General features: G+C 35.9%; 1 protein-coding gene across 2 annotated transcripts; it reads right to left on the bottom strand.

Annotated features, from left to right (window-relative positions):
* Positions 1 to 38,974: 38,974 nt before the first annotated feature.
* On the bottom strand, positions 38,975 to 124,923 carry GLRA3 (glycine receptor alpha 3). 2 transcript variants are annotated; one of them, XM_050337643.1, is made up of 10 exons: positions 124,691 to 124,864; positions 104,049 to 104,176; positions 98,712 to 98,779; positions 79,040 to 79,263; positions 76,228 to 76,310; positions 63,955 to 64,092; positions 54,928 to 55,142; positions 53,197 to 53,343; positions 47,971 to 48,090; positions 38,975 to 44,231 (listed from the first exon to the last, which is right to left on the bottom strand). In XM_050337643.1, the coding sequence occupies exons 1-10, from the start codon at positions 124,807 to 124,809 to the stop codon at positions 43,962 to 43,964; spliced, it is 1,512 nt and encodes a 503-aa protein (XP_050193600.1). In that variant the 5' UTR covers positions 124,810 to 124,864; the 3' UTR covers positions 38,975 to 43,961. The 2 variants fall into 2 exon arrangements, with proteins under 2 accessions (XP_050193600.1, XP_050193601.1); XM_050337644.1 differs by lacking the exon at positions 47,971 to 48,090 and having other exon boundaries at positions 124,691 to 124,923.
* Positions 124,924 to 144,179: the final 19,256 nt, after the last annotated feature.

Below are 144,179 nucleotides of genomic sequence, written 5' to 3'. Positions count from 1 at the left end.
TCAAAAGCCCTGCTGAACCGTGTTAGACCTTTATGTTTGGCAGTAAAACTCCTCCAATGCAGAAGGTTCTGCAATTTTCAGTGACTGACTTGTTAGGGTTAAGACTGAGAGCTGTCTGAAACTTAAATCTGATCAGTAGTCTGAAAAAAATGATGTTTCTCTGCCCTGAGTATTTACATGTTCTGCTTCACATTAACTTCAGTCAAAATATGGTTGTTTTGACCACTTTCTTTACATTTACAGAAAGGGTGAGAAAGGTGATCTGTCCTCTGTTTTGTGGAATACCTGAGCAATTAAAGCATTAGCATAGAATATGGGGCTAAGGTTGTCAAGACTTTCAACAAAATGAATGCACTGAAATCCACGTTTCCCTAGAAAGTATCCTCACTGTAAGGCTGTGGGGCTGTACGGTGATATGGTATATTGGTGGGGGGGAATGGCCTTCTTTTGAAACTAGGGCACTACTACAGTAGTCTTTTAGTAGTTCCTGAAGAATGCCTCTATATTTTAAACTAAATGATTGTTTTATGTAGCTCCAGAAACTCCCAGGCTTATGTGAGGGTTTTTTATTGTTTATTTGGTTTTAAGTGTACCAACATGAATGATTTAAATTCTAGACAAAATAACTTCTTGCAAAGGCTGCAGTGTCACCCTGTGGGGACTAAAAAAATCTTGAAATTATCAACTCCAATTAGAAAATCCAGCTTGTCATAACTATAGATTAACTATTGCATCTAGATATTGCTAAAATAGTCTTCAAGAAGAATACAGAATGAAATAAAAATACAGAAATAAAGCAGAAAAATCTGTGTCTATCTGTGAGTCTATCTATTTTTACATGGGATTTTTTGTTGCTGTTCATTTAACCTAGAAGCTGTATCAGCAGAAAATGTAATTTATCATGTCATTAACTATTTGTGACTAGTATTTAAAAAGGAATATTTTAAAAAAAGTTAGGTACACAAATACAACTGAGTATCAGCCTACTTTGAGACAGCTGTTCTCAGTTTGGTTTTCTGGCATCAGATAGTATTCTTTTGTCATATAAATGAATTGAGTTTTCAAGGCTGTTATTATAAAAGGCATATGTAGTCAGAGTTAAAGTAAAATAAGAAAACCAGAACTAAAGAGATAGAAGCAGAAAATGGGAAAAGGAAATAAACACACAGTATGTGGTAACTACAATTTAGTAAAGTACAAAGGCAAAATAAAGATGAAGTATCCTGTGATAGGGAACTTGCAAATAAACATTTGTTTCTGTAGAATTTCTGAAGAAAAATAGATTCATGCATTATGCCCAAATGTTTGATAAATTAGACGATACACATGTCAGAAAATGTCAACTTTGTATTTAAGTTCTAAGAACTTAGTTTGTATGTTTATAGACTTTGTTTAGTACAGTCACTGTTAAATAAACAATAGTCAGAAAAAAAAAAAGAGAGAGAGAGAAAATTTACAACATATGGTAAATATCTTGACTTTTGAACAGTGACTATTCTGGCTATCCTCTGCTCCTCGAGGATTTTTTTACATAAGTCTTCAAAATAGTTATTCTTGAAAGGTAAAAGTACTGAACTAAACCTTTGACCAACACTGTATTCTGTAATACACCTTTTACTTCAGTTTAGAGACAATAATAGGAAGAATTCTGCTGCTTAAACATTGGCATCCACATATTTTTAGATGTTTTAAGGAATCTTACCTATCTATTGACAGGTTTGACATAAGGCATTCAAGAAACCCAGATTTTCTGGAACAACAATGAAAACGTAACCATGAACATAACGCTGAAATGCAAGTCTGCCCTATGCAACAAGTGGAGATTTCCTAAAAGTAAATGAGTTTCTCTGCAACATAAAGACTCTCATATCCATATAGTCTTAACAATCCTGAGATCCAAGAGTTATGCCGAGGGGACCAAACATATAGGTGCATGTGTATGTGTGTCATACACAGGTGGAGACAATGAGTTAATAAGTTCATGGTAGCATGAAATGTTTGAAATCACATTAATGATTAGTTCTCAATCCATTGTGAAGTAAGTTTAGGTTAAGCTTACTGCTTTCTCGCCTTAGAGAAACTCATGCTAAAGGCATCCTAGTCACGGAACAATATAAGGTAATAAATAAAAAAGAATTTAAATATATTTCTGTCATACCAGGATGTTTACAGCAACCAAGTATGAAATGAGTTATTACTTCAGGATGACTCCAGGAAGATATTATAATTGTATTTGGAAGATGGAAGATTTTAAAAAAGGTGTTGCCTCTGGTGCATGAGAGCCTATTGCTCATTTCAGTTTACTTAATAGATTCATTACTAGTGTTTAATTTAGCTGTGGTGACTATATGCTAATAGTTGCCACATAGATTCTTTACTGCACAAGTACAATCAAGTGACTATTCGCCCATGTGTCTTTAGTAGGACTTTAGCTCCTCAGTTTGTTCCTAAATGCTAACATCATTGTATCATCCCTGAATAGAGAATAGATTTCTCAAGCAGAGAACACTCTGAAGATCAGACCCCTGAGGTTTTATCAATCTATCCTGCACTTTGCAAGCAGTTGTCACTGAAGTTGGTCCAAACTTTTCATGAATGGAATTTTTGCCACAGAAAATACTGGTAAATCATAGCCACATAATTTGTTTTGGCTTCAGAAAAATTTCCAGTAGCGTGCTCAAGCTAATTGAAAATTATGTTGCCTGTTTAGTATCAAAGTGGTTTTACTGTTTCATTCTGACTTGACTTCAGGAAGTTTTACTTCTGTTACATGTTATTGCATGTGTCTGTTGACTTTATCAGTTCACAGTGGTGATACATGTGGTTCACTGTAGCAAAATGTTTAGCCTGGAGGAGACTGAGGAGGGATCTTATCAATGTGTGTAAGTATCTAAAAGGAGGGTGTCATGAACCAGGCTCTTCTCAGTGATGCTGGATAATGGGACGAGAGAAAATAAGCAGAAACAAGATCACAGGAAGTTCCACCCAAATATGAGGAAGAACTTTACTGTGCAGGTGACCCTGAGCACTGAAACAAATTGCTCAGCGAGGTTGTGGAGTCTCTTTCCCCGGAGATATTCAAAAGCTGTCTGGACATAATCCTGAGTGTCTAGGGGTCTAGGAGATCCTACTTGAGCAGGGAGGCTGGACTAGATGACCTCCAGTGGTCCTTTCCAACCCTAACCATACTGTGAAACTGAGGTAACACGAGAAGTCTGCCACTTATTGTAGTTGTTTGTCCACTTGAAACTGTGTCTGTTTACAGTGGTGAAGGGAGGAGACTTCCCAGAGGAACAGAAGTAGAAGGAGCAGTCACTTCAGAGGATTCTTTAGAAAAATGGACTGATTGCATACCTAAGTATACTTCTGAATGATGAAAAAGAGGATTGGGAGTTAATAATTTTCCTAGTCTCAAGAAAGAAAGAGAACTATCTCTGATAATGCAATATTGCTGCTTGTTCTGGCAACTTTGCCATTCCCAAAGTGACAAACTGTGTTTATGGTTCTAGGAACAGCAGTACAGACTGTTCACAGGCAGCATTCCTCTGACCAGTACTTCAGAAGGAGAAATAGAAGTCCTCTAGTTCTGGAAAATTTCTTAGTGGAACAGCTAATCCAGAAGTTTTGCAACATGAATCCCAATAATCAGTGAATATGAATTACCAATGCCAAACTCTGAGCTTGAGGCACAGCTCTTCATTTTGAGCATGTTAATGATGTGGAGCAAGAAGGACATCTCTAATTGGTCTGGGATCAACTGATATAAATTCTCAAAAGTCACAAAAGCTGCCAACCATTTCCCAAAGATTGTCAACTAATTCTGTAATTGCGATCTACTTTAAACTATGGAAAGAATGTTGTTGTTTTTTCATGACACCTAGCTAGAGGAATTTCTTACAAGATGAAGCAACTTATTACTTGGTAGAAACCATCTCCACTCATAATTTTTTGAACCCCAAACTATAAAATGGCATAATAGCCTTTAGCTGGCCATGCAGATGTTTTGACTGTGATTTGGAAAGGGTGGGGACACTAGGCATGACAAAACAAATTAAAACTATCACAGAATCAGTATGCCCCAGAAAGTTACTTCAGGTAAAAAGGAGTCAAGGACTGTGTCTGCTAGCAACCTGAGCATAACATTTAACTGTTGCTTCTCATGATTTCATCAGTTCATTCCAGCAGCATGGCTCAACAGACTTTAGCAAGTCTTTTCAGAGGCAACAAAAATATCATTGCAAACACCCTGGAGCCATGAACTTCATCATGTAATATTCATGGGTGCTGACCACAGTTATGCTTTCTTCTAGGGAATAACAGAGATATTAGGTACTTTGCTGCTGCTCCTGCCTTTGCTGACAGGTTTCCCACAGTCTTAAAAAGAGAATTTGTCAGGCTGCAGTACCATGAGAAGAACACAACTGTACAGAGGTGATGTTGGCGGAGTACAGCTGATTACCTACCTTGTCGACAATTGTCTGTACAATGGTACTGCCTTGCAGATCAAACAAATAAAGGTATATGGTAAGGAGGACAAGTCTTAAAAGAGCAGTTTACCAGGTGGCACACTTCCTAAAAGGTGAAGAACAAAACACTCCCAGTAGTGTCGATGGGAAAGCGCAGCGTCATGAATGAGCTGCCCTGAGAAACTTCTGCTGAGTTTTTGGAATGTGACAGTGAAACTTCACCAGTAGCACAAAAGGATAAGTTTTAGGGAGAAAAAGTAGAAGTTCTTAAAATGTATGTAAGGCTTATTTTACAGGTGGATGCTTTAAAACCCCAAATGAGTCATATTATTTGCTCTTCTAGCAAACTGATATCTCTGCGAGCATTCAGGAGCCAAAACACCAATGGATTAGTTGCTACTTCCTTTCTTTCATCAGGAAGCAGCACTGCAAGGGAAAAAGAAGTCCAGAAAAACCTGACAAACATCACTGAAATCTATCTGTGTTCAGACAGTGTCTGCATCAGACTGAATTAGCCTTTAAATACTTCCACAAACCCCCTATTGAAGTTTTTTTAGTTGTATCTTGAGTAGCATGTCTCTCTTCTTTTTAGTCCTACGATGGGACCATGAAAATGGCCAAGTGGCCTAAAGAAATGTGTTCCTCTAGTTCTTTTTCTGATTTTAATACATGTATATACATGATTTTATGCACTGCATCATGTAAGTGTGTGCTGTAAAGTCAAAGTAAATTCATGCACAACTCCTTCATTGAGAAAAAGAAAACACAACCACATCATGGTTGGTATTCAGTTATCATTGAAAACCAATTACAAAATCATTTCTGAATGGTGCTATTGAAAACAATTCTTCATGCTTACAGTATCCTTATAAAAATCAAGTGAATGATTTGGTATGAAAAAATTTGTCTTGTGAAACACTCTACAGAATTTATACTTCCTTTTAATGCTAAAGCAGTCACTACTTTGACAGGATAACGTTACTCTGTTGAGAGTTCACATTTAATATGCAATGGATAAGAATTCAAAAATCATATATATCCTATGTTCTTAAAAAAGGCTGAACTGACTTCAGCTTTACATCTCTAGCCAAATCTACTTGCTTACCAAAGCACATTCTCTAAGTTAGAACAAATGACAGATAACCTTCAAGACCTTGCAGAACTGTGCAGAAAATAACAGGAACTAAACTGTCTAAAACTGAAAACAAAGTTCTTGCTGCTTGAGAAACTGTTCATAATGAACATTTCAAAAAAGCAAGTTGTAGACCTCTTTGAGGAAATTAGGAGTGTGTTTCTTTGGATGATGTCTGTGCTACAAGATGTGTTTTGGGATGAAAGCATCCCAGAACTTAAGCAAACAGAGTGAAAGGTTGTATGTCAAAGAAGCTAGACACATTGATGGGACAGTCCTGGATAAAAAGGTTTTGCACAAAAAACCATGGTGAACACAGAATGTGTGGTAATGTAAATGAAGAATGTTTCTTCAGTGATGTAAAGAAAATGAAGAAAATATCCAGGATTTGATCTGGGAGACTGAAGTGCAAACTTCTAGCATAAATTGTCAAAAGCAGTCACCCTTATGTGGTATGTATTTTGCCCTTAAATTTGCATGAATGCAAAGGAACCACAGTCTTCTTGAACATTTTGATATAAGAAAAGAGATCTAGCAGACTGTTTTTTTAATCTGTTATACGCATAATGATCTAAAGAGTAAGGATGGATTTAGTTCAGTTCCTCTTTAAAAAACAGTTGCGCGTCCCCATGCCTCAATCAGTGCTTCCAAGTGAGAGTCATTCCTCGGCCATTGGGTAGACCTGGAACTATCTGTCAAAGTGTCAAAACATGCAGCTGCAAGACATTGCAGTGACTAAGATATGAAAAAGGAAGCAAAAAATAAGTTCTCTTTTGGCTGCTGAAATGAAATATGTTTTGTTGTTCGCTGTACTGAAAAAAGCTTGATCCTTACTTTCCTTCCCCACTTCTTACAAAACATTTTGTTCAAAAGAAATGCTTTCCAGGTTCTGCTAGAAAAGCAAAAGGAAGGAGTGTATTCACAAATCTAATAAAAAGTCAACTTTTATTTTTTCCAGGAACCTGGGATATTCAAACATGGCATATGGAATCTAGCATTCTGTATGAGAGATTTTTGAGATTTGAAATCATATCCCTTACCTCCTGAAAGAGCATTCTGACTTCCTAGGTGTAGAATAGCTATTTAAATCACTCCTATAACAGTCCTGTCTTATGGAAACTGCAGAAAGAAAAGTGAGACACTAAAAACAGGAAGGAGAAGAGTGACTCTAATCACTAGGACATTCACTATAGAAATGAAGCACCTGGACTCCTATTTCACTGAAGAGTTTTAATTATTATTGCTTGCAAGGATATGTTGAGCAAATTTTCCACTGCTAAAAGATGTTATCTTAAGAGGTGGGAGATGCAAATAGTCAGCAAGTTATGAAATAATGTTTTACAACTCTAATTTCAAACAACTTTTTTTTTATGAAAGCTGATGCTTGCTATTTACTTGCTCAAATTTTGGGAAGTAAAAATTGTATTTCTTTTCATCCTTTCCTTATTTTTGAGGTATGAAAGCATGCAGAATTTCTAATAAGTTCACTGTATTCAGTATTTTGCTATTTAACAAAGACCTTACCAAACTTAAAAAGATTATACCAGAAAAAAAAGAATCTAACTACTGTGGGTTGATTTACAATATTTGTTTATATTTCTCTGAACTTGGATGCTGCCAAGTTTGACTTTTCTTTCTCTTTCTCTCTCTCTTTTTAAATGCTTATTGTTGTATGAGTAAGCATTAAGCTTAATCCTGTTGTGGTTAAATGAGAAGGTTTAGCAATTTCATTCCGTGTCTTCATCTTTAGCTGTTCTTACCCATGAATGCATGTCTCTTGCTACTGTTTGATCTGTCCAGAAGAAATTTGGTTCAGAACATCACCTATATGGAGTTTCATCAGAGTTATGAGTACTCCAATATGATTTGGAGGCTGTTAACAAAAATATTTGTTGTAAGTTTGCATCTTTGTAGTTGAAAGTAGTTAAGGACGAGAAATACAAGGCATTTTTGATGGTCATGGCATGGGTATAAATTGCTTACTGGGATGAAGCCATGCCAAAAGGCAAAGGAGACTGAAATACTCCCCACGAGGAAAATTCCCGGGCAGCCGATGAGCAGGCTGATGGTGCTAGGCCTTGCTATGCAGTCATCTGGAGTAGTCAAAACTCCAGTTACAGACATGCAAAAAACTGAACTGAAACCAATTTATTTTCAAGAGGAGACTACTAGGGTGACAGGAGGAATGGAGAGCCTGACTAATGAGAGGTGGTGGAAGAGCGTGATTTATTTAACTTTGCAAAAGGAAGGCTGAGAAGGGATAAGATTGCTCTCCTCAGAGATAAACACCACAAGGGAACAGATCTGTTTAAGTTAAAGAACAATGTTGACTCAAGAACAAATAGATATAGGCTGACCTTGAAAAAATCTTGGAGTGCATGTTAAAAGAATATTGCTAATTATTAATAAAGTATTCTTCAAGGATGATCAATGTACACCTGCAGTTGAAGCTAAGAGATTTATGTCTCTGAGGGAGGGTGGATCATCCATAAGCAGAAAACTTATACATATACACCTGTAGGTGTACAGACTCTATTCCAAACTCTCTTTCCAGCATATATTCCCAGCACATGTTCCCATTAATCTCTTAAAATTTAACTGACAGAAGTTCAATTCTTCTGTACTGTGATATATTCTGATTCAAGAGCAAATTATTGACTTAATGCAGTGTTTGCTTGCTGATCTGCTCTCTATCTGACACCTGTATCAGGTCTTAACAAATGATTCTATGAGTACCTTCTAGTCTTAAAGCCCATTAAACTATGGGTGACCTGACCATAAGTTTACTGCAATCCACGGGTACATTGGTATTTATAGATAACGAGTATATTTTTTTAAACAGCAAATTATTTTTCTCCACAGGGATTTTGTGAGGTGTCAGCTGTAAAAGCTGCCATCAAGCTTTGTTATGACATTGCAAAGAGAAAGTAAAGGGCCTAGAAAATTACATCATTTACAATAGATTATTTACTTTTGGTTGTCACTTTTGAAAGATTTAGAGCCCTGCCCAGGTTGTACTGCAGAACAACATTAGGGGTTATGAACTTAAAAACACCTACTTTTTATGTAGTAGACTAATATGATGTGCTGTCATATACCGTAATCTTTTCCTTGAAGGCAAAGCCTCTGTTCTACGAACAGCATTTTACTGAGGAAAAATTAATGCAGCTGTTGAAGACTTTATCTTAGGCATCTTCACTTTTGTAGGGAACATAGATGTAGTAGCAGACACCTGGCACAAAAAAGAAAAAATAAGGTCCATTGAGAACAGTATAGTTAGATAAAGGAAAATCTTATAATTTTCTGAAACAAAATAAAAGTTAGTATTTTAGTTACCAGTTTTTCCAAATTAACTTATCACCGAGACCTTAGTAATTTTTTTTTTGGTGTGTGTAACACACAGTTGAATAGCACTTTCTAAAATTTAAATGGTGTCCTTGCCCTAGATGATTTACAATCCAGTGAATCAAACCAGTAAACACTAGGGTGGGCATAAACTAATGGTTAAAAAGCAAAATGAGTTAACATTCTTACAAAGATCAATGTAATATTTAGAATGGTAGCTAGTAATAACACTTGATTTATTCAGCAAGAAAAAGCTTTTTTTCAAAAAAGCCTGTTTTAACAAAAAAGTGGTAGATATCTTTACTTTAAAAAATATTTCAGTTTCTTGATCCAGATAGGTCAGTGATGACCAGGACTAACCTGTTTTGCTAGATCTGTGTGCCTCACATTTGATTGGTTTTCTGTTCTAAAAATGGCAGCAGCTTTTCTGTGGCAGGCATATTTATAAGATGTATCTCCCATGTATTTGGGATTTGTTTGTGTTTAATAATGTACAGACTGACTGTATCTTTTCTCACAGCTCGAAAAACTGCATGGTCTAGTTGGAATCTGTTTTCATGGAAACTACCTCCAACCTTCTATGAGAATTGTTCAAAATCTGCCAAACATCTATTGGGAGAAAACAAACAGTCAGAAAAAAACCACTGACAACACATTCACATTGTCTTATTACAGAATCACAGGATCATTGAGGTTAGAAGACCTAAGATCACCAAGTCCAACCTTTTACCAATTATTTCCATGGAACATGACAGCAAAAATTAAAAGAAATGCATTAAAAGTATTGTCTGTTGTCCTGCTGTCTTCTGACAACTAATTAGTCAGAAACAACTGATCGTTGCTTCAATAGCCTTCCATGTGTTTGTTGAAAAAGTAAAAGTAAACTCAGCAGCAAAAAAGAATTTACCTGTAAACTTTTGAAATGGAAAACCTTAGAACTTTTAACATTTTTGACCATGCTTTATTGCCTAAATAAATGTTCTTCTCACAGAAACTGGGAGCCACAGTGGGAGAGAAGAAAAAAAAGGAAAGATGGTAGGTGACAATCAGTCTTCAGTGGATGAGCATTTTCTGAGAAGTAAATTGAAAAACAGTGTACATCTCCTGCAGGGATCTGGAGTTTCTAGTACACAATAGTACAGATGTGAATTTACTGAGGGGAAGGAAGACCATTTTCCTAAGACAATAGAGTCACCAATTTTCCTGCTGGCAGGATAACACCTCATGTAATTTCTGTGCTATGCTGTGACTTCTGTCCAATAGCTGACCCTCCACAAAGATAAACGGAACAAAGATGGGATGTTGACAGTGTATAAGTAATGTTTCTCTTTTCTCTACTGCAAACTTGATAGCATCATCCAACATAAATTAGGGAACAGTCTAGTCATGTAACCCTCTCCACTCTTTACTTCAGGGTTGTAGACACTCTTGAAGTCATAAATGCCTTTAAAAAGTTCATTTTATTACTGTGCTTTTTAAAATGCTTTTATTTTTTAAAATGCAGATGTTTTCCCAGAGGTACTCACAGTTAATTGCAGTACATTCAGGATTTACCATACACCAAGAAAGTACAGGAAGTTTTCTCACAGGCCTTAATGGAGATGCTCTTTTAGAAAATTTACTACTTTAATGATGAAATGACAACTGTGCTCTTAAACAGGAACAAGAAAGGATGTTCAGGGTAGAAAGGAAATCAGGTGGAAGCTGATACAAACACAATCTTAAGCAGAAGGATCAACTTGTCTAGAACAATTCCTGTTCTCTTCATTGACAGGAGGTGAAATACCTAGCACATATTTTGGTGCTCACTTGTCTTTTCTTTTAGAAAGTGCCATGGAAGCAGTGTGTGAACTGGGTTCCTGGAAATCAGTTTTTAGATTCCTGAAAATCAGTTTTTGGTCTCCAGTAGAAAATTTTCATTGTATCCAGGTTCACTTGTACACAGCATTTCATCTTTGTTCCTGTGCACCAGTCTTTAAAAGAATTAGTAATAATAACTAATAAGTAACAAAACTATTAGTAACAATAAGAAAGAGTATGCAATTCAGTTGTAATAGTGGCCAGTCCTCTGGGAAGAGCTCTGAGGGATTTCACATGACCTGGCAGTGTTTGTTGAATGCAAGATCTTAAGAGAAATAAGAGGGACTTGAAGTCCTGTTAGCCTGAGTTTCCCGCACATATACCATTATGCGTCCTCACATCGTAAGTGAGAAGCTTCTTAGGGGAACTAAATTAGAGAAGTTCAGCTGAAAAGCGTCAGGACTGAATTCTGGCATGCAGGTATTTCTCTGGGACATGTTCATTACGTAGGCTGAAAATAATCTTTGGTTAATCCAGTAAAAGGCAGCTTCCACTTTAAAATCCCTCCCAAATATCCCGATTCACAAGTAATTTATTGCTAGGAGCCATACTGAAAGGTGTTTACTGGCAGAGCTGAATACAAAACAAATATAGAACAAGTATGATAATAAGGGAAATGTTAGAGAGACAAGCTTTTAAGAATTTCCTGTTCTTCCCTGAGATCTGGAAGAACAAACTGTAACTCCAGCATGTGCCCTATGTTCTGTGTATCATCTCTGCAAACATGTCATCTATTAAGACATGACACAGAGAAAAAGCTTTCTTCAGGCCTGCAACAACATTTAAAGGGCTGCTTAGCAGTCCCCTATTTCAAACAGATATTTAAAAGGCAGACTGATTAAGAACGTACAGTTCAGATATGGGTACAATATATGTCAAACATTTCTTAGTTTCTCAGTACTCTTAGTATCAGTAATTTTTCAGTTTACTGTAGGTTGGACAGATCAGTGGCAATATTTGGACCAAAAAAACCCAGAAGCCTAAGCAGTCATTATAAAGTAGATGACCTGCTGCTAAAACTTCTCTGAAACTGTGTGTAGCAGTAAATGGCATTACCAGTAAGATTCACAGAATCACAGAAGATGCTGAATTGGAAAGGGCTCACAAGGATCATAAAGTCCAACTCCCAGCCCTGCGGAGGACCATCTCCAAGAGTCACATCATGTGCCTGAGAGTATCATCCAAATGCTTCTTCAACTTTGGCAGGTTTGAGGCTGTGACCACTTCCCTGGGGAGCCTGTTTCAATGCCCAAACACCCTCTGCATGAAGAACCTTTTTCTAATACTCAACCTAAACCTCTCCTGACACAACTTCAGGCCATTCCCTTGGGTCCTGTCACTGGTCACCACAGAGAAGAGATCAGTGGCTGCCCCTACTCTTTCCCTCATGAGGTAGTTGTGACTGTAATGAGGTCTCCCCTCAGTATCCTCTTCTCCAAGCTGAACAGACCAAGTGACCTCAGCCGCTCCTCACACAGCTTCCCCTCAAGGCCCTGAACCATCTTTGTTTCCCTCCTTTAGACACTCTCTAATGTCTTAATATCTTTCTTACATTGTGGTGCCCAAAACTGCCACAATATTCAAGGTGAGGCCACACCAGAGTAGAGCAGAGCAGGACAATCCCCTCCCTCGATGGGATGGCGATGCTTTGCCTGATGTCCCCCAGGACACAGATTGCCCTTCTGGCTGCCAGGGCACTGTTGACCCATATTCAACTTGCCAGTGACCAGGACCTCCAGGTCCCTTTTCATGGCACTTCTTTGCAGACTCATTTCCCAGTCTGTATGAACATCTGTGGTTGCCCCATCCCAGGTGCAGAATCCAGCACTTTCCCTCGCTGAACTTCATATGGTTGGTGATTGCCCAGTCCTCTGATTTGTTGAGGTCTCTCTGCAGGGCCTCCCTGCCTTCGAGGGAGTCAACAGCTCCTCCCAGTTTTGTGTCATCTGCAAACTTGCATAGTGTCCCTTCCAGTCTTGTGTCCAAGTCATTTACGAAGATGTTGGAGAACACGGGGCCTAAGATGGAGCTCTGCGGAACACCACTTGTGACAGGTTGCCAGTTTGATGTCACCCCATTCACTATTACCCTTTGTGCTCAACCCGTGAGACAATTGTTCACCCACCACATGATGTATTCATCCAGCTGTGGGCTGGACATTTTACCCAGAAGGATTCTGTGAGAGACAGGATTGAAAGCTTTACTGAAATCCAAAAAGATTTTGTTAACTGGCTTCCCTAGATAAACTAGGTAGGTTACCTTGTCATAAAAAGAAATTAAGTTTGATAAGAAGGATTTTCCTCTCATGTTGGCTGTGATAATGACAGCATTGACTTCCAGGTGTTTTTTAATACTTCCCAGAATAGTCTTCTCCATAACTTACCAGGCACTACAATGAGACTGACAGGCTTGTACTTTCCAGGGTTCTTCTTACTCTTCTTGAAAACTGAGACAACATTCACCAACTTCCAGTCAGCTGGTACCTTTCCAAATTCCCAAGACTGTTCAAAAATCGTTGAGAGAGGTTTGACAATGATATCAGCCAGATATTTGAGGATTCTTGGATGAATCCCATCAGGACCCATAGATTTTTAGGGATCCAGATGGAGCAGCAGATCCCACACAATTTCAGGGTTGACTGGGAGTTGATCATTCTCACAGTCATGGTCCTCCAGCTCATGGTACAGAGACCCCTTTGGTTCATCATCCCTGTTGAAGACAGAGGCAAAGAAAGCATTAAACACCCCTGCCTTGTCTCTGTCACTGTTTGTGAGGTGACCATCCTCATCTTGTAACAGGTCAGTGATATTTCTCTACTGACTATTGCCATTAATATATTTAAAAAAACTCTTTTTGTTGTCCACCACATTTCTGGCCAACTCTAACTCCACTTGAGCTTTGGCCACACAAATTTTCTCCCTAAGCTGGCAAGCAGCATCTCTGAGTTCTTCCCATGTCACTCAGCCTTGCTTCCATTGGATGTACACATTCCTTATTTGCCTTACCTCCAAGAGATGGGCTGTGTTTGTATGTTGTCTGGCTAGGGGGGATCTTCAGCCCTTATCATCCCCTGTGGCATTGGAGCTAAATGAGAATGGCTCTTCAGCTCACCACGACTCCCCTCTTTGGGAGTTCCTCACCTCTGCCTGTGTGTCCAGTAACTTTCGATGTCTGTGAATCCCACAGGCCACCACACATGGCCCTGTCCCACCAGGCAATGTGGGGAGAGGTGGCTTCAGGTGGGCCATGGCAGGGCCTCAGGAGCCACTTTGGGCTAGTCACAGGCCCAGTCTGAGAAATTGCCACAGCCATTGTGGACATCTGTGGGTCTGGGACTTGGGTTGACCCACAGGCTACCTCCCTGCCACCAGGCCATTCCCAATGCCTGGCTGGGGTGCTGAGATGTTCCCTGTTCTGATGGATGCTGGGGTAGTTCCTGCGGCTGTTGGCTAACATGCAGAAATTGATTCTGCGGGTGGTAGGATAACTGCTCTTCATGTGCACGAGCACAGGTGTTATTTTCAGGAGTAAATATTTGTGTTTAGTAATCCATGCCTTTTAAAAGTTCTGATCTTTGAAAACAAGTGCTCAGATAACCCATATGTTCAGGTAATTTCTGTAAGGGGAAAGGAGGGGGTAGGTACTGAGAGCAGTGTGTCTGTGGTCACAGGGAGAGTGAGCTCTGGAAATCAGGGAGTAAGGAGGTTAAAGTGGAAGGGGCAGGCTAGATGAAAATCGGGACCAGCGGATGCCAGGAAGGAAAAGCAGCAGGCTGTCACAGGTCAGAGGCAAGAGCAAAAATGCTCTGCTGTAACCATTCACATATGATATAGAGACTTATGTTTAATCCACATAGCTGTTGAACTGCACAGGATTTTAGTGGGTAACATGGAAGATGGCCAAGTATGGTAACCGTGTGTGATCTACCTGTCCTTGCACCCAGTAGCCTGGTTGTCAGGAACCTAGAAAAATGTTGTTGTGAATACCACATCCCTCTTTCAGATGGTTTAGGGACTTTCAATCTTAGTGTAAGGGGTTTCCTATAAATTTAAGATTTCCTATGATTCCTTATTATTTGTTGACTGTTTTCTTTGCTACTGTGTTCTGGTACCAAAAGTTCATAGACAACTCTACTCAGCTGGCATATCCAGCTAATTTCCTGGGAACACACTCATTCATTGATAAAATCACCCATATTTGCCCCATCCCTATCTCCCCCCGAAAAACAAATACAGTCAAGGTAAGGAATATTTCTTTCTTTTGTAGCCACACCCAGCTTACTGTAACCCTGACTCAGTCTTGTGTTTATCCTATGTGGCAATACTATCAGCCTAATTTTTCAAGGGTTAGAATAAATAACTATTTTTTTTCCCAGGTGACAGCATAACAGCCATAAATATTTCCTTGCAAAGGAAAACTATATAAAAATAATTTTCAGAATATCCTACTCTTCTTAAAAATGTCTGATTGTGACTAAAATCTGAAACCAAACTCTACTCTTATTTACAGCCATTTAAATCTGGAACATATCCATTGACTTCAATAAAGAGATTACAGATTTACATTTCTTTAGGTAGAATTTGGCTTAAATCCTTGCAGTTAAATTTTTTTCACAGGGTTGTAATATTTAAAAGTCATGTGATGCAATAAATTTGAAGCAAAACTTTTGCCCTTAAGTTAAACTCTTCTAAAATGCCCATTACATGTGCCAAAAGTATTATGAGAATATCAGGGGAATATAGGGCTTCATGACTTTTTAATCTGAAATAAATTTGAAATCAGAGTCTTTTGTAAATTGGAAAATTGTGATGGGTCACAGCCTTTTTTGCCTCAGGGACAAAACTAAGGGATCTTCTTAATATGTAGTTCTAAAATATGGTTGGTACACAAAGCTAATCTTTTCTAAAGAAATCTTCTAAAGATCAGATCTTCCAAATTTTTAGACATCTTCTTAAGCTTAAGGAGGTAAGCAGTTTATTCAATTCAATGAAACATGCTCTTATATAAAGTTTACTTGTAAATTCAAGAACTTTGAGGACATATCTATATAATGCCATTGTTTGCAGTCACAGTATCCTAACACCATTTTCATAAGTGTGTGCTGATCTATAACCAATTTAGCCTTACTCATAGTAGTGACCACTATGAAAAAAAATACAGGAGCATGGTCTAAACATCTAGAGAATATGCAATGAGACATAAACCAGTATGAAGTCAAAAAATGGAGATGAACTTGCAGGGAAATGTTTTAATATATGATATGAGGAAAGAAAAGCTGTGAAAGGGAGATAAAAAATCTATGAACAGTAATAAGATTGCCTAGGTTAACTTAGAGAAAGTAATTTTTCTTAGAGTATGCAGTTATTCATTGTTAGATTAGACTGATTTTCCTGTACTCTTGATACATCAGAAGTAATTTACTCAATATTGGAATGGTCATGGTCTTCCAAAGAAAGGTGATGCAAACACCATTGAGGAAGAGACATGTTGATTCCTGTCCACAATTTCTTGTCAATACAGGTTGTAAAATTGACACCAAATAAATACAAAACCAACCAACACACTTCACTAGTTTTCCTGAATATATTTTTTGGATCTCACTAAAACCAATATGGAGTTTGACATGTTTACTTTGAAGTCTAAATATTCATTTCACTTCAGTGGTTAAAAATGTATTTATCGCTCATGTTGTGATGTGTTAAATTTGTGTCACTGAGGGAGAAATATAGATGTATAAATAATATAAATAATATGCCCTTATTTCTTGTGACTAATACATGGAAACGGAAAATAATTAAAACGATATGTAGGAAAATAAAATAATGGAGACATTTATTTCTTTAAATAGTAAATTCATTACTTTAAATAGTAATTACTTTAACATCTTAGCAATGGAAACATGTTTAAATAAATATATAACCAAACTATTATTCTAACTTGTTTTTTATTTACATAATGGGTATATTTATCTTTCAGTATGTTTATTTAATATTTGTATCTCCTATTAGACTCTTAAAAGCAAATACTCTAAAAGCTCTGTTAATTCTTTAAAATAGCTATACAGTCCCTTACTTCAAAATAGAACAGTTTTGTTTAGTCTAAGACAACTGTGACAGCATGAGAAAACGATAACACAACATAAATATTAGTACTCCACTTTGTCTCTTAGCTTACTGAGAGAAAATTATATGAGTTTGTAAGGAAAAGATTATCACAGCTCCTTTAAGATAAGTGTTATTTCTGTATAGAGGATGTTTTAATGAAAATTCCAGCTAATGTTACAATTTTATCTGATATGGAAAAAATAAACCTATTTCAGAGAGGTGAAATAAACTATTGTAAAATAGGTAAACAGGTAAAATAAACTATTGTATTAGACACATCAATTACAAGTATTCTTTCAGTGCTAGAAAAAAAGGTGTTCTTTTGGAATGGAAAATTTCCAGATCTCAGTAAGACCAAGGAAGCAGCTTATTTCCTGAGATGTGAAACAGTGCTTATACTCCTTCTCTTCTTCCCTTTTCTTAAAAAAACCCCACAAAACCAACCCAAAAAAACCCACCGAAAACCAAACAAACAATCAAAAACATCATAAAAAGAATAAAGGAAATCTTCTTTCTCCATATTACAAGATCAATTACAAAGCATCCACGTGAAATTTTTATTGTATCAAATAAAAATTTATTTTCACAAAATAAATCCCAGTCATTGCAAACTGGAATATACATATACACAAGCAGTGCCAAACACAACAAAGAGACCATATAGGACCATAATATTTATCTTATTTACTACACTCTAATTTCATTATCAGAAGTAATTGTGAAGAGAAGCCACAACAAATTTGTCAGTTTTCTAATGCTAAGTGACAGTCAGACATAGGAACATCTCTCTTAATTGTAATGCCACCTTATATCTTAGCTTTGGGTAAATATTGCCGTGAATTTCTCTTGATTTACACCTGCTCCCATTCCAGCTGTCATGACTTGTTTCTTACTCTGTCCTCTGTACTTCGTAATTAATCTTCATGGATGTTGGGATGTGATCCATTGTCTTCCATACTTTCTGATTTCTCTTCCTGACTGTTTTGCCATCAGACATGCAGTGAGATCAAGAATGCAGCATTGTAGACATAGCTCCGCTAATGAGATTTTGTGCAGATATGAGGCTTGTGCAGATATGCAAGTCTTGCAAATGGAAGTTTCCTGATAATTATATATTAGTAATTTTAGAGGATAGTATCAAAATACACTACCTTTGCCATTTCCTATTAAAAATATCTCAGACAAATAATGTCCTCATTATTAGGCCTGAGGCATACCTCTGACAATCTGCTAATTATACCTGTGTAGGTTAGAGATTGCTAACCACTCATCTGAGCTCAGCCTCTATCACCAGCTCAGTCTGGCTGTGAATACCTACCTAAGATTGTCATGCAGGTCTTTTTGTGGAATTTTTTGTGGAATAAACCATTTAGCTGCATGTTTTGCCATAGTACCCTTTCTTGTGCCTTTGAATATTCTACTTTCGTATAAATTTACTGAGACCTTGTGAATCACATCAGTGTGTGCCACAGAGAAAAAGTCATTCTTCATGTTGTATTTGTGGAAAAAAAATTCAGGAGAGTAATAAATACTTACCAGTCATTCAGCACTCTCCTTCAAAAATCTTTATGTTATGTATCCATGTCAAGAAGCATTGTCTTTTCTCATCTGACCAGTTTTTTTTGGGAATTATTTTTTATTCAAATCTGGACTGAATATATTTCATTCACTTTGACTTCTAAAATATATCCATTCAAAACTGAGTTACAGGTATTTTGTAATTTATAGGAATCCCTTGTCTTTTAAAAATGCTGTTCAACAATAATAGAATATACTCACTTGTTCAACAGAAAATGTATTTAACAAAACCTGGAACAACTTTCCAAGCTTCTCTGCAAAAGCTAGTCATAAGAGTTGCTTATGTTGGAAAAACATACTGTTTTATGTAATTCTTAATCAGACATTTCATCATAACAGAAAACACTTTTGATTGATTGTCCCCTACTTCTGATATAGCAATAAATTAATGTGTTGATTGAGTTATACCTACCTAATCAATACATCATATACCCAGTGCAAGATCCTGTGTTTTGAAAGTTGTACTGTAGATGTATGAATGGTGAAGCACCCAGTCATCTGTGACCTATATTCTGTGTTGTAATAAAATACAACAGGCCCAGACAATTTGGGTTACTGTAGTAATTGTCTCTCTAATCTGGCCTCAGTTTTCCATAAATTTGCATTGCAGGATTCTTATGTGTGTGTGCTGTACACATTCACCTAATTTGTACTCAGTGTGAGGGTTGAAGTTTGTAACAGATCAATGTTTTTAGTATCCTGTGCAGTATTCCGTTAGATATCACTCATGATAGTGTAACAGCAAAACACCTCTTTATTGCTTCTGTTCCATTTTCTCTTCTTGAAGCTTTGTGTGCTGTAGTTCCTACTGGCAAACACGATAGCCAGGTTTTCCGTATTGGTTTAACCTTTGTTCTGTTTAAGTCAGAGTTCAATTTACTTGTAGTATAGAAATTCTTAAGCTATCTTTGCATGCTCAAATGACAAAAGATTAGTCTAGAAAAGTATACAGTGCCTAAAAAGCAATGTGATATTTGGAAAGTCAGACAATAAGAGACTTAAAGCTACGAATTTCTGTCCATTTCTGGGACAGCAAGTACTGCAGTATTACATAACACGACACTGTATCCAGTTGCTGCAGAGCTCCATCATGTTTCTCTGACCACTGCCAAGTTATCCTGTTGTCTCAGCAAAGCTGTCTTCCCTTGAGTACCCTCTGTGGTTACTCTAATTATCTGCAGAATCTTTTCTACAGCTTCCTGTACTATAAAACTTTCATTCTCACTTTTGCTGAAACATCTTTGCTGTCATCTCTCTAGATTCCTTTTCATGAAAGGAAAAATCATCTAGATTCCATCTTCACGTGAATTAAATTAATATTTTCTATTTGGATCTTTGCCTTTCCTTTCATCTGTTTCTGATCATGTTCTACCTTGATTGACGTTGCAATTACCACATTTCTAGTTATTATGCGGATGTCTATAATAACTCCATATGTTTCGCTGTTGCTTTGTTGAAACAATTTCCTCATTGCCCTTATTCCCAAAGCTAGATATCTATCTTGTAGCTGCCTCAGAAGTTCCTTAGTCTAGATGATTCCTCATTTAAACAGACTTGCCAATATTTGTCTTTTGTTTTTGCCAAGTAGAGTAAATATGTTTTCATCAAGTAGTCGATGCTGAACATCTGTTTGTGAACAAATGGAATAATGCTTAGCAAAGACCTGTTAAAATGTCTGGGATTAAGATAAATTGCAACTTTTTCATCTGTGACTAAATTATAAACCTTTGCAAATATGTTCATTTTGGCCCTGACCTTCATTTGTGAGATACTTGGGTACAACTGATAGTGTATAACTACTCCAAAGACATTATCAGAATCAAAGCATATTCATAATCGTTATACATAACAAAAGGTTGTTATGAGCTTTGAAAATCCTTGCTTCTGTGAAAATTCAAGCAAAGTTTTTAAATCCCTTACTACTTTATTGTTTCCTGGAGCCTTGGCCTGTATGAGGAGTGATGGTCCAATCACCTCTACTTCTCTTCAAAACTGACAAAAAGAAATTTAATTGGGAATGGTTTACAGTTTTCTAATGTGTTTTATTAATATTGCTTTTAAGTTTGCTTGTGTGTTTTGTCACTTGTATATAGTTGCAGATAAAATAACCTCTTCTTGCTTTAACCTAAATGGTGTCACTTCTAAGACAAGGTTTCCCGGCTATTGGCTTTCTATACTAAGGAATTCAGAGTGAAACCAAAGAATACTGAAAAATTCTCTTGCCAAACGCTATACTTTACCTTCATTTCTCCAGATTAAGTACCTGTTTGTATGAGAGCTGGTTCCACCTTCTAACAGAAGTTTAGATATTAGAAATGACTCACTGTAATGCAGCATCACTACAGTATAACACATCTGTGATAACTTAGGTGTTTAGGGCTGCATTTATACCTCTGTATTTAGTAGAGCAGTGAAAGAATCAGATCACCTGTTCATATTAAAGCATGGGACATCCTTGAAAAAGATGTAGCATACACAGCACTTCACTCATTTAAATAGCCTCAGGCTGTTTAACAAGTGACTCAAGTAAGCAAAATAATTAAACATTTTGATATCTATGGGATCAGAATCTTAGTGTGTATTAAATTAATTGAGGGTAGAAACCTGGATCAATACAATCCTTTGGAAAGCTTTGGGAAGCTTTACTAAAGGAAAGTCCTGCATTACAAAACTCTTGAAGACCTTCAAAGGGCTCAGCAGACATACCTAAAGACTGATAGTTTACTTGTATTTGTCCAAAGGCTTTCAAGGGGACTGAATAGTCTTGGAATAAGAAGGAAGGTCTCACTGATAAAACACTCATTGAAAGACAACCAAAATAAAATATGTATGTTTTCATCAGAGGAGTGAAAGGTCAGTACTGTAGTTCCACTGTAGCTCTGCCCATCACCATATTTCTAAATTATTTAGAAAATTATATGATAATTATTGGGCAAGTGGTTTTGGATGATATAATTTACTACAGCATTTGAAGACAGCTAAAGGACCTTAGAAGTCTATGTGACTATGTAACGAAAAGGCAGTTGACATTCATTTTAAATATACACACGAGGAAAAACAATCCTAACTTTACATGTGACCTGGTAGGCTACAACTCTGCTCCTCATAAGTGAGCTGGTGCTGTGATAAATAGATCAGTCAAAACACTGACTTAACATTAAAGCAGTAGACAAAAAGGAATGTTAAGAATTAGAACAAAAGGAAGAAAGAGCTAATGCTAAATAAATGTTTATGCCACTTTGTAAACATATGTTTCATCTTCTCCTAGAAAACCTGATTCTTTTCTCCTCTCACTACAGCAGAATACAGGCAAAAAACAGAAATCGTGAAGGTCCAAAGACCAACAAGGATGATCAAAGATATAGAACAGCTTCAGAATGAATAATCATTAAATTAAATGATATTCAACTAAAAGAGAGATGACTGGATAGGCATATGGTAAAACTCTTCAGAATCATAATATCTGGAGATAGTTGTGGAGAAGCTAGAGAGAACTTTTCACTGTCTCTTACAGGACAGGAACTGGAGGATAATGAATAAAGCTGGTATGAATTTAATTTAAATGGAAGGAGGTGGCTGATCATACAGTGGGGTTGTATATATTTTGAACTTTTTGCTAAACAATGTTTTATATTTAAAAATAAACATGCTCAAGCAGACAACTGGAAAGGCACTTAGAAATGTGATACAAATACTTGGGACAGATTACAAAATAGATAAACTACCTGAGGTTCAAGAAATTCCATAAACTGAAAATAATAGAGGCCAAGGAAGTATTAGAGAAAATACAATCTGTGCTTGCTGTGCACTACCTTTTTTCTAGTTACTGCCTTTGTCTTTTAGAATCAGGATACTGGGAAAGAAATATTACTCATAACCTGTGGTCTCATAGCTTTCTGTACTTCAGTTCTGGTTTCATTGTTTATTTATATTGTCTACTTATTAATTATTTATATTTATTCCTGTAAATAAAATCAGTCTCTACATTAGTTCATTTCAGTAGTCACTTTATTGAAACTGATTCATTTACACTGGTATTCTTAACAAAGTTTTTCCAAATTTGGTTCATACTAAAGCATGCATACAAGCATGCTGTCAGCCTCTCTAATAAACACATTTCAAAGAAAAAAATTGTCCAAGAGAGCTATTCATGCAATTATTGATGAGAATTAATAAAAACATGTGCTTATTTGATGGAAATTACTGGATGAACTTTGCCATTAAACTAAGTGAATTAAAGTTATGTGCAAAACCTCAATTATTATTCATGTAAGTTTTTATTTGTAGCTGTTTCTTCTAGGTTTATAGTGACTTCGCTTGCTCTGTCCAGGAGCCATGGCAAAGATATAGTATTATGGGATAAAATACAGAGTTGCTCTGTACTTTTACTCCGAATGTACCTAGAGACATGATCTGAGAAAAATTTTATCTGAGAGTAAGACAGGAGTTAGCTTGGTTCCATGCAGATTGTCTTGTAGGAGAAGAGGGAGCTTTGCAGTATTTACTAAACAGTAATAATTTCAGACCATACTAACCAGACATCAGCCTTCATACTCTTACCAACTCCATACAACCACCACTTCAAAACCCATAATTATAAAAACCTTAGTCTGGCTTTCATTACTAAGTAAGCTCTTACCTCAGGGTAATTACTACAAGCAAAATGCGTGCAGTGACAAGGAACTTCAGTCTTTCTACCAGGTAAATAAATATAAAACAAAAAGAGAGACCTGAAGGCATACTGCTAAACTAATCTGTTTTACCTAAAAGCAAAACTGAAGGATCTTGTCTCTACTAAGCTTTTAATTCAGTGTATGTCTGTAACTTTGGATGTAAAAATCAAGCAAAGCAAAACAACAGTAAAAACCAACTCCTCTCAAATTACCGTTTTGTAAAGTAATAAAGCAGGAAATTTTCTCCACTAACCAAAACCAAAGTGTAAAACCTAGGACTCTAAGAACATTGTATTTGTATATTTCATTTGGAAAAGCAGTCATATCATCAGAACCCTGGCTTAGATTTTTAAAAAATGTAAACCTGGAGATTGCTTGCCAAGAAAAAAAAAAAAAATTGAAAACCTGCTATATGACTAAATCTGATTAGCAGATTTTACCAAAAAGGCCTTTGAAAAAGGACCAATATCTAGCCTAACGCATAGTCAACTCCCACCCGTCCTGGGGTCCTTTTGAGTTATTTGCATCCTAACAGTTCAAGAAACTTCCTTCTTTCGTAACACTAAGATGATAAAGATCACCAGACTATTCTCAATGTAATCATTAGCAGGCTTCTTTGTTTTCAGATGAGTCGCAATTTAGATCTCAGGTAAACAAGATGAATTACCTCATACATCTTGTTTTCTCCAAAAAATCAAGGTGTTCATTACTCAGTTTAGCTAGCACATGATAACTAAGATTACAACTATGAGGTAAAGTCCTCATGATGATAAATAAGTTCAGAATTTCAACATGAAATTAAGGATCAAGATGGACCTTTGCTGCAGCACCATCTGCTGTGGTGAACTGCTGGTATGTGAAAGCTGCACATTGTCAGTCTTCATTAGGAATTTATTAGCCATTTGTTACTTTAGGTGACTACACACCGTGTTTCCTAGTGAAGACATATCCTCCATGAAAATGGCTTCCGTGCTTGGGTAAGATTTTGCTAGCTGCAGGCAGGCAGATTAACACACAGACTGTACAGTCATTTGGACTACTTGTCTGCTTCAGATGAAGCAGTTAAACGTTTTGTGGCCTCACAGCCTAAATGTTGGACTTTGAGGCTCTTCCCCTTCCCCCATCAATTAGAGAGAGCCTGATGTCAAGACCTTTGAAGATGGTGTTATGCAGACCTTTCAAGCTTTTGCTTAGAGAGCTCTATAGAGAAGGGTTTCATTAAGTGTTTCTCTTAATAGCAAGAAGTTACTTATTTTTGTTTGTTTGAATGTTTTCTTTTTTTGCTTTTTTGTGTTTATTTGCTAAAGAGTATATTCATGTTGTGGTAGAAAGTTTGTGGAACCTAAAGAACAAATACTAATGATGCTACAAAGTAGATAAATAACACAGCAAAGATTGTTAAGAAAACTGATAATAACAAGTATCTAAACAAACAAGTGGACTTTTACTTGTTTTCAAGGAAGTTATCAAATCTAGTAAATGGCAAGACTCCAAATGCTGTAGTTAGAACATGCCATAATTAATCTCATAATTTTTTCTGATGTATGTCAGATAATGATTCATTTTGCAATAACTGTTTAATACAATGCATGACGTCTCTCTCTTTTGTTATGGAAGATGGAAAACAGTGTAGGAAAACATTATCTTGCTATGCCAGTCATGGCTACAAAAAGGCAGAGGATATAGAAATGGATTGACAATGTATAAAGGTACTTCTTTTTCATTTAGGACACATAGTCTTGACAGAAATTCTTGATTCAATTGAACCTTCTGTATTTCAGTCATATGGTGGTAATTTGCCCATAGCCCCATATATGTTTCCAGTCTCCTAATAATACAGAATGAAATTCTTGACTTCTTGCTAAAGACTTGCTGTCTTCTGCAGGCTTATGGGAATAACAAAGATTTCGAGCAGGTAATATATAAGGTACTGTTTACATACATTATAAAAGCACACGTACATAAACATGTGTATAGATGTATGTAAACAATACAATTCAAAATAATTAGATGATATTTAGCCATAAACCATGCTCTTACCTGTTTTCTTATCTAAGTGATCTACCTACTGGGTCTAGTGAAAAACAAATGAGAAACTTGTAAATGAAAGCTCCAACAGTAATTGTCAAAGAGATACAGTTTTGCTCTGGTGACACTGGTCTTTTACAGGCAAGTAATAAGGATTAGAGTTATTTAAATTGATGTGATCCTATATCCTGCTCAAAGGTGCTACACACCTTATGCACAATTTCTTATGCATATAGGTAAGCCATTAATTTCATGTTTAATGTATGTTTTAATTAGAATGAACTGTGATTTGAAACTCATGGTCTCTATCATTATGTGACAATTCAGGAAGGCTTCTTTCCTCAGTTTTTTTCAGGGAAAACAAAATTATCAACAAGCATTTTAATATCCTGTTTTCCAAGACAACAGCTTGACATATTTCTAAATCAACTGGAAACACTCTTGGCAGGTTTACCAAGTATAAATTTAATATATAACAATGAACTTCTTGTTTTCATACTGTCCACAAGAATATGTACACAACTGAGGACAAAGACAGTTCTAAATTTAGGAGATCGCTTTAGGCTTAAAAGATGTTTATTTTAACTTAGCAGAAGACCACAAGAAAGAAGTCTATTTTGGAGAATCTTTTGTACACCATTTGCCTCCTCCACTCCACTACATGAATTTTCAGGGTGAAATAGTTCTCATCCTCCTTTTCCTGGACTGTGTGAAATGAGCTTTTCATCAAAGGAAGGCTCTTCAGGGCAGCTTAACCTGCCTCTTATGTGTTTTTGAGGTAACAGGATCAAGTGAGAGGCAGTAGTTCATCAGCCTTCTCATAAAAAGCTGACATTCAAATAAGTGGATGAAGCTCATGAAGTAACGATAAAACAGAAGAAAGAGGTTCAAGATAAATGATCTCTCTCTGATTTGAGAGTTGTATTTTATTTTCCTCAAACACACCACCACTGTTTTCCACCCCTCTCTGAAGACATGAAGTCAAATTCTTATAGACTAACTTCCTGGATGATATTTTATCTTAAAAATGCTCTTCAAGACAACTCATTCAGTCTTTTTTGGGTAGAAGTTAAAAGCAAACAAAACAAAGAGAAAAAAAAAAAAGGAAAATACCAAATAAGTGAAATCTCTCTGCATTTTCAAGGAAAAAATCTGAATTACCCAAATATCTCACTTCAAGTATCAAACACTTCTACAGGGCATTTAGCTATAAGTTTGGTGACCAGTTTTTCTCTTGTCTCACAGCAATCCCTTTTCCAGCACTGTATATTCTGAAGACCATGACTGTGAGAAAGCAAGGTTTAGAAGCTCTGAGGTATTTCTAAAATTACGCAACTACTTTCATTCAGCCCTTTTGTGTAAAGCAAATCTTATGATTCTGTTTCTGTCACTCTAAAACTTCATGTCTCATGCAGATATGAAAAGGGATGGTATTTATGAGATAAATTCATATTTGAGTGTTGCAGTTTGAGGAAGCTGCAGAAAGTGAAGAGTGAAGCTAAAGATGCCAGAAAAGAAAGGAGAACACAGGCTTTAATTACAGTGATAGGGAAGCTGATGTCTATAACTTGATGGACTTTGTGTTTTTGGACTTTGCGTATTGTGAAATGAAGCTTTCTGAAGACACATGAAAACATGAAAGGTTGCCTCTTATGCTGTGTGAAAGCAGGAACCTAAAGAAGCTATTCTGATTCTAAGCATAATAATTTTTACACAGAAATTTGTTTCCAGATTTTTCTTTAAAATTTTTAAGCTTTAAAAACTCATAGATTTGTCATTTAGAGTAGATCCAATGAAGGAAGGGAAAGGGAATATTTATCACTACAATTGGATGATGGAAGAATTTCTGTCCAGATGTTACAAACTATAAAAGCAGATGTATATCTGTGATTTTGATTATTTTTCAGCCAGTGTTTCTCAAGACCAAGTCTTGAGAAACCAAGTGTTTTGATTCCGTCCCGTCTGACTCATAACAAAGCACAGCAATATTTCCTCAGTACAACTCTGGCACTTTTGCTTTTCATGTAATTCCCTTCACAATGGGAAACCTTTCAACAAAAATAAGTGTGGAACTGAAAGCTATAGAGGTTAGGGGAAATGGAAAAGTATGGTACTTATAAAAATTTGATTGCAATCTGTTTACTGAGGCACAAAGTCATAGCTTAATCTTAACCATGGGTCTGATGATAACTAGTCATTTTATCATTCCATAGAAAGAGAGCATTTCATTCTTTGGAAAGGAATTCTCATAAGGACGAGCAACATAATGTTACTAAAAAGGAAAAGCAGAGAAGGAAACTAGTGAAATTGCTTTTGCACAGTCATGCTGAGCTGTATATGCATCGTATGCTGTAGGATTTGTTCTAACAGTTAGATAGGAAAAATTGCAAATAAATCAGCACAAGCTTACCATGTTGCATTGAAAAACAGTGTTATTCAAATGCATGGTAACCAGTATGTTGAGTTATTAGGAAGAGAAGAAAAGGTTATTCCAACTGCCTACGTGTTCCCAGGATTGTCTTCTGGGAGTGGCTGAGAATGTACTCCAATGTTCTTTCTAATACCACTGAGCATAAAAAATATGAAGACAGTAAAGTAAAATACTCTATGTATCCCATGTTCCTTTTGTTATCATTGCATCACTTAAGAACTTGAATATGGAACCTGGTGCTGTTATTAGCTTAGTGTGAGATAATTTCAGTCAAAATGAACAAGACAATGTCTAGTTGTTCAAACTAACCCAGTTCAGTTTGAAGAAAGCTGCTTAGGGACTTCAGAAACTGAGGCTTACAGGTTGCTACCTGAGGAAGGCCTTGAGTGGGGTCTTTGCCAGCTGATTCAAGAAATACTATAATTTCTTTTACTCCTATAGAAATATCCAAGAAACCCCTCAGTACTTTGGAACAAATACTGTTGCTTGTTTTAGTGATTTAGATGGCTATTCTGAATAATATTCTGATCATCAAGGCCACAGGTTTTTTTGGTTATAAATGTTAACAATGAGTTTTGAAACATGAAATGGGTAACTTGGTTCTTCTTTATCTATATATATATAATACACTCACAAATGCATGCACATTTTTATCTGTCCAGAAGAAATTTAGATTAAATAAAAATGTGTGTATTTTTGGTATAATCCTGGATGAATTATGTCCCCTTGCTGTTCCTCCATGTTTTGGCAGAATGATTTCCTAAAAGAGATTTGTGAAAATGCTGCTATTAACACGTGAGAAATAATGTTTTTCATCCCTTTTGAAGACTGTGAATGCAGTTTCAGACAACTGAACCAATCGAAGAATATCTTATACTGAAAACATAGCCTTGTCTCCCATGGTCCTGACTTTGGGCAGCTAGAATTGACAGTTCCTTCCCTATTTTTATAGGTAAAATAGAAATATTGACTTTAGTGAGCTGAATTAAATTTCTTAAGGGCAGCCTCAGAGCTGCTATGAGGGAGGGAGCTGTGTATCTGGGCATCAAGGAGGAGGCTATAAGGACTGAGATCACCTCTTTCACTGTCAGTGGGCTTCTGGACAGAATTTTTATTGCACTGTTGTGAAGACTACGCTGTACTCAGTGTAGTAGTTGAGCACTGATTTCAATAATTCCATCAACACTGTGATTGAACTAACAATAGTAAAAACAGGCCTCACTTGGCTTTCTTCTGACTAATTGTAAGTCCATGATAGAGCAGGAATTAAACATATCCTTCAAAGCTGGTGCCCTAATGAGTCACTCCTAAATTATACACTGTTTTTCAGAGTATACTGAGGTACGCTAGATCCTAACTAGTTCCTGGAAAAATGTATTTGTTCTTGCTTTGCTGTGTTTACCTAAAATAAAAATATTGTATAACAATTGAATGTCAATAAAAACAGTGACTCAGGGCTGTACACCCAAAGTACATATTTTGCCTTGCAGTGTCAAGAGGTTATGACATTTAATTCCTAGCCAACCTTTCACGTATCTCTATTTACTGTTCACATGTATAAACCCAGTTTGAATACTCCACACTGCCATGAGTAAAATGCATTATACAATACCATGTAGTTTCTATGTACTGGAAATATTATCTCCATTTACATATGTGTGCAGGTATGTGCACACATACATGTTTGCATAGTAATGAAAACAAGGGACTAGAAGGAAATTAGTCATTGAAAGAAATCCCATTTGCTGTAGGCAAATTATGTTCCTTCAAAGTTCTCTGTTTGAAAGCTCTTACTCCTACTGCTTTCACTAGAAGTCCATTTCCTAGAATTCCTTTTGATTTTTCTCACTCATGATAGTTTACTGATATTCTGTAGTCATCTCCAAGTCCTATTTCTGGGCATTTCAAGCTGAACGGCTTCCAATTTACTGCATAATGTAAACTGGAGCAGAAATTTGAAGAATTTCTGTGTTATAATATTGAATGAAACTTGGTTCCTTCTTCTCCTCTAATATACAAAATCATTGAGAAGTTTATGGGAGCTGTTTTACATATTTCCAAACAACTGTGTTTGGAAGCTGTGAAAACAAATTTTAAGTCGCACACTATTGGAGAGTTACAGAACTTATTGTGATAGATCATGTGTACTGCTAATGCTGATCTGGGATTGTACCTTGTGTTTCTAAATTGTCAAAGGATTGACAGAGCAGTAGCTGTGAAATGTAACTTAATCAACTGCATCTACTTCTTGGAAAGGGTTTTTGTGACCAGGAATGTGTATGCCTATGATTTGATAATGGCTCTGGTGTGACAGGAGTCCAGAACCACTCAGGGAATTTCCATGTTCAATGTAATTTGTTTTATTGAGGCTTCATCCTTATGTGGAAAATTCAACCAGTTATGCTTTTTCTCTTTTCACTCTCTCCTTTTATTCATGGTTAGAAAAAAAATTTTAAAAAATAAAAAAAATCAAAGAGAATCACTGTAAAGTTACAATTAATATCCAGGTAGTTATTTCTTTTCTGTCCTCAGAGAAGTTTTCTCAGAGCAACACTCTCACAGTTGTTTAGCTAAAGAATTTTTGTCAGACATAGCTGTGGTCACAACCAACCCTTCTTTTCTATTACCTTATATTTTTGTAGCAATTTACACCATTGCAAGCATTGAAAAGAGCAAAGTCAGGATTACAGGACCTCTTGGATGAACTATGAGTAAAAACAAAAATGCCAGGATTCTAGAGAAAACAAACAAACAGACCAGAAAAAAAGGTAAGTGAATTCTTCTCACAACACTATGTAATGAATTCTTACTGTGCTCCTGTTTCAACAGAACCCACCCCTTTCTGCATCACAGATAGCATTACTAAAATAACATTCTGTCACTTATTTTAATATATTTAGTAAATCATGACAGCCATTAAGTATGAAGCACAATACTAGATAAGAGCCTTATTAGAAAAATATATTAAGGTGAAGAAAACAAATTTCTTTCCTTGAAATATTGAAATTCTCAATATATGACACATTGCTACTTACTCTGCTTCCCACAGGGCACACAACCTTGTGTTCCCTCTCTCACTTAGAAATCAGAAATGCAACTGATATGAAAGAGGGAAGCAAAAGGACAATTCACCTTCACCAATCAATAGTAAACATCTTTTCTTTAAAAAGTGCTGAAAAGGAGAAATTTTCCCCAGTGAATCTAAGCCAGCTGATATCAAATCACCCTCCAGTTTACACCAAAGAGCTTGCTTTTGATAGGTGAAATACTTCACTGCCCTCCCACTCAATTTTAAAATGAGTATCTTCTTGTGTACGTTTTACTCTGAGGCAAAACACAGTAAGAATCAGATCTATTATCTCCTTTGTTTCTTTAATGATTTAAGAGAAATCCTTAGCATTGGGCTATTAATGTTTTTCCAGATGTTTGAAATTACATCAAAGGAAGGATTTGGATTTGCTGACATTTTTGGATTTTGGAAGGGTATCTAGTTTTTTTTTCCCCCTGTGCTCTCTGAAATAACTGGCAGTCCCACTTAATAATTCTTGACATGCTAAAAAGTTTGGCAGGCTCAGAGAAAATTTTCCTTTAAAAATAAATATCGAATCTGAACACATTGTCCTTAGCAACAAGGAGGGAAAAGAGGTATGGGTGTGCTCTTGGAAATATTGGAAACCCAGCTGTAAGGATATTAAATTGTTTTGCCATATTTTATTACAATTTAGATTACGGCAACTATGTAAAAAAATTCACCTACGTGTTCTTTAAGAACAGTGAAAGACAACTTTAACCACAGTTTTCCACAGCATTACTACAGATTTCTGAATTCACTTTCTGCAAAGGCTTCTCACCAGCTCCAACTGCCTCTCTGTAAATGATACCGCCTTTTGTGGACAGCATCAATATAGCTTTTGGGACTGTGGTTGAAGAATGATAGAAAATTATTATATTTTCTTCCCTTACTAGCTAATGGTTGAAACTCACTTAGAGAAAATGTAGAGGTTCGACAATTGGGAAACCCAAAATGTCTTTGGAATAAGCCAGTGCAATGCATATGAGAATATGACATTTAAAAAGCTTGGCTTACTGTCCACTGTCCCTGGGAAAAGCCTCAAGGGAATAGAAACCACTTTGATCAACAAAAGGGTGGATAGAGAGATGCTGGGCAGCAAAGACTATAAGACTGGTTTACATTCTGATCATCAATACCCTCAGTGGAACAAAAGGTATCCCCAAAATCCACAAAACTCTATTGTCAGTTTGCAGTAGGTCATGCCGTTTAAATTAATTAGGTTAATTTACAGTGGGTTATCCTAGAGGCGGTGTCTAAATACTTACATGAAGGTGAGCTAGAACACCTCAGTTGCTTATTGGAAATGGGACTTTTCTGTTTTCCCCCTATGAGATGTGATGGTACCAATGTTACATTTATCCAATGATGGCAAGTTTCCTAGTGTTCTGAAAACCTACAATTTCATTTATTTATATGAACCTCTGTCATCATTACTTTTTATGTAATACCTGTATGAAATCATTTGTATATATTGTCACTGAAACCTTTTATGGTGGCAGTAAATTCTCTCTTCTTTTTAGGTGCTTGTGAGGTAGCTCTTAACATGCTGAATGAATGCTAAACACCTAGAGTCTAGCTTCATCGAGTTTGCTAACTGTGGCCTCAGAAATGCATAAAATGAGCTTAAGCTCCATATTCTGAGGAGAAATCCCTTATTTAATGACAGCTTAGCTTTTACCAGGGAACTGTCTCCAACAGAATTTTTCCTGAGTTATGGGTGAAAAATCTTAAATTGAGACTTGTCAGTGTAAATCAATTTGATACTAAAAGCTTTCAAAATATTCATGCAAATAGAGGTAAATCTAATGTATAAACAACTTACCTATTATTTGATGTTTGGAGAGCATTCTTCAGGAACTGTTTTCAATACCTTATTAGTTGTAACACTAAGAACCAGACACGAAAAGCTGTATGTTTGGCTTGTTAAGCCTGAGAAAAGTCAAAGAAAGCATTCAGGGAAAGGTAAATATACTTTGAGTAACAACTGAGTGTTACTCTCAGTTTCTGTATAATGTCAGTTGCAATAGTATTGTTTCCATGAATCTATTAGCTTGGATTTACCTTGACCTTGAGCTGTCATTCCTGAGACATTACATAATTGGTTTGGCAGTAATAGATCATAGAAACTCCACAAATAATTCACACAAGTTATTATTTCCTTAATAAAACTTTCATTTATCTGCTTGGTTGGTATTTCTCATATAAATTATTGAATAATCAAACTATTTTCAGAGCAGTAGGGTATTTATATTTTGACAAATTACATCTAAGATGTTCCTCCAAAGTTTATCACAAAAATTTTTCATTCAATAACAGAAATTTCTTTTCTCTGGGCACCAGCTATGGGCTGAGAGTATTCTAATACCTGTTTGACAGCGACAGAATCCTCCAGGAGAAACTGGTTTGTGCCTCTGGGCACATGTGTGAAAAAGGAAGGACAGAAAGTACGTTTTTAATTTTCTGAAAGAAAGAAATATCATCAGATGAATATTTACTCAAAATTTTCATGATTCCTTCCTTAAAAGCATTCTTATTCCCACAGAGTGGGAATAATATGTAGCTTGGCTCTGTCAGGGAAACTTTATTATTATTTAACGATGGGGAGAGCTCTACCAATACAGACAGTCCTAAAACATTTTGGGAAGTCTTGTGAAGCTAGGGAAGGAATTTTAAAAGGGGGCTCTTGTTCCTTGGAAATGATTAAAATTACATTGTTTTCATGTCACTTCACACAAGAAGTTAGCAAAATACTTTGCTCAAGTAAGCAAATAAAGAAGGTGACTAGTATTTGTGCACAAAAAAAAATTCTATGGATTAGTATGGCTCACACAATGAATATGAATCAGGAGAGGCTTGCTGCCATGAAAAGGAAAATGTATAAACAGAACCCTATATCCAAAACGTGAAGTAATGCCTCTCCTCTGTGCTGCACTAGCAAGCCTTCAGTTAGAATACTTTCTTCAGTCATGAGTTTTCCTCTCTGAGACAGGCAGAGGACTGATTGAAATGCATATAGAGGAGAGAAGCAACAGTGATTTCAACTCTGGAAACCATGATCTATGAGGAAAGACTAACTGAACTGGATTTTTTTTTTTCTTAAAAAGAGAAGAATAAAGGAATATAGTGTGGAGAAGGATCATGGTAAATAAGCCATTAGGAACTGAGGAATAATTTTCCCTTGTTTGTCATAGACAGAACGAGATGGTAATCTTACATTGCAAAGAGGAGGACTTATATTTGATATTTAGAAAAAAACCCTAAGAATAATGAAGTACTGGAATAAAGCCTTGATGAGCTGTGAAGCTGAAATTATTTAAGTTCTTTAAAAACAGGTTCAGTTAAGTGTCTGTGTAGACATCCATGTCTGACTCTATCTTAATGCAAAAATCCCTATTACCTCTACGATTTTATATTCACTTACAATCCATGTTTTAGGTATAGTGAATGAACATATGAATTTGCGTCATACAAATGGTATTGGACCTTTTTTTTATTAACTGAAACATTTAGTTAAGGAATATTTAGATGTATAGGAATATATAGATGTATAGTTGCACTGGATGTGAGTAGCAAGGTTTTGGTAGCAGGGGGCTATTGGGGTGGCTTCTGTGAGAAGCTGTCAGAAGCTTCTCCTACATCTGATATAGCCAATGTCAGGTGCTTGATGACAGATCTGCCTCTGGTCAAGGCTGAGCCCATCAGTGACTTTGGTAGTGCTTCTGGGATAACATAGTTGGGAAGGTGGAAGAAAACCTACTTGCAACCAGGAGTGTGAATATGTAAGATTAAACAGGCCTGCAGATGCCAAGGTCAGTGAAGAAGGACGGGGAGGAGGTGCTCCAGGCAGCAGAGCATAGAATTCCTTGTAGTCCAGGGTGAAGACCATGGTGAGGCAGGCTGTCTCCCTGCAGCCCATAGAGGTCCACAGTGGATTAGAGATCTACCTGCAGCCTACAGTGGACCGCATGCTGGAGCAGGTGGATGTGCCCACAGGAGGCTTTTAAATCTGAGGCTGCTGAAAAAGGGATAGGACACTTCTGAAAGTGCTTTTAAATTTATTTTCTCAAAATGATGTGTTGGTATAAAATTGTTTCTGTATTACCTCTGATCACAATTGTATGCAAGTGAAAAGTTTCCTGTTGAAGTGAGATATGCTCTTCTTGTCTTATTTTTACCGACCTTCTTTTATTGGTAATGCAGTTAAATATAAAAAAGTTCATTGTTAAGTGTCAAAGTAATTATCAAAGTTATTCAGTTGTGCTATCACTGAGGGACCCTGCAAAGCCAGTAGGAAAAAGAATATGACAACCACGGTATTTATTGATTTTTAAGTTGTAAATACTTCTGTGAACCTTAAACATAGAATTCTTTAACTTTTAGGAGACAATTTAGTAACTAGTACAAATTCAAAATTAATAGTGTTCATCATTGTCCTATTTAACTAGCATCTGAATCAGAACATTGTTGAGAAATTAAGGATAAACAGTAAATGGATGCTAGTGGTACACTGTAGTGTCTGTTCTAATCTGCAGCTATTCTGTAGTATCCTCGTACCCTATAATAATATCCCAGGTATCATTTCAGATCAAAGTTCAGGGTGCTCTTACTGCTGTTTCCGTATTTGTTCAGTGAATGTGAAAAGGGTGAAGTCTGATAGGAAAGCAAGACAGTGGTGATACAACAGGCTATCACGGGACAAACTGAGTTACGGATTTACATTATTTACATTGCTGAAGTGTATGGGCGCATCTCCTTTTTGATATGAGATAATATGAAGTTACCCATTCCTCAGTGAAACCTATATATCATAGAATTGCAAAATGGTTCGAGTTGGAAGGGACTTTAAAGATCATCTAATTCCAGTTCTCTTGCCATGGGCAGGGGTTGCACTGGACCAGGTTGCTCAGAGCTCCTTTCAACCCAACCTTGAACACTTCCAGGGATGGGGCATCCTCAGCTTCTCTGGGCAACCTGTTCCAGTGCCTCATCACCCTCACAGGAAAGAATTTCTTAATCATATCTGATTTAAACCTACTCTCTTTCAGTTTGAAGACATTCCCCCTTGTCCAATTTCTACATTCCCTTATAAAAAGTCTCCCTCCATCTTTCTTGAAGGTTCTCTTCAGGTACTGAAAGACCACAATTAGATCACCCTGAAGCCTTTTAATACTTCCTTCTTTGCCTTTATTACAGAGTGACAGCACACATATTGTTAATAAATGGAATGTCTGTTGTGCATAGTTAATAACGGCTTGTATATTTTTAGCCGTATTTCCAGGCATCCTTAGTGTAATAAATCTACTCCAAAGACCCAACTAATTTTTGCTTCTAAGACAGCATCAACTCAGAACACTCAAATAACTTTCAAAATGAAGTATGGTTTGTAGCATGAATAGTAGTTATGTTTTATAAATGTCCCTCTCAATAATGACAATCAGTGCGTGGAACGTCTTCAGGAAGAATGCATTTTGCTAAAGTTTGTCTCCTGGAACAAACCGAAATACCCACTACACCCCTCAATCCCCGTGCGAGGGAGCCATCTTGTGGTCTAATTTATACTGTCCGGAGAAACGACGATGCTTTTGCTACTACAAAACGAGAAATGGATGGGGAGGGAAACCTCATTCGCATATAATGCAATCAAGTATAATTGAAATTTGTCAAAATGTCCAATATCGTTCTAAATAAGTTCCTCTTAATTCTAATAACGAGTGATCTAACATATCTAATAAAGGTTACTTCTGCTTTATACAGAATCACAGAATATTTCAGGTTGTAAGAGACCCCAGTGGGTCAGCTGGTCCAACCTCCCTGCTCAAGCAGGGTTATCCTAGAGCACATTGCAAAGACTGTATCCAGATGGTTCTTGAGTATCTTCAGTGAGGGAGACTCCACAACATCTCTGGGCAATCTGTTCCAGTGCTCAGTCACTCGCAGAGTAAAGTGCTTCCTCATATTCAGGTGGAAAAACAAGCTGCAGTATCATGTGCTTTTAAAAACAACTGTTTAATGTTTTCTGTACCTACTGAATATACCTACTGAGAATAACTAAACACATCCAAAGTGACACCCTAATGTTTTCAAGGCAAGTCAGTGTGTTATTTGTCTTGTTAAGAGAGGAATTAAAACATGGCATAAGTGGATTTGATGTTGAACTTTTACCTCAGTAAAGGTGTTAAATGCAGATCACTTAAATAAGGATTAACATTACAAGAAAAGTTTTTTCAGTCTTGTGAGGGAAGGTGCAAAGCCCAGCACCTGGGGAGCAACAACCCTTTGCACCAGTGTATACTGCAGGATGAACAGCTGGAAAGTAGGTGTTCAGAACAGGACCTGGGGGTCCTGTGGGCCCCAAGCTGAACATAAGCCAGAAATGTGTCTTTACAACAAAGACTACTAATGGTGTGCTCAGCTGCATTAACAGTGTGGCCAGGAGGTTGAGGCAGGTGATGTACCCTTCCAGTAAGCAGTGTTTCCCTTCCAGTAAGCAGACCATTGTGTCCAGTTTAGGGGGATTTCATCAATTTGTGTAAAAATTTGTGTAGAGTTTATAAAGAAGATGGAGTCAGGCTCTTTTCAGTGATACGAGATAGGAGGCAATGAGCACAAACCAAAACACAGAATGTTCTCTCTGACTATCATGAAATGCTTTTTACTCTGAGGGTGACCAAGCACTCCACAGAGGCTGTGGAGTCTTCATCCCTGGAGATATTCAAAAGCCATCTGAACACAGTTTTGGTAACCGGCTGTAAGTTGCCCTCCTTGAGCAGGGGGTTTGCAGAAGATAAACATCAAGGTCCCTTCCAACATCAGCCATTTTGTGACTTCGTAAATCTGTGAAATAAATGTTGAAAAAATATTTTTTTTCTAATGAGGAAACATTATATATATGTATTTGTTTATTAAATATTTAGAAGTATATTATTTACATTTTGAAAAAGATTTATTTCCAAAATGACAATTTCCCTGTAGTTCTAGTTTTGAGACTTCTGATGATTGTTGTCCTGGGTTTTAAATTCACATACTCAGAAAAAAAATGTATGTTCTCAGATCCTGATAGTGTATAGAAAGTAGGATAGTACAAAATAGGTAGCTATATATGCAATCATGAAAAAGGATATTTAATATCTGTTTTTTCCAGAATTCTGTGTTGAAAGGGCCACATAGTTTATGCCATACAATCACATATTGATCTCTTTAAGATCTGTTACTTCTTTTTTCTATGACTCACAGGTGACATTATTTGGCTGTTAATTTCTTGTTTAATTTCTTGTTGCACACCTGGTACAGTGCATTTGCATTTTTCATGCTCTGGGAACTGTGTGAAAACATTTGCTACTGCAGTGCTTCATGGCATTTTTGCTTGGGAACTTACCTGAACAAGATCAGAGGTACCTGTTATACTTTGCTTTTGGGAAGACAAGGTGTTATAGATCTGCTGGAGCAACAGCTGTCATAAATAGTAAAGACTGGATCACACAGTTCTGTGGCTCTGTGCAGGCTTGCTCAAGATTTCTGCTAAGGTTTCCCTGGTGGTCTTATTACATTTGACTGTTCTCTTGAGAAATTTCCATTTTATAAAGCTCCAAGTCATAAACTTGCTGAACTGGATTATCAGAGACAGGTAATGGGAATAATTCATTTGCAGTTGTGTCAAAGTTTTTGGTTTGTATCAATGTGAAAAGCAAGTTGAAATGAGTGAACTGATGTTGTCTTTTGTCTTATGTGGGCAGGGAGTGCAAAACATTTGTGATGTCTGCTAACGATTTCAGGTCTAAATGGCATCACATTAACATGTGGCTGTGATTGAGATGAGCATTCTCTGTGCTCTTTATAAATGCATTGAACTGCTATAATCAGATTATCAGAACTCAGACTGTTCACAAAGGATTTATTTGCTAACTTCAGGTATTTTCTATCAAGGAGCACTAAAAAGGAGGGCTCACAGTTCTATAAAATTTTCAAAAGGCTATTTTGCCGCAAGTGACATTCTTTGCCTTTTTGATAATAAGATCATTGGGACTATTTGAGAGTGGCAGTACTTATTTCAATAGGCATTTGTCAAAGTAACTTTCCCTGAGTTTTTAGAATGAGCTTTTTTCAGATCTGGAACCCATGTAACAACTGAAGGCACTCTATCCTCTCTCAAGTTTTCATTCCTGAAATACTTAATGGTAATGTACCTTAACTACTGCTGAGGATTTCATCCTTTTTTTCAATGGTGTTGATAGTCCCTCCTTTGACTTTAAATTCGTTGCCTAAAATATCATAAAAAACTTGCACGTTTTCTGAAAAAAGTTGTTTATTTTTTTTGAACAAAATATCTACAATGATATGGGTGGCACCATAAATTTCACATTTTAACACTTCTGTCTGCAGAGAATGTCATCTTAAGTGCAGTATGATACTGTAATACAACAAAAAGGAATCTAATCAAATCCATGCATGACACATTTAGAGACTTTTACCAAAAAGGAAGTACTTTGAGATGAAATTGCCATCAGACAGAACTCACAGGAGAATATTTTGAAAACTCACGGACAAGTTATTAATACACTATCATACAAATTTTTCTTTTTTTCTTACTGTAACCTTTAAAAAGCCAGGATCACTAACACACAAAATACTGTATATTATGTTAAACCTTTATGTCAAAAGCATATGGCATAATTTCTTTTTATACAGCTCACAATTCCACATTCATGGAACATCAGTACCTACTTCAGTCTATTTCATCTGTTAATATCACTCTGTATTTTAATGGATTTAAAATACAAACATAATAAATGTTTCTTGCATATTTCACAAAGATGAAAGTGAAGAAGTGCAGTAATATTTGAGAATGTCAAGAATACAGGATGAGCCAACAATTTTTCTGGCATTAACCCACTGCTTCTAGCAATCTAACCTGCTTCCACAAGCCTTTCAAACTGATAATACTTCAGTAATTACTGTAGGTGATGTGTGTTGCCTGAAGACACCTTTTCCTTAACCACTCCAAAACAGAATACCCATTTTATTATTAACAAGTAGTCTGGTTTGTGAATTATATTTTATTTCTTAGTTGTCTCAAAAAGGAAAAGAGCTGTGAAGATCTGATATAGTTCTCATCTAAATAACCATATGATTTTACAGTAAGACGTGGATAAAGTTACTTTGCTATCTCACAGGGGTACTGTAAGCACTATTAGATCATTCAGTAGTTTCACAGTTTAAGGCCAAATTCTGCTCTGTTGGATTAGATTAATTCATATGACAGTTCAAATGAGAGCAGAAGTTGCACAGAAGTACATCTTTTCCAACCAACCATGTTAGCTTGGGCTGGAAATGGTATAAATAAATTTATTTCCATCTAATATAAAATTATTGCTAAAAATAATACTTTTTTTTGCCCCTCTAAGGTCAAGGAAGACTTTCTATTTTTTCCTACCATTAAAAAATAAGGTTTTGTACAGTTTATTATATTCTATTTTTATCTACATTATCAGCCTACAATTCTGTAAGGGATTAATACACAAAGTGGAAGCAATACCTTACTCCTTACAATGTAAAGTGCAAATCTAAATCACCTAAACATAAGTCTGTCTAGTGACTAAACAGAATCACCTCTCACACACTACAAATGATTCTTTATAAAGCAGGTCTTTGAACAAACTATAATAAAAGCAATCCAAAGAAAGTCAATGTCTGATTGAGCTGAAAAGATCATTAAATCCTAATTAAACGCACTGTCTTTCCTGAATTCAACTAACCTGCTTAAATAATACTGCTTGCCATCAAAAGTCCTTGAAAGTAGAGTGTGCATTATTTTGACGTTAAAATAGCTGAATTCTAAATAATAAAACCCCTTCAAACCTCCTACAGTTTTTCAGCATTATAAAGAAAAAAAGCCATTCCTCTAACCATTAGAGCCTATTGTGTTGGTATTTGAATACAGTTTTAAAAATAAAATGCATTTTGCTGTTTCAAATTTAAGCAGGATTCTGGTACTGTGGTAGTTTAGTATTTCTGCTGCACCTCAAAGGGACTTTTCTTATCTTGTCTCAAGGTCCTGGAGTTTTTGGCCTTATGAGGGGTGACACGTATTAGGCCACATCTCTCTTTAGTGCAGGAAGAAAAGACAGTCATAGGAGAAGCACTGCTTTCTGCTTTCTCCTGTGGCCCCTGTTCTGCTATGCACAGCCCACACTTTTCATCCTGGACCTTCCTGTTCTGCTTCTCTTTACATTAGGAAAGTGGATGGTGTGGAAGTCAATCTGCACAGGTAGAAACTACTCTCAGAAAACAACATATACTTTGCAGCAGCTGATGTGAACTGTTCCTCCCTGTAGCTACTGCTCCTACCTGAACAAGCGTACCTATGGCAAGGATACTGTGAGACTGGGAAAAATAATTAGAATGTCTCATCCTTCCTTTTTTCCCTCTGTAGTGACTGTGCCAGCTCTTTAGTAGCTGTGTTATTGGAGTATTCATTCAGATCCTACAGTGCCTCCCTCTGTTTTCATTGTGTTACAATGACCTTCTAGTACCAGTATTTTATTTTTAAAGTATAGGGCTGGCCTACAGAGACCACAAAAACATGACCTGAGAAGTACAGGGTCTACACCTATGGTGAATAATGACTTTGGACAAAGCTCCTTTAGCCTGTCATACAGGGGTTGTGCTTAAAAGAAGCCTCGTTGTGTGACTTTGCTAAGGACTTGTGCGCAGCCCCAGTCCAGTGATAGTGAAATGAGGTGGCTATCTACTTCAGCCTAAAAAACAGATTCTTTTTTACATGTGGGTGGAACCCTGCTAGATACTATCTGCCTCAAGCATTATTTCCTTGATAATTATTCTTCTGTTTCTCCACTGTCTCTTTCATGGAACTGTAGCATAAATACTGCAGCCTGACAAATACTGCAGAGTACCTTTCAACTCTTGAGTCTTCTTAATCTTATTCTCTGCTGCTTCACTATACAGTTACAAAAGAATCAACTCCCACACACACTAATCTTAGCTGATGTCTGTAGCTGTTGATTCTAGCTTTGTAAAGAGGGCTGGCATGCCTGCTGGCATTTTTGGACTTTTCCCCTAGTCAGTGGTGAAGAGCAGGCATTTGTGCCTTGAAATTTCTTATCATCTCAAATGACATTTCTCTTTCTCTATCATGTGCCTTTACACTAAGTCATTTAGGAATAATCTAAATGAAACTTGAATTTTAAGTTATTATTTCTTTTTGTTACCTTGGCAAAGTTAACAGAAAAAACCTCAACCCATAAAACCAGTTCAGGAGAGATCTTGATTCCATTATATCAAAATAGAATATCTTTACTCACCTGAGGGCAGGAGAATGATATGCCAAAAAGTTATGTGCATTAGAAAACAGCCCTTAAACAAAATACAGTTGACTTTGCTGATAATAGAAGCAAATTAACATCCCTTTTCATACAGATATCTTTGAGAGAGGTGAATATAACTCAACTGAAATATCAACCATTAGTTCACACACAGCTGAGCACCTTCATAAGTGAACATGATTTTTTAGAATACGCACATAAAAAAATCAAGAAAAAGTAGACATCATCTCAGCAAAAAAAAATATTTTAAGTAAAATGAATTAATTTTAGATCATAAATGAAGTAAAACTACAAAAGAATAACAGTTTTAAAATAAATCAGATTATACACCTTCTTTCTGACACAGTTTAACAAAATCTGAGAGCTACTATTTTAGAATGTCTCTAAGTAATCCTTGGAGGAAAACAATAACAAATCAAACCAAACCCAAGGTTGCTATGTTACTCAATGCAGAGTTACATTGCTACTTCTATTTCATATGCACCATGCCTTTGGCAGTGTACCAGATGTTTGTTTCCAGCTGATTTTGCTTTTGTATACACATTCTAAGCAACAACACACCAAAAATTTTAAACCTTTCAAAAAAAAAAAAATTCTGCAATGAGAATCAGCCTCAGCTACTGGACTTCGAGTATTTAATAATTCTAAATGATGCATTTCTATATCTTAGCATGGTTTTGTTTACCAATAGACAAGATTGATCTATGGTGTTACAATTCAAAGAAGCAACTAATATGACTAATTTAAACCTAAACAGGGAAGATCTTTCTAAGAGTTTTAATGGTTCCTCTCCTATTTATTAATGTGAAATACAGTAAATGTAAAAGACTGTTCAGATCCTTTTTTATGTTTTTGATGAGTTTCATGTTTGCCCAAAGCTGTGAAGTGCTTCTTAACCAATATCTAAGTTATATTAATAAACTTCAAAGAATGAGTCAGAAAACTTCAGATATTCATAAATTAAGCTTTCTATATTTATGTAACATGTAGGAGATGAATGTGCATAAGCATTGCTGTGGTCATCCTCCAAATGCCTCAATGGAGTTCATTATTTGCTTTCAGTTTTGGTCCAAGATCTCTTTGCATTGAATCAAAGTGAAGTATTGCAAAATTTTGATGTAATTTGTATATTTCACTAGCTCTATGAGTTTTATGAATTGAGAATGAAAACTCTTAAAATATAAAAAAAATTAAAAAATATGGTTCAATTATCAAAGTCTAAGTAGTTAAAAGAAAAAAAATCCTTTGCAGTAGTCAATACTTCACAAATTTTAATATATTTCTCATGTGATAGGCAGGCTATTAGGCTGTATACCTTGTGGTGTAGGAGATTATTTCAATGTACACCTCCCAGGGGAACAGTAATCTGAAGTACATTTAATAAATCATATGACTTTAATATGTCAAATATATTCACTGCAAAACCACCGGTACTGTCCTTAAGACTAGATCAAGTCTTTTAAACTGTTTTCTCCAATCAGTAATTGATCATTGTATTGTAAAATTGAAATCAAGGTTACAAACACTAATCTATTCTGTAACACTGTGGGATTTACCTAGGGTACTCAGGAACAATTTTTAAAATTGAAAATACACCAGAATTAAAAAAAAATTAAGGACCATCAGAGAGTACTGTACAGTTATACCACTGTGTAACAGTATGTATAAATACTTGGCAGTAAAGCCTCATTAGTAGAGTGATTTATAATGAATAATTTGTTAATATTTAGCTTGACAAGGAAAGTGTGCAATAGCAAATGTATCTTCTCTGGGGGTCATTCTTCCATCCTGGTCATTTCAGGCCACACAGGATCTTTTTTCACCACCTCAGTGTTTTTAACTCTTCCAGTCACTCCTCTGAAGTACTTTTTTAACAGAAAGCCTCCGGTTGAGTGACAGCCAGATCTTTATGTACTACAAACCTTAGTCTTGTTATTGGTGAATGTCCTCATGCCTGATGATTTTGTAAATAACCCAGTAAAAAATGTTGAAAATCAGAAAGGCTAATGGGAAACAAGCTCTGGATATTGTGTCTATCTTCTTGGCCCGGTCAATGAATACCTTTCTCATCTCATCAGGGCTTTTTGGTACAGCTTGAACAGGATTATTAGGCCCCTTTTGTGCCATTCCATCTTTTGCTTGCACACATGGACCCACTCCGTATGCTGTGAAGCTAAACTGACTTTCACGTGCATCATCATCCTGTTAGACAAAAAAAAAGAAATAAAAAAGAAAAAGAGCAAGAAGGTTGTTTTTTTTTTTTAAATTACTATTATTTACAGAAATTTTACCTGCTGCTAAATAGCAATCACAACATTACCTCAGTAACTTCTTGAATCCACAGTTTATATTAACTGGTTGAAATTTCATCCCTATCAGTGTCTGTCAAAAATATTGCAGGAGTTTTAACAAGCACAGATTTTTTTCTATTTGTTTATAGATTCTGTAATCTATTTAGAGAAATGAGAAAGCTTAGTAAACTAGCAGTAATTGAGCACACAACTTCTGATTTGGTTTAAGTTTCCCCATTTACAGTAAATATCCACGGTCTTCAAATGGAAAAACTTCACAACAGTCTTTTAGACAACAACCATCAAGTCTGTACATGGTTTAACAAACTGGGATCCTGGCCTCTAGATATCTAGAGATACTCATCATAAAATCACTAATGTCGTGCATATTAATAATATTAGTGAGAATTCTGTCTATTTGGCCATTGTATATTTAGTTAATTGCATCTGTATACATTATTTCTGCTGATCTCTGTGAAAGCATCAGATAAAGAGAATAATATGTAAAGTGTCTTAGTTTAAAATACAGTGAATGAAAACTAAAGGCCAGATTTTTCTTCCAACTCATTCTTCTGTCAGTTCAGGTGATAACTGGCAAAGACATTCATTATTCACGGAACTATAAGAGAAAGTGATTTTTAATCACGTGGCACAGAAACAAAAGTAGATGGTCTGAAGATAGACATATTTTCATATTTCATATTTACATTATTCATATCTACAATATTAATTTACATTTAAATTATTCAAATTTTCATTAAAAAATGTACCTTTTGTCTGAAGACATATTTTTTGCTTCTCTTTACCTGGTTATAGGTATCCTCAAGCAGTAAAAGAGGCACATATTCAGGCAAATAAATGATACATAGTCTGTGAAGTCAAAGTCAAATTTGTTTCTGAAATATATTCCAGTGTACCTCTCATTATTTAGGCTCCTCAGGGATAGTCACATGATTTGGATGGTATTCAACATTTTTTCAATAATTTTAAACTCAGGAATGTCTATTTTTCATGTCTATTTTATCCTAGTTGTTTTAGGATTTTAGATTTCTGTGAAATATATAAATTGTTATGTATATGTTGGTTCTTAAATAATTATTTTCAAAAATAATTTCCATAAGTATTATAAAAAGAGATGAACAGCAATTTTCCTTTTGTAAGAGAATTTTTGATATTTTAAAGCACTTCCTAACAAAAAAAAGTTATTTATTTATTTATGTTTCAAAGTCAAATAATTCGTTTCAATTCAATAGTTCTGAAACAATTTTTGTTTTTCTTTAACGTCTTAGTATATACAAATGCAATTTCTCAAAGAGCTGAGCTAAAATCCAAGCATCCACATTTTTCATTCTGAAACTACCTGTGATATTTGGAAAATCTGAAAATGTTTTTCAATGGAGAATTAATTCTAAACATATTTAAAGCTTCCATTAAGTAGTACTTACTTAAAGAACCCTTTTTAATCGCTGTGTTTAAAAAAATTCCAATTAGGTTTCTTAATAGTTGAATAAGTTAGCTACAAAAGAATGCAGATAAACTACTAAGTTTGAAGTGAATTAGTTAGATATCAGCATGACCATCCAGCAGAGCTGTAGTTATCCCCCAACTGCAATAATTTTTCATATAGGTAAACTGAATAAATGAAGAGACTAATACAGTTCACCGAAACTTGTACTTCAAATCTGTATTAGATTTTGCCTTTGAAAACATAAAAATAAAGAAAAATTAACATGAAAGAAAAGGAGGAGGAAAATCACTGACTTACATTACTATGGAAATGAATAACAGAAATACAAAATGATAGGATCATTATTTGATGACGTGATAAAACAGAGATTACTACAATAGTATTCCTCTCCTGTCAGAAAAGTATAGGAAATAAGATCATTAAAGGAGTTGTATTCTAGAGGAATTGTAGTGTTGTATTTCAGCTAACAGAAGTATTAAGTTACAAATACATGGACTGTGAGAATTTACCATAAACTTGCCATTTAAACACTCTCATATGTGCATTTCAGAGTTTTGTCTTTTCATTCTTCTCCAGAAAATAATGCTTATGATTGCACAGGCTGAGAAAGACAGTAAAATAGTTCCTGAGTAGCAGCTTTCAGCTATGCATGTTTTCAGAATGAGGTACTATATACTAAGACTTTACTGTCTCTGTATTAGGCTTACGTGAATGGAATGACCCCCTAGAATGTTTTAAAGGACAGATCTCTCCTTTTTTTGTGTGCTTGCACACATCCTGTATTCGGTCTGCCAGCAGGCTGCTTGGAAATGCTTGCTGCTGTTGAGGAAGTGACGTGAAGGTCCTTCTAGGAGTTCAGCATTTTTGCCCAGTGTCTGTTGGATGGTGTCTCCATGAGGTCAGGCAGGATGTTTGGAGCCTGCCAAGTCAGACCAAAGTGCTAGGGCTGATGGAAGTGCCACCATAGTTCTTTTTGGGGTAGCAGCTGGATTGTTCAAAATGTGGTTCTGCAAGTTTTCCAGTAGGTTCATAATGCAGCAAAATCACTAACTTGGCCTCAGGTTCGTATGAGGCTGCTTGTGCTGTTATTATTGATGTTAACTCTTGAGAGCTTTTTCAAAGGCATTTATAGAAAATGTCAATGACACACCTCATTTTTTTTATTATTGATTGACTTGGCTAAAGCCTGTCTCTTTGACTAGAAATATTTCTCAGAATTCAGGAGTCTGAGTCCACCACTTAGAAATCACCTAAAAGACATATGTTGTATACTCCAGTTGATAATCTGGACAGTGAATTCTCCTGAAAAAGTCTTGAGTACTGGTTAGATTATTTGAATTTTATTTCTTTTAAGTAATAAGAAAGATTTTTTTCCTTTATGTATTTTAGTGGATCCTCAGCAAAGAAAAGAAAATGATTTCTTATAAGTTTTTGATAAATTTTTAAAAATACGATCACAAATGAACTTTAGTAAGAGTTTGATTTGAATGCACTTTTCACACATTCAGGACTAAAATTAACAACTGGAAAGCTATTCTGCGTAGAGCTAGATATTTTATCATTTCTATTAAAATTACTGTAATTTAAGAATGGAAGTAAATTTAGATAACAATTTTCATTTAGAAAGTTAGAATTCTCTGGAGATCTGAAGGAAATAATTTCAATTTGTTTATTTCTCTATCAGTGTTGTTCTACAAAATACTTAACTATAAATTAATTGAAAGCTGTCACTGTCTGTGGTCTTGTGACCATGCTGTTTTCTATCCATATATTTAATAATACATTTATCTTGAGGAATAATAGATATAAGGGCTGAAAATAACATCATAGCCTATTGACTGTAGGTTGTGGTAGCAGCATATTTGAAGCTTTGACTCTGGTAATTTGAACACTATATTTTTACTGTTCAGTTTTGAGAAGGAAAGTGTTAATGAATTTTTTTGCACTACAAATAACGTCAAAATTTTAGTACTATGTTTTAGTCCAGATTTAAACAGATCAAAATGGATTATGAAATTAAAAAACCAGTACCTTTATTAACATTTCACGTCATCACATACAGGTAGCAATGAAGGTATATGAAGTTCACATGGGAAGACGTTATTTCAGACAAAAGGACAGGGCCTCTATTAATGATTGGATATCACACTATGACAAATGGGATATCTTCTTCATAGTTTACCCTTAAATTTGTACTGTAGATTTGAGTCAAAGTCCCGTCTATAGGTCTTGTACATCTCAAGCCATTGCTATGCTGTAATGATTCACTGATTTCACTTCCATCAAGAACTCCCTCAAAATACTTTCATCAAAATGGATGGGTTGACCAAAAAGAAAACAAAAGAAAAGAGGTGTGATTACCATTAAAGACAATCTAGTTTGCTTGTCTATTTTCCTCTCTAAAGATATGGTCATCTTTAGATTTTTGAAAATAGAATTAAAAGATTGAATAGACTTGAAAACTAATACATATTAACAGCTGATCTAAAATAAAAGTGTTATTATTCAGTGTTATTATATATGTACAGAGTTAATATTTTCCCCCATAGAATGTGAATACAATGAAGAAAAAGCACTGATAATAGTTGTGTTTCAGTATCCCTGTATGACTTCTAATTCTGCATATTTTTTCCTTTTGTCTTTCAAGAAGGAAAGGAGTGTAACAGTAAATTAATCATTAATAGTCATTCATTCTGAAGGAATGGTAATAGAACATTTCTGAAATAGTTCTGTTTACTGTATGGTTTTTTTCCTCTGTCAGAGACAAAGCACTATGGCTCATATACTGAGTATCAAATGAGGTCTCAAATTGGGAACTAAAATTCCCCTCTTCTCAGGATTAATTGTGCCATTTTTGTAATCATAAAGAAATTAGACCCTTTAAAAAAATCTCCTATGCCTATTGTGATGCTTATGGGCAAATACAATTACTAGGTTATATATTATATTACAATAATAGTTTTTATTTATAAATGTATTTATAACGCAATCCCAGACACTTCAAAATTTTTGTTAATTCTGTGCAATCTGTATTGAGCCTCTGGAAAGAAATTTGCTATTCAGTTATTTGGAATCATTGAATGATTACATACTTACTATCATAAAAAGGATGGCCAGAGGGTGCTGTTATACCTAAGAATTGCCTTTGATGCTGCTGTTACTGTTGTCTGGGATGGGAGGTTGTAAATGAACTAGATGGTGTAAAAAAGAGGAAGTGACTGTAGTTGGAAAAAGCATTAGGAAAATGGCAAGAATAGATGCGCTTTGTATCCCAAAGTATCTTATTACAGCTCTGTACATAATTGCAATTTGTATAACTGTATAATTTATTGCAAGGGTCTTATCTGAGTTCCATCATATGCTTTTTAAGAGAGAGATTCCAGTTCCTTTGTGTTTTCAACCAACAATGTAAACAACACAAAGTTTTAATTAAATTTACAAAATATTGCAGCCTATGAAAACCTTCACATTTTTTTGAGGATATGTTTAGAGTTAAAATTGAATTCAATGATCTGAACAAAGCATCTGAAAAATACAGGAGGAGAGTCAGAAGGTGCAAATACAAGGTACTACATTTAGCCAGAAATAATCAACTTCATAAGCATAAGATGGAAAGCCAATGGCTCTGCAGTAGTTCCAGAAAATGACCCAGAAGATATGGGAGGTCACAATCTTGATATGGGTCAGTAACGTGATGTTGTTTAAAAGGGAAGTGGTAAAATGGTTTGGATAAACAAGTGTATAACTTGAATCATTTGATCCTTTGACTGCTTTCAACTGTTACTGGGTAGATTTCATGTTGTTCATGCTGCAAACACAGTTTTGAGGAAGTACATGGACTTATTAGGAGAATTTCCAGGGAAGGCAAATGAGAAAAAACAAAACAAAACAAAAATCAAACCAAAACCCCAAACCAAACCCCAAAACTGTACCAACTGGGAATACTTAAAGAAAAGATTGAATGGAAATGTGCAAATGGTGACATAAAGGAATGAAATAGTCTGTTTTCTGTACCCCTCCTAGACAAGCCATTAGAGGCCAAAAAACGCACTAGTAAAAAACATTTCAAGCAATTTGAATAGGTTTCAGAGGAGCTTGTAGAATTTTTTTGACTGGGATGAATTAGGTATAAATGACCTTGACTTAAGTCAAGAAAATGGATCCACTGACCTCCCAAAGGCACTGAAGTTCAATCGTTGCACTATTGGTAAAACTAAATATTTCTTGCAACAAGCATATCTTTCAAATTACAAAGAAAATGGACTTTGGAAATTTTTCAGCTGCCTTATTGCAATTATTCATACGTGTTCTCTTCTGTCAACACATACCTGAAATGAAATATTTCCAAACTCATCTATTTTTTGACTTTTGCAACACAGTCAAATCACTGTAAGTTTTGATGTACCCTTGCAGATAAAATGACAGTGCAAAAAAAAAAAAAAACCCCAAAACTGTATTTAACAATTAGAATTCACCTGGTAGAAAAACCTGACATTAGTAAAATGTCCCAAGAATGGAAGCATGCAGAATGTAAAAGTCTGATAAGTTATCCTAATTGATGTATTTCTCTAATAGTTTTGGACATAAATACTGAATAGAATAGTGTTTTTCACTTTGCAGAGGAAGCGGATTTAATGTTCAAGGGAAGTTTATTTTAAATGCAGCCTTTTCACCTTTTTTGGCTTTGTGGTCAAATGAACATTTCTTTATACAGTTTTAAAAGTCAATGCAATCTAATTCTTGACAGCCAGTGTCTGTTTGACCTAGTCTAAAAGGATAACAAGCATACTAAACTTTATAATCATGAGCTGAAGTAACCAATTTTGAAAAAGACAAAAGAGAAAGGGAAAACAAGTTACTTTGACTTAAGATCCTGGGGCCTGCATTTCACATTAGAAATTGTGGTGAATAAATAATATTATTTCTGGTAAAGAAACCTAGTTATTAACTGCATTTTTAAATCTGTAAAACATAATTTATTATTTGTATACCAGAGGGTTTAGGATGTGATCCAATTTTTTTGAAGAAATAAAATATCCATACTGTGACATTTCCAGTCCTGTATACTTGTTGGGCAAGGAATGGTTTGATAAACCATTGAGAAAGAGAGAATCAGTTAGCTGAGCTGTCTCTAAAGCTTGAGAAGGTGTACTCTCAGAGGTTAACTCTGGCCAGGAGCTCTAGCTCTACATGGGTTTGGAGTGAGTCAAGAAACATTTAGTTAAATTAAACTTTTCTGAAAAACTACAGTTTCTCTAAAATCATAACCTTGAATAGGAACAGAGTATTTTTTGGTAACTTTATACTGAGAAGCCTTTCTCATGATGAAACTTACAGATACAGGAGGAAGGGAAAGCCATATATCCCCCAAAATATTTAATACCCTCACCTGGGTATGTTATGAAGAAAAGCATTAAAGTGCATATCTCTATCCTTTAGAATCTAAGGGGAGTACTTGATGCTTTAGTACATACCCTGAAGTCTCTAAGTCTAATCCTGTAATTTTATGACAATCTAGCAGGTAACTTACCTGAAGCTAAAGACTGTCTAATGAGGTGTAAAATGAGAATAAGGACTTTTAAGCATGAATTCAACTATACTGTTATGTTAAGCACTAATGCAGCAAAACACTTAAGTCAGTGAGGTTATTCATGTGCATATTTAAATTTTTAAAGAGGTCTTCTCTTAGAATTGCTTTGTATATCGTGGATCCTCCCTTACATACCTCTAAGGGTATGAACATACCTTACATACTTCTAAGCTGAAATTTCATTGATTGTGATTGCTGAACAAGTGTCTTTGGTGAGTTTGAAGTCTTGCTAAGAGAGAGCTGGAAAGAGATTTGGTTTGATTCTGAGGAGGGAGATATCACCTGCCAGTTTCTAACCCTATGCTCATAATAATTGACCTGTATTTAAGAAAGATATCATTAAAGTTTAATGTGGCAAATTTGCTTGAGATCCTGAAGAAATTTTCTCAGTGTGGTGAGAAAGATGAATGGACTAAAGGTATAAAGATAAATATATCACTCACCACAGCTGTTTGTATTTGATACATCATGCATTTGTTAGGGCTCACCTACATCTATCCAGTAATCTGTGCCTGCCCCATCCCATTCTTTCCATTCCAAACCTTTAAGTAGGTTTCAGAGACCTGCCATATTCCAGAAACAAATACCCTGTCACAAAACTTCTATTTTTTCTGCTACTGTCAGGGAGAAGAACAAAGCCTATTTTTCACAGGGATGAATGTTGAAAGCAGGTACATGAATCACCGTCTAGGCTACAGTACATGAGTTTCTCTGTGCAGCTTAAGAAGTCTGGGATCAACACACAAGGTAGGCAAATGTATGAAAATGTCATTTTCATTTGACTGTCCAGCCTGCCTCTTAATACAGAGTCTTACTAGCAGAGAGGCTGGCAGGCCTCAGGCAGGCTCTACAGCATTGTAGATCTTCAATTTCTTCTAAGTAAGAGGGAAACAACCTATAAAATGTCTTCTCCTTGCACGTAAGCAGTAAACTGAGGTAAGTCTTCAGGAATGAAAGACAATGGAACTGAATCATGTTGCAATGGTCAGACTTCCACTCGCTTGTAATATCCTGCATGGTGACTGAAAGCCTGTGGAAAGGTGGGTGCTCATTTAATGAGTAGGCTGGAGAACTATTTACTCTTTGTGAAATCAGAAGTAGGAATTATATATTGCTGTAAGAAATTTTCCTTATTGCTTGATTTAACTACAGACTTCAGAGTTCAAACTTGTAGCCTTAGCTGTTTGACTTTGCACACTGATAGTGAGTTATTTTATGGTAGTCTATATATCTCCAGCTATGAAATAAATATTAATAACCATTACCATGCTAAAGTTTATTATTTATATGAACAATTTACACTAAATTAACAGGACAGAAGAAAAACCCCACTTTTATCAGTCTTTTAAAGTAAAATGTTTATTTTTCCACCAATATTGTTATTTGAAAAAGTATTTCTTATATTAAAGAATATCTTTATGAAACTGTTAAGGCTTTGAATTGAGTACTAGAATTAAAATAGGAAATATTTTTTGTTGAATTTCAATGTAGTACAGACTGTTGCAAATATCAGTAACATTCATTCGCTGAAGAATAATCTATCTCCTTTAACAGAGTGAAATTCATGTTTGTGCAGATGGCTCCTACATGGTCCATGCCTCATTTAAATCCCCCTTAATCCCTCTTTCAGGAATTCAAGTTGGATTTATGCAATTCACAGTCCTTGTAGTGACCCTCTACCTATAGTGAATTTTATGCTGTGCTGCAATTTTATTTATATTGCCGCTTTAGGCTGGAGTATGTTTAACAAATTAACCCTATATCCTGGCATAATTCAGTCAGATTCTCTTTCAAAGCTAGGGATATCATTATATTTACCTTGCTCTTCTTCCTTTTGCGGCGGAATCGCAGAAGTTCTTTGTGCTGCCTTGACACAAAGTTTACAGCTGCATACTCCAAAAGTGCAGAAAATACAAAGAGCAGACACACTGCCATCCATATGTCAATGGCTTTGACATATGACACCTATGGAGATAAGACAGGAGAAGACCAAACATGTTAAAGCTACATATGTGAAATTAAGTATTTCATGTCAGCAGGAAGTGCATTAATACCTCCACATTCAAACACTACTGTTATCAAACAAAACTTAACATGAAATTACATAATGAGAGAAATAAAAATTCAATCTATAAATGTTATTTTTTTTTAAAATTTACTCTTTCACAAAATGTGTTTAAATCATTAACAGTTCCTTAAAGTGTACTGTATCACAAATATCACAAACCAAACAATCCACAAGAAACACACTCTCTTCCTCCATTTCTCCCACTGAGATCTGAGAATGACACTAAGGAACCACAGAATAGCTTATGGTAGGACTAGTGGGGATTCCTGTATTAAAATGGATGCAACTGAAAATTCCTGGAACAAAAATTAGGTAGAAGAAGGGACATAGGTGGAGAATTCTGATATGTTCGTTCATTGCTAATATAGTCACAGTAAATCAAATATATAGTTTTAAATTAGTCCTGTAATTTTGACTCAGTGAAAGTACTGAAAATCAGATACAGAATAGAGCTCATTGCAATCCCATATGGCAAAGCTCAGATGCAGGACATAATCTGAACCAAGAAAGTAAGGCCTGCTCTGTCTTTGTGCGTAGATTTACAGGAGCTTTTTTATATAAGCAAACGTAGCCAGCTTCAGGCCTCAAAATCTGACAAAACACATATATAGCTCTTCTATTAACCTCTTACATTGTTTTTCTGAGCTTTTAGAGCATTCCATTTTCCTATCTGTTGATGCTACATTTGGATGCATTCAGATCCATATATTTGAGACACAAAGCATACTCAACTGTCTAAGCCTATCTATTTTACTTAGAAAAAAATGCAATTAGGCAACCTGAAAATATCATGGTCAAACTAATACTGAATGTGACTTTGTGTATTCTTATTGTATACATTTTATTTCTATTAACTGCAATGGCACATGAAGAAGGTCAAGGAATAAGCCTTAACATGAAACAGAAAATATTTAAAATAATTATAATTCAGAAAACTGAAATAATTAATAATAGAAATAAATTTTAAGCAGTTTACATTGTCTTGTTAGCATTTTTTATACAATTCTTTGGAGCTGGTTAGGTTCATATTTTTCTACATTTGAATGTAACTATGTTTGTAACTAGTGAGTTAATTCATCGTTGGCAGTTTTTGAGAAAGGAATATAATTGAGAACAGGTCAGGATGTATGGCCTTTAGAATTTCAGTCGTAACTCTTAGTATGTCATCAGATACTGGGACGTGAAAAAGGATGAGCCAGTCAATTACTAAGCAGGGTTTATGTAGTATTGAATAACATTGTTTTCATTTCTTGTTAAGGTTCATGGAATTTAGTAGATATGTGGTTGCCTAAATAGTTGAGATGGGAGAAGTAAAATGTGTTTGTCTGGAGAATCCAAAAAAACTCCCTCAATGTTTCAAAATTATTTATCTCCTTTAGAAATTGTTGAATGCTAATGATCAAAACACATAAGGTTGACTGAAAGTGTTTGTCACATAACATTATGACTAATGTAGTACAAATGAAGGAAATTTCACCTACCTTTGGAAGAGATGCTCGTGAACCTGAGCTTTGAGTTGTCATCGTCAGCACAGTTGTTATGCCTAAAGCCACTCTGGCTGGAGCTGCATCCATATTGATCCAAAATGACACCCAGGAGAGAATCACAATCAATAGACTTGGTATGTACATCTGGATGAGATAGTAACCCATCTGCCTCTCAAGGTGAAATCGGACTTCAATACATGTAAACTTTCCTTTTTATAACAAAGAAGAAACATTCAGTGGAAATAGAATGTTTTTTATTGTCAACATCTAGTGCACACTCTAGAGAATGTATGCTCTGTCAAATATATTTGTTCACAAATAAAAGACAAATGTTTGGATTTCTCTTTTTAATATGCACAGTCTCCATTATAATAGGGTATCTACTGGAAAGAAAAGGGACAGAAAACCTGAAAAATTAAGAATTCAATAACCTGTGAAATACTTATTTCCATATAAAAACTGAATCACAATCTGTTAGGACAATAGGAAATTTCCTGTGAGTGACCACACTTTTTTGCCATTTATGATTTGGAAATATATCTGTGTGCAAACAAAGTTCTTACTCATCCATTGCATAACATCTCCTTTGTATTTTCATTCAATTTTAAACTTTTTTTTTTTTGTCTAAAAAAATTGGTAAAAATATAGTGAGATCAGTATGGGCATTAGGTTATCGATAGGAGAGTCTGCTAAATCTCTCTCTTTATTCCCATTAAACTGTTACAGCTCATATGTGCAATGACCAAGATTCAAACAGAAACTGAAGACTTGAGATTAGGCAGTTTTAGGAAGGTAATTAAATTACCTGGTTTTACCCAAATACAGAACATCAAGGAACTTTTACTGATTTAACCAAACCAGAACAAAAAAATCTATTTCTGGCTCACAAAAATGCCATAAACCTATTTTTTTTATATTTTCCAGATTGTTTTTTTTTCTTACAGCAAGAAATATACATAACTCAGCTTTCTTCCTTATTTTGAATGAAAGCTATTTCTAATTCTAACATGGAAAGCTATACAGTTACTTATTTATTAAGTGGTATGAAGTCTTTTGGTTATGTTTTCCTATAGTTTTTGATAGCTTTTTTCCCAATCAATTTTCCACATTAATAGTTATTTGATATTTATCATATCAAAAATATATATGTAATGGACTTATTTATGAGCTTATCTTACTAATATATTGTGCATTATGCTGTGTCAATAGCACTAGGCATACAGAAATGAGCATCAGATAAAGTCAAACTAAAGCTTTTATAAGTGATTATAAATACTTTCTGAAATTGATTATTTTCATAACAGTTCTCTTAAGAAGCCATTAGTTCTCTCTGTGATGCCACAATCAGTGTAATTTTATGACATTTTTATTCTGCTGAGACACTAAAAAAAATGTAAAATGACATTTGTTATGATGTTCAATTTTAAAATTACAGTCTGTATCTCAGGAGTCTTCTATCTGCAAGCTCAATTATTAGTTCCATTCCTAATTGCCAGCGTTTTCTGAATCCTATCTACACTCCTGAAATCTGTGTCCCAAATCCTGGCTCAACCATCTGCTGCCCCAGCTTCGAGACTGATTTCTGCTTCAATCACAAGAAGAAATGTTGGTTTAACAAAGTTAAGGGGAATTTTGGTGTTCACTTTAGAAAAGGCCAGGATTTCCCTCTACATTTCTCTTCCAAGGTCTTCAAAAGAATACCTACACAATATATTCTTTTACTTAGATGGTTAGTACACCCCACATAACTAGAAGTTCTTTACCAGCTGGCTTTTGTTGGAATCATGTTTTTACTTCAAACTGGTTCTTACCCTGAAGTTTTCTTTTTTTGTGACATTCATTCTGTTAATTCAGCAGATTTGGACAGCAGCAGTTTCCTCATACACCACAGTAAATCACGGTGGTAAGGAGTGGCAAAAGGTATCAACCAAATCTAGGCCTCTTGCAAAGTCATTTTATTTGGCATATCACATCAGTAAGAATCATTCAGCATGAAACATTTTCTTCTTATGGGGTCCTATATTCTCCTTTCAAAACATTATTAGGAAGGAGAACTAAGGGGCATCAGAGTGCGTAATATATGTGTATGCATACACGGAGTGTCAACAAACCTTGGCTATTTTTTGTATGTTTTTTTTTCCTCCAGAGAAATGTGGGATAAGAGATCTGAGTCTCTTTCCAGAGTACTGCAGTGGACTTGAATTATTACAGACCACTCAGCACAAAAATTCCACAGTTCTAAACGGGGGCCAGTAAATAATATTGTAGCTCTGGTATGGATTATTTTATGTGGTTGCAAATTTGACAGGTGTACCTGAACTAAGGAGAAAGAGAAGAATAGCTGTGCACAACAGGATCCTAACAAAACAAAAGATATTCTAAATGAAAGAAGTGTGAATAGAATATATTGTAACCACAGAGAAAAAAGTGGGGATTATGAAGTGGCCAGAACTAGGACTGAATGATGTGTCAGAGGAATTACACTGACCAATTTTTTACTTAGTTTTATATTTTTGGAAACATCATTGGCCAAGGTAAAAAAAACCTCAAAATCTACAGCACCAAAAAAAAAAAAGAAAAAAAGAAAAACACAAAAAGAAAAAAAGAAAGTGTGTCTCAAAGTGGAAAAATAACTCCTCACCATGTATGATTTAAGAGTCCTGCCTTTGTCTTAGACCCAGTGAGTTTATCGAAACACCAGGCATATATATCAGTGCTTCCTAGTCAAGACCACTGTGTTCCTCTGTTCCATTACAACAATGAACAATTAATCTATGGTAACTCCCCAGGGAGACTGGTGGCCCAGGTTAGACATTTTCTCTGTTACTCCACTATTGACTATTACAGAAAGGCAGCAGCTGGAAGTGTCTCAGCACTGCAGTTGTAGTAGTTGCTGGTCTAAGTGTGGAAGAGGTGATAGTGTTTTTCCCTTCCTGACTGAAATCAGAACCACCTGCATAAACTTGGCTAATGAAGCAGGGTGGAAAAAGAAAACTCCTCCTCTAACTGATGTGAGCTTCAGATAGGAGGCAGCCAGCAGAGGCTGTGTTGTTTTTTCTCAACTGAAGCCAGCATCCAGCTTTGGGCCTCTTATCTCTTCCTGTATTCCATTTAAAATTCAATGCCAGTTTAGCTGTGGTTTGATCTATTTGACTGGATACTTGATAAGAGCAGACATCCCCATGAAGTCATCTCAGCTGGCAAAGGAGATGATAGACAAGCATCTAAGAGCATTACTCCAGCAATTAATTTGCAGTATGTAAAAGGTAAGCTCTAGTTCATTTTGATATGCACTGTAAATGTCACAGAGAGTGCCTAGGAGAAGGACAGTATACTTTCTGGTATTGTGGGTTTGCTGAGGCTGAGTGAAAAATTATGCCCTGATGGTAGTTTCAGACTAGAGCAAAATATAGATGTGCACACAGTCCTTAAAATGGACAGATTTTTGTCATGCAAAAGAAAGAAAAGCTATTGAGGGCTTCCTAAAGGATAAACATTCTTTCCTGAAACAAGATAACATTCTTTGTTTTTGTAAGTCTAGCCTAACCAAGTATTTAAGTGTACTAAAGGCACCAAAAGTGCTGACTTCATGAGTGTTGTATCTATGCATGTGAAATGAACGTGATGGTGTATGTGCATTTGATGGTGCATTTTTCTCTCTTACCCATATTCTTTGGTAACAACAATGTTAGAGCTGCTGGGCTGGCCTGATTCTCCTGCAATGCCCATGCTGAAAATAATAGGTAGTGAAAAAATATATATTGCAGTCACTCTATGTGTTTTTCCTTCCACTCAGTCAGTACCTAAATCGCGTACTGTTTTTTTGGTTGTTGCTACTGTGGCCAACTGTGAGTAACCTAAGAAGAGCAATTTTCTACTTTAGCACATCTTCCCACTGACCATGGGGGGTGATGTTTAAACAATGGGCTATACAGGCTTATTCCTTGTCATAAAACAGATAAAACAGATTGTATGTATCATCATACAGCCTGAATAGAAATTATGATTTTCCAGTGTTTGGTATAGAGAACTAGACAAGTTCTCATGTATATGGCTGTTGTCTATATATCTAAAGCCAAAATTCACAAAATTACTCTAGGAATGTGCTACCATTCAGTTTTTTCTTTCAGGTCTGTGGATATCAGTAGCATATTGGGGGAAATCAGTATTGATGTTATCACCTGTAACTGACTACATAAATTCCTAGACAGCAAAGAAGAGTCTTTATGCAGCTTTTTGGGAAACAAATACTTGGGCAGGTGGTAAATTTAACATTGATGTAAGACTGATAATGACTGCAGTAAAAGAAAGTTGAAAATAAATATGGAAAAGAGAAACTATTTCTTTTTCAGCTTGATAAATTTGTGCTTGCAGTTCCCATCTCTCTCAGAACAGAGGACCAAGTGGCATTGAGCAGGACCTTCATAGGCTGGACAATCCACTGCAACATCACAGCAGTTTGCAAAGACAAATGCACAGTTCTGCAATTAGGGTGGAATACCCCACGCACTGGCACAGGTTGGAATGGACTGGATAGGTAGCAGTTCTACAGGATAAGCCTGGGAGATATCAAGTTGAACAGAAGTAAGAGACGTGCTGTACTGTGTTAGCAGGGGCAGAGAGGGGAGAAATATGAACTAAAGAGATGTCTAGATGTAATGTTTCTACCTTCAGGACAGCTGTTGAATTTTTATTCAATGAATCTTTAGGGTAGAATGCTTAAATTTTGATCAGTGCAGTGGTGACAACTGAGATTTCTTTCTCCTTGAGAAAAATACCTTGTTAAGAGTCAGACAGTGCTGTTTTTTGCATCACATTCTCAGCCTGCCACAGACTCTGTTTTTCAAAGTGTTTATAATTTCTGCTTTTTCAGTGAAGGAATGAGCAGCTTCGGAGATTTCACACCCATAGACTACCTCCTGAATAAGAACTGCAAACTTCCTTTTTGGAGAAATGATCTATGAAAAAAAAAAACATGTTAAAAAGCCATGGCCTAAAAATCTCTCCTATCTCTCAAAAAGAGTGGTTCAGCTGTTTGTCAAAACAATTAGGGGCTTGAGTTGTTGTTGGCAGAGTAAGGCATCAAAGCTATGTCTCCTTTAATCACTATCATTATCATGTCCCCTGATTATAAGGCATTAGATCAGCTAAAGGTGAGACCTAGAAGGGCTACAATCTACAGGCTGTTAAGCAACTTGCTTGACCTTATGGGGAAACCAAAGGGATCATGAGAAAAGATTGCATTTGGGATATATGTGTTAGGAGGTTGAATGGGGAACGTGGAGTTAGGGAAACATGTCATTCATCAAGATTTTAATTATCAGAAATGGTCACATTCAGAATCCTTCAGTTCTGGTGGTGAGTGTAGGAACCATAGTTTACTGTTTCCAGGATCTCTATATCCAAACCTTTGAGCCAAAAAGCATTAATAGACCCACGACAGTTCCGAGCAGCATCATTCAAGTGCAGGTGTTGTGCATTATCCATGGAGCAGGAATAAAACCAAGAATCAGAGTATTTCTGGTTATGCCTGTTAACCAATGCTATTATGCACAAATTCAAGCTATTGTATATTAGGCTTTCTGAAGCCATGATTGAAATTATCTGTGATTGAAATAAAAATTGGGTGTTGCATTCATTGCCCAGGGGAGCAATGAATGTCGCATAGGAATGAGGCAAAGCAAGACCATCCTTGTAACATAAATGGTTCATATGTGATTTTGCTGGTTGTTATGATTCTACTTCACTTCCCAAATGTGTCACTACGGATATGCCTGTGGACACAAAACACGAAAATTATCGGAAATGTTGTTGTATCACTTCAGAACATGAGACTTGATGAGCCATTTTGCTGTACTTTTGCTGAAACTGTTATGTCTCTATATTTAGATGCAGTTTGTTTTTTGAGCTCTGGTTGCAGTTACTCATTTTCAATTGGGCATGAAACACTGACAAGACATGTACTGATGAGTTTCCACAAACTGTCCTGAAGCTTCATGTTGATTTTTTTCACAGGGAGAATTTTGGGATTTTTTTTCTGTTTTACAGGATGTCTCAGAAGAGTTTTCCATCCTGTGTTATAACTAAATTTAATTTGAAAACACTTACTGCATACCAGCTGCAGTTGCTTAGTATTATTTTAAGAGTTCATTTTAACTAATCTGTCATAGGCCAGAGAAACAGACTTTACTTCAAGTTTTGAAAATTGATTCTTTAAAAATTTTGTTTCTTATGTGATGTCCTAAAGGCATATCTGCCTGCAATAGCTCATTGTAGGAGTCTTAAGAAAGCACATGACTGTTCTCATATCCAAGTGACATAGTGAAAATAAACTCTTAGCTGTTGTTGTCTTTTAATATAATGTTTATGGGCTTTTTTTCTACAAGTGGTAGGTAGTTAATAATATTGGTTGTAACAAAGAAATAAAATGCATTCTTACACTCCTAGAAACCAAACTCCTCTAATCTTAATTAACTTGCTTGAATTAAAAAAACAAAGAAACAAACTCTGGAGAAAATACTGTTATCTTGAAGAGGAGAGTATCACAATAAATGTAGTCCTGCATGAGTAAGATCATCTTTTTTACCTAATTTGTCCTGCCAAAGTTCTTCTAGATTTGTATCTGTAATTTTTGTTGCTGTAACTCAGAGCAGGCCACTCTGCTGCTTCCCCTCGTGAGGACATACCCTTTTGCCTGCAGATGGTGCTGCTCAGCATCACATTTTTCCCCCTTGGCCATCACAGGCAGGTTCCACTGTTGTGCGATTGTCTTCTCTTTTGCTGATGTTTTTTTAAAGTCTCCATAGTCTAGTTGCATCCAGGGTTCCAAGTTTTCTGTGTTAGCAAATGCTTTGATTGATTTTTTTTTAGGGACAAATTAAATGGTCCAATTATTTTTTTCAGGAGAGGTATGAACTTCCTGCATCTTTCCAGGATTGTGGGTGACTGACACTTTGCAGCACGCTTGGCCACAGAAATGCAGTTTAGCCAAAGCAATACAGAGTACCACAGACTGCTGATTTGCCACACTGTCCTCTAGACGGTGTAACACAGTAAACCCCTTCTCCCACCTAAATGTGACAGAATTGCACAGAGATCAGCACACTTGTAGCCACATTTTGAGAAGAATGAGGCCTCACATACCTCATGTTAATAATATCTGTTGCTCCTGGTTCTCAACTCAGTTTAGGGCCACGGGGAAAAAACAGTAGAAGTAATTTCACTCCATACAACCTAGTGCAGTATGCCTAGGTGTAGCATGTTCTCTGATTTTTCCTTAGATGAACATTTTTACCAAATTAAATAGGCTTGAAACATAGCTTGTGAAGAAAAATGTAATGCCTCAAAAATATTGAAACAATGAAGTTTTAGTCAAAAACATAAGGCTTAAACTATGATGATTATAATGTGAGTTCTCAGACAAACAAATAAAGGTACAACTCATCTTTGGATGAGGTGTTTGGAAATCACTAGAAATTATGAAATTTTAAAACAAGTTTCCATTCAGTACCAGGTTACACACTATGGTAATGTCTTAATTCCTCAGTTAGAGATTTTTGATGCATCATGTTATGCAAATGAACTTCGGAAAATATTCTATATCATGAATTCTCACTTGTTAATATCACTAGACAGGATATAGAAATGCATTTACAGGCACATGTTAAAATGGCACAAAAGCAGAAGGGGGATAAATTGCCTGTATATCTCAAAGGAGACAGTGGAAAATAATGAAAATTAAATCTTCTTATTTGTCATAAGGATTATGGTAGAAAGAAAAAAAATGTTATCATTAACAAAGAGATGTTTGAGTGAAAAAATTACCCTGCTATAGGATAGGTATCTCCATTTTTGGAATGTTTTTAAGGATTATCCACGTATTAGTATTTGTACAGTAAAAATGTATTTTAAGTATTTCAAATTTATTTTAGGGAACACTTCAAAATGTCTTTATAAATATCTTTCTACTCTAAATGGAAATCATTAGTGAACCTTTTTTTCTCCTAGGTCACCACAACAGTTGTGATAAAACACAGGGCTGAAAAGCACTGATCCTTAATTTTGATCACAACAGGACATTCCTTATGGGCACCACCTATTTAATTTTTTCCCTCTGACATTTCACAGAATGCAAATGAATTATTCTAATTTTAAATTTTAAAATATGTTTTTTAATTTCTGCTCTCCAATCATATTGGAGAGCAGAAATTAAAAGATACATGGATTAGAATTAAAGAGTTTAGATTTTTTTTTTCTTGAGAGAAGATATAAACTATGCATTCTTAGCCTTTGCTACACATCTTTTTAGGATTATTATGCTTGTGATTGTGCAGTTATTGAAATAGGTTTTTACAATTAAAAATGAGACAATATATTATTAATGTTAATCCCCTCCTTTTTCAAATAATCCCAGAGATAATGAGCTAGATATCTCAGTTCTACAAAGGCTTCAATTCAGTATCATAAATCATAGAATCATAATCATAGGATGGCTTGGATTGGAAGAGACTTTAAAAATCACCTAGATCCAACACACTTGCTATGGGCAGGGCACCTTCCACTAGACCAGGTTACTCAGAGCTCCATTCACCCTGGCCTTGAATGCTTCCAGGGTTGGGGCATCCACAAGTTCTGTGGGCAAGCTGTTCCAGTGATTCATCACACTCATATTAAAGAATTCATTACTAATATCTGAGTGAAACCTACTCTCAGTTTGAAACCATTCCTGGTGGTCTACCACTGCATACTCATGTCCAGGTCATATACCTGGGAATTGCACACTAAGCATGATTTCAGCTTGTTCACGTTGGCCCTTAATGAACAAGGGAAGGAATAGTCTTGAGGTAGTTTAGTTTTGTTTTGTTTGCCAGTTATTTAAGTTATCCTGCACAATGCATCTGTACATTTTAATGTTATTTGGAGTTCAGTGAGAACATTTAAAAAATACCCCAGCTGTGACATTTATTATAACAAAAAATATTAAATGTCTTTCCTATTGTAATCACTAATATTCTTTCCTACCTGTATTATAATGCTTGGTGCAGTAACATAAATCCTTTTCTTCCTTCAACAGAAACTGTGGCAGAGTGAGGCCTTCTGCTACTTGAACTGCTCCCTTTTCTTGCCACTCAAAAATGAGATCATTCATTGTGTATCCAACTAAAAAAAGGAAAAAAGCAAATAAACTGTAAGTCATCGGCAAACTTTGAAAAGCAGAATGTACCAAACCATAATGTTTTAGGTAAATTTCATAAAAAAGGAGGTAATACATCATGTACCTGTTAATCCCAAATTATTATCTGCCATTCTATACCATATTGAACTAGAGAGAGAAAAAAAAAGGCTGTCTCTTTTTAAATCATAATAATTGGGAGGTCTATTAATGGATTAAACAAAAGCTCAGGTCTCTTGGGTGCTTAGGAACATCTTATCCTCCCCAAACCATGAAGGATAAAAGAGGCCCTTCACACTCAGATCTCTTCCTCCTTTTACTAGAGGTGAAATGGTGGATTGTCAAAGCTGCTTTTATGGATTTATGTCAATTTGAATCATTAGGTGGAAATTCTTCAAAGAATGCAAACTTTTGCAGTAGTAGTCTAATTGAAAAATTGCTTTTCTCTGAAACTGGAGCAACACATGGGAAAGCAATTGATTATAATCTTCTCACATTAACTGTCTGTGACACATAATGATATTAAAAAGCATTCAGTTTTAATATGCAGATTCCTATATGTGTGTATAAGATTGAATATAACATCAAAAGCCACACTAATCAAGGGTCAGACTTTGTAAAGGACAAATACTTTTTCCTTCTACTTTTGTCTCTGAGATGAATATTTGCATGGTATATCACTGGGGAAAATATCCCTACTTCCTCAGAATATATTAACTTTCCAGGATATTCCTGACATTCTATTCTAATTTTTTTCTGAAGAAATTTTATCTGGTTATTACAACTGGAAGAAAAAAAAAGGCTTCCTTTTCTCATTCAAGTTTCATTAACACTTTCTCAGAATCTAATAGATATGGACATTGTGATATTTTAAGACTGAAATCTAAAACTATATAGCTCCTATTATTGTAACATATTGAATGACAAGGGTACACATATACCAGGAGGAACCAGAAGGAAAAGGGAGCAATTTTTTCATCTAATTTATTTAGCTTTCAGCTTCTTTGCAATATTTCTTTTGTGCTTTAGTCCTGTGCTAAAGAGCTGCTGAAGACAACCTACTGATAACCGGAGATTCTTTTAGCCTTTCAGTAACAAACTACTGTTTAAAGTACATTGTCAGAACTTACTAAGAGTAACTATTTGCCCACAAAAACTGACATTTTGAGTTCCAGTGAAGAAAATAATGTTGTTGTGTGGGCATAAATCTTACCCTTGTTATATTCAACTACTTCTTTACTCTTTGAATACACCTATAAATGTCATTCATTCATACAAAATGATGTGATCTGTGGACCTGAAATCTGCAATACACTTCATCTTTTTTGATCTGTCTTTGTTGAATGAAGCTAGAAGGTAAGAATTAGTGTTTATAAATTTTAAAATGCTTTCAACACTTCTACCTTCTAGATTCTTGATGTTTCTTTTGAGAAGAACCTTTACACAAAGTATTCACAGGAACTCAGGCTGACTGTTGATTTACTCTGATATTTTGTTAGGGATGGATGAATATGCTAAAATGAAACCTTTTTAAATATTTCATTAAGGTCAAACACTACTCAAGTCATACAGTCATATATCAACTATGCAAGGAGACATTTTTCTATCTTATTGATTGCATTATATTCGATAAACAGTTTAAATTCACTATTCAAAGCATTCATTATTAAATGCTATAAACTATGAAAAGTCAGAAGGATATATCTTATCAAGCTTTGCACTTGTTCAAACAAAAAGCAGTTGTGTGTAAAGCAGATTATCATTTGAAGTATGTAGATTATGGCCAGAGGTGATATCCCCCTGAATAAAACTCACTGAACCAGCAAGAAACAACTGCTGCATCAAAATGTATTTCACTAAATCAGATTCATTCATCTCTAATGCATGCTTTTAATTTTGATTATCCAGCCTGCCCATTAATTCTGTTATAGTGTAATATAGTAAAAATAATAAAAGTAAAAAAATAAATCTGTGTATTCAAAATACTGATGTAGTAATTAATTTTTGTTTATATTTTAATTTTGGTAATATTTTAAATACAAAAATATAGCTTTAGCATTCAATACTGTAACTTCAATTTTGCGAGTCAAGGTCGTAGTTATAATTTAAATGTGTCTTATAATATAAAGGACTTAATGGAGATGTGAGAGATGTGAGTTTACGTTATACCAGATAAATTTAAAATAGTATAATGTTTCCACTAGGTATGTTAGGTTAAATTAACTTGAATTAGATCTTAATTAAATTTATAACCCTTTGTTAAATGGGAAATACATGGCCTAATCAAATGTGCTCACTGAATTATGGAAATCTAAAGTCTTGTAATAGTCCTGTAATTGGGGAAGTAAGAAAACATAAATTATGCAGAATTATTGAACTATTTGATAACACAAATTTGTCTTTAAACTCCTCTAGTAATCAGTGTTAAAAAGGAGAGGTATTCTTGATTTTACAACTGAAAATATTTCACTATTTGTAATACTTCCAAATAAATTGATGTTTTCTATTCTTTGACAACAACTACGTCATTCTTTCTTCTTGGCTTGGATAAAAGGAAGAAAGATTACAAAATATCTAGTCACTAGCAGAATTAAAGCATAATCAGAGAATTTTCATCCCAGGACATTCTATTCACCGAAGGACTAAACCCCACAGTTTTTCAGGAGTATTTAGCAATACTAATTGAGCTAACTGATCTTCCAAAATATCTCAAAAAAAAAAAAATTGATTTTCAACTAATTTTATGAACAGGTACTGCTGAATAGCGTAGTTCTTAATGCTCAGAATGCTTATGGTACTGTGTGTGCTGTGCTTAAGGGGGGAAAAGGCATTTCTGTAGAAATCAGTGGCTATCATACTTTAGTATATATACTATTACAGTTTAGGTGGGTGGTACTATATATGTAATGAGCCTAAAATGCAGTGCTCCATCACACTAATTTTGTTTAGTGCTGTCAATGGGTGGCAGAGACCTAAGTGCACAGGACGTAGCAGAAGTGTAGAGAGCTTTGGTAATGAAAACTTTAAAGACTCAAGGGTAAAGTGTTGTTTTCTAGATTTAGGATCCTAGAATTGCCGATCATAAAAGTTTACAGTATTAGAACTATGTGGATAACTTTAAAATTCTGATGCCACTACGTGAGTTCAATGGGACTATACAGATCTTTCGTGCATGCTTATTACATATTGTGCACTTAGGCCTACATTTGCAATATGGAAATGATAAGATGCCCCAACAAAGAAAGTCCGTTCTAAAATATATTTACCTGACTCATCTAGATAAAAAAATTACACTCATCCATCCACTACTGAAAGTACTTACACAGGAATAAAAATGAAAACAAGTAAATTATTTTACTTTCTGTACAAGATTACCAATGGATTAGCTGAGAAAAGAGATGAGAAAAGTGAGTAATGGTGCTCTCTTTGTTCCAGATTTATGCAGCACCAGTTGGTTTCACTGATCAAGCTCATAACTAAAGCTGAGTGTTTCTGAGACCTGATTGCAATTAGAAATAATTGATCTGAATGCAGATTCTCAAATAATAAAATTCAGTAAGAGATATCTTTGTGTGGTCTCTCAAATTTTGCTTTGATAATCTTGAATAATGGCATCACTAGCAGACAGGGCTAATTTGTTGGATAGATATATGCAAGAACATTTCAAACTGAGTATCTTATACAATCATAAAATGGTTGGTGTTGGAAGGATCTTTAGGTCTCTTTAAAAGATCATCTAGTTCCAATGCCTCTGCCACAGGCAGAGACACCTTCCACTAGACCAGGTTGCTCAGAGCCCCATTCAGCCTCGGCTTGAACACGTCCAGGGTTGGGGCATCCACAACTTCTCAGGGCAACCTGTTCCAGTGCCTCACCAGTCATAGTCTTAGGTACCTTAAGAACCTAGGAATAGATTATTCTGGCCATGATTGATGACATAAATTACAGGTTCAATCAAGTGCATTAATTTTTCATAAAATAATCAGAAGACATGATAAATAAAATAAAGCAAAACATCTTACACTAAACTCTAGAAATATTAAATCTGAAGTTCACCTGAGCTTTTGGTTCTTACTCAGCTGCTTGCTACCTGATTAATAAATGTGCATTATGTTTAAAGCAATTAAAAAAAAATCTTTCAGTAATACAAATTTAAGTAAAAGTCTAAATGGCTGTTGCTGATTTCGGTCTGCTTTCAAAGATTAGAAATATACCGTGTGTATTTTACAAATGGTCTATGAGATAATATCTGAGAAACTGTGTTCCATCACATGATTATCACTGTGTAAATGAAGCAGTAAACTGTGGTCTTGAAATCTGAAGACTTTATTCTCAATAGATGTGTGTTTACCAGTACAAACTTGTACTGTATATGTTATATTGTTAAATATATTATGCATCTTGTATATAACTGAATACACAATAGTTTTAAAGGACAAGACCTTTCTCTTTAGGACTTATAAGGGATTAGGAAGGTTAACAGTCTTTATTTTGCTGTTAGGTCCATAAATTCTGAATTCACAGAAACTAATAGGCAGGAGAATTGGCACAATCTAGGCCTCTGAATCTGAGGAAATAGAGCAAGCAGCTCACAGCAATAACATAGAATGAGGAATCCTATGCCTTGCAGTTTTTCAAGTTTAGATTCACATCTACAGAAGTCCTATCTTCTTGATGATACCTGTTTCTCCTCCTTATGCCACAGAAGCCTATGACAAATGTTAATGTGGTGATAAGTTTTGCAGTTTATTTGTGTATTTTTAGATTAATAAAAATAGCAAAGACAATACTTAATCTTATTTCCTGTGCAGCTAACATTTCCATCAGGAGGGCACTGTATTTTGTTTTCCTATGGAAATAATTCCAGTGGCCTTTTTAATCAACTATAATAGTATAGAAATAGATGACCCAAAACCAAATCTGAAGAGGGTCTTCATCAACTATTCATAACTTAAAATGTTTCCGAACTCTGTTTAGAGATGCATGGAGCTTATTCTGTAGGTAGGTATAAGTGCTTAGCTCTACTTCTTGGGTAAGACCTGAGTGTATGATGTTTTCTCTCTGTGCCTTGCTTTCACTGTGTTCTTCTTTCCATAGGAAATGTGGTACACATCCCATAACGGGAGTCCCAGTCTGTGTGTCCAAAAGAAAAGCTGTGAATCTACTTCTAAGACCACCTGCCTTTCAGGGTAAAATTTTGCTACATAATGGTTATTCCTATTCTCTGTAGATTCTCACTGTTCAGTCTTACTGTGTTATGTCTCTTGCTGCTACCTTGTGGCAGAACATATGCATCTCTTACTTACTTGCATTTGCTGCAATCCAACATGATATTCAGCTTCTCACTGAAATAGGAGTTTTTCTTTTTTGACTATGAGGTTGTGTTGGCAACTATTATAAATTGTTAACAGACATTTTTATTATCAGTGGCTGGGAAATACAGTGTTATATAGGAAAGTCCTAGTTGTTGCATTTTATTATTGAAAAAAGGGCACTTAGTCACTAGCTTAGGTAGTATATGAGGGTGCTGATAACTTGTACTTGCTGGTGCGAAAAGTGAACTTTTTATTCTACATAAATAGCTGAAAGCAATGTTCATCTAGCATGGTCTGCAGGACCAGACCAACCTAAACTAAATCAGGTGGGTTGTAAAGACTTCTGTCACTGAAATGCAGTGTGATAGGATTGTGGTTTGAAGGGCATGAATGCATGAGGGTTGAGAAAGGAAGTAGAGCTGCCAAATTATGTTTTATGGGACACAAACCACCTGCTGTGGCTGAAGAGTACAGTTTTCAATGTATTTATTTTTGTCTGGCTACTGTGCAGGTACTTGCTTCTTACTTAATTCTGTAAAGGTGTCACTTATCACACAAAATCTATGTGGTGTAATCATAGGACTAGAAAGAAAGGACAGAAAAAACAACATTGTTACATTGAACAGTGGTGTTCAGAAGTTGCAGGACTGGTTAGGTTACATTGATACTCTATTGACCCAAGGTCTGAGGTCTTGCAAATCTAAAGTGCAAAAACCAGGTGGTAAATAGTTGGTAATTATATGACAAAAATATCACCCAGGGAGAAGGTTGCCAGAGGGAGTATTTCTCAGGAACACTCAAGAACTGTGTGAATGCACGGCACTGTAACCTCTGTGCAAACAGCTCTCTTAAACGGACAAATCATTTTTAAGCGGCTGAAGTCATTCCAGGTAATTAACTGGATAAGCATATGCTGGCAGAGAGCTCTACCTGAGATGACTATGAAGCACTGGCAAATTAAGTAGAAATTAGAATTATCTGGAAGGGAAGAGGGCCTGAAACAACTGGGAATCTTGGATTTGGCCTATAGAAATCTCACTTTAGAAAATGATCTGCCAGAGTTGGTGGTAAGAATGGTAAAATAGAAGTAAAACTCTGAGTGGTCACATTTATGGAGGGAGAAGGTGGAAAAATTAAGGCATTGATAAAAAGTGGTTTTCAGGACTCATGCCTGGGATAGTTGATGCAGGATTTTTAATATTTGGACATTAAATAAAATGAACAAATAGGGTTCCATCTGAACCACATCAATCCACATGACTCTAGAGAACTTATTGGAACCAAGCTATATCAGTTGCATACATGCATGCTAAGAGTAGAAAGATTTTATCTTAACTAATTCAGTATCAGTGGTAGGCATTAAAAACCATTATCTCATAGGCAAGACCATACAAGAAGTTTGTCTTGAAGATTACTGAAGTGTCTAACATCTCTTCTTCTGCTTGTCCAAGGAGTACATTCTTACAGAAAAACAAAGTTTGTTATTCAAAGTAAACAATTCCCCTATGTCTTCAGAGACTCCACACCTTTGAAGGGTCATTCCCAATTCCAAGATAATTCCTTTTTACATCTGATGACACAGTCTTATTTGCTAAGTTCATTAATTTTAATCACCTTTAGCATGACATTCTAAGCCACGAGGAATAAAATTTTTGAGCAAACTTGAGATAAAGCTGAATACCAATATATCTGGTAAATTTTCTGCTCTTTCTGTTTTATTGTAGGAAGGTTGTGCTTCCCTTGTGTCATTTTACAGTTCCTACAGGTACATTAAGACTCTTTTCCTCATGTTCAAGAAACAAATACATAAATAGCACGAAACAACTGAGCAGAATATCTAGCACTTTTGTAAAAGCAAGTTTGGTTCAACTACAGAATTTATTGTTTAATTTTTAATCCCAGTGATTTATCTAAATTCCATTCTCATCTAAATTCCATTCTCATTTCTTTAATTTTTAAAAGTAAGGTACAGGTCCAAAAGTAAGATTGGATTTAGTCAGCAAAACAAGCAGTTTAAAGAATTGCATCCAGCTGATGCAGTGACTACAGTCATGTTGACTAGAGTTATTTCACTCCTCTGCTGTTAGCATCACAGCAGCTTGCCTCCAGAACAGGCTACTTGGACATTACTGTTCCTAAGAGCATGATAGCCATTTGAATTGTGCCCTAAATTCCAAGCAACATAGCAGGGGGAAGATATGACAGAGCTAACAAATCTGGTTTTGGCTTGAGGTTAGAACAAATTCTTCTACCATATGCACTAAAAATATTAACTTCAAAAATCATCTATGTTCCATTTCAAGGCTAAATTTATGCTGGAGCTCCAGAAAAGCAGGATTTTAAGTGAAGTACTGAGCTGCTTTGCAAAGAGTCTGCCCCTTGCACTGCCCTCTAAGTCATTCTGATGGAAACCCCTGGGAATTATAGGTTTATCCCTCTTGGCCTGAATTTCAAAGAAGAATAACACTAGCACATCTCTCAAAGCTAATATTCCTTGCTGGAGTGTATAGATTTTCAGCTGTCAGTTTTATATTAGTTTCTGTATGTTCAGCAGCAGTTCTACAACTACTGCTGCCCTTTCATCCTTGTTGGTCAGAAGCTGAAGACTACACGTGTCTTGATCTTTGTAGCTGTGTGTCAGGTCTCATTTCAGACAGACACAATAGGCTGAGTCACCCATCTGCAGAGTGGAAACCATAGGATGAGGTGTTGACAATTTTTCTGCTACTGAAATCAAAGGAGAGAAGTGGTATGGTTTCTACATTTTCTGGCACAGGCAGACACTGACCTAGTCTGTCCATTGTCTCTGTCATTCACGTAGAGACCTGAGGTTTCCTGGAAGATAAGAAATATACTCCAGTTCTTTTATCTTTCTTATGGTGTCTTTGTGCTGTTGTGGGAAAGGAACGATGTGCACATCATTTTCTGCAATGCATTAGTTTGAACCAGTGTAGCTTGCCTACACAGCTTTCCACTTGTACAATTAACAATTTAGAGGTTGGTGGGAAAGAAATTGTGCAACTCGGCATCATGTAGTATTAACTGAATTTTCTTTAATAATCACAAAGTCTTAACAATCACTGTCTTAAACAAAGACAGGAGTTTTATTGCTTAGAAAGACTAAAAACCCTTCATAAATCAAAAGAGAAAATAAAAATACCATTTTTTAATTTAATAATAAGCATCAAATTAAAATTATGTGGTAAGCAGGTGCTTTTCATAGTATGTTTCCTCTTTGTGTAACTGAGTTAGTCTTTTCATTATTTTTTGAGAATTCAGGAGGATTAAATGTCACATAAAATTATAACTGTAAAATATGAATAAAGGAATGCTGTGAGATAAAGGTGAAACTTAAAAAGGAGAGACAACAAACTGTAGTGCATGAAAGAAAAACATTTCATTCCTGGGAGACAGGACACAGAAATAAATATGTATCTAGATGACATTTCTTTGTATCTTATTCAAACAGAATAAAATTAAAATTATCTCACATGCCTATGGGCTGCCCTAATGTAAGGCAAAGAAATGTAGAAGGGATTATTTCATATATACATTTTCATTTACTTTCTAAGATACAAAAGCAACTCATTCTAGTTGCTGAGGAACCATTTGGTAAAATAAATCCTTAAGACATTTCCACTTAAATATTTTTCAGTCCCTTTCTGATATAAGTGAATTACTTTTACCAGGGGTGAATACAGCTACTTAGACTGACCTTGTAAAAACAGAGCCAGCTAAAATAAAAATATAATTTGTGAAGAAAAGCTATACATGAATTTTCCTCTTAGACCTTTCTATGCTGGAGAAACAGTGTCAATAGTGAAGGAAAGCATTTAGTACTAAAAAAAAAATAATTATTTAAAGCAGGGGTAAAAATCATGATCTCTCTAAGTAACTGTCAGTCCTTGTAACCTGGAGGTAAGATGAGTAAGAAAAAGATGAGTGATTTAGTCTAATTTTCTTAATGACACATACAGGAGGAAGGCTTTCAAGATCAGATACATTTTAAAGAAGCGATGAGACAAATAGGCCTTGTAAATTCATAATTGTACAATGTTCTACCACACTTGGCACTCAGTGGAAAAAACAGCAATGATCACCACTTTAAAAAGAAACATCTGGAAGCATGGCTACTGCTGTTTTGGTCCTGCAAACACTTTGATTTTTAAACCACAGCCTGATGGTCAGATCATTTACTCAGGACATGAGAGGACTGTGCTATCAGTTTTGAAACAAATGTCTTCCACTTCCCCAGACAGGGCAATAACCACTACGGTTATGGCTTTGATTCTTCTGTTTACATGGTCTCACTGTGCACCATAAAATGCAAGCTAGACAGCCACAAGAGAGTATGACACTGTGGCCAAAAATTAGAGGTGCTTGGATGGATTCAGGTTCTCAGGGTTATGTTAGTTCATACCTCAGGAGATTTGATGGGAAAATGCCAAATGCAACCCCCTCCTTTTTTCTTCTGTAATTTAAAATAGAACTGCATGCATTTTCCTAGCCAGAGACTCTGGAATTTGAATGTTTCTGCTCACCCTTTTCAAAGTATTGCAACTTGGGTAGAGTTTCACCCTTATGTAAGCTTTTTTTTTTTTTTTCTTTTTTTTTAACCTAGTTACTCTCCTACACAGCATGTCGATGTTTTTTGTAAACTTTTGTAAAATTTGTCTATTTCTTTTCCTGTCCTTCCTGTACAGAGAAACTGGCTATGGACAGGTGAATTCCTACTCCTGAAGGCCTAGGATCATCGAACTTAGGTCACTGTACCTGTCTGCTTTGGATCTGTCCCAAAATAATTTTGGGGAACTGCTGCCTTGATCTTGCAGACCTAACTGGTTATTCCACCATCAAACATGTAAGCATAGTCAGAGCTCCTACATGCTGCAAAATTTTCTGTCTCAGGCCACCTTCTTTTTCCTTAGTCTGTTTTTCACTGTGTGAAGTTACAGGTAGTAGAATAGAATTAGACAAGGCCATATGGGGAAACCTTTATTAATTGTAACTTCTTTATGAAATCAAATTGGATCTTTCTCTGTAAGTAGAAGACTTTGAAGCACTCATTTGTATTTTGTTCAGCTCTTCTTTTGTGAGCATTACCCCTCTCTACTATGTCAATGTGCAGCTGGGAATTCACTCCCACTGAATTGAATGACTAAAAACAAGACTTCAGGGAAAAATGTTCTGCTGGAAAATACAGTAGAACATCTACAGAGCCATTCAGCTAATAAATGTTGGTTCCCTACGGTGCAGTCAGGGGGAACTGTGGGCTCCTGCAAGGTTTCTATAAAGCAAACCAGATGCCTGTTTGTTCAGGAATGCTCAGTTGTTGTCTGACCTGTCCTCACAATGGCTGAAAGAGAGGAAAAATGCAGCTGAGTTTTATGGAGTTGTTACAACAAAAATTTAATAACCTCTTAAAACATTTTTAAAGTATACCTTTCACTTGTTCAGCCAAACATTACGATACTCACTCTTTGAAGCATAATTATATATAATGAATAGCCCTGCCACCTGCATGTATTCTGATACAACTCCCTCATATTAACCTTTTGTTTAGTCACTTTAATTATGCAGGTGACATAGGTTATTACTAGGATCATCTGTCTGGGTTGACCACAGAGTTTTGCTTAAATCCTGGACATATATAATATTTTCCTAAATTCCTTGACATTTGCTGCAAATCTCTCAATTTTTGTCAAGAAAATTGCTGCGGTTAGATTCAGCCATTACCCTCATATTGAAAGCCTGCTTTGTAATGTTACCATTTGTCCCTTATAATAGAAGATAGATCCGGCTTTTATACTCAACCTGCAATTTTTGATAAAAGAATATCACTATTCATACATTGAAGAGTTCTGACATACTAATAATTACCTCTCCTTCTCGTAAGATGTTACTTTGCTCCAGTATAAGAAGAAAAAAACCAAGAAATACTTTAATCAATAGTTTCATTCTATATGCAGATTAAAAAAAAAATATTTTGAAACATTTGCAGTTACTCAAACTGTAAATCTAGATCATTTAGATGGATACTTCCTAATGTTTTGCCCCTGTCACTAATTTCAGGTTACTGGAATCCTTCAAAGAATGTTTTACTTTATTTTATTTTTATTTTTTACATCACTGGGAGGATTTTCCTGGTAGGACTCTCTTTCAAAGTCCTCTCATTTTAAGGGAAATGGCAATTTCCAAATACTCATATCACAAGGAAAATGAAAATTTAATACATATCTGTGTCTTCCTCCTCATAGATCCTCTGTTACCTCAGATCGTAACATCAGACAGAACAGTTGATTTGTCCTTTTGTGAGTTTATGTGTATGTGCCTTGAAATGGCATAGCTGCTTTACACTTTCCATTCTCTTTGATGAAGCAAGATATCAAGGAAGATGATAAGTACAATATATGATAGCTAGAAAATGCCAATTTTATTTTACATAAAATCACATAAATCACTTAATTAAGTTATCCTTGTGTTTCCTTTGTGCTCTGCCATATTGTTCTCCTGCATATGTGAACACAGGGAAGACTTATGTTGAAATTTTGTGTAAAGGTAAACTGTCACTGGTATTTAAGTTTATTGATGACTTCAGATTTACAGAGAACTGTTGATTATCAATGCAAATAAAGACGAAAGAATCTCTTCCTCTGAAAATCATGTATATTTCAAAGATTCTTTTGATAAAATAGAAGATTCATTTTGGAAATTTATTCTTGTACCACTTCAAGGGATTTTTGTACACCCTGTATAGTTGTAATCCCTGCAAAAGTACTAATTGGATAATACATTACACAAACTTACAGCTTTCCAGCTGCATTATACATGTTTGCACATCCATTGGAAAATTTTTGAGATCCATCGGACAGGACAGTATTAAAGTCAACCTGAAAGAACACAAAACGCTCATTAAAAATATACCACCAAAATGCCATAGAACTGTGCAGGAAGAATGCATGAATACATTAGAAGTAAATAGAAATAGAACACATTTTCATTAGAAAGCTCTCAAAAAGGATGCATATTAGCTGAACCCATTTAACTCACTTAGCCTAGTATGACAATACAGAAAAAAGTACTACAGACTTTCAGAGAAACAAAAATTTCAGTAGGGTTGCCTAACTTTATGAGAAGTCTAAAAGAATGCAGCAGCAGAGGCTTTTTTGTACTACAGCAGAATAAGAATTTCATAGCATATGTCAGCCGCAAATCATGGTGGCAAAGTAATTTATGTAATTTATGTTTTGTCCTAAAATAAGGTACTTAAAATATCAACACAAAGGTTTAAGATAGCACTTTATCATTTACATGGTAAACTGAAATATGCCTGTAATTTTGAACTGCAGCTGTGGTATATGTTAGTCCTGATACTTCCCATGAAACACTTTGCAACTTATGGTCAAAAGAGGTTGTTTTATGTTTTATATAAATACAATAATTTATCTTCAGAGTGATACATCTCAATGGAATGAGAAAGAAGAACATAAGAGATAAAGGCACATGCTTTCCCTCACTGGCCATTTTTAGGTATCCATTCATCATTCATGGACGTGACTGCACCTTCATTAATCAATTCAGTTGATAGAACGTCCTACGAAAACCTGAGGAACTTGGATTCAAGACTGTACATATAAGGCTTTTCTAGCATGGGAATCCTCTAATCCTCCTCTCTTAAACCCATTCGTTCCCCTGTTTTTGGCACTGGGGATATATATATATATATAGGTAACTTTTACCCATTCTTTTTTTTCCTGGCCAAACCTTCTTGATTCATTGTTGCTATAATTTCTGTTTAGCCTGCAAGTGACAGAGCTGCAGGGTAAGCAACTGAGGAGGGAAGTCAGACCCAGGCTCTATTCCCATGCTATTAAAAAAAGTTCCAATTGCAAAATCTGACTAGTAGGCTGGTAATAGAGCAAGTCATCTCAGAGAAGAAGCACCTGGACTTTGTTCTTCAGTAAATATTTTAGTATTTTATATTGAGTATTCATTGATTAGGAACTCTCCGCTTCCATTTCTTGTCTGAATTGTTCCAATGCAATCAGGGGAGGAGACATTAGGGAATGAAAGGAAAAAGCAAATTTAGAAAAATTTTTTTTCCTTTTAATATCAGCACATTAGCAATTAGCATGTCTCCTCTTATCAAAAACTTTACCTGACTGAAATGCACATAACAACTAAACTACATGCCAATGGTATGATTTTAAATTTGTTTCAGAAATTGTAATAGTCCTTAATTAAATCATGGCAACATAAACTTTCTGGCTTCATAAGAAACATAGGAACTATGTGGTATCTGCTTTCATCACATTCAGTGTTTTCTTTTGTAATTTAATATTATAATATTTCTCACATTTGATGTTTTTTTCCCCCATTTCATGTGGCCACAAAGTTGGTCTGAATTCTATTGAAGCTGCAATGCAAACTTGCCTCAGTTGAGTGGTGTGGTCTATACCCAGCTGCCAGTGACTCTTGGAGTGACTTAGACAATCTGGAGATAATTGACTTAGATCTACTTTCTACTTGAATCCAGAGAAGGAATCCTTTTAATTTTCTTTCTGTCTGTTTCTAGTGACTAGAATACAGGTTGTGACACTGAAGACTCACTGTGTTCCTAGAGTGGCAGACAAACCTCCTTTTGCATATGAAATGCTCATAAGAACTTTCAGCCAATCCTCTCTCCCTGTGTAAGCTTGAAAAGGTGCTGCCCACTTGTCTTGGAGGGAGGGAGGAAAGAGACTGTCTTACCACTAATACATCCATACAAATCACAAACATTTGCTTTTTCTCTGGTATATAAACTAGTCCTGATACCTCTTTGAAGAGTCTGATTACCCATTAATCTGGTGTCATAAAAGTATGCAAAGTAAACCACTACGAGGACAATAGTATATTTGTTTTGAAAAGTGTAACATTTCACACTGCTTCAATATCAAATCTATATCATGTCTAGTAGGGCATTAGCATACTTATATCCAAATGTGTTTCTCATTAGATTGGGTTTTTGAAGACAGTAGAATGCCTACTGATACCAGTTAAATAAAAGAACTGTGGTAAGAATAACAGAGAAAAGAACTATGATAACTAGATTTTGTCAATACTTATGATTGCTGCTTATAGCTTCTTAACCCTTTTCAAAAGTTTACTTTCCACTTTTCTCTCCAACTCCAGCAGAAAGTGACTAATCTTTAAATGCCATACTTCCTCAAACAGGTCATGTTTCCATGTTGAAGTGCAACTGCAATATCCAAAAAGGTGAGAGAAATAACATTTGATTGTCAGGACATTGGAGGCTACAACTGTGAAACTTATACATAGGCCAATGTAGATTATAATACTAGAGGATTGCTTGCTCTGTGCAGTGTCCTAGTTTCTCTAGGCTCAGTACTTGTACTTTAAAATGGAAAAGATACTTTTCTTATTACTTTTACTATGTGTATGCCTAATGAATGATCATTTTCAAATTTAGTATTAACAATGAACAGTTGACAAAGTTCTGTGTTCAAAACCCAACGGATGATACTTCTGCATGAATAGCAACTGAATATATCTTTTAGCAATTCTTAGGTATACTTTTGAGCTTCTATCTGAAAAAATAATTTGATTAGAGACTCACCTGATGGAATAAAGTACATTTCCATTTTTGAAAATCCGCAACAATTTATTATCTGTTGTAACTTCATGAAAGTTGGCACCTTTTTCATTAGCAAAGAACAAATCAGGTTTCCAAATTGAATCCAGCATGGATGGATCTAAATCTAAAGAGTCATCTGGATATTCACTGTATGCAAGGCGTGGATCATTCCAATTCTGACGGAGAAAGATGTTCACTCGGTAATCCTGAACGAAAGAGAAAACAAGCAAAGGTTTATCAAGCATAGGGATTTAGCTTTTATTTCATTTCTTAGCCATGTAATCCCCTGTCCATCTGTGGATGACAACAGAATTACTTAGCTGAGTGCCAGAATGATACCTATTTATATTAGTGGGGACACAATGGATAAGAATATAGATGCATTTCAGGACAATTGAAAAAAATCCCAAGATAAGGAAATCCAACCTCCATGTGCAGTTCATAAAATTCCATATAACTCTACCCCCACCACAACTTTGTCTTGAAAGCAAAATGAGAAGCATAAGAGTTTTATGGAGTTACTTTTTTCTGCCCAGCTCCTGGCAGGGGCATTCCCACTTCCCTCTCTTTGTCAGTGAGAATCTGTCCCAGTGTAAGGGAAGTTAAATTAATTTCATTTTTCTCTCTCTAATCCTTACATATTTTAGAAGCCACTAGGCTTTCTCTGCCTCAGTCTTCTATTGAAAATTGACTGCACAGTAAGTTGCAATACAGCAGTCTGAGGACTGTTCTTCCTCTGTTCAAATACGATGGAGATCGTATAAGTCCTTATGAAAAATTAGCTTAGTTACAAGTGAAAGCACAAGCAATTCTGTCTTAATCAAGGGTTCTTTTATAGAGAAGATGAGTAGAGTGCTTCAATCTAGTGGAATTAATTTTGGAACTGCATATACTTTCTGTCAGAGACGTGTTTATTGCTGCACACATTCTTAAAACTTTACCACTCTGAAAAATGAAAATATTTGTTTTTAAATAAAATTGAATATTAGAATATCATTATGTTGTATTAAGAACTAAGACTGAGCATAAGGACATCGGAACTATACTTTTATTGGTCATAATATGATTTTTCTCATTATTTGAACTGCATCAATGAAAAAAGATAAAAAAGAAACGAAGACGTTAGCTGCAGCAGGGAAAGGGGGACTGGTTGTCAGACCTTACATGACATTTCTGAATATAATAGAAGTAAAACCATCACTTGTTTATGGTTAAAAAGGGAAATGAAAATTAATTTTATTAAGAATACTTTCTGAGTCAGAATGGGAAATAAAGTATGCAGGGCTGAGCAATACAGTTGGGCCAATAACTAAGGGTACTAGTTATTATAGGTTAGAATAACTAGTTAAAACCTCACTGGTGTAGAAATCCAGTGTTGTATCAATATTGATCCTAGGAAATTTGGAACATGCAGCCATGCAGTTGTGAGAATCAAGCCAACAGACATAATAAAGGACAACAGGAACCTCAATATGTAACATTTAGTCATGAGAAACAGTTTCTCATATATGCAGCATCCTGCTATTTTTGTCAATTTAATTACTCATCTTGAATAAGGGTAGTTAAATATGCAAAAAAATGCTTACGAAGCATTTGTTGCTTATAATGAAGAAATACTGCACATTATATAGAGAAAGTCCCAGCAGAGAATTTTATATTCACATAAGCTTATAAATTTCCAAGACAAAGAAATTAAGTGGAAAAATACACCTGGAGAATGAAATTAATTCAAATTACTGTTTTCAGGAGTTAGGAAAAAGACTCTCTGGCCAAATGGAAGCATGCAACATGAAATGCCATGTGGAAGAAACATAGGATTTGTTAATCAACTGTTCTAAAAAAAAAAAATAGTTAACTAATTTGTTAAACACATGCACTCCACTCTCTTTCAGGAAAGAACTCAAAGACATTTCCTTTCTTTTTCATCAGGGGTAATGACAGCCTCAAGAGCCATACAAAGTTCTTATGAGAAGCTGTTAGTATTTTTCATAATTAGCACCATGGCATAATGAAAACAGGGCCAGGGATTTGTACTTTATAGATGTGGAAATACGCTTCTGTATTTTGTTTGTTTCTAAAATAGGCCAAAATGCTAAGACAAGCTTGTGCTTCAGTGGTCATAGAACTGAATATTTGGTCTCTTCTAAAGAGGGCGCAATAACTACTGAAATACTCTTATTTCTTTGCATGATATTCCAAATACCATGTAGTACCAGTTCCCTTTCCAGATTCATGTATAAAATCAAAAGGACAGAAAGAAGCAGAATTTGGGAGCAGTGATGGCTCTCCTGCCTTTCTCAGCATGGGAAATCCTTGCACTAAGGAAACACTTGCTCTAAGCCTGAGTACTGGGTAGGAGCACTGCAGCTCTTGGGACTTTATCTGCACTTCAGCCTAACTCAAACTTTACATGTAATTTATATAACCTAAAGTATTTATATATATATATAAATACACATATATATATATTTATTTTTATATATTTATTTTATTTTTCTCAGTAGAATATGAAGAGTTTATGAATGGAATTACTTGTAGAGTAATCACGTGTAAAACAAAACAGGTGATAAATGCATAACGGAAAGTTGAAATGAAAAAGGAAAATGGAGGAAGACAAATGATGGAATCTTTTCAAGGCTATTCTATATATCAGTTTGAGTAAAGTTTATTGGTTTAAATTGTTTCCAGCTCTTAAAATCAAAAAAATCCTGGTTAAATTTGTCACTGAAGCAATTGAAGCTATTTTTCATTGTTCATTGAAAAGTCTGACTTAAATTGGCTCTCATTATTCATTAAAAAAATTCTAATCTATCAAAAGGAAAGAGATATATTTGACTGCTATCTTATAAAGGACAAGTATTCATCATCTCAGTTTATAATTACACATTATGAATACAAGGCTTAATTGTTTTAAACAAGTAGGGTTGTTTGATGCAAACACAGACACCAGAACCAAACTGCCTGAATTGACTTTTTTTCCTACAGAAGGTTCACTATTCTCATGTGCTAGTTGCCTGAAAGGGTGACTCGTAATTCAAATAACTGTGATGGGGATGTTCCCTGAAGGGAGAGAGAAATCATTTAAGTTGTAGTGACTTCCAAAGCCTTGTCTCTAACCTTAAGGCTGCCATTGTCTGAACAGCTGCTGTACTCTCATTCTACAGAACGAGACTGCTTATGGGTCTGCACTTGCTTCACCATACCTCAACACCCTTTAGTCACAGGGTGAACTTTCTTAGAGGCTTAGGATACTGTTCATCTGCTTCATAAGGCTCAATAAAATAAAATTTGGAGATCAGGTAATTAATCTTTGCTGCCAGTGCTGAGGCTGAGGCCATTATGGACTCCAGCACTAACATTTTGATTAGCAATTTGCAGCACATGGTGAAATCTGACAGAGAGTATATTTTGATTTCTACTTCATGATACTTGTACATATATAACTATACTACCTGATGCCTTAGAATTTTAGGATTTTTAGCTTTTAGTAGACTTTAATATAGCTAGAGTTTTCCTTCACTTTAGACTGTTACTTTCTCATAGTTTGTGTGCCACATTCCCAAAGCTTCGGTTTAACCATTTTTTAACTGTCTTTTCAAGGCAACAGATTTTAGTAAGAACATTCTGTTGGCGTATGCACCTCAACTGGAATAGCAAGACATACAGTACAGAAAACTAGATAGAAGGCTGAAGGCCCTTGGAGGTGCTTCAGTGGGGCAGTTCTGAGGGTAGTACCCAGGCAAAGGGGTCTTAGGATTGGATGTCCCCATTAGATATGAAAATTAGTAAAAGATATAAAAGTGTAAGAATTCTGTATGTGGTCATGCACCTTTGTACTTGATGGCCAGAACGCCTTCATGAAAAGAGCTGCTCTCTATCATATCTAATATTACCTGGAGAGTCCTTTTCTCCTAATTTTTTTAGGTAACATACAGAATATAGCTTTATGGAAACATTTGCACAAATCCTAAAGATATTAATTACCTAACTCTGTTTCTTCAACACATTTCAATATGCACTGTATCCTTATAGATCTGAGACAGAGATTCCAAAATATGCCTCTCATTTGAACATTGAATATCACCTGCTCTCGTAATTTTTGTATGCTGTTATTTGAATTGTCATCAAAATTTCATGCATAAATTAGAGAACTCTATCTGTTGCCATTCCTAATACTATTTTGACTAATTTTGACTAATATACCCTTCTAAGTGAAATCTACACTTGTCTTTTGCAGAATGTAGCCAAATGATTCTTCCTTCATTTATTATAGCTCGCTGTAAAATTTTAACAAGGAAATCTTACAGACTTCTGAAAAACACTGTTAAGAGTAAATGTAAGTCACTGTAAGCAATATTGTTCTTGTGGAGAACTCTTTTTTTAAAATCTATTGACTATGGCTCTTTCTTGTAATGAAAGGGTGTTCTCATTGTTGTACAAGGAAAGCTACTAAGTTATGGAACACATTAACGGTTTTAATTTTTACCAGTGAGATTTTCTAAAGTTACTGTCTCAATCTCTGACATGTTTTTATTGCTGTCTTGATCAGTATAATCAGACAGGATGCCCTGTGGCACAGTAGTACTTTGTGGTATTAACATCTTTCCATTTTAAATTTATTCACCAGTTTTAAGCACTATGGCTATGCTTTAGGAAACTAATTCTTTTGGGTAAATTGATGCAGTTTCTTAGTTTTCCTTTACATAGATGAAAATTTCAGACTGAATCAAAAGCTATTCAGGTAATTATTTCAATATGCCTTTGATGAAAGGTCTCTAGTATAGAAACTCAAATATTTAAATTTAAGTAAGCCACTCAAATTGACAAATCATTTTCCATGCAGGTTGCCAATGCCATTGCAAAATCAAAGCAGGAAAATCTTAAAATTCATGCTGACATTTGAAAGATACAACTACAGTTCATGTAATCTGAAGGATTCACTTGTATTTCCTCATGCTTAATACTTGGAATTCAATTGTTACTGATATTATTTATGGTGAGGACTCATCTCTAGTCATGCCTATTCCAAACAATATGCAGAAGAAGCTGCAGAAAAGGATAATACAGGAGTGGACAGGTTAGCCAGTTCTGTGGGAGTAGACAGGAAAAGTTGAATTTCCTTAAACTGATAATGCAAAGGACTCGTATTATGACTTAACTGATTACCTGATATCCACTTGTAAATATATTAAAAGGTAAATACTAGATGGAGAAAACATTTTAAATCTAAAGACAAGAATATCATTGCTTAACTAGTAATTAATTTAGGCTGATCTGAGATGGTTCCTCTCTTCGGTTATCATGCTGATAAACACTGGTGATATTTTCGTTGTTATGATTTATTATAGAAAATAAGGGGGCTCTTTATTTTTTATTACATTTCGCACTATTACTGGATTACTGTGTACAGTTCTGGTGTTTCCAGTATAAGAAGGACATGGGATTCTTGGAGCAAGTCCAGAAGAGGGTCATGAAGTTGGTAAGAAACCTGGAGCACCTCTGCTATGAAGACAGGTTGAGAAAGTTGGGGCTGTTCCGCCTGGAGAAGGGAAGGTTGTGAGGAGACCTCACAGCAACCTTCCAGTGTCTGAGGGTGACCTACAGGGAAGCCAGAGAGGGACTCTTTGACATGAACTGTAGTGGTAGGGAAAGGAGTAATGGGTACAAATTGAGAGAGGGAAAGTTTAGGTTAGATACCAGGAAGAAATTTTTTACTGTAAGGTTAGTGAGACACTGGAACAGGCTGCCCAGAGAGGTTGTGGATGCCCCAAACCCTTGCAGTGTTCAAAGCCAGGTTGGATAAGGCCTTGAACAACCTTGTCCAGCAGAAGGAGTTCTTGCACATGGCATGGGGGTTGGGATCCTCAAGGTCCATTCTGACCCCTTAACACTCTATGATTCTATGATTACAGACATGAACTGCATCTAGAATAGTGCATACGTCTGTGCCGTATGGCAGTTCAATTAATGAGTGAAAACCAATTACAACAAGCTCCATGCTCCATCATTAACTCATTAATCTGTCAAAGATTTACCATAGTAGCTAAAGAGAAATTAACTGTGATTTAAATCAATTGCTGAGTACTTAACTTTAATTGGCACGTCAAATCTATGTCAGAGTACTAAGGTTTGAGTAATGACAAACATGCCTGAGAACATGCTTTTCTGTATGAAGAGCTGCAGGGCATTCACTGCAAGAAACAATGTAGATAGACTGTTGATTGTGATAGAGAGCTTGTCTGACACAGAGAATCCTTCCTGCTGATCTGTTGTTGGATATTTCCACAGGTAGAATCTCTCTTTCCAGAGCTGATACTAAGGATGACTTTATTGCTCTGACTCTGTAATTAGGAACCCATAGAGAGGCTGAGAGCAACTTCAGTACCCTCGGTAAGAGCAACTTTCTGAATTTTCCAGAACCACGAGTCCACCCTCAGAAAGCAATGTCTTCATCTATGGGCCTTAGGAGAAAGCCTTCCTCTTGCAATTTTTGTTTCTAATCCTGTGACCTCTGCAATTTTGCTGTATAAGGGAAGTATTAAGTTCCATACATGAAGACATGGAAAACTTTCCTGTCTAGTCCTGCCTCAAATTAGTTGGCTAAGCACTTTGTTGGTGATTAGGATCTCTAGATTTCATGCCTTGAAGGCTGAGGATGAGCAGTAAGGCCTGTTCAGTTCCTGGATAAAAGCTCTAATCCTAGACTACTTTGAAAATTATAGGTGCTCCTACTCCCTCTGTTAAGTAGGACAGGCCAGATGGTTTGGGGATTTGGGTGAGGGCTAACTTGCCTCTGATCTCAGGAGGACTTAGGAAATTATTGGAGCTATTCAGAAAAGACTGTTGATGGATTTGGATTTATAGCTCCTGTGAGGAGCAGATTTTAAGGTGTGCATTAATATTTTTAATATTTCTTGCTTTTTTTCCCCATTTTTTTTTGAGTTTTAGTTTGGTTTGGTTTGGTTTTTCATATAATTATGAACTACCAGATATCCTGGTAAAACAAAACTAGCTCAAGTCCAGAAATAAGTCCTGCTTACTCTCTCTGTTTAAACTGCCAAAATGAGCTATGAGAAGGAATGTATCTGTACTTTAAACAAACTTGATCAGACATGAGTTGACTTTAAATTTATTGATATGCGTGAAATGCACCAAGAGGTCTATCAGGAAAATAATGTTGTTTTAGAGGTTTCACAATGATGCCATGGCAACACATAAAATTTAATGTGTATTTAAACTGTACCAGTACTGAGGAGAAAGGGAACAATTTGTTTTTCTAGACAAAGACATCATCTCGAGGGACTTGAAAAGCCCTGAGATATTTTGCCTTTTGGCTGCTGGTTCAAAAAGATGCATGTCTCCTGCAATTCTGTGATATGTCTACCATCCCAGATAACCCAGGGACTCTGACGGATTATTAAGGCCACACTAAATGCACTTGGACAACTAAATAAAACTTTAACAAACTCCATTCAGTATCCATTTGTTAACCTGTTCCTTTCATAAGGAAAACAACCTTGTGAACCAGTGCACATGGGTCCAGATGAGTAACAAGGGAGAAAGAAGAAATGTCAGGCTCATGGGCTTCCACTAGGTCCATGATGAAGAGGTTACTCATTGAAAAGCAAATTTAATCTTATTTTGATAGATCTTGAGTCCTGTGGTTCATAATACTACAGTAATACCAGAACAGTCGTCACAGAAACAAATCTGTAATATTTTCTCTACATTTTTCTAAGCTAGGAAACAGTCTTGTTACCCTGTAAAGTCTAGTATAAATATTTTAAAACTATCCAAAATTAATGAGATAATTAATCAAAGTACAAATATATAATTTGAAAACTTGTTACACATGTATGTAGTATATATTATATAATTTTATCAAGACATGCAAATCATCTATTTTATATATTCAGTTTTATGAAACTGTAGAGTAACCAGTTTCATAATATTCACAAAAATAAGGAAAAATCTGTCTGACTAGAAACATCAATTTTTCAGTATTCTATCTCTTCAATCCTACCAGGAGTCAAGTAGCTAAACCCTTATTCAATTTAAATCTTCTAAAAGAAGATTGTGAGAGATCCTGCATATTGTAGCTCACAATGTTTGTAGATGGAAAGCAGACTAGAAATCTTCTTTAACTAATCCTGTTATACCAATAAATTAGCTTTCATATGTTTCTATACATTTACATTCTGGAAATCCATTAGCTGAAAAAGAAATCTAGTGACTGAAAGATCAGGCAATATAAAGATTTTTATAAATACTTTTTATTTTTTAAAGCAAGGGAATAAATTCAGATTTTCCAGAAGTGCTTTTGAAGATTATTGTTTTATCATTAAAAACAGGTAAAGAAGAAATAGTGAACACCCTTTTTTCAGTTCTGTGTGTTCAATATATTTGTTTTTAATTTACCAGCAGAATTTGCATGATTGTGATAAAGTATCTGTTCACACTGCTTTGGTTTCTGACAAGAAATGCCTTGAAGAGGCAGCTGCCTCTTTTGTTTATTTTTTTCTTTTCTTTTTTTTTTTTTTTGGCAGGGGGGTGTGTGGCTGTTTGGTTGGTTGGTTGGTTTGGTTTTGGTTGGTTTCTTGTTTGTTTTGTTTGGGTTTTTTGTTTGGTTTTTTTCTGGGAAGGAAACAAATGGGATTAAATTTTTTCCTAGGCAGAATTAAATGTTAAGCCTTGATGCTTGCAAGCTGGGATTGATAATATAGGGGTTGATAATAACAGGGTTGATAATATAGAGGTTTTTCGTTATTTCTGAGCAAGCAGTGCTTCCATAGAGCCAAGGACTTTTCTGATTTCCGTACTGCCACACTGGCAAAGGGACTGGGGGTGCATAGGAGGTTGGGAAGAGACAGAGCAAGGACAGCTGACACCCACTGACCAAAGGGATATTCCATACCATATGGTGTCATGCTCAGTATTTTGGGGAAGAGAGGGGAAGGAGTAAGGGAGACATTTGCAGTGATGATGTCTCCCCTGGTAACCGTTATACATGATGGACCTGGCTTTCCTGATGATGGCCGAACAACTCCCTGCCCAGGGGAAGTAGTGAATTAATTCCTTGTTTTGATTACCTTGCATGTGCGGGTTTTGCTTTCCCTATTAAACTGTCTTTATCTCAACTCACAGGTTTTCTAGCTTTAACCCTTCCAATTCTTTCCCTGATTCCACTGATGGAGGAGTGAGGGCTTGGCTGTGTGGTACTTGTTTGCTGACTGGGGTTAAATCATGGCAAGAGGGATTTTTGTTGTTTTTGCAGTGCCAAAAGCACTTGGATGAAGTTGTTGAGAAATTCGAAGCCTCTTTAAGCTGGAACACTAGACACAGGGGAGCAGATAAGCTGTGAGCTGGGATTACCTGAAATTTGGAGAGTGGGAAGAAGGTGACTATCTGTATATCCCTGTTTAGAGACACCTGTCTAGTGAATCTAAATGGCAGGATTGCACTTCCTGGGTAAGGTGGATAACTAGCTGAAGGGATAAAGGGAGGTACTTGAGAATGAAAGAAGACACAATTTCTCTACTGTAGGAGATGGTTGCTGCTGTGATCCATGTAATAAGTGAGATTCTGAAGTCATATGAATTATTTTGTGCAGTTGCAGAAACGAAACTGTCTGAGAGATGCTGAGTTTTATTATTGTGTAAACTGGTATTAGAATCTAGAAGGATTTAGGAAAGAAAAAAGAAAGAAATCTGGCACCACTGTTATGTTGGCAGCAACGATATAGGGCGGGGCATTGAAAATGAGTACCAGACCACACTTTCTGTGATCATATTACCTTTTATAGAAAATTAAAGCCTGATTCATAGTCTCATATTACTTCTTTTTCTATCAGCTGTTGATGACCATAATTGATAGCATGTTGTGTATTCACTATGGAAAAGGAAAAAGACCATGTGAAAAACAGATCCTTACAAGCTCCTTTGATAAATTATATAATTTTACTGTTTAATTTTAAAGTATTATAAAACATTTTCAACTTTTTTTTATATATGATTTAGGATATATCTTTGTACTACGGGTATGTGTATTGGGTTTGTGTGGCAGGTTTACGTAGTGGGAGGGGGATACAGGGTGGCTACTCTGAGAAGCTGCTAGAAGCTTCCCCCGTGTCCTACAGATCCAGTGCCAGCTGCCTCCAAGACAGACTGTCCACTGGCCAAGGCTGAGCTGATCAGAACTGGGAGTAACACCTCTGTGATAACATATTTAAGCAGGAAAAGAAAACCAACAACTTAGGGGTCAGATGAAATTGCAGCCAGAGAAGAGGGGAGTGAGAGCATGTGAACAACTTTGCAGACACCAAGGTCACCGCAGAAGGAGGGGGAGTAGGTGTTCCAGGTGCCAGAGCTGAGATTCCCCTGCAGCCCGTGGTGGAGACCATGGTGAGGGCAGCGGTGCCCCTGCAGCCCATGGAGGTCCATGCAGGAGCAGAGATCCACCTGCAGGCCATGGAGGAGACTCATGCAGGAGCAGGTGGATGCCAAAAAGAGGCTGTTACCCCGTGGAAGGCCCTTTTTGGAGCAGTGTCCTGGCAGGGATGTGCTGACCCGTGGAGAGAGGAGCCCACACTGGAGTAGATTTTCCTGGTAGGACTTGTGGCCCTTTGGGGGACCCACACTGGAGTAACCTGTGCCTGAAGTACTGCCTCTCTCGGAAAAATGACCCATGTTCAGTAATTTGTGAAGAACTGTCTCCCACGGGAGCAAGTGAAGGACTTCTCTCTCTGAGCAGCGGTAGAAACAATCTGTGGTGAACTGACCATAGTCCCTATTTCCCGTCTCCTGGTGCTGCTGAGGGGAAGGAGGTAGAACTTGGGAAGGAGGGAGGGGTGGGGGGAAGGTGTTTTTAAGATTTAGTTTACTTCTTATTATCCTGTTCTGATTCTGTTAATTAATCTAATTAATATCCCCACTTCAAGTCTGTTTTGCCCATGATGGTGATTAGTGAGTGATCTCTCCCTGTTCTTATCTCAACTCATGAGCTCTTCATTTTATTTTCTCTCCTCTGTCCAGTTGCAGAGGGGAGTGATACAGCAGCTTTGGTGAGTCCCTGGCATCCAGCCAGGGTCAACCCAGTAGTCTTTTGAGATAAGGCAGTTTACTAAAGCAAAATCAGAAGTTTGGACATGGACAAGCAAAGAGGAAAATAACTAGGTGCATTCTCTTCTTCCCGTTAGAAAGTGGTGTTTGGCTGTTTCCTGGGAAGCAGGGCTTCAGCACGTGTAGGGGCTGCTCCAGAAGGCAAACATTGTATTTAACACATGCTCTCCATTTCCTCCTCCTTACCTTAGCTTCTATATGATCTTTTTTTATAAACTGATGTCATATGGTGTGGAATATCCCTTTGGTTAGTATGGGTCAGCTGGCCTATTTGTGTTCCTTCCCAGGATCTTGCCTGCCTGTGTCCTGCCCCTGAAGGGGAAGGGAGAGAGGCAGGGAGGACTGCTGAGAGACAGACCTGATGCTGTGCCAGCACTACTCAGCAGTAACCTAAACACTGGTGTGTTATCAACACTTTCATAGCTACCAGTCCAAAGCACACACTGTGAAGGCTGCTATGGGAAAATAAACTCCATCTCAGTCAGGCCCAATGAAAAGTATGAAAATTCTGAGTGTACAGCCCTTTCATGCTGAGTAATTGCTTTGGCTATTGTAATTAAAAATGTACACCCGGAGTATGCACACCCAGAGTGCATGAAGTACCATGTATTCAGATTAAAATGAAGACATGAGAGCAGAACTGAATTTTTAATAATGCTAAAATAACTCAAACTTATTCAAGGAAAGAATTTCAAAGTTAATGCTTCATGTAAAATGTTTTTCCTGGGAACTTTTCCAGTGCATATTTACTAGACTCAAGAATAGAAATTAGGAACAAAGGTGACAATCTGAAAATCCTTAATTTTCTTAATTCAAGTTCCTTCAACACTTATTCTAAAGTCGACTGCAGCTTCTGTTTCTGTAAACAAAGTGTTAGTAAATTGTAGCTTCATGCAAAACTGAGGGAGAGAGGCGCTAGTCTTATAGATGGGGATTTATGGACTTAACTCCTATTAGCATTATTGGGAGTTAAGGACAAAATCCACCTATATCATGATGCGATTAATTTCTATTGCTTAAATACCCATCATGAGGCAGCTACACTAAAGATATTTTTAAAAGTATTACTTTTGGCCTGATCCTTTTATTTTATTTTATTTTATTTTTTTTAATGATGTCTTTACACATGTATCTGTGTTCTCATAATTTTAGGAAACATCATGAGTTACATAATCATAACCTCAAGAGAGTTAATATTCTTGCATGATTGCAGCAAATTATGAAACTTTATAAACAGCATACCTCATATGGTGTGAACAGAGCTATGCAGTGATGCCACAATCTTATTTTCACATATCCTCAGATTTTCTACAATAGTGACTCAGTAGCACGCAGTTTGCAAATTAGTTATCTCCACAGCTTTTTCTGGATAATGCTGTAATTGCTGTATCAGGATATAGATTTTTAGGAACAGCCTACCTGATAGCTACTCTTCAAACAGGTTGAAAAGACTAATATGAAATGTGAAAGTAAGTAAGAAAATACTGGAAGGGATAGAAGTAATGCCATGGGCTTTCATAGTCATGGTTTTCCTTTTAAGTGAAAAAGAGCAGTCAGAGAAAGAAGAATCAATGTAAGCAAGCATAGGGAAGGGGATATAAGAGGTGTGAACTGTTCTCCAGTTTGGCTAGAAGATCAGTTGGCTGTAGGTAAACAAAGGATGTAAAAGGGGAAGACCTCATTGCAGACTACAACTTCCTTGCGAGGAGAAGAGGAGGAGCAGGCACTGATCTCTTTTCTGTGGTAACCAGTGACAGGACCTGAGGGAATGGCCTGAAGTTGTGTCAGGGGAGGTTTAAGCTGGATGTTAGAAAAAGATTCTTACTCAGAGGGCGGTTGGGCACTGAAACAGGCTTGCCAGGGAAGTGGTCACAGCACCAAACCTGACAGAGTTCCAGAAATATTTGGATGATGCTCTCAGGCACATGGGGGTGGTCCTGTGCAGGACTACGACTTGGACTCAAGTATCCTTCTGGGTGCCTTCCAGTTCAGCATATTCTGTGATTCTGTGTCAATTTAACTAAAGGCTAAGTCTCCCTTGGAATGAAAAATAAAGATTCTGGAAGAATCTTTCTTAAGGTTGTAAAGAAAATGTTCAGATTTTTAGGGAGCATTAGAACAGGTGATGAATAGTATTACAAAGCAAAATTGTCTGCAGCAGAAAGAGCTTGTGCTGATGATGTAGAAGGTCACTTCAGGTCTTCTGTTGCTAATAGTCGCAGTAAGTGTCTGTGAGGAAATGAAAATCTTTGTCTATAAATTGGGCTACTCAGCTTTCTGTACTGTACAAAGTGCCTTGTAAAATATTTAAGGATGCTTGTTAAAATGGACCAGAGAGAATGACAAAATTATTAGTTTTAGTATGTCTGGAGGAACTCATTATAACACTTGTTCTGCTAAATATTTATCTATTTTAGATGAAACACAACAATGACTTGTAGGCTTAGAGTATTAAGGTAACTGTAGGCCTGGATTTCTTCTGGAATTTCATTCTGGAATTATTCAGCCTAAACACTGTCTATTTTTTTTTTTTTTAAGTCATTTATAAATTGGAATCCAAAAGAAAAATTGATATTTCTCTTACTTTTTCAGAGCCATCAAAGGAGCCTAAAAAGCTAGAGTTATTTCCAGAGAAAAAACTCAGAGATGCCAGGAAAGAATACAGCAATATCCTCATTTTATAATAGAGAAAGAGGTTAGGAAAAGTATAGAATAGTATGATCATTTTCATAAGCTTCACAGAGACCAGTGGATAAACACAGTGATAATCTTTGTTCTCACTTCTGACTTGTGTAAGGATAATTTTCAGTGTTAGTAGGAAAAGAGATTTCCCTAGATTTGGAAATTTAGCTATTAGTACTTGATAATTATCATATGCTTTATCATCTGTACTATCCTCTTCTATGTGTAGCATCACTCAGCCTATCCATTAGCTGCACTATCACAGTTTATCAGCAAATCAGACACCTGACTGTCATGTTTTTATGCAAAACTTTGAATTAGTCTCATTTTTAATAGGCACCTGACTCAACTTGTGTTAGCGATATGCAGTGTGTGCCCTTGATCACCTATTGCAAGCAGCTGGTACCATGTCACACCTTGCAACTTGGTGAGATGAATGGGAGATGGTTGCACTGTCTTTGCCTAGCACTTTCTTGTTCCTCTCTGCTTCATTATGCTGCTGTGCTGTTGTACAACCAGTCAGCATTTTACTTGGTATCATCCACCACACAGTATCTGAATTCCAAGATTCGCTTCCAAAAAGTTATCCTAGACTGAAAGTGTCAGAGCAGAAGTGCACAAAAAAAATGTTTTCCATTGCTGCTTGTAAAACCAATCAGTATAGAAATTATATTTTTTTAAAATTTGAAAAAAGAATAATTATGCTATTTGTTTGATAATTCATATGTTGTATATATTCTAATGTGCTCTTCCAAGGATACTTTGATTGCATCCTAGAGAATTTCCTTATAATATGGAATAAATACTGTATTTCAGGAGGGGGATGATATCTCTGCTTAGAATGTAGATTCAGCAGAGGGATTTGCACGGATTAGTCTGGACATGTAAGAAACTGGACAGCTGCAGACCCACTAGAATTTGTAAAACCTCTGTCTAGTCCTGACTCTTTGACCCAGGATCAGGGTGGCAGAGGCAAGTTTATAAAAAATAAAGAATGTTAAGTAAACTGTCTTCCGAACTTGTACAAGAAAAATCAAGTTTTCTATGTTGTGATAGAAGGGAGTTAATTCCCAAATATGGAGAAAAAATATATTTTTTTTAAGTTTGAACCTGTAAAGTAGCCTTTATAGCAAGCCCTCACTTTCACACATCTGAGATAAAAACCATAGGTGTTTCTTCCTGCCACTTCAATACTGACACTTTGCTATACAGATTTTTCAGCGTATTTTCACCAAAGAAAGGCATATATTTTAATGTATTTGAGACAATAAACTAAGTGATTAATCAGAGGAAAAATATTTGGTGCAACTCTTCAGCATTAAGGTTTATAATGTATACAAGTGAACACTTCTTCCAAGCACTCTATTGAGATACAGCCTAGAGTAGGTACAATAGAACATAAACAGAAATGCTTACTTGAAAGAAAGATGAAGCTAAAGAAATTAAAGACCTGTGACTCCTGAAAGGAGAGTAATTATGACTGCATAAAAATGGGTTAATGCGGTTTAAAAGCACATTTTATTTGTACATGCAAGACAATCTCATTAGTGGTGGGAGTAGAGAAAAATCTATCACCTGCTTCCTATCAACATTCAGTTCTTTTCAGACTAAACCAAGAAATACCCATGAGCAACCACATGGCGAGACCAAATTAGAGACATATGGTTTTCAGTGTGTTAATTGTCTGCACTCTTGTGATTTGCCATTAGGTCTCTCAGTGAGCTTCCCTTTCAATACACTTTTAGCATATGCATTATGCTAAGTGTATTAACACACACTTTGTAAAAATTGCTGTAAACCTACATTAAGATCAGTGTTGTACCTTTAAAACTCAGACAACCTTGAGCAAATTGGTCAGTCATATCTACTAAAATAAGGGCAGACTTTTTTAGTATGGCCTACTATTACCCAATAGTCAAACTGTTCTGTAGCCTTTGTTTTGTGTATTCAATATTCTTATTCCGAGTATCTGCATTTGAAAATGTTGGCATTGATATTGCTCTTACCCTGTAAGACTGAATAATCTGTTCTTTTTGTTGTGTTGTTGGTAATTGCCAGCAATATATACACCACACTGCTCTTAACTATCAGGAAATCTTCTAGCCTTAGGAGGTACAGTGAAAATACAAGCTGGGCACAGCTTGAGCTACAACAAAACTCTGTAAGGAACTTTTCAGGATATTGTGATAAAAGCCAGAATTTTCCAGTGCACCAGTAAGAAAGCAACTTGGTTTTCTGTAGGATATGGTTCCCATATTACCAATACATATTTAACTTTACATTACCAAGCAATCCTACTGATTTGTCTGATTTTTAAGGTTATGTGCACTTAGGTACATCACTATCTCAGGTGAAAAACTTCACATGCAAATTCATGTTAATTATGTTAATTTCACATAATAAAAATTGTAATTTTATTCTGGTCTTCCGTATTTTTTTAATCTTTTATTCTTTCAGATTTCTTAATCCTTATGTGAAAAAGCCTAGAATAGTACAACATGTAAAATATGAAAGACTGGACCTAGGTTTTCCTTTATATGTGTGAAGCAATAAGAATTTTACTTAGCTAGAAGATGAGTAGGAAATCCTCACTTTGTGAATGCCATTGAGACGTGCACAGAAATGGTACTACCATTCACTTCAATAGCACAGAAAGATTGGCAAGGTTGGATCCTTCATGGTGCCAGTGACAGAAGTTTGTTTAAGGGGGTTTTGAATTATATGGTTTACTTTTTTTTTTTCCTGCCTCCTCAGAGCATGCATCACACAAACTAAATTCCTCATATGATCACTTTAAGTCATGTAGGTTCAAGTAGAATCACAGCTTCCTAGCAAGAGGTGGCATATCTCTTCCCTGCTATGAACCATCTGATCTGTCAGACAGAGAACATGAAATAATTGTAACCCATATCTAAAGGAAGAAATGTAAAAAACAAAAGGAAAAAAAAAAAAAAGAAGAGAAAAGAAAGAACCAGTTTACAGAGTTAACAAGCTGTAAGGCAAATTAAGATAGAATTGTCTGTCTCTCCTGAGCTGTTAGACCATGTGTGGATGACTTTAAGAGAATCTTCTTGCCTAAGAGACACACTATGCAGTTCCTACTGCACACTGACAGATTCCTTGACCTTAGTGAGAGCTATTAAGTTCAGTAATGTGAAGTTGGCACTGGGCTACTTTTCGACCGATGCGGGTTTTTAACCCCTTGTTTTTCTGTGACTGTTTACTGTGTTATACACTTCCGAGGCAGCAGAGGGAGCTCAAAGATTTTGGTCATCAGCGAGAGCACCGGAGAGGCAAGGAGAGAGACTGACAGTGCCAAGGGGAATTACAGTGAGAGGGAAGGTGGCACCTCGATGTATTCGTACTTCTTTAGAGCTAGGAGATTATACGCATATCCCATTATCAGCTGTTTAAATGCGAGGTATCACTTAGTGGCCAGGTTTTATTTTGTACCTGTTGCTTATTTAACCTGTTCTGTTTAGAGTTTAGTAAAATAAATATTTATCAAGAATATTAAAAGCCTTTCTTGAGTCTAAGAATTGTTCTAATGAATCATTGTATGCATAAAGATTTATAGCGGATATCAGGACATAGGTACCTGAATTTTAAGGAGTGCAGTAAATAAGACTGATAAAATAGTGACAATTGGTGAAACATCGAACTTTGATGAATTGACTTCTGTTAAACCATGAAGAAATTCAGTTTCTAAAATAATGCAAAATGATTTTCATTGTCATTTTAAGATAGATTTTAATGTTTTTTAGAAGTTCGCTTTCAGTGTTGGGGAGAATTAAAGCTAATAAAACATACAATTAAAGACAAAAGCATTTGCTCTTCTGCAAAGCAAGATCTGAGTCTCTGAGAGGTCAACAGCTGGTGACAATAAGCAGAAGTCTGTTTCGAACTTTATCAGTGAGTACATCATAAACAGAATACAAACATCATGAAGGTCAAAGTTGTGTTTAAGGGCCCAGTTTTTGAATACGTATAATCAAGGGAATGAAAAACCTTGTGGTTCTGACCAGATTTGGTATTTTCTATAATATACTACCTGGAACTGTTTGTTGCAGGTCAGGTAGTTGTCTATCTTGACTGTTCTAATCTGCTTTCAAGGTAACACCATACAGAATGTAGTTTCATTATAAAATAGATGTATTGTACTAACTTACGAAGTGGCACTGAAAGGAAATGTTTATAATTCTCTGGGTTTGGAGAGAAAATACACTTCAGATGTGAACTCAGCCATTCTCTTCCCAAATTCAGGACAATTTTTGTAAGTGATAATAACTCCAGTTTTCAAGACATCCTTTAAATAGTGATGTAGTGGCTGGATCTTGGCACTTTATTGACCCCATGCTCTGTCTCCTGTTTTGGACCAGATTCACTCATCCAGACATCATAAAGTAGCTGCTGAACACTATTCTAATAATGTGGGCATTGCTTAATCCTCTGATTGAACCTGAATAAATCTCTTTAGATGCCATGTCAATCTGTTTAGGATTTGCAATCTGGAAAGGCCCCCAAATACAAATTAAAGTCATTTTTCTAACTGGAAAAAAATCATCTACTTCTCTCACAAACCTCTACTAACATATTCCAAGGTAGGTAAAGATCATGCAGTTGTTAATATTACTTTGGACATAGGGAATGTAAATATTTCACTTCATGAATGTGTCTTATTGTTCTCCTAACTACAGGTCCTTGGTTACATTAAGTTGTTTTTTTGGTTAGTGTTTTTTTGTGTTTTTTTTGGGGGGGGGAGTTGTGTTTTTTTTTTTTTGTTTGTTTGGGTTTTTTTGTTGGTTGGTTTAGTTTTTTGTTTTTGTTTGAGTTTTTTGTTTGTTTGGTTTTTTGTGGTTTGGTTTTTTTTGGTTCTTTTTTTTTTTAACTATATTGACTATTTTTAGTCTCTATTCGGTCATTCCAAGTACAACCCTGAAACTACTGGGATTTCAGAGTATTTACTATATTTAGATCTTACAAACTCACACAGTTCTGTCACTTCTCTGTATTTTAACCCTCTCCGTCCCCAGATTACTATGTAACTGGTTTCAAAGAGGTATTTTTGCCTTTCTTCCAAAAGATGTGAAGCAACTGCATAGAAAATGAATGCCTATATGTCCCCTCTAACCAAATTCTAATGATTAATTTTGTGCTCCAAGTTATTAGCATACATGTTTCTCCTGTTAAATGAGATTATCCAAGGGTTTTTTGTCAGTTCACACTTCAATATCTACTTTTACTACCTTTAGACTTTGACCTCTTTTTCTCCTTATTGTCTTAAAATGTCCAATATTTATTTACTCTATCATATGCCTTTCTTTACTAGACAAATTGTAAGCATATGTACAAAGGCATGCAATCCACTTATATTTACTCAAGTTTTATATATGAGTTCAAAGTTTTAGTTATTCTAGTATCTCTGTGCAATAGCTTTATGGAAGAAGGACTTTTAAAATAAAGTATAGATCTCCATATTCACTGTATATAATGAAATTACAAAACATTATGAACAAAGCAACTTAATGCATTGGCATTTTTGAGATTAGAAAAGTGGAACACTATAGAAATTAGTATCTATCTAATAATTATTTCATTACAACTGTCAAATAAAACTTATAGAGAAATATATTTAAAAAATCAACTCTTGGCTTTACTTTTACTTCTGTGTGATGGTATAAAGATGGACTTTTTGTTATAAAAAAAATCAATTGCCAAATTAGATGTTCTCACATTCTCAGAAGTGAATTTCCTTCTTTGTTTAGTTTCAGGTGAAGAGAAACCTTAGGTAGCTTTAGAGCTTCTGGAACATATTTAATTCAAACTTTAAACATTGATTGGTTAAAATATCTTACCATGGTTGTCTCTGCAATGGATCCAAAGCTGTTTATAAATATGTTGCATGTGACATTAACTGGAGGACCTGCAAAAGAGAAAAAACACCAGTCCCTGTTCCAGAATTTTTGCTTATTGAGTGACAGTAAAGTATAAACCATTATTAAACAATGTTTACTGACTTAGGAGGAAATAACGCAACATTCCCAACTTACTTAATACATGATTAAATTGAATGGTTTCTAACAAATTTCCTTTTGATTTTTCTCAAAGGTACACTACTTGACTGGCCAGTTTTAGAAATCAAAAAAATAGACAGAGAGAAAGTTCAGTATAAACTTGCACAGATGGTTCTATGAAGAAAAAAAAAGCAACATCCAATTTGAAATATATAGTAAAGATATTGTTATGTGTGTTTCAGTGAGAATGCACATCACTTCTCACAACAATTCAGAGGAAAAAGTGACTTTCTTCACTCAAGGCAGCTGGTACCTTTAATTTTATTTGTCATCACTGGGAAAAGAAATGCACTAATGTTGCTCTTATCTCTACTGCTTGCAGGAAAATTATTTAGATTCTATTCCCTTTCTCTTAAGATTACACCACGGTTAAGAGTCCATTTAAACTGAATTCTCTGCTACCATGGGTCTTCAGTCAACTGTTGTTCTGTTTATCTTGCATTTTGAAGTATCACTAGTGGTAGAGCAGTCATTATGATAACTGAACAATGAATTGCCTCTTCACAGAAAAGAGTTTAAATTATTTTTCTAAAAGTCTCTTTAAAGATGTCATTTTCTTCATTATTTCTTATAAATTTCAGTCTGTGTACAACAAAAACAAGCTTTTCCATCACAAATTTTTTTGTTACCTTTCTACAACTCAATATTCTTAAATCAATAACCCAGTTCAGCATTGTAGAGCCTGGATTCTTTTTGTAGTTGTAAGTAGTCACTAACAATGAAAGATCTGTATCTGGAATTTGAGGACTGGTCTTACACACTTTCATGTAATATTTCTCTTTTAGGATCACTGAAGTAAGAAACCACTCTGCCTCTACTGTAGTTTGCAAATAGCAAAATCAAACATGACCAATGAAATATCAGAATGTCTATCATGAATTCTGCCAACGTGACACAACTTGGAACATCCAGCTTTCTTTCCTCAAGGCAATAATTGTTTTGAAGTGCTGCATAGCACTTGCAACAAAACATTTCAACATGTACTTCAGTCTTTGTAAAACACAAGACTACATCAATGGAGCAGAATTCTCAGGTAAGGAGGTAGCACTTGCAGTCACTTTGATATTCAGTTAATTATTTAGAATTGTTGAGCATATACAGTACTTCTTAGAACTCAGTAGAATCTTTACATGCACAACCCCTGAAAGGATCAAGGGAAAAAGAAAAACCAGGAACTGCCAGGGAGAAAACTGTACTTCCTGCTAATGTTAGTTAATTTGTTTGCAAGGCAGCTTTCCTTTCAAACACTTCCATGTTGTAGTACTTGCCATCATTTCAAACTTGATGTGATACTATTTTGTTTAAAATAGTACCATGCTTTAAATATAAGTTTGCTTTTATTAACAAAAAGCCCTACATTATTACAGCACTGAAGCCTAATTTCAAAAGCAGCATTGCAATAAAATAGTTAATATCTAGTTAAAAGGAGCACAAAAATAGAAGCTAAAAGTAGCTTGCAAATGGTTTAGAGATAATTTAAAGATACTGTGCTGTGAGTGAAAATGAACTTCCCAAAATATGGTCAAAAAGAAGCACAAATGAGAAACTGTAAAAGCTGAAAGTCATATTCAAACACAGGAACTCAGACAAGTTGAAATAGATTAAAGAGAGGGAGAAAAGAAATAGAGTGAAACTCACTAGAGACAGAAAAGCCAACAATGATAGCTATCTACAAGGCGTTAAAAATAGAATCCTGCCAAGATCTGGAAGGTGAAACATGATGATTAAGGTATAAAAGTATCCATGAAAGTGCAGAATGTCAGAGCAGCAGACTAAATGAAGTCTTTGTAGCAGCGTTTGTCTCCAATTGCCAGCTGTGTCAAATACTAGAGCCATTCTGATGGAAAATTTGTATGAGGACTGTAGAAGACGTTCCAGACTAAGTGAACAGGAGAAACTGTCAGGGTGAGGTGATATAAACCCAGACATGATAAAATCCTTTGAAAAATTGTGGAAATACGGATCACTGTGAGTCAGCTATCACCTGTATCAATTTTATAATCAGTGGAAATGTGTACCATGTCCAGCATGTATCACTTGAATTAAAAAACCCCAAAATTTCAGGTATGATGGTGGATGACTTTGACAATGAACTTTATCCCTGTAAACCTTCTTTCATTACCAGCCAAACAGGCAGAACTTAGGAAAACTTTTATGATTAAGATATATAGATTATTATTATCATGAACTTCCATCTTGAATACTTCAAATTTTCCTCTTTGTCTGCCTCATAATTAGGAAGAAAAATATCAAAAAGTCAGAAGGATCAAAACTTCTGTGACAAGCTGCCACACAAAGCCAACTTAAGAAGAACAGGACCCTTCACATTGGAAAAGGTATACAGTCAGGGAGTAATATGTAAGTATAAAAATCTGTAAAGGTCAAAATGAAGTAATACCTTTCCTCCATTTCTCAGTATGTCACGTGGCAATAAGATCAGTAAAATAAGACCAAAATTTAAAGCAAGCAAAAAAGGATACTTTCCAATATTACAAAACACAAAGGTTTTATTGACAGAAAATAACAAAAAGGCCAAAAGTATAAACAGCTTCCAGAAGTGATCAGAAGAATATATGTAATTAAATCCCTTTTTTTTTTTCAATTACCTCTTGGCTAATTACTGCTGAATAATATTTGTCAATACCAAGGCAAGTAACACTTTATATTTTTCTCTGTAAAGCCACAAATTCCTACCTTAGTATTTCAATCTTGCAATCTGGCCTGTATAGATTCAAAATATACTATACTCCTGTGTCAATTTATTTCCAAACATCTTGAGGCCATGACATTTTCCACACATGGGTTACATAATTTGTCCAAATTCTGAAACACAATGAAGTACTTCCCATATTTTCAGGAATGGATATAGTCTGCAGTGTACAAACTGAGTAAGAGAAGTACCTTGCTGTAGGTTTGATGTAAGGGGGAAAAAAAGGTTGGAACTCGAACAAAGATTTTACAAGAGTTCTTAATATTTTGTTTTATGCCATAACTGAATTAATACTGTTGTCTCTGTTATTTCTGTTGAACAAGCACTGATATGCAGAATTCCTTATGCAAAAGCAGAGCATTCAGACAAAACATACAATCATGTGTTCTTGACCAAGATTTATTATTACTATAATGGGTAGCTAAAAAGCTCATGTACAAAGGAATTATACTGGAAGTAAAAATTATTTTAAATGATTGTTTGAATTCTCTTATTTGTACTCATCCTCTTTCTTTAAAGCTGTTTCTAGATTATAAACTCAAACAGGCATTAAGCCCCAGCATTTGCTCTAGGAGTAACACAACTAACCAGAAAGTGGCAAAGTCACTTAAGGAGATACTTATTCTTAGTGGTAGATCTGAATCATTCTGGGCAGATTTGTTCAAACCACATAGCTGTCTAGAAGATTTAGAATGTGCACTTTTTGAAAAAGTACAATGTCAAATTAGGTTTTGTCTCTTTAAGTTGCAATAGTTACAAAACAAGGCTCCAAGTCCTTTGAATTATGCTTTCAAGAAGTACTTCATTGAATTTGCTAATCTCTAAACCATCTGCCTATTCTTCACTGTAGGCTCATCAGAAGATTGTCATTGCATACTGTCCAGGTCAAACTATACAATCCAATCCCCAAATCAACTAGAGGCGTATTTGAAATTCCATTGCATGTTTATAATTTTCTGAGAAATATCAGATCACTAACGTAAAAAAAGCAAGGCATTTCCAGCTGCAGGAAATCTTGGGTAATAAGTTTATTTATACAGGACCAAATGTTTATGGTTTATTGATGAGGAAGTAATTTGGCAAATTGCTGGCATGGTCCTTATGAATCAGATGGGTGAACTGTAGCAAAACCAGCATATAGCAGTGGCTTTATAGTCAAAATAATTTAAGTTTCTGGGACTTATAGATGTCAAAAAATGATGACATTTGTTGCTGAATAAGAATCAAGATGGAAAGGCAGTGACAGATGAATTACAGGAGAAAGGACTGCCAGCGTGAAGGAAAATTTTTGTAGTAAACATGACCTGCTTTGTAGTGAAATATTAGAGCTAAGAGAATCTCTTGGACTCAGGAAGTTAGGCTAAGGCAAAGAATAATATAATTTTTAATTACAATAGGTTTATTCTTTCAAAACACTATTTATATTCTGGATAATTTAAAGACTGATAGTTTGTTTAAAGATTCAGTAATAGAGTTAAATATGGTTTCACTATATTACTGGAACTCCTTCTTTAAAAAAAAAAACAACAACAATCGAATTTACCTAAACTTCCCAGACTGTGAAAACTAGAACGGGTGATGTGTGTTCATAAAAAACTTTTGCATGTTCATATAAAAATATAGTTTGTGGAGTCCTTCATTAAATACTCTACTTTAGCATGCCTGAGTCTGGATAATATGATTTATATTAAGACCCTTGGAAGATGTAATGATTTATTTTCAAACTTTGGACTTTCAGTCTTCTTTGAATCTCCTTTGTCTTGTTTGAATCTTCTTTATGATAAGTGCATAAAGAGCACATGCCAAAAGACAATTGCAGGTATTGAGAACTTGCAGTTTCAGCAGAGAACTGAGAACAGGGAAAAGAACGAGAGGGAAGATGGTCCCTTTGGGATTTCAAAGCACAAGTGGGGTACAGGAGTGAAGAATCTAATTTGGTGATAGAATTGATAACTAAGAGAAGCTCTCTTGAGTTTGACTCTTATGGTCAAGTCCTTAATACACTCTTCCTTTTAGTTAGAACCAGGCAGATATGAAGATTTGGCCTATCTTTCACAGAACTTGCTTTCTGGACTGTTTCAGGCTATGGTAGTCCAAGGTGGGAATCTGAATCCATTAGCAAGCATTTCACAAAAGAAAAGAAAACAACAAACTGTATTAGGCAATTGAAACCTAATGATAAGCTAAATTTACATAAGGCCTGTAATTGGGCAGCTGTGAAAGTGACAGGGGTAAAGTTTATTACTACTGAAATGAACTGTCATATATACAAAAGAAAGGCAAAAGAAAGCACCTTTTAATTTTTTTTCAGTGAATGTACTTTGTTTTCATATTTGTCCCAGAAACTGCACTTGTGTGAGCAGTAATATTGAAACACTGAAAACCTGAAAGCTTAGTTTTGAAATTACCTTTGAAATTTGGTCTGATCCTTGCATCGTAGCCTGACATCCTACCCATTAGCTTATCCAGGAAATCCGATGGCGACATTGGCATGCTACGAGATCTTGCACTGTCCGTTTCCTTTGTGGCTACCAAGCTAACAGTAGGGAAAAACAAACAAAAGAACCATTTGTTAGAAATTTTGTTAGGGAAACTTTATTTCTGTGTAGAAAATCATAGTTCATTTTTGTATGAGCAGGAAAACATAAAAATTTTATTTTGCTAAGCTGAATAGATTGCTGTTACTTCCTCCTCAGAACTTCTAAAGATGAGTAACACGTTCAGTTAACAGTTATCAATCCATTATCACAGAGCTAAATAATGTAATCCACAGAAATATCTGGGTAAGTGGAATGTCATATTTTGGAGTCTATTTTAAGACTGGTCTGTTTAAGCAGGTGTGGTGTAACAGAAGCCTAGATCAGGAAAAAAAAAAAAAAAAGGTAAGGATTTTGAATAGTGCTAATATCATCAGTTTTTGTTTTATTTTGATATTTAAGCATAATAAAACTTATCAAACAGTCTCTTGGCAGATAGTATTCTTTCCAGTTTATTAGAGTTTTGTTTTCTGTTAAAACAAAAATGACTGCTACAGTGGGAAAAAAACCTCAACAACTCACTGAAGGAACTATTTTAGGGCCACATGACAAATGTCATCTCCTATAGCCACTTCTCCACATGCATGCAGAACTCCCACTGACACCGTAAAGTGTGCTCTGCAGAATAATATTGGCACTGTGATCAGCCATGAGGACCCAAAGAAAAAGTCTTTATTACTGTGGAACTCTTACTCAACTGATGTTCAACATATTGAAAAAAAGAATATAATCAGTAAATATAAACATAAATAAAATTTTGAGTAACATTTTGATACACAGTGCAACTAAAACCATTTGTAGCTTTTGGAGTCTCAAAAAAGATAAAGAAATTTGCCTGTTTATGCTCAATTCTAGTAAAAAATCTGTCACAGAAGGATTTGAATCTCTTTTACTTACCCACTGTATTGTCTCCCTGCCAATTCACTCTTTTAGAAGTGCTAAATATGCCTTTGTTTAGAAGTAAACACAGGGAATAATGTAAAACACTTAGGAAAATTCTAACTCATAAAAAATCTACACTAAACTTTGATTGTTAACAATGGATGGAGTTTCAAAATGAAAAAATTCCACACGGGTATGTATGTATGCAGATGCCATGTGGAAGGCAGATTGTGAATGTAATTTTTTTCTTCTCAAGACTGATTACTCTCAATGTAAAAAGTTACACTTTTATGGCAACTTCCATTTAGAAGGTCTGCTAAAATTTTAGTCTTCAAGTGTGGAATTTGGATTTAATATCTTAAATAAAAGTTATTTCATATAAGATCTTGACTGTTACAAATTTGGACACACACCAAATATGAACATAGAAACCTCTAGAATGCTGCGGTTTACTCATACACTAATTAAAACTAGAAATTAAGTATTTTAATTTTAATATTAAATGAAATCAGAAAGATAAAATTGATCCTCCTGTTTATTCCCTTATCTAGTGTTTATTCTATTCTATGTGTAAGTTTATTTGTATATTTCTAAATTATTAATAAATTTCTAAATTGTTCTGAATACTTTACTGAATCTTTCAGTAAAATTTTTTCTTTGCTCTCCTTCAGAAACTAACCTGTTTTTTTTTTCTTCCCATAGCTGGAGAATGTATTTTGTTTTCTGAGAAAACAGTTAGTCAACATATTTTTTTATAATTTAATTTGAAATTATACCATTGCCATAATTTTCATTATCAATTATTCTCTGAGTGGATCTGATTCAACATGGTATTGCAACCTGTAGTCATTTATGTTTCTGTAAAACATCATAGATGTTTATAAAGCAAATAAAATATGAAAGTCCAAGTGCACTTTATTGGAAATTATCTATTTGCAAGGCAGGAGAATCAAGTTACTGTTTGTATACGTAACACTTAGGTTTCTTTCTAATACTCTTCTATAAGAAAGATATATTTCTATTTCATAAGATATATGGAATTTCTGTGCTACAGGATATATAAGACTATATTTTTATTCTTAATATAAATAAATTATGCAGAACACAAATATAGAAAGGCCCATTGTTAGCTTCAATATCAATCACTGTCTCTGAATGAAAAATTTGTTTGTTTGTCCTTTTTATGCTTCACTGAACTTTTTCTAAATCTTTCTTTGTTGTACCTTTAGTTGTTGCTTTGACATGAAATAGAGTACTTTGAAATTAAGATAATTAATGCTGAATAGAAAAAATACTATTGCTGTGATTATGGATTTTTTCAAAGAGACATTTACCTTTTTGTATGATAGCATCCTTAAAATTTGCCTTCATTAGTCAGTTATAGGTCTCAAAATATCTTGAATAATTGTATTGCCTGCTTATGAAAACAATACATTCAGTACAATTAATACATTTTGTATAAGTAAGTTTTATCTCAGAAATCAGCTATAATTTGTAACTAAATATTTCTTCAAGGAATGTTTTCCCTTTTACTCATCTTGGTGTGTTAGGAGTAAAAACTACTTGAGTACTGCAGAATTCTGCCCTATAAATTTAACTTTAACCAAAAACATGTATTTCAAGAATACTATTGGATAAATAAAACTTTCATCTATCTGAGATGAGTTGTATAATACTGATCTAGTTAAGGAGGACCAAGACTTGGTAATACAGTAAGACCTTAGTAAGGCAGTGGATTTTAGGAAGGGGTTTTCTGTTTACAGATTAACATAAAAATTTATTCTGCACAGTAAGGGCTCTTCAGTTTTATTGCACACTGCCTCTGAAAACTAGGCCTCTGGCTAAAGGGTTAGAGAACGTTACACTCCTTTCATGAACTAAGAATTTAGCTCCTTTTAGTGTTAATACAGAGTTTTGTCCTCAACATACAACTATTGCATAAGTCTAGGAATGGCTTTGTGTGCCTCCAGAGGGAATTTATTTCTGACCTGTCACATTTTGTACATGTATTTTCTAACAGGCATAATAATAAGAATTTAATATCAGCAAGAATTTTAATATCAGTAAGTGCATTCAAAAGTAAGGTACAATGGACTTGTGATTAGCATAAAGACGTCATGCTACTTTAAATTACTGAAAAAGAAAGCTGTACATTTTTGTTCACATGTAGAGGCTTCCCACTGCTGAAGTCTTTTACTGGAGAGAGATTATAACCTCATACTCTTCTGGTCTGTTACCAGTAAGAATGCTCTCCCTGGTAGTTATTGTGTTGTTTCTGTAAGCTATTGGTAAATCTTACCAACACTTTAACAATTTAAACAATTTCAATTTTCCAATTTCAGACTTTGAGCAGTATTTGATTTCTCTTTCCTGAATGCATCCTGAACATCTTTACAATGTAAATTAAGCCTTCCCAAACTATTAAAAAGAAATTTGTTAGCTGAAGTAGTAGACAAGAATCAGGGGAAAAAATTGAAAATGTCAAAAGATGCATTAAAAAATTATTTGTGGCCAAACGAATTTACACCATCAAGGTTAGGGTAAAAATTTCTGTTTCAGATAAGGTATTACATAAAACCAGGCATGAATAGATAATTAGAATAACAAGGACTGTTATTACTCCTGTCTTTGGTCTATTCATTATTCACCTAAAATCTGAGGGTAGGTAAGCTTTGCATCAATACCTGAAAGACTGTCAAGTTGGAATTTCATGGCTAAGATAGGAAGACATGCCAAATCACCAGTCCGTAACACTGCATAACCTATCAAAAGTCATATTTGAGTCAGAAACTGTTAGGTCAAGCTGAAGCCTTAAACAGTGGGATATACATGTTAAAGAGTAAGAAGCAGTCCAGCACAAACAAGATGCAGCTTCTCTAGATCAGCACTCACATCCTAAATTCCAACCCAAAAGTTAAGAAGGATATTAAGAGATATATGAACTGGGAATCTGGGCAGAGTTGTAGGAAAAAGACTTGTGTCTGAAAAAGGATCCAGAATTCATGTCGAGCAACTCAGCTCTGTGATGGTAAAGTTCTCACTGCACTACTGTGTTATCCAGTGGTGTGGAAAGATTGAAAGAGTGAGTAGAAGCATGAAGGTCACTTATTATTTTATACGATATTAATGAGACCAGTTCTGGGACATTGCATCAAATTCCATATCCAAGTTTTAAAAGGACATTAAAGCATTAGGAAAGGTACTGAACAAAACCACTAAGCCATGACCTGAGAGTTAGGGAAATTTGCTTCAAGTAAGAGACTTTCAGAGCTTAATCTGCTTTTATCAAAAGTTTATCAAAAAAGAAGATTGGAAAAAATAGCATCATTGAAGTGTATAAATACCTCAAAGAGCAGAAAATGCTGGACACTTATCTGAAGAAGAAAGGCAGAAGAAAAATCAATGAAAGACAGACAAATTCAAATGGGAATTTGGACACACACTTTAATAATAAAGATAACTTAACAGAAGATCAGACTGTACCAGCCAAGACCATACATCTTTCTGGAAGAGACAATTTAGCAAATTTTAAGGTATTGTGTTTCATGTAAGGCTAGCTTGGTGAAAAAGAATGAACTATGGTACATAGAAAAGCAGGCTAAATTCAGAGTAGACATTACAAATCTCATACAGAAATCTTCAGAATGTCAAAAGACACTTGATGGATTTGAGGAGCTTAGGGAAGGGGAGAAATGGGCATAGTTCCAAGTGTAAAATGGTGTCTTCTCAGGGTCCTTCTACGGAGGGACTGGATTGCAGGCTTGCAGTAGCTTGTACTGTAACCTGTAATCAGGGCTGCAAGTTACATGTCGTAATGTTGGCTCATTTTGCTCAATTCCTTTCACAGCTGGATATTTGACTTACAAAGCAGTTGTATGAGCATCAGCTCCTTGCACAGTATGGAATTAAGCTCCAGAATGGAAACTGCACTTGAGCTGCCCAAAACTACATGCAGCTTAAAAACTCTGAGGCTGACAACTAGGAAAAAGTGAGCTAATGTTTTATCTATGACATGGACCTGCAAAGAATAAAGAATTTTAAGCTAAATTATAATGTTGGCATGAAAGAAAATGCATTTGAAGTGGCCAAGGATACACTTAGATCAAAATTGAAAGGCTTTCAACCACTGAAACACTTCAGTTCAGGAATAGTTTAAAATTTTGAGCTGAAATAGAAAAGCTCTGTGTGTTTCAAGGGGGAGCTAGGCCTTAGGATGCTGTAAAATGTATGACTGTCATTGCAGGTAATGGAACTCAGTTCTTTTCTAATCCTCAGTTGAGAATATGGTTACGTCATTATTGATTCTTGTGGTTTTTAAATAATTGCTACTACAGAACTCTGAAAAAAATATATAGTTAACACAGCAGCCAGAACATCAGCATCTACAGAATTTCAGTGGGAAATCTCATCTAGCAACTGGCAATTTAGCTACCAAGATAAAGCATGGGTCATGAATCAGAGCTCCTGAAATGTCTTTTTAAAGTAGGCATGTTTGTGAGAGAAAACTTCTCTCCTTCCTTCCTCCAATAGGAAATGATTAAAAAAAACTCTTCATGAGGACTTTTACAGTCTTCACAAATGTTTCCTTCTCTAAAACATCTAAAGCTGCAAAAATCAGATTGCATTCTCATGTCTTTTTTTTTTTTTTTTGAAGAACTACTCTGTTCTACCTCTGTTCTATTCAGAAGCTGTCTCATTTCTACCTATGCTAAACTTCTGCACATTTTTACCAAAGTATAAATAAAGGAAAGGAACTTTATATATGAAAGTGCTTTATATAAGATTCATTTTAAAAAGTATATTTTCAAAGGCAATTTCAGCCCTACGGCCTTTGAGACTTCTGTATCATTTGTGTACTGCAGAAAGTTCTGGTTTTCATTGATTTCTCTCCTTTCAACATTTCATCTTCAAGGTGGCTTCTTAAAAATTGCTTTCAGTATGTTGTTTCAGCCTTAACAAAATATCTATTTGTTTGAAAATACTGAAGAAAAGAAATAATGGACTACTGTCAGCATTTGTATAAGAAAGCTTGTGTTGCTCCAGAAGGGCTAAATAAGAATGGTATAGATAAAAGTGAAGGAAGAAATTACACTTTACACCATTTGCTGATTCTTCTTGCAGCTACAGGGAGGTGGCAGAGATAAAGAAAGAACATGGTGTTCTGTAATTATACCTTCTACTGTAAAGTTCCCAGAAAGAAGTTTCCAAGTCCAAGTTAGGAAAGTCTTCTAATTTATCCAGATTATTCAGAGAGTAGTCTCCAGAGTCTCACTGACTTACTTATGAATACAAATGACAAAAATTATCTTTGAATTATATGGTAAGTTAATTTTCTTCCTTCCATAGTTAAACTACATATTTTATCTTGAATGATCTTACATTAACACCGAGTTACTGTCATATTTTGCTTGGTGACTTCTGTCATCTGGTCATAAATTACTTTTTTTTCCTAAAAACAATTCATTTTAATCATTCAGAGAGATAGAAGGTTTGCATTTCATCTTAAAATGCATACTACAGTGCTGCTATATGCATTGTGATGGTCCAGTAGCTCTTTCATTTCATTACTTAACTTATTCTCTCAGACAGCAAGTGTGGCCAAACCCCTGGAGCAATTGGATGTTGTGTTTGTGATCCATTCTATTCAGCTGATGTTTGAATGTTTTTAATGCACTTTATATGAAAATGGTTCAGAAAGAAGCTCAAAGAAATTAATTACACTCTCATATGGAAAGCAAAAAGTGCAGCCAATATGCACTTAGTTCTGTCTCTCAAACAGCACTACACAAAAGCATTTCAGTAAATTACTCTACAGGTACCTATTCATTAATTGACCAATAATAGTTAGGTGAATTAATCTCATGACTACTCCACTTGATTCTGTAACTGTAAGTGATGGTGATAGAATTCATCACTTTTAAAAACAAAAATTTTTCAGTGCAACCATGACATTAACAAGGTCTAATAAAAGGAAATGATCCTCAAACTGGTAGTGATGGATTATCTGACAGTGCCTTGCATTTTGAAAATTGTAGCAATAAGATTTTTGTGGTATGAAGAAAGTCTTTAAATCCTCTTCTGAGCAGTATAGATCTTCATAAAATAAATTTGGTTAAATAAATGGAAAAAAGAAAACAGTAAGTTTGATGAGGTCAGAAGTATAGGAAGTTTATTTTGTAAAGGGAGTGTCTCTTATTATCTGATCTAATAATTAAAATAAGTAAAGGGCCAATATGATCAGAGATTATAGTAAGCAGAATTTGCATACATTATTCAAGAGCGGTACATAAACCTGACAAAAATACTCTTTGGACAGAAGAATGTTCCAGCATGTGACAGATTAAAATAAAAAACAATAACAAGATTGTTTACTGAAGGCCTCAAGCCCATCCAAATAAAGTGTTTTCCTTGTTTTTGTAGAAATAAATCCTGCTCTTTTTAGAAAGACAAAAACTGCCTTCAATTTTACAACAAAAAATATAATATGTCAATGTAAAGCAATACTAATTTGTTTGATTTCTGTGGATAATAAAACATCTCTGTCATGCTACTTAACTGAAAAAATCCACTTCAATGAGAAACTGTGCAAAAATTTGGAAAAACCTTAGCTTTACCCACAGAGGTTCAATAAGACCAGGTGCCAGGTCCTGCTCTTCAGCCACAACAACCCCTGCAGCGCTACAGGCTGGGCACAGAGTGATTGGAGAGCAGCCAGGCTGGAAAGGGATCTGTGGGTGCTGATTGACAGGAAGCTGAACATGAGCCAGCAGTGTGCCCAGGTGGCCAAGAAGGCCAATGGCATCCTGGCCTCTATCCACAATAGTGCGGCCAGCAGGACCAGGGAAGTGATTCTTCCCCTATGGCAGTGGTGAGGCTGCACCTTGAGTATTGTATTCAGTTCTGAGCCCCTCAATTTAGGGAGGATATTGAGGTGCTGGAGCGTGTCCAAAGAAGGGCAACAAGACCAGGGAAGGGACTGGAGTACAAGTCCTGTGAGGAGTGGTTGAGGGAGCTGGGGTTGTTTAATCTGGAGAGGAGGAGGCTCAGGGGAGACCTTGTCATTCTCTACAACTACCTGAGAGGAGGTGGTAGCCAAGTGGGGGTCGGTCTCTTCTCCCAGGAGATTAATAATAGAACTAGAGGACACAGTCTTAAGCTGCAGCAGGGGAGGTTTAAGTTGGACATTAAGTTCTTCTCAGAAAGAGTGATTGAGCATTGGAGTAGGATGCCCAGGGAGGTGGAGGTGGATGATGGAGTCGGTTGAGTCACCATCCCTAGAGGTATTTAAGGAAAGACTGAATGTAGTACTTAGTGCCATGATCGAGTTGACAAGGTGCTGTTGGGTCATAGGCTGCACTCAATGATCTCAGAGGTCTTTTACAACATAACAGATTCAGTGATTCTTTTGAGGTGTGATGTGTTTAAACTGGCTACCTGAGATAGTTCTGTCAGAAGAGAAATACAATTCTCTGTTTTATTGCAATAAACAATTATAAATTTTGAAAGCCTTGAAGATGAGGCAAATATTGTGGAATGGGAGTTCAGAAGGAGGGATAAACATTTTTAAGGCAAATATTTTAAAAAAATTCAATGATATTTTAAACCAATCTCTTTACTGAAACTGAAAATTCTTCATTGGAAACAAAAGACAAATGGACTTGTCTTATTGGAGGCCATCCTTTAGCAACATTTAGTCATAAAAATTCAGGGCCATTCTGGAAAGCCAGGATCTGTGTCAGAGGGTTCCATCTGCATGGATCCAATACTGAAAGTGACATAGAATAGGCTATCACTGCTGTCCAGTTCTTGCTCACACAAAGAGAGCTTCTTTTAAGAAAAAAAAAAAAAAATCAACTGAAAAATCCTCTGCTTCTCTGAGTTATCCTTTGGAAGACTCACCTTCTTTACATTATCTACATTGTAATCATTACCTTCTTCAAGCTTCATATATGGAGATCATTTCCTTCCAACTCCTTTGTATTCTAGCATGAAAATAATTCTGCTTGAATTATGCTTTATGGGTGAATAAATTAATTTCATTCTGAGAGACAAAAAAAAAAAAAAGTGTCCTATAGGGAAAGAATAGTGGCATGTAATAAAACCAAAGATAGTAAATGAACGAGAAAGAATTAAGTTTGTGATGTGTTAAAAGACTTAGATTTCAAATGCTTTTCCATTTATTTCTGATAAAACGGACAATAATATCTTTCTTACTAATTAAAGATGAAATCTCTTTCATTTGTTGTAGGTCATGAAACTGAAAATTCCTAGTGCAATGAAAATGCAGATTTTCATATACTGCAATGTTTTAGATAATAATAATTTTATCAGATCATAGAAAAACACAGAACTCTTAACTCATGCTTGTCAGAAAAAAGATTGTCATTTCAAGTAAGAGGAGCAGAAGCATTATATGATCAAGATTTTAAGGAGTATTTTCTAAGCAAGATCCTCAAGAGAATTTTAAATAGTTTGCGTAACAAATTAGATTTTCTGCTGATTTTTCACAGTTTTAGATTTTTCTAGTTGCCCTTTTATCCTCTTATTTTGACTAAGTGCAAATGGTCAGATTAATTTTTTGATATAATGCTAGAGACATAAGTAGAGTTATATCAGAACACATTTTTCAGCCAAAGTAACATTTTTTATGTGCAACAAACAACAAATTTCTATTTTCAGTTCACTAATTATCTGTTCTCTATTATTTTAGTGGTTATAAATGAAAGCTACATAAAATATATATGAGATTGCATTTCAATGCAACTATTAAAAAATGTTTTCTTTCAGATTTGAATAAAATTAATTTTTCTATTTCAGCCACAGAATTACCATTAAATTTTAGTGCTCCTCGTAGCTTAGGCAATGGTTACAAGCAATTTCTTAGGATGTTTCTGATATCTTTATAGTGTCAAATTTTTTTCTCTTTTATTAATACAGTTGAGAATTCCTCCAGCTCTACAGTCTTCCTCCAGTCATGTTGGTCATGGAAATAAATAAGTTTGTTAAAGTAAATACATTTACTTTATGCAAACGTGTTTACATAAAGTACATAAACTATGCATTATAGTTTGAAAAGGCTTTGGATCAGTTTGTAATGTTTCAGCTTTTCTTAAGAGAGTGAAAAATAGAAAATTATTGGGTTTTAAGTCTTCTGATTAAGTCACTCTGAAATGATCACCATTTTACAGGTCAGAGGGCAGATAAGATTAAGTTAGTATACATTTGGCTTTGTTTGTGACTTGGTACATATACATAAGTACAACACTTTACTACCCCCTTCTTTAAGAAAAAAAAATCTCTTAGGCTGAAGGAAGAAAACTAGGATGTCAACATCCTTCATAATCCTATGGGTAAAGCCTTCTATTGTAATTAAGATAGGGTTTCAAGAAACTACAGGTTGTGTCTATAGTTTTGATTTCTTGTTTAAGGCAAGTTTATTTTTGCCAATTTCATCCATGCAGCATATGAATATGAATATTCTGAATATTCATTCATTGTTTTCCCAGAAGCACCTACTTAATAATCTTTTTTATCTGTTGTATAGACTATTTTTATAAATGGTCCAAACTCAGGTCTTAATTTCTTGCCATTTCTTAATTTATTCAACCTACTTTTGAGGGGGGAGGAAGCTGACTCAAACAGGAGTAGAGAATATTTCAAATATTCAAATTTGAATAAATCACTTGTTCTCCCAAAGAACTACTAAATGGGTTTAGCTTTTGAAAACTTTAACTTTCAATTAAAGGTACTGAGATTTTCCCCACATTCAATTAACTTTTTTTTCTTTTCAGCAGATAATACTTGGCTAAAATAAGGGAATATTTCTGAAAATAGACACTGTGAACCACTTATTTATAGTAGTTTAAGCTACTATCTCACTATAAAGAATGATTTGTGTTTTGGAGTAATGGATAGATTGCAAAATGACCAAGTAAAATAATTTCTATTATATTTTATTACAGCACATATCCCTCTATAAAAGCTGTCAGAGTTGAACAATTACATTTATTTTCATGATTAATGAATCATTCCTCTAGCCAATCGAACTTGTAAAGGAACTGACTGGTGTCTTTCACCATCATAGTGAATAGGAATTCAGCTGATGAAAGGTGAATTAATACAAATGAGAATTTTGACTGGCTAAAACCTGCAAACTATTGTTTCTCTAGGCAAAGTTTTCCTAAATCTAGGAGCAACCTGTCAATTTTGCAAACAGATTTCTACAGCTTATAGCTGCTTCTGTATTTTGAATACATCTCAACATATTCTTTAAATTGTAAAGCTGCATATTGCTGTGTTTTCTAGTTCTAATGGATTTTTTTACTATTGTGGCATTGCCTCATCAGCTTTGCATCTACTAAGTTGCTGTACTCTCAATATAAACAGGAACAGTGTGTCCACTGAAGTGTACATCTGTAGAAAAAGAATATTTCTTGTTATCATAATTTATGACCAATTAGAATAAGTATCCTGTTGCTCATTTGTCTAGTTTTGCTTTAAAAATCCACTTTTGTGAGTTGTAAACCATAACCAAAACTGAAAATGAGTTCTTTGCAATGTTGCATTGTTTCTTCTCAATTTTTAATATTTATAAAAATCTTCACAGAAAATCTTACAATAGAATGAAACAGTTGAAGTTTATCAAAAGTAGATACAAAATGGATTTTGAATTAAAACCTCAGGTTTATGAAGTCTGAAGAACAATTCAATTAAACACTATTCCGTTTGCCTTAGGGAAGCTCTGCTTGCATCAGTACTGTATCTTAAATGAGCATGTCAGATGACTCTTTAGACTTTTTCTCCAAAATAAGTTTGACAAGATACAAGTGCAGTTAGAAAAAAACTGAATATAGCCTGAAAAGTCACTCTATAAAGTTTTTTCTCCAAAACACTTTTCACGAAATGATTTTGATTAGGCAGCTAATTATAATGTAGATCTGTGTTATTATTATTAATTTAGAAGTTTTAGTTAAGACAAATTTTTTCTATTTGAAAAAATACTGCTTTCTTGAAACATAGTTTTACAGAAACTTATCTGTTTCAATGTTGTTTTATGAAAAGTTGGCAGGCTTGGGTGGAATATTGTTCAGTGTCCTCCCTATTTTGTCACCATCTGTTTTCTAATGTTGATGGGAACTTAAGCTGGGGCCTTGGGTTCTAATTTTCGAAAACTCTGAACATCCCTACAGAATTGGCAGAGATTTTTCCTGCTTTCTTCAACTTAAACTCCTTTTTATGCATTGAAAAAGCAAGAAAATCTTTTCAGAGCTTTGGAATTTTTTTGTGAGACAGGAATGGTGATGTTCCACCAGCTGTGTTAATTTATGTAAGATATGTGGATTAAATATTTTTCCTTTTTTTATTAATTCTATCCGGGATGAACACTATAATAAATCAGTATAAGACTTTCTTTAACAAACAACAGAGTTGAGCTTCAGGGTGATGATGAGAGTGACAGAATTCATGCCACATGATGACAGAACCCAGTGTTCCTAATGCATGCACTGAAGCATATTCCTTACGGAATAAGTCAGAGAAAATAGTGTGAAGGTTAAAAAAGCAGTGCTGCTAGCCTTTCTTGCTTCCACCAAAATTATCCTGGTCCGCTACACGCGTTCTCTTTCACGCACAGAAAGTGGTGTTTAAACATCCCCTCAGATACATATTAAGTCATTGCTGTTCTAGTCTTCATTATGCCAGTACCCTCTTAATTATGATCTCAGTCTTCTAAGCTTTGTGTAAAGAACTGGAAATAAGCTGAGAGAAGGAAAGATCATGACCTGCACTGATCCCCTACTGTCCCTGCAAACTCTACATCAGCTGAGTGAGGGACTTCATGGGCTCCAGGTAGAGCATCCCCTCCCCTTCCCTGGATGATCATGAAGGCAATGACAACTCCCAACACCCTCAAACAGTGCTGCAACCTTTATTATGTGCAAGACACTTTATCTCCTGAAGGAGTCATCCCTGTGAAAAAGGATGAAAAAGGGCATTCTGTTAACTATGAATTAGGGAATCTGAACAAGTGCCTTTGTGCTCATGTTTTGGTTACAGATGAAAATTTGAGCACTCTAAGATCCAAAGATATGTTTAGAGGCACAATAAAAATAGGTAAAGAGATAGAGATATTATGGGAGTTCATTAGCACAGTGAGATTTTGGGATAAGTTTCGGAGACAAAATTGGTAAAATTTTAGCATGTATATAGACAAACTTGCAAATTGCATTTTTAATTCCAGTTCTCCACTGTATTGTACTTTCTGTAATCATAGATTATTATCTTAAGTGGGGGCCACTTCATATAATTTTCTTAGTAAAAACTTGCAATATTATGTTCAAAATGATTGACTATCAATCTCAATAAGCAATTAAAAATCTCACAATGTCGTTTATGGGATATAGTCCAGATATGATGCTGAAATCTGCCCACTTTCAATTTAGTTCTAATATTGCTGAGTCAGAAATAATGAATCTGACCTGACAGCATCAGGGAAAACATTGCATGGTTGGACATCCCTTCATAGAAGTGCTACATAGATGCTTAGGCACAGAATTAACTTTACCATGGAATACTGGAGTTACCCATAATTTAGCTGTGTGAAGTCAGTGCTTTAGTCATGATTGATTTCAAAGCTTTTATTTTTGCCAGCAACTTGCCACTTTGTGCTTTTTATTTTATTTATCTAGTAGAACAACCTTAGTTGGCAGATATGTTGCTCACAAAACCGGAAGTTTAGTTGGTCCCTGCTGATGGATGTATCTTAGCCTACACATTAGGAAGAGGAAAAAAATAATTTTGCCTTTTTAAATGTCATAGCTAGTATTGATTTTGTTTATGATACCCTTCCTAAGTTGGTTTTAACTGTAAAATCACATGCAGTTTAATAGCAATTAACCTCAAAGTTTGAGGTGATTTAGTACTCCTGTGTTCTACTCTATTGTTTCACTAAATAGTCTCAGGGTAATCTGCTGGCTTGCTGTTGCCCATAACCACTGGTTTGTATTAATCTTTAGCGCCACTGCCTGTGCAGCTTTACTATTTCAATAGCTCCATAAGTGACCACATGACTTTGTCAGGTCACAGCCTTCTTGAAATTTTCTACCTTTTTCATGGTCTCAAACTGTTCCTCTTGGAAACTGCACTTTGCTAATATTTCACGTCACCAGAAAGAAACTTCAGTCATAACATTATTGAAGAGGACTGATATTCCTCAGGGAAGTTCCTACCTGGAAATACCCTTGACTCTCCCTGCTGTCCCCACTCATTTTGTACATGGTGGTAAGTCCAGAGACATAACAGGGTGGTACATGGTATAGAAAAATTGAATAAAAAATTTTGGAATGTGAAGCGACTGTTCTTGGATGTATTTAAGACTGGATGCGAAACTTAGTGCCATGGTCTAGTTGCCATGGTGGTGTTCAGTCATAGGTGGGACTTGATCTCAGAGGTCTTTTCCAATCTAATTGATTCTGTGATTCTGTTTGTTATGTAGAAAGTCCAATTCAGTGTAGATCAAGTATCATTACCCTGTTTGCTGTTGTATTAAACAACATGTGTGTTGGAGCAATTAATTAGACATCTGACTGGAAAAGTAATAATGAAATGCATTCTTTTATACTTTTATAAATATACTGGTTTTTTGGTGGTTTTTTTTTACTTTTTTCTTAATTTTTTCTTTTTATCCTCACTACTCTAGCATTTCCATTGACATGGGTTTAAAGACATCAGTCACAAAGGATCATGTTGCTTTGGAGCCATAAAAAATTATGGACTGTTCTAGGAAAAAAGTGATCTTACAGATTCTCGCTTTCTTTTTTCTTGACTTTACTTGCCAGACTGTCCTGCTCTCTGACGCTCTTTTCATTCTTCTGTTTTGGTCCTGCATTCTTGTTAAACAGAGTTTTTAGCTGTGTCTTTGCCTGCTCTCTGAGATACTTCCTTTCTGCTGGTGGTTAATATCCCTAAAAAGGTGCCTTCATCTATTCATTATGCCTACATAGTAGTGAAAGTGATAACTTCTGTTTCCTATCACCCTTTACTGATTCTTTCAATAAACATCATGAAGATCAGTAGGAAAAACAATAAAAAGGACAAGAAGCAACACACACAAGGGCTCTTCATCATTCGTTACTTGAGAAAAGCTGATTTGCAGGAATAATTCCCTATAGGTATTATTACATAATACTTGGTAAGGTCATTTTAAGCTTGTATTCTGAATCTGTTAAAATGAGAAGCTCTAATCTTGCAAAAATTTTCATTCTCTCTGATTGTCATGATTCCTAGGATGCCTGGACAAGAGGAGCTATTACATTTATCATCATACAGAAGCACAGCACTTATCTCACATGTTACTTGTTTTCAGTTGTTGTTAGCATCAGTTGTCTAGGAATGAATTGGGAGAGGTTGAAAAGTAAGAAAACATCATTAGCACTGTAAGAATTGAAAGACTGAAAGACTCATTAGGGTTTTGACTGAAATTTCTTTGTTATTTAATTTTCTTCCAGTTTATAATATTAAAAACAAAAAAATATACAAATAATTCTTTCCCAAAATTATAAACATGGCAGTCACCTAGAAAACTCAATTAATTTTTATATAAATTAGGAACAGATAGTGAAAGTTCTGATCAAATTTGTACTCATGACAAAACTCCCAATTGATACAAAGGGATTTCAGTGTTTTCACTGGTATAGTTGAAATATAAGAGAATTAGAATTACATATTCTTGGTCACAAAACCCTCACTTCATTTTTGTCTGAGTCTTGCAAAGTACAATGCCTCCATATGGGTACATGCAAGGGAACCCTGACAGTCTCCTCCTAACATTTTATAAGTACCCTCCATCACAGGGGTTTGAATATCTGAGGTCAGCACGAACTCTGGGAGTGCAGCAGTGCAGCTTTGAAACAGAGCTGTTTGTGTTGTTTGTGTTGTAGAATCCTCAGCAGGGTTCACCTCTCTTCTCTCAGGATTTGTTCCTTCCTTTTTTCCATGTTTGGTTTTCCTTTTTTTTTTTTATACCCTCCAGAGTTCTTAGTCTCTGCATGAGCTAGAGTTCAAGTATACTTTCACCCAGACTTGTACCTTCATAGTTTTGGTTGTGAGCCTGATCTGCTGATCTGACTCTTTGGCTTTGGCTTTGGACCTACCTCTTAACTACCAACTTTGCCAATCAATCTGAATGGCTGTTTCAACTGTTCTTCTCCTGTACCAGTGCTGTGCAACTCCAAACTTTTTTGGTAGGATCCCGCTCCTTCCTGACTTCTTGTGAGTCTCAACTCCCAGCTCATCTGCCCTTCCCATGCTACTCTCTAAGACATGTTAAATCTTTTTTGTTAGGACCTGGCGTCTGTCAACTGATTTATTTCACAGAAACCATCTTTAAAATCGAGTCTGAGCTGACAAGGAAAGGTACTGTGCCTCAGTGCTCTCATCTTGAATTTAATAGATTTTCTTTCACACACTTTTATTCATGTCCTGATTTTAACAGACGCTTCTATTTCTTGAGTAGTATTGTGGGTAAAATTCTTAACATATTAATAATCAACTGAAGTCTCACTAGAACACCTGAAAATCTTTGTTTTCAAAGATGTTTGTGATGCTATGTCAGATTTAATAGTTTTTAGCTGATTTTTTTCTCTTTTGTTATTTGAAGGCACTAATGCTGACTTAAAGGATAAGGACTTCTGCTTTTTAGGGCTATTCACCTGAAATCAATTTACAATGAATGCAGGAACAATTTCAAAATCAGTTAACTGTAAAGTCAGATATGCCCCAGAGTTAGGTTGCATGGAGGTTTTTCCCCAAGAATCTGGTTTCTAAGAGCAATTAGCTATGTCTCTAGTACTGTTTCTCCAATATAAGGCCAGTGGAGTAGTGAAAAGAACAAGAAAAAAAGGAAACTACCTAATTGTAGCATGATTCTTTATCTATAGCAACATGGATAACTAAAGAAATACAACATAGGGAGAATCTGTTTTACATTTCCACAGTGCCACCTACCTTTTCACCCTGTGCTTTCCCTATACACGGGTCTACATATAAAATAGATATACTACATCCTTTAAATAGAAAACAAGTCCCTGGCAAGTCTCTGACAGTGTAGATCTAAGACACCTAGTGCTGGTGCCCATGCAAGTTCATGACTTGTTATAAAGCTGTTTGACTCACAAATATGATCTTTGTGTTGACTCTAGAAATATGATCTTGCTTTCATCATGACCTCTTGGAATCCAGGCAAATCCAGAGGGTTTTTTGTTAACACTATTACTTTAATGAAAACTCAGAAGAATACTCAGTCTTAGGTATTATTATAATTTCAAATTTTATCTAAGAAGCTGTTTTCCTTCTTTGGTAGTGAATTACAGCTATTTTTAGGCTACATTAAATTATTTTCCCTAGGTTTTACCCTCTTTTTTACATCTCTACCCTCTTAGTATCACACTGGGGTTTGGACTGGCAGTCCTTAATAAGAAATACTTTTTTTTTTTATTTTGGGTCTGACCATAGTTTTTCTCCCTGCCCTAAAATAAACCACACTGCTGTGTGCTTTCACCACTGTTTTTCACATTTAAAATCCGTTAATATATTATCAATAACTATGTTATTCATCTATGACAGAGTAGTACAAACATGCACAATATTATAAAAGACTATTAATAATCACTGAATCACTAAAGCTGGAAAAGACCACAAGATCGCTGAGTCCAACCTTTAACTACCATGTCAACTAGACCATAGCATTAAGTGCTGTTTCTAATTGTTTCTTGAACACTTCCAGGGATGGTGACTCCACCACTTCCCTGGGCAACCTGTTCCAGTGCTTGGCAACCCTTTCAGTGAAGAAATCCTTCCGGACGTCCAGCCTGAGCGTCCCCTGTTACAGCTTGAGGCCATTTCCTCTTGTCCTGTCTCCAGTTGCCTGGGAGAAGAGGTTGGCCCCCACCTTGCTAAAGCCTCCTTTCAGGTAGCTTTGGAGGGCAATAAAGTCTCCCCTGATGCTCCTTTTCTCCAGGCTAAACAAGCCCAGCTCCCTCAGCCCTCTTCATACGACTTACTCTCTACACCTTTCACCAGCTTTGTTGTTCTTCTAATGTTTTATTGTTTCTACAATGCCTTTCAGAAATCAAATTAATAATTAGATCCTACAATGAGCAATATTCATCTTGTTTCATTCATTGCAGTTTGAAGAGTCTTTTGATGTGGGACGAAAAATTAATTATTTTTAGAAAAAATAAATAATGTGTAGTTTCCTCTTGTGAAGCATGCCGGTCTTGAGACTTTGCTCATTAAAGCAGCAAGCCTGTAACTTTATACGAAAAAAAAAATTCTTTTTTATTTTGTTTGAACTGCATAAATATAAAATTAAAAATAAAGCTAAACATCTAGCTTCACAGGCATATAATTTAAAGTAATTTAAGTAGCCTCAGGGCTATCGGACAAGTATTGAAAGCTTTTCCCATTAGGTTCATCCAGTCTTCTCACACAGCTTTCTGCTTCTTAATGAAGAGCAGAAAAGTTTCAATGTTGCATGATCTAAGAGATGAATGAAGACATTTCTCCAAAATGTCTGAGCAAGTAAAAACTTAAGTTTTGACTGTTTCCAGAAATTCACAGCATATCCATCTTCCATCAAGTATTATATATAGCTGCTAATGCTGGACTCTGGGTGGCTCACAGAGAGTGGAAACTGCATTGTATTAGCAGGAAAATAACTAGAATTAATGTCTCCAGGAAACTTGAGAATTTTACAGCTTTTAATATTTTAACTTTTTCTCCCCACTTTTTTTCCATATTAAAGCATGGGGAAGACTACTCTGTGTCTTGAAATGACTCAGATTTCTCCTGTATTATTGCTGGACCTAAAGGCACAAACAGTCTTTATATAGAGATTGATATTAAAGATATACAGAGATTCAGAGCAGCTTTCTTAACTCTTTCTCAATCTAAATAGTCCTTGTGCACAGTAACGATGTTCACTGTCATAAAATGATAATTTAAGAGCAGACGGCTATTGCAATAGCACAGTTATCTGGATATTGAAGAGAATAGTTTGAATTTATGCTAAATAAGATATCTGTATATATGTGGAAACATGTTAGTCTAGAATCACGTGTTGCAAAATACCTATCTGCCTTTCAAAATTGACTTTATACTTTTTTTCCCTTGAAATAAGTGTTTTTATATCATTAAAATAAAGGATAAAGCATTCAACAGCAAGATGGAATTTAAATAATATGCAGAGGAAAAATAACTTCCATAACTACACTGAAATAACATAATAATAGCATAGTACTGCTTGTATTGCCTACACTACACATGAGTTCGGTCAACTACTCTGAATGTTAAATACTCAATTCCACTGGAAAATTTAAATTGTAACATATGTGAACTTACTCTTTCCTCCCAGTGTTAATTAATCCCATACTAAGTGACCCAGTTCCTTAAAATCTCTTCCTTTTGGCACAATTACAATAAAATCACATTATAAACTATTTATGCTGCATATGTTGATACAAAGCAGGTCATTAACCTAACTTCAAAAAGGAAAGATTTGCTATAAGCCTGTGAGCACTTGTGAAGTGTGCCATCATTGTGGGGCACTACACACTGCTGTGTTAACTTCGTGATTATAAATCCCTTACATGTATCTCCAAATCTACTCTTCGAATTTTTCTTTTTAAATCTTTATTAAGTAACAATGGGATTCTTAAAATAATCCAGCATGTTATATGCCATAGTTTGTTTATTGTGATACAGAGGTAGAATATTTGTTGATAACAAGAATGGGTAACTGCATTAGCAGTGAATACAGGATGACATTGAAGTATCTTTCTTTACATGTGTGATTTTTCTTTATAAGTTTTCCCTCAAGGAGGGCTCAAGTTTATTTTAGCCTGCTATCACCAGACTTCAAGAGCTATGCATTAAAAGAATGTCTGAATTAATATAATAACATTACCTAGAAAGAGTGTGCTGGGCATAAACTAGAAAAAGCTGTATGAACCTCAGTCTTCTACTGAGGTCATAATTTATGGATATGTTGCCATGTTTCGTAATACAAATCCTAGACTGTTAAGAGCACAGCAAAAGCTTTCCCTCTCAAGGGAAGTTTTGTAGATCATACCGTCTCTTCACTCAGCTAGTGTTTTTCTGTTTCTGTATAAGACTTCCCTGACCTTACTTGACCACTTATCAGTCTGTGATTTTCCTTTTACTGAAAAGAACTGAGAGTAATAAGAAAGTTCTATATATATTCCCAACTCAGATTATCTTCTGTAACTTTTACATATAGACACTTTGCACCTGGAGAATTTTCAATACCGTTAATGTTAAAAACTGATAAAATTCACAGATCATATCGGCAAACTCTAACTGCGAGCAGGTGAAGGAAATACACAGCCTCCCGCTTGCAAAATCCAAAATTCTAGGCAGCTCAGTGTTACAAAGCCACTCTCGAAGCGTGGACCCCATGCATTTAGTTTCCAGAGCCTGGCTGCCGAAGGGAGCCGGGCGTTCGCGGCGAGGAAAGGTGGTGACCGCGGCAGCTCTCCGCGCCAGTCCCGGGCATTTCAGCTGCCCGAAAACCGGGAAGGGTGGACACCTTGACTTCCCCAGAGAAAGCAACTCACCTGAGAAGTAGCGCAGCTTCCCACAGATAAAAGCCCGAGACAGCGGCACGGAGGTACCTAATCCGGGCCATGCCGCTCGCAGCCGCGGCGGACCCCGGGAGCGGTGCTGTCCGAGGCATCGGAGGGGCTCGGTGGCGCGGCTCGGTGGGCGAGGGCGGTGTCGCGGCTCCCGCGGGAAGGCGGGCGGTCAGCTCCCCAGCACCCTGGAGAGCTCCGGCGGCTCCGCGCCCGCCGCCCGCCTAGTGCCCGGCGGGCCCCCGCGCCCTCCCGCTGGGCCCCGGCGCGCCCGCCCGGCCGCTCCGCATCGCAGCCGAGCGGCAGCCTAATCCCAGCCGCGGCGGCGGCGCCGAGCCGTGGCGGCGGCGGGAGCCCCCGTGCCTGCCCGCCTGCCCCCGGCTCCTGCCAGCAGCCGGCACTCCGCCGCCGGACGCATGCCGGGCTCGGGGCGCGCCGCGGCCCGGCGGCGGCGGGGCGGGCGGGAGGCAGGGCCGGGGCTCATGCGGCCGCCCCCCGGAGAGCGCGGCCGCCGCGGAGGCAGCGGGGCGGGACCGGCACGGCGCTACGGGAGAGGGGGCGCCCCGGAGGGGTGCCCCGGCAGGGAGAGGTGCTCCGGCTGGGGCGCAGGGGAGCGCTCGGCTGCTCTGTGCTCAGAGCGCTCCCTGCCTGAGCGCCTTCCCTCCCGCGGGAAGAGGGGCGGCCGGGTCGATGCCTACACGGGGCAGCGACTGTCAAAGAGCCGGGGTGAACTCGCTGGACCTCGGGTGTCGGAAAGGAGTGGTGAAAGAGAGGTGCTTCTGCTTTGCCTGTAGGGCTGGTGGCATGCTTTTTCTTAGGAGATGGATGAGCAGGGGAAACCCATCTCTGTATTTCAGTACTCGAAAGTACAGTGCTGATTGACACAGGAAAAGCATACCTCGTTCTATTCGACTTTTTCAGAAAAGAAAGTGCCATAGGGTGGACTGGTAGGGAAATCCAAAGAGTTTAAAAGTTTAACTGGGGAGGAGAGTGGATGGGATTATGGGAAGGAACAAGGGAAATAACATTGTAAGAGAGTTATTTAGAGAAAGTTATTTATGAGAAGATAGAGGAACAGAGAATAAGGTTACAAGTACGGTTGCCAATAGGAAAATGAGTCCAGAGTCATGGAATATTCTGAGTTGGAAGAGACCCACAAGGAGCATCAAGTCCAACTCTTAAGTGAGTGGTCCATATGGGGATCAAACCATGACCTTGATGTTGTCAGCTCTAACCAAAGAACATTTCATGCAAACCAGGAGCTGCTTTCCTTAGAAAAGGATAAGACTTTAGGATTTGACTTGAGAAATATTGTTTGAGAAATTCTTGTGGGAATCTGTATGGTTTGTGCATATAAAAAAAGTGGAAAATTTGTGAGGAAGGGCTACACCTGGAGAGGAACAGAAGAGGAAAATATGTATGAGATTGTAAAGTAGGGATGCTCCGCGTGAATCTAAAAGAAGTGACCTTCAAACACCCATATCATGTCTAGAAGAGTCAATGGAAGAAGAAATATGGCTGGGCATATCCCCCTCTTCTTAACTGCCTCAGTGTAATCTACTGCCTTGTTCTTTCCAGTAGCCACTAATTTGTGTTAGATAGCAGCCCCACTACTTGTGCAGCTCTATTAGTTGCTCAACCTATATGATTTTCTCATGCTGGAGTCTTATTAAAACTATTAAAAAGCTATATAAAATTAAAAAGTGCCAAAGAAGGAAGCAGATGTGGGAAAAGGCAAAGGTTCTGCAAGATAAAGTACATGAAGTAAAGTAAAAAAACTGAAATTTGAGGGAAATATAATAACCTCATTACAGAAAAAGGAAGATGGAAAGACAGAGAGGGCAATATAGAACCACTTTTAACACAGAATAGAAAAAAATAGAAAAAGACATTAAAAGGTCATTTAGTAGAGAAGATGCAGGAAAGAAATAAGAAATGGAGATTTTGTGCATTCATTATATTCAAGGATAGGGGGTGAGTTAGAAATAGGGTATTTAATTAGAAATTTTGAAAGCAATCACATATTCCACCTCCAGGTGTATTAGGTATATTGCCTCTTTTTTATTATTTTTTTATTTCATTTTACTTTAATTTTATTTCAAAAATATCCCACATGTAGCTGGACCTCAGTTCTTAACTTACATTTGCAATTTTCACAATATCCTTATTCTTTTTTTAAGCTCTTCTTCAAGATTGTTCCAGCAGGTATTGCTGAATAATAATGCCTGCCACACAATTTGGAACCAGTTGGGATTTCTTTGCTAATATATATCAAGTGTACAGCTGAAGAATACACTACAATATCACTAACCTGTTTCCTCTGTACCCTGAACTTTTTAAATTAGTACTAGTTACATTAAAGCAGGGATGCTTCAAGTTTTTAGGTCCACTTTGCAAAAAGTTTACTTTTTTTCTGTGCTCCCTGTAGTCTTGGGTGGCAACAATGACCATGAAAGGAACTTGTTTAAAGACTTGACAGAAAACATAATAACAAACAAACTAAACATCCTCTATTTACTCAAGAGAAGTCTGTCAGTGCAGGTGCTCTACACAATCAGTATAGAGTACTTCATACTTCCTATGTATATTCAGAACAGTTGATTCTTATCTTTCCCCTTAAAATAAGTTTTGTAGTGAGGCTGCTTCTCCAGGCATTATTTACTTTTTTGTGCTATGTACTTCAAAAATTAATTGGTCTAATGTTTCATGTATTCACACTGAGGCAAATGCATTTTTCTTATGGTGCTATTATTTAAAACTACCATCACAATCTGTCCAGGTTTCTGATAGGAACAGTTCTATTAATTATAAATGCAGGCTATACTTTAGATATTCAGTGTTCAAGTTTCTCAAAATCCTTTTGGGAAAAATATACTTGCTTGTGTTTTAAGCAGGACTTTTGCCATTACATCATTTTTTTCCACTAAATAAGACTGTTGCTTTCAAGCTTTTGAAAATTTTCTATGGGTAGTGTTGAATATTAAAATAGTCTCTTCTGAGTGAATTTAAACAATTCACCTTGATTTATAAAGGGTTCCAGTTCAACAAAGCACTCAAGCATACGCTGTTGACTTCAATGAGGTTAGAAACATAGACGCATAGTTTGTTTTTAATCAAAAGCTTTGATAAAATACTCCCTAATAGTGTTTTAATTCACTATTCTTTTAACTACCATCTTTTTAGTCTTACCATAGCACTACTGGTAGACCTACCTGTATAATATGCAAAGCCAAACAAATGGCTTTGTCCAATCTTTAGAAGATCTTTATGGTATCTCTTGATACTTCTGTCAGTTACAGTAAATTGAAAGGTGAGACTTGTTTGAACATCTGTTTTTAAAAAAAAAATCCACAGAGCTTCTTCATGATATAAATCTCTCTCAAATATTAATGGTGTTCACTTATATATACCTCATATACATGCATAAAATATTGCTCATCTTTCAAAACATGATAACTGGTATGTGGGCACCCTATGCATACAAAGCTGAGTTGTATAATTTACTTTCAGTACTATTGGAGATTAATCGAAGTACATTCTTTACAAGTGGAAAACACAAGTATGTTGAAATAAAGTTTTCACCAAAATATTCTAATGTCTAACTATTTTTTTTCCTCCAAAATGGGGATACTTGCAAAACTTTGTATATTTGCACTCAGCAAAAGGTAAGATAGGTCAATTTTATAGAATATCTCACTTTATTAACATACAATTTATATAAAGAAGGTACTCAAAAGTATTCAAACCAAGAAACCAAAGTGCACATGCAGATTGAAGGATTACTTAATGTGCTTTTTGGTGTGACAGAGTTCTTCTGGAATATTAAGACAAACTAACCATAGTGATAGTCATGAGAAGTTGTTATTATCATTTTAGTGTGACCAGTTCTAATCATGTTATGGTTCGGTATATTTAAATAAATAAATAAGTAAATAAACAAGACTGGAATTTGATAAAAGATGAATTCAGAATAGAAAAAGAATAATCCTACTTTGAAGCAATTAAAAAACTGAAACATCTAAAGAGAGAGCAAAACTGAACATCCTTTAAAGTCTTTAGATTTAGGTCACCTGTATGTTCTGGGTTTGGTCCAGAGGCTGCTGGGTAAAATCTGATGAGCCTTGAGATTAGGTTCAGGTCAACAATGGCTCCAGTGTTAAAACTTGTGAACCTATAAACTCAGAATTTTTTGTAATGGTATATTCAGCTACAAAGTTAGGGTTATTTATTTTCTTAGAAAAGCAATAAATTGACCTTACAAACAATAGATTGGCTTCCAAGCTGACAGCTGAAAACCACATGTATCAAAATGGTAAAGGAATAAGACCTCATGTATGTAGTCTTTACCACACTTGTATTGCCAGATTGAACATTACAGCATTTTAAGAGGGTGTTGTGATGGGATATGACATCACTGTAGTTTTAGATACTGGTTTTACTGAGACATGTTTGATTATGTTAATTAATCTGCCTTTCTCAGTACACAGGATTCTCCAGGATGTAATTCATTCAAGTGTGAAACCCTAAAGGCTTTGACCTATTACTAAACACAAAACTACAAATAGAATAGATGTTTTTTGGTAAACACAGTCCTAAAATAGAAAGGCCAGTTTCAAAATATGAGAATGACTAAATTCACTAAAAAGAAAAAATTCAGTTGTTCAGTATACCCCAATAAGGAAGAAAAGGCTTAGCAATGTATTTCAGTCTCTTGAAATAAAGTGAGGAGTCTGTATACGAGCATTTGAAGAGCAATTTTCTCTGTAAGCAATATAGGTTTTCACTTCAAGGTTGTAACATAACATTCTTCAAAATATATTATCTCAACAACGTGTCTTGGGATACCTAAAACAAATAGACCTTTTAATTTGTTTTGCTTAACTGTTGGCAATTGCATTTAATTTTGGGATGCGTACAAAGAAATTGTTTCTAATTCATGGTTAATTAAATTTTCAGTCTTTTAGCAAACTGTGGTATGAGCACCAGATTGCATGTGTTTTTCTTCAGATAATTTTTCTTCTCAGGCACTTTCTATCTTAAGCCTTAATTGTCTTAATTCAGATGGAGTTCCCCAGTTCCAGTGGCAACTGTTCTATCCATCATGATTTTTAGATCTGTGCTAATCTATACGAGACACTAGTCTCTAGGGAGGTGGGTTATATCTATATCTATATATCTATAAATCTATATATAGAAATGAAAATGCAGATAAATGGTCTATATTTTATGCTTAGTACCAGAGCTCGTCCAATGTTAAGAGTGGTATATTTCAGAGTAATAACATATCACATGTACATATCAAGCATGTATAAAGGAGAATATGAAAAATATATTGATACAGAGAGAACAGATCAGAAACATCAATGAAACCCCCACCTTCTTGTAAATAACAGATATATACATAAAAATACCACCAAACTGCCTGATATCTAAATATGAAATTGTTGTTAAATATTAGTCATTGTGGTTACAGCAAGTGTGCATATGTATTCACTTTATAGGAAGACAACTAAGCAAGGATATAAATACAATGTAAATTTGTACTCCAACAGTAGTCATCACTGAAAAAGAAGTTCTGAGGTGTAGGTGTACCTGGTATGCTCATGTTCACTGTGGTGTCTTGATTACTTTGGAGCAAAATACAATCTTTTCTTTATGTTCTTATAAACTGAATTTCTGTTAGATAACAAGAGTCAATGGGAACTTACTATTTTCTCTATGTTAATGAAAAAACCCAGAACCAATAGTGATCCATAAAGAGGGCAGAAATGCCCATAAACTATTGTGTGCAGAGTTCAACCAAAAGAAAAGAGATTTACAAACTAATTTTAAACTGTTATTAGCTCTGTTTATTAATCAAGGCTTCAATCCATTAAACTCTGTTCAGCTCAAAGCAAGTGAGCTATTCTGCTTGAGTCAGCAGCCCTGTGAGTATTTTGCTGGTTTAAGCGTCAAGGGAGACCATCCCTGCTAGTTAGTGACTGTTCCTCTTTTTTTTTTTTTTTTTTTAATTTAATTACTCCTTGTAATCATAGCAGAACAATTCTTAAATACCCAGAGTAGCCTACCATTTTCCCAGTGTGAAACTTTCAGTTCCTTCTATTTTCTTGAGTGGTTTTTTTTTTTCTCCTTTGCCCATGGGATAGTTTTGTATACAAAATATTAACAGAGAAGCAAATTGTACATGTACAAATTAAATCCCATGGATTTTGATGTTAGAAATACGTTTGCTTGCATATGTAAAACATAGCATGGGTTGAGACCATTTTAATGATACAGTTGAAAATCTGTGGCTCTTGTGATGAGACAATGAGACAAGGACACCTCAATGCTTTAAATTTTAGACTGTGTCATTTGTGCTTAGAGACAGGGTTTAGATATGATGTTTTTGAGGTCTCTTTGTGTTGGACTACCTTTGTTTCTGTTGGAGTATTTTACAGTAAATTGTAAAAACCCACCAAATCCCAAACTTCTTGGTGCCCATGAACAGGTGCAGCAAAGTCATAGTGACAGCAAGTATATGTGAAAAAGAAGTAATTAAAGCTGGACACCCAGATTTTCTTATCCTGGCATACTTTACAACATTTTTCTCATTCATCTTGAGCATACGCAGATTTTGCAGCATGTTCTGGAAGCTAAGAGACACAAGTATGAATTTAAGGGAAGACTGAATACTAAAGATGTAGAACAAAGAGGAAAATCTCCCATTAATTGTTCTCTCTCTCTCATTTTGGTCTGTGCTTGGCTTCCAATGTTTCTACTGACTGTACACAATAGCATAAGATTAGAGAAAGGACATAAATCTATTAAGTATTTTTTGAGCTATATAAACTTTTGATAACCCTTTGAGTTCCTGTATAACCTAAATAGGTTGCAGAGGATCCTTTATAACAACCTGGGAAGTGATTCCAAAATGTAAGACCTGGGCTAGACTTGCTTGGTAGCTGGCTGTTACTTTATAAACACTGCTACTTGAAACTGATTCTCAGAGTTGTGACTGAAAACCAAACTATTTTTGTCCACCTTTTCCTCCGTAGTTTTTCTTAAACTCATTTTGACATCTATTGACCTATTTCAGCTAATTAATTTGCTGTAAAATGTATTATTTTGATGATAATCAAGTACTTTACATTTTTTTCATATGCACTACTTTTTATATGGAATGAGAACTTGACAACATATTTTGACTTGTATATAAGGACTTGGATAACTAGATTATTTGCACTGAGGTGTAGTTATCCATCTCCCTGACCTTCCCTCTTCAGCAGTTTACTTGACAATTGTGCATTTGGAAGCTCATTCAAAAAATATAGTAAATGAACATTGTCTCTGAAACCACACAGAATAAACTATAACCACCTCATTGTTCTCTACAGCAATGGACCTATTAGACATTTTCATTTGCATAGATTATGAGCTATAATAATTTGAAAAAATTTGAAATGGCTTGTAAAAGAAATAATTTATGAGCAGAATGAATTGATATAACACCATAACATATACTCCTTTTGAAGTGTCTTAATACCTTGGGATTTTGGAAAATGTGTTCATCTGAGCAATCGTGATTAGGTACACTGAGAATTATACCTTCATTAAAAACATTAATATATTTTTACAAAGAAACTTTGGAGTACCAGTGAGAACTTCCTCCAGGGAAAGTGAATGCATCACCCTCAGACGTGCTACTGAAGTTTAGAGGAAAAAGCCTGAAAAAATAATAAGGGAAACCCAGGCTTAAAACAAGTTTCAACTTGAATGTTGTTCCTCATCCCTTGTAAGCCCAACCCTTAATGTCATAATTCACCAGGTCATGATAAACCATAAAATACCTCATAGCTCACAAGACTTTGGAAATGTTCATGTTCTGTCAGATACAAGTATTTTCAGTTTACTGATCCTTGTTAATATCTTCCTTTTATTTTTGTTGAATTTAACTGGACTTTAAAACTCTAGTTTCTATAGAAGTTGTTGCTGATCTGAAGACATGGTTGAAGGTTTTAAGGCATTGTAATAGCAATAAATTTCACATAAATCATTTTTCTTCATTGGCATCAGGTCTCAAAGATAAAGGATTGCAACTGTATTAGCAAACGATTGAAAATTTTCCATTACAAAGCTAATGTTATACAGTTAGCAACTTTACTTCTAGTAATTCTTTTAGTGTTGTCTTATAGTGGCATAGTTTGCTTGTGGGATTTATTATAATTATAATTATTTTTATTAATTTTACTAGTAATTATTGAATATGATCAATCCATTAAAAACTGGGAAAATAATGATTAATCATGGTTATGGTTATTCTATTTTACTCTCTCTTACTTTGTGTTTATTCTAGCTTTCACTTCACTACTTTCAACACAGAGTGCTTTCCAAAATTCTGGGACAAAGAGGGGAAGTGCCCTTAGAAGTCTGCTGTCAAAGTGGTCTGAGCAGCAACATACTGATAGAAGCATTTGATATTACTTATGAATCTTCCCAACACAGTATGGTAATCTATAAAGATACTTGAGCCAGCCTGAAATAATTTGACAGTGCCAGTAGCCATGCTATGACCATACTCTGCCTTGGCCTGATTAGCCAGGTTGGGAAGATGGTTGGAAGGGAAGGATATACATGCCTGCTTGCATAGCACTGATTCTTCTTCTAATGAGATCCTGTGTTTCTTCAGTGCAGTGGTGTGTCTGTGGGCGTTGTTAAGCTGATCACAGGTCTAGAAGTTCACGTCCAAGACAGTAGGTTTAGTTCAGAGCTACGTTGGATAACTGTACCATGTAGAGTCATCCACATTTTGACAAATGAATATTACATTGTAAAAATATCTCTTTTTTTGTTGTTTATTTTCTCTTGCTGCTCCTAGAGGTATAGTGCCTCACTGCTTTGGTGATTAGAAACTTTATCCAATTTCAAACCCTGATTTATTTCTTGGGATTTTAAGTTCACATACAGTTTTCTGGAAGATTGATGGGTTTGTTGTCTTTGTTTGTGTTTTTTTGGATAGTATTATTCGTTTCCTTCTTTTGTGTTTACCTCAGACAATGCATTTACCAAATAAACCAAGTTCTTTTTGTCCCCTGAGTAGCTTTTCTCACCTTTTTTTTTTTTTTCAGTTTGAATTTCTTTTTCTCAAAACTAAATGATGATAATAAAATGCAATATTCTGCTTAAGGTCAGTTCAGGACTTTATAGCGTGGACCTACTACTTTCCTAAAAAAAACCCCTCAATATTCTGGACATATGCAGTATTCATTTGGAACCTAATCAAAGAAAATAAATGAAATATCCCTGTCCATAGGTTTTGGACCATCTTGTGAGATTTTATTTTAGATGTCTTGCTTATCTTGATCCTTCATGAGCTCATCAAGTCTATGGGATTCAGTGACTTTTACATTAAAAGAATATATGAAGAGTTTCTTCAAATTCTGGAATGTACTGTAGTGATCCTGTACACTCATGTCAGGTTCCTAAGTGCACTAATGGCCACTAATGATGCTGACACAGCCTCATCTGCGGCCTCCATCATATTTAAAATCACTTTTCCTGTTATTTCCATCTTTCACTTAATATATTTGTTAACCAGCTTTAACCGATAGTGCCTTTCTTATTGAGATCCCAGAAGAACCAGCACCTCACCAAAACAGCTTGAGACTGAGCCTGCATTCACAGCCTGAGCTACCTTGTGGGTGTGTCAATTTCCAATTGTGTCTCTTGCTGCTCTTGGCTGGACCTGTGTTGTGTGTAGCCTTTCCTTCAGTCACCTCTTTGGCCCATCTCCTGCTACTCCTTGGTAGATCTCACTCCTGGACCTGGTTCACCCCTTGCAGTGTCTGGCACTGTTGATGGGGCATTACTGTCATGTGATTGTGCCCAACCTTCTTGGGTGCTGTGGGACTGCACCCCATCAGAGAAGACATGGTTTGCACTGGGTATGCTCTGGACCTTCAGCTCACCTTCCCTCCAGGACAAGCCAGCCCTTGTGGCTCCCTGACAGCTTGCTGTATGTGCCTCTGGAAACCTGTAAACTTCTGGGTAAATGTAAAGTCTGTGGAAGCGCATTGAAAAGTGGTTATGAAAGGCTTCTCTTCTCACATGGTAGTGCTTTACACCTACTTTGATCCTACGAAAGGGCAGGCTGTGAAGACTCGGCAATATAGTATACAGCTCTTTGTATCCATATCCATGCGCTGATGATTTAAAAAAAAGTCTTAGTGATGGCAGTTCTCACAGAGTATATTCTCCATTGGATTATTCCTCTCATGCCAGCTTCAATGGTAGAGCTTTGCATTAAGTTTTCAAACCAGAAATATTAAACCTGATATGCCTGACGGAATTTATGTTTTTTATTGTGTGAATACATATTTATCAATGCAGAACAGTATAGTACAAAAATATATGACTTTACGTATGTTATTCTTTTGATTTTAGTGCTGTTATGTGTTCATGCAGGCACTGTGCAGCAATACAATCTATTGATGATGTATACTGTTTTTATAAACTTTAATGTGTCAATCAAAGTATAAAAAACATTTAAGAAGTTTATACAAAACTTGTTTGAAATTCATAAGCATCCTAAAACAAAAACGTATTTGTCCCCTATAAAAGAGGAGTTTTGGGAAAAACTTTTGAAAATAAAATATTGCAAAAGCCTCTCCAATTGGAGTGCAATAAATGTGTCTCCAGATTATTTCTCCCCAATAATAACCCTTACCACTCTGCTCTATTTCACACTCCAGACAGTGGCTAATGCAACTGCAGCAGAATCAGATGTTCAGTGGGTGAACTAAATTAAGCTCTTAACAAGTTAACCAAAAAAACCTGAACTCAGACACTGCTTCCTTCTTTATATAAGGAAGGACAGATCAGATATGCTTTTCTGATGTACCAAGCAGCTGAAGCACTACAGGTGCCTAGAGAGGTAATTAACAGATGGTTTTACGGGGGGGTGGTGTTGTTGTTGTTGCTTGTTTTTTTTAAAAATTAAATGCTTTCTGTTGCTGAACTGATGTTTGTTCCTTGGGAATATGGTTCTTTGTAGGCTTTATTTTTGTTTTATGAGTATTTTTTGAGTATAGGGACCCACCACATATAGTAATAATTTTTAAGATAGGGATATTTAATGTGGTTGGTGGCTAGCTGTTCTTTGTATTGTGCTTCTCTGATAAATTCTAGGGAAGACTTGAAATCTTAAAAAAACCTATTCTGGTTTTGGATACTAGTGGGCTGGCTCAGCTGTTTTATAGCTGCAGCTGTGTACTTCTTGAAGAAAGTCTCTGCTTTCTTTTTTTCCTTTTTATTCCAGTTTTCAGTGTGAAGCATATTGTGTAGAGGAAAAGAAGTAGTATTAAGGGGAAAATAGGCTGTGCTGACAACATTTAGCTGACTACTAGTATGGAAAAGGCACAGATGATGATTGGACTTCCACTGCTGCTATTATTTCCCTGTTTGTTTCATTTCATTTTAATAACTCTCAAATCAGTCTTGCCTCCTAACTTGATCTTTTACTGTCTTATTCCTTATTTCATGCTTGCAGTATCTGTAAGTAACATATTTGAAAAGCATCATGTTAAATTATTTGATTTTTATTTTTCCCTCCCTGAAAAAAATTGTTAGTCTTTGGTTTTGCTCTTATCTAATGCTTTGTACTTAAGCATCTCTAGCTAGTGCTGTTCATCACTGAAACATAAATGTGGTGACAGGAAGCACATATGTCTTGTAACATGACTGTTAGTCGATGTTAGAACAGCATTTTCCAAGTCAATACTGGATTTGTGCCTATATTTTGAAATTATTTGTAGGATCTGTTCGGCATTGTCTTTCTTTCTGGTTTTATTGTAAATGAAAGCTGTTTAGATCACTCTACTTCAAACCAAAGTGCAAAAACTTTCCTACAACCAGACATAATGCACTCTAAAATTCAGCTGTGCAACTAAAATGATGTACTGTGTATAGATACGTACATGTAATTTTTTTGCCCAACAGTAACTTGATAGTGGGAGAAGATTGTTTCAATAATTGACCACTGGCTATTTTTGAAGCTGTGCTACTCTCTTTCCACTCACTGTCCAGTTTCTATTTGTGTGTAAAGAATTGCTTTTTATGGGGAGAGGGTCTAGGAAAGCTTCGAGAGATGTAGTTCTATACAGATACTCCTGTTTTGTTATTCACTTAATGGAACATTTTGGCCATTCCTTTTAATAATTTTTTTTTTGCCTCATTCTTCTGGAAAGGAGGAAAGAGTAGGTGCATCATGTGGTTATAACTTAAAGGAATATAATTTGAAAACATGCAACTCTCAAGAGCATAAACTTTCAGTAATAATAAAACTGTGTCAAGCAGTTTTTGCACAGTTCTTTAATATTAGGGAATAGGAACAAACGAAATTAACCTATTTCTCAAGATGATGTGTTTGACTTATGTTTTAAGACAAGTCTGTTCACCTAGTGAAGCTCACTTCGCTAGGACTGGCACATGCAGCCTGCAAGGCTGTTCTTCAGCATGTGAGCTTTAAAGAGAAATGCATATAGGACATAGTTTTGAGAATATTAAATGCTAGATTGCATTGGATAATGTGTTTGGCTGGACTACAACACCGGTGAGGTCATACCTCGAATCCTGTGTTCTGTTTTGGGCCCCCTCACTACAAGAAAGGCATGGAGGTGCTGGAGAGCGCCCAGAGAAAGCCATCAAAGTTGGTGAAGGGTTTGGAGCACGAGTCTGATGAAGAGCAGCTGAGGGAGCTGGGGTTTTTTAGTCTGGGGAAAAGGAGAGACGCAAGGCAATCTTATTGCTCTCTATAGCTAACCTTCCTGTAGAGCAAGGTGGAGGTCACTCTCTTCACCCAAGTAACAAGCAATAGGACAAGAGGAAATGGCCTCAGATTGTGTCAGGGGAGTTTTAGCTTGGATATTAGGAAAAATTTCTTGTCTGAAATGGTTGTCAAGCATTGGAACAGAATGTTCAGTGAAGCGGTGGAGACACCATCCCGAGGGTATTTTAAAGTTGTGTAGATGTGACACTTGGGGGTGTGGTTTAGGGGTGGGCTTGTCAGTGCTGGTTTATGGTAGGGTTCTTAAAGGTGATGATACTATGACTCTAAATGATGTTATGAAACACTTGATGTTTCAAATTGGTTGAATATGTATTTTATAGGAGTTTATACAAAATGTGGGGTTTAAGCTAAATTTGGTGCCCAAGTGATTATTTAAATGCCCTTATTGAATTCAAAGTCCTCTTATCTGCTGATAAGAAATTGTATAGCTGAATATGATTCAAAGTCAATAACTGTCTTCATAGATCTGTGAAGATGATTGTCCTGACCTGATCTGTGAATCTGATATCTGTGGAATTCTGCCTGCAAGTATCCGTATCCAATAAGTAATCTTTGGCTTGATCAGATATACACTTCATTGTAATTCTTTAAGAGGAAAGGCAGAGGAAAACTACTGTACTTGTGGATTTAGCATGTTACTATAGCATCTTGCAGAGAACAGCTTGCATATTTCTAAAGGTGGATTTTTCTTTTTTTTTTTTAAAATAGAATATGTTAGTGTCACAGTGAAGAAGTTTTTTCAGTAATGGCTCTCTATCAGATAGTGAATACAAAGTATCTCTGATTAAATATGTCTTGTTTTGTTCCTTGAGATGTGACTTCATCAGTATTCTTTCTGGTAGGAGTTTTATGGGTTATAGGTTAGGTTGTTAACAAAAAGCAATCTTTAAGGTGTGGTTTTTTTGTCTTTTTATGTGTATCAAAACCCCACAGATTTAAAGGTTAACTGCTGCTTCTATAACTTGTATGTGCTGGAATAGAAAGTGTTAGAGAAAGTGGTTTTAATCAAAGGCTTTTACCTCAAAGATATTAATCTAATTTTCAGTTGTACTCTTCATTGTTATGAAATAGATAATTGTTTATCTAGATGTAGTAAATTTTGATTTAAAATCTCAGTTCAGCAGTCAGCATTTCCTGCACATATATGCTGGTCATTCACATGATACACCTCACATTTAAAGCATCTAAAACCAACTGAGTCTCATTGGATTTACTTATAGCATCATTTAAGTGAATAAGAAAAATAAGAAACAGCAAACTTGCCTTTCTTTTGGATTATCTCTGCTAGCTCCTAGTTGCTTCAACAGCAGGAGGTTTAGAGTGATAGCTAGATGCTTAAAGGAGGCTAGAATGACTATCCTGCCTTGTATATTGTAAAGGTGTAGGTGGAGGAGAGATGTGACAGATTTAGCTATAGATGGTGTTTTGTTTCCTCTCTGTTTTATTAAGTGTTCCATGGCCTGAATCAGATATGTGTGTTTGTGACATGCATAATACACATACTGCATGTGTTGAAATACAACACAGCATCAAGTTTTGTCAGAAATAAGGTTCAAGAGAAATATTAAACCCTCAACTTGAATTAATGATTGAAAATGTTTTCAGCTTGATTTCAAATATTTATTTTCTGTTGTCTCTGTTATGTTATCATGGAGTGGAGACAATATTAGAATTTTTAAATAACTTTTTTGGCACAATTGCAGCATAAATTAAAAGACTTCAGAAATATAAAATGACAGTGAATCATAAAAATATCTTGTCTTTTTAGTGAAGTATATATTTTTCATATATGTAATGTATGTATACAATAAGTAACATCCTTGGCTGTATCTTTATTTAAACACAACATGAATTTTGCTTCAGATATAGATATATAGCTGATATGGAACTAAAGACTTTTATTTATTAATAAAGAAAACGTGAACTATCTTAAAGAATTTCAGAAAACAGCAGGCACTGCATGTAAAATTTGTAGAAGTGCATTCTTTCCTTCACTTGTATTAAACTAATTAAATAACATAAAATCATGGCAGAATTGAGACTTATATTTCAAGGCTTTACTTAAACAAATATTTTCCTAATGTGAAGAATGACAGTACCCTCATGAAGGTTTTACATTATTAGATAAAACTGTGTTGGGGACTTAGTAATGTAACCACTTCAAGAGGATAACTGCTGAGAAATGCAGGAGGACCCTTACTCCCAGAATCCCACTCACTTAGGTCTTGTATGTGTTTCTGTGCACAGAAAATATATACTTTGCCATTGAGAACATGCTTGCACAGCATAGGCACATGAAGGACCCTTTGGTACTGCCCCATGGAGAAGGAAATGTACCCTGCTCTGTAAGCAAACAGGTGTGTGTTCACTCAGAGTGGTATTTCAGAGGAGGTTTTTACATGGCACAGTTACAACACAGACTCCATAGGCTGCATTTTACTGTAATTTTAATAATTCAGGTAATGAATTTGAAGCTACCAGTTTCTAAAAGTTTCTAATCTCCTTGAGGATGCTTTCAGACGTGAAAAAAGGAGGGTCAATGGAAATCTGTAGCTTTACATGCTCATATTGCAGTACTTGTAGCATCAAAATGCCTAATTACTTCAGAGGAAAAACTCTTTCTACATCTGCAAAACAGGACAAGTGAAGTAGAGATCCATGTGTATTGGCAAGATGGCAAATTCCCATCTATCTAATAGCTTTGGCCTTACTGAAGTTTGGAAATTATCACAAAATCATAGAACGTGCTGAGTTGGAAGGGACCAATAAGGATCATTGAGTTCCACTCCTGGCCCTATGCAGGACACTTTGAATCACACTATGTGCCTGAGAGTATTGTCCAAATATTCTTGTGCTCACACAGGCTTAGCGCTGTGACCACTTCCCTGAGGAGCCTGTTACAGCACCCAACCACCCTCTGGGTGAAAAACTTCTTGCTAATATCTAACCTAAACCTCCCCTGACACAGCTTTATGCCTTTTCCTTTAGTTCTGTCACTGGCCACGAGAGTGAAGAGATCAATACTTGACCCTCTGCTTTCACCCATGTGGATATTGAAGACTGTTGATGAGGTATTCCCTCAGTGCTCCTCACTTACCTTCCACTCCAAACTGTTCACCACCCTCACTACCCTTCTTTGGAGACTCTCTAGTAGTTTAATGTCTTTCTTTATATTATGGTGTCCAAAACTGCCCACAATATTCAAGGTGAGGATGCACCAGTGCAGAGCCGAGCAAGAAAATCTCCTCCTTCGACCAGCTGGCGATGCTTTGCCTGATGCCCTCCAGGACACGGCTGGCACTTCTGGCTGCCAGAGCACTACTGCCTCATATTCAACTTGCCATTGATGGAGACCTCTGGGTCCCTTTCTGCAGTGCTGCTCTCCAGCCTCTCTTCCCTAGTCTATACACAGAACCAGGCTTGCCCCTGGATGGAGCCCTACCGAACTCCACCAGTGACTGGATGCCATCCAGGTGTTACCCCACTCACTAGAGCTCTTTGTGCCTGACCCAGTTGCTCACTCCTCACACAACATGGTTATCTAACTGTGTGCTAGATGTTTTGTCCAGCAGGATACTGTCAGAGACAGTAACAAAAACTTTTCTGAAGTCCAAAGAGGTTGACATGCAAACCATTTTGCTATTTTCATATAGATAAGAGATATTTTCCCCTTGCTTTCTGTTTTAGCAGAAAATTATGATTCTGATCATAGGGGAATGGATGTGGCCCCAAAGACAGCACCAAGTATTTTGATAAGATTGCACTCTTGTAAAACAGATATCTGTGTCAGTGTGTCATTTATGTCTTCTTCATAGGACAACTGACATGGTTATTCAGCCGTATGCTGGACATTTTTTCCAGAAGGATACTGTGAGAGACAGTATCAAAATCTTTGCTGAAGTCCAAAAAGATTACATCAACTGGCTTTCCTAGATCAACTACATAGATTACCCATAAAAGCAAGCTGTGACTGAAATGCCTGAGCAATGGGAAATCGTCATCTGCTTGTATTCCTCATGTACACTGTTAAGTGGCCTTCACAGATGTATTCTGAATACATGGAAATCTTTCTTGGGGTTAGTGGCCCCCTTTGAGGGGGGGAATCTGTTATTGGCAGATAAGGGGGAGGAATTTATTTGGTGATGGGAGTGCATTTTACTGCAAATGGAGTTTTTTGTGAAATTTAAAAAAAAACCAAAACAAACTAACTGAAAACGCGTCTCAAAAAAATAGAAGACAAAAACCCCACAACCAATACAAAACACACCAACAACCAAAAATAACCTTCCAAAGAAACCCTCCAAAACCCCATAATATACATCCCAGACAAATAGATTTTCCATATTTTGCTACTATAGGAATGATTGAAAAATAGAGGATTTACATCAATAAGGAAAACCAGCTCATATGTGTAATCTCTATCTGGCAACTGCTTCTAATTTTATATTTTATTTCTCAAAACAGTATTTGGTTGACTTATAGAAGGAGACAAGGATGTATATTCTATATATATACACACACACACACACACACATTCCCTAAAAATATATATTGCGTGCCCTCACACCTCAGAGAGGGATGCGTGCCGTCACATCCCAGAGGGCTGTGGTACTTAAGGTACAACTGCTGACTCTGACAAAGCTGTATTTAGTTTGTTCCCATCTGGGATGTTAAAATCTTCTGAAGGAAAGACAAAAATTGTATTTCATCATTTGGTTTAGCTTTTATGTAGACAATGCTATTTTAGCCACTTCTTGCTTTCTGTCTGTTAGAAGGCTACCTGTCTATCCTGATGCAATTCTCAGGATACCTTTTTAACTCTCAACCACTTCTCATAATCAAATGTAAAAAAAAAATAATTATGTGCTATTTAATTATCAAGATAGAGTAATTTCTTCCTTTTACAGAGAAGAGAAAATTTAATTGGCACATTCCTAGAAGTGCAGCTTTATCTCAGATAAAGATTTAAAGTGTGTATATTTAAACACCTTAGTGTTGATGGCATTTATCTAGGAGAGCTGAGTCCATGCAATGCTTACTGGTGTGGTCTTCAGCACTGTTCAACAGCCTGTGTTAGCTGGTGTTTGATTCACCTCTGTCATGGGAGTTAGGAATAACTCATAGCTTCAGGTGACTGAGGTGCACTGCTGGGAGTGATAACCAAAGGGAGGAGGAAAACAAGGATGACATTCTCTAACTCTTCTGCAGTTTATCATTCCATATTTGTCTCTCTCCTTTTCAGAAGAGATGAGGCATTGAGAACTTCTCTCTCATCCTGCCTCTATTGTGTGGGAGGCAGGAAATAAAAGGAATTTATAATTTATATAAACTGCAGCAAAAATAGAGTGGCAACAAGCGGTAGAACAACTACTATACATGTTTCTTTCAGGGCAGAGAGGACTGATGGGGATTTACTCAATTAAGCAGCTGGTTTCATTGGACAGTGTCTTGGTTCTGCTTATATATCAGCTGCAATCTCATCTGGAATATTAATTTACCTATCTTCATTCTGAATGATGTACCTTGTATGTTTTTGCATCTTTTTTTTTTTTTTATTCTGAGGAGAGGCAGAACTTGAAACAAGTCTATTTTAGTCACAGATACAGACATAAAAATTCAGACTCAGCTGAAATCATAAAAAAAGATAGTGAAATTGGAGTGTATTTTTAGTATGTCTTTTAACACCTAAGTTTCATTTTGAGCCCTGTACAACTCCAGAGATACTGGAAGAATTAACAAGATCAATCTGTCATCACTGTTTCCATTGTATATAGGTGGTATTTCCATTCTTTATTCTCAGTAAAGGTGCTTCTTGCTGAAATTATCATCAAAATAGGGTTTTTTTTATAGAAATGCCAGCCAGGGAGATGAAAGACACAAATCAGAAATGTGCCTGTAATTCTACTGAGTGTGAGATCTCGGAACAGATGAGACCCTGGTGGATCAAGTTCAAATTAATTCATATTTGGTGATAGGGAGCTGTGGTCTATGTGCAGAAATGATGTTGAAGAGTGATTCATACTTTCAGTCTGGAGATATAAATGTGCAGAACTCAAATAGTCTCTGGCTGATGAGTAATCCTGTAGTGGATTTTTGTGACCTGTGCCTTGGAACAAAAGATGTTGGATGAAAAACTGCAATACAAATGTAAATAGCCTTGCATTACAAATGGAGTGTGTCAGTTCAGCAATTAGGATATCTAACAATATGAGGCCTATTACCGAGGGAGTAGGAATGCAGTAAAGGCAAAAAGTGAATTAAGCTACTCTGCATTTTCAGGGCCTCAGTAGGGTTAGAATGCAGTCTTTGGGAGTGCAGATAGAAACTGATGCTGTCAACAGTTCTGTTCTTGTCTCCGTGGCACTGCTTCATACCACTTTTAGGGAAATAGAATTAAATATAAAAGACAGCAGAGGAACTGTTTTTTTATTTCTCTGAAAAACCAAAGTGTCTCCAAATCCTTTGGCGATTGTTGTGTTCTCTAATCTGTAGAACATGTATAGTTATTTTCAATATCCATTATATGGTATTGCTATTGATGGATGTAAAGAAGAAATCCCATCTGTGAGATTATTAAGCAGACTTGACCTGCTGGAAACATTACTAATTTTTGCTGAATGTCAAGATACTTCTGCTAGAGGAGGGTCC

This window comes from Myiozetetes cayanensis, unplaced genomic scaffold (assembly GCF_022539395.1).
Source record: "Myiozetetes cayanensis isolate MyiCay16 unplaced genomic scaffold, myiCay2020 scf7, whole genome shotgun sequence".
Lineage (NCBI taxonomy): Eukaryota > Metazoa > Chordata > Aves > Passeriformes > Tyrannidae > Myiozetetes > Myiozetetes cayanensis.
Note: the sequence above shows the minus strand (reverse complement) of the source record. Positions and strands in the feature narration are given on the sequence as shown.

Excerpts from the sequence above, each read along its gene's own strand:
- GLRA3 (XM_050337643.1), bottom strand. The coding sequence starts at position 124,809 with ATGCCTCGGACAGCACCGCTCCCGGGGTCCGCCGCGGCTGCGAGCGGC. Across the intron at positions 104,177-124,690 it reads GAAGCTGCGCTACTTCTCAG|CTTGGTAGCCACAAAGGAAA; the intron begins GTGAGTTGCTTT and ends CCCTACTGTTAG. Across the intron at positions 44,232-47,970 it reads TCTACAGTACAAATTTAAGG|GATGATGATGCACGTGAAAG; the intron begins GTAAACTATGAA and ends TTTGTCTAACAG.